Source organism: Rhododendron vialii, chromosome 10a (assembly GCF_030253575.1).
Source record: "Rhododendron vialii isolate Sample 1 chromosome 10a, ASM3025357v1".
NCBI classification, from domain to species: domain Eukaryota; kingdom Viridiplantae; phylum Streptophyta; class Magnoliopsida; order Ericales; family Ericaceae; genus Rhododendron; species Rhododendron vialii.
The window spans coordinates 14,274,579-14,418,757 of record NC_080566.1 but is presented as its reverse complement, the minus strand read 5'-3'; the positions used below and the strand labels follow the sequence as shown (position 1 = coordinate 14,418,757).

The window sequence follows — 144,179 nt, the reverse complement described above, 5'->3', positions numbered from 1 at the left end:
GCATTTTGTGAAATATTTGAAAGATTATGGTCACTTTCTTAAGAGAGTTAGAGAGCACATATCAACCCTTAGATCAAACAAATCTGAGCCGTTATAATAGGGATTCTCTGTGAAAAAGTGTAATTTTCAAAAAAAATTATTGCATTAATCTCTTCACTTTTCAAAAATAATTTTTCAAAAAATACCCCCAAGATTTTTCCTAGATTCTCCCTACTTTCAACATTTCTTTCTCTATCTGTCTCCACTTGTTATCCCTACTATTTTTCAAAAAAAAATCAAAACCCAAACCAAACACAGCATAAATTACTTTCGTTCATAAGTTCTAAAATTTGTTTCCACCAAAATAAAAAACTCAATTAGATCTTTAGTTTGATGCAAAGAAATTACTAGTAAAAAGGGAAAAAAATCGAAATGGTCATTGTAGTTTAGTATTTGTGTCAACGTGGTCCCTACAGTTTGAATTGGCTCAATTTACACTCTGTAATTTTCATTTTGTTCTAACTTGGTCCAATTACTAACTGTCGTTAGACTCCATTAACCCTAGACAGGAATGGCCCCTTTTTCTAGGGTTAAAACCGTAATCTGTCATTCTCCTCTTGCCCTAATAAACCTTTGAACCATTCTCCATTTTTTTTTTCACGGCTTCCATTCTCCATTTGTCGGGCCCGGGATTTTACCTTCGACTAAAATGTGCCTCGTTCGCCTATGGGGGGAAGGAGCGAGAGGGATTAGGGCCTAGATAAGTAATCCGATTCTTATGGATTGCGATGTGGTTCTTGTAAAAAAAGGAAAAATGAGAAGTTTTGTGTTCTATAAAAGGGGCTCAGGTATTTTTGAAAAATGTTTGAATTTTAGAAAATGAAGTGGGTTTTATTTTAAAAAGGGACCGAGATTTCATCAAGCTGCCGCTTACATATCTCCGGGTAAAGGAGAATTAGATCCGGCGGTGGTTCGGGCCGCAAAAGGTGTTTAGAAAAAAAACTTAGAGTCTCTACCGGGCATAGAGTTTAGGTGTGTCTGGTCACCCCTTGAATATCGGAAGAATAATTCAAGTATTTTAGAAAAAAGAACACAGGCCAGAGAACCCGATTTTTAGAAAAGATTGACTCCGTTTTGTTTTTTAGGAAAAGACTTTAGATCTACGAGGTTAGAGAAGAAAGAGTTCAGTAATTCACTAGAAAATGGATCCATTTCTGTATGTGGTTAACGGAAGTAAACGGCAGTTAGTAATTGGACCAAGTTGGAACAAAATGAAAACTACAGAGTGTAAATCGAGTCAATTCAAACTCCAGGGACCAAGTTGACACAAACACTAAACTATAGGGATCATTTCAATTTTTTTCCCAATTAAAAATTAAGTACAAAAGTACTACTTTGTTTTTTTTTTGATCTACTAAATTAGCTGGGATTAAGAATCCTGAAATTAATTAATAGTCCTAGACTATTTATCCTGGTACAAATTTAGTTCTGAATCCTACACAATCCCATGTTTGATTCGCCTAGGATTAAAATTGGGTACAAACAAGTTCTTGAGGTTACCAATAAATAAATAAAACAAGTTCTTGAGGATGTGACGATGAGACACAAATCCGTGCAATTTTCGAGACTTCCTTCCATGTTTCATTAATCTGGGATTGTTCCCACCCCCGGGATAACTTTATAACCCCCATGGGAACCAAACAAAAGAAAAAACGGGATTAGGCGCTCTTAGTCCAATCTCAGACAACTAATTCCTGAATCAAATGAGGCAATACGAAGGGAGTGAATAATAGATTGGTAGAACTTGATCAGACCAATTTTTTTAGACCAAAAAATATATGTTAATTCAAGATTGATGACAATATAATCACACGTATTTGTGTTCAAACCATAACATACTAGGAATGCCCGTGCCTGAAGGCATAGCGCAACACAATAGCAAATTTGTAACTATCCAGAATTACAAATGGGTTGGAAACGAAGATAGACAACAACAAAGTAAAAATACAGACACGCCTTAGATATGAACATCAAGAAAAAAAATGGTCCCGCCGCCTGAGAAGAAAGATCAAAATAGATACCCCAGAACCGGCAATACCAAGCGATATTGTTGTGGCTTTCCTACCTTTACCCAATATTACTGTCCTACCAACCCTTTTCAACAACAACGCAAACACATCGTCCAACTTTAACCTTTAACTCTACACTTTCAAAATGGCATCTTTCAATATTGAGGATCTTCGCCAAAACTCCTAGATAAAAATCAAGCTGATCGAGTTTTCTTCTGGCATCGTCGAACAAATTGAAATAATCTGATGGTTCATGGTAAGATAACTCACGGGAGAATTCTACATAGAGCATTTTACATGAAAGAAAAATGCTCACTTTCTAGTATTGGTTCGAGTGTTAGGGAAACCCTAAAAATTCTAACAAAGCTAGTATGTCAGAAAGGGTATCTAATCTTGCAACAGTTGTATCCAGTCTTTCATCTTTTGATCGCTAGAATCGGTACAGAGACGCTAAAAATTCTAACAAAGCTAGTATATTAGAAAGGGTATCCAAACTTGCAACAGTTGTACCTGATCTTTCATCTTTTGATCTCTAGAATCGGTCCAAAACTCCTAACCCTCTAGAAACTCATGCCCAACTTCTGGGGTAAAGACTCGAGACAAAATGACATAAGCCAAAGTTAATCAGCAAATCATTTTAGGTTCTTGGTAATAAAAAAAATTCCTCATAGAAACCCTTGTAAAATGTTTAATGATCAACCAAGCACTATTTTGGTAGGCAACAAATCTGCCAATACCTAATAGGTACAATCATCTGTTTGGCAATAATGCACACAATAACTGATCAGGTACAATCACTTTCTTAAGGTACAATCATTTGCTCACATATATTGTACCCAAAAAAAAGGGACTTCGAAAAGTACTGTAAAAAACATGTGATATAGCAAACTAAATAGGTTTGAATAGCAAACTAAATACTCCTAACACCTCATGTTTTGTAAAAAATGGGAAAAAAGAAACAAAAACTGTAACACCCGTTCCGAGCATGCACGTGCATTGCATATGACATTTAATTTTATGTTGCATAGGTCATGCTAATTGTTAGACTTGTTGTGTTATCGTTCACATATCATTCATAAATTGTTTAGCGATACATGATTAAGTTTGAGGGCTTAATTAAGTTAATTAAAAAGGGATTGGTCTTGGTAGGGAGAATGAAGGGTTAAGATGAGTTTTGACATATTAGAACCCATACACCCAACCTCATGGGATAATTATTCCCTAATAAACCTTCTACGGTATTCTACACCATTCCACCCCTCCACCATTTTATTTTGTATCACGCAGAGAGAGAGAGAGAGAGAGAGAGAGAGAGAGGGAGAGAGAGAGAGAGTGAGTGAGAAGAAGAAGAAGAAGAAGGGGAAAGAATTGGGGAAATTAATTGAAGGTAAACCCTATCTTATACCTAAATTATGTTTTGGGTATTGATCAAACATGTTTATACCTGCATATTCATGTAATTTAAACCCTAATCAGGTTATAGGAGAATGGATTTTGTGTAGTTAAAGTAGTTTAGAACAAAAATTGCTTGGTTTGGAATTCTGTAGAATTGGAGAATTCATGTTTGCCTGATTTTGGGGAATTTTATTGAGATAGTTCGAAAGTTCTGAAATTTCTAGGAATTTTTCTGAGAGTTCCTTTATGAGTTTTCTATCTACAGTAAAAATTTCAGAATCTAGTTCAAAGTATTGAGCTCTATAGAAATTTTTTAACCTAGCATCACTCAAATTCGGAATTGAGCAGTCAGCACCGACGCAAGTTGGAAAAACAGTCATATCTCCTAGCTCGAGACTCGAAATCACATTCCGCTTGTTTTGCTAGCAACTAGACTTATAGAGCTTTCCAACGGTGCAACCCGTGCGCTGTGGTTTTGCCTGAGCAACAAACAGATTTGCTGTTTAAGTTGACCCAAAATCTGTCTCTGCACCAGTTTTAGTATTTGTTAAGTTATAATCGCGAGGCCGTAGTAAGGTTACCCGAACTCCGTTTTTTATGAATGACCTGTCGATTCGAAGAGGAAGAAGTTTACTTTTCAATGGTTAAAGTGTCTATCTTCAATTCACGATTATGTTTCGGATACGGTCAGAACAGTACATGTTGGTCATGGTCTAAGCCTTATTCTTGGGAATTCTTGTATCAAATCTCATTGAATCATCTTTTGAGCATTGAAGCACATCACCCATCATTTTTATTGCATTGGTCTCATGTAGTATCATACTAGGGATGGAGATTAAAAAAAAAAGATCATATGCTAGACTTATTGATGCATTTTACTTGCATTTTAACATGAGTTGGTGTATGAAATATACTAAGTGTAGTGTCATTCATATTCTAGGATCGGGGGACGAGTCTCCACCTCAAGGTTGAGAAGGAGGCGTTTCGCTTTTGTCTTTTGGATCTCTAAGGTGAGTGTGCTTTTTCATTGAAGAGGCTAGCTAAAAATAAACTTATATTTTTTTTTGCAAATGATGGGAATTTTTGACGGTTGTGGATATGGATCAAGTTGCTTGAAAGATGATTTTATTTCAAGAGCATGCCATAGTTGTATTATTGGTTAGAATTGTTTTCTTCTTGATGTACACAAGAAGGGTATAAATTGTCTATTTGATGTACACAAACAGGGTATAAATTGTTGGAATTACTCTGTTCACAGGGTCACGGTACCGTCATAACTCCTGGTTGCGAGGGAAGCAACCCTATGGTTTCTTGAAATATTGTTGCTTACTTAATGGTTTGTGAAAAAAAGTATGTTTCTTTCTAATTATGATTAGAAGCATAACTCGATCCATATTTGTTTGTGTAAATTGTTTTATGCTTTCCGCTTGAATGAAGTAGTAACACTCACAATCCTTTCAGGTAATTGAAGTAGAGTTTTGGTCCACTACTGGTCTGACAGGCTGTAGGAGCGAGGACGAGGGTCGACTTGGTGTCCTCTTGGCATAGTTCATATTTTGACATAATTTTTTGGAGAGTTGTAGTAACATTTGTGAATGCAACTCATCTTGTAAAGTTCTCTTGTAAATTTTAGTTTGGAAGCCGGTTGTAATATACTTAGTTGAGATTGTCTTGCGTTTATGGAATGAATTTTATTAAGGTTGATATTAAGCTTTCATTAAGACTGATCATGTTAATCCTTCTAGAGCGGGTCATTACAAAATCAATCACAAAGAGCATGAGAAACAGAATCTCACGTCAAAAGGGATATATAGACCTCCATACAATCGCCAAATCAAACCTGCAAAAGGGAAAAGCCCAAAATTAGTTGGCCATACTTTTTTAGTGGGTCATGACTCATGCTAACTGTTAACAAAAACATAAATCTCACAGGAGAGTACATTTAGTAATCTTGCATCACAAAAACATAAATAAAGCTCATTCCAACGTCAGAGACAAAGCTCCAACCCAAGACACCAACCAAAGTCACTCAAACCAAAAGGGAGAAAAACAAACATGATAAAACATAGTTTGCCACTATTTTTGTTTCTAAAAAATGGTTTTCGGTTACCACTTTTTGATAATTATTGATTGTGAAAAGAAGCTAGAAAGAGTCATGTGACTGCAGGTGTTTATGATACAACTGTAGCATCTTTATGCTCTGATTTCATTCGTAATGTAGAGAAATCAGTCAACTTGGTAAAAAAAATAACAATATTAATGCTTAAAGGTAAAAATGCAAACCAAAAAACAACGTATTATTCGAACCACTAAAGTTCCACAACAAATAATTATGAATCGAAACACTTGAATGCTACAGCATATCCAATGTAACACATGCTCCACCAGAGCAATTAACATCCAAATATATGTCTTCATCATCCTAATAGGGAAGTAGAACTCCAATTTAATTAATGCTTAATCAAAATTACGGGAAAACTTGATTTTGTCAATCCCCTCAAACAAATTGTACCACCAGCTTTAATCTCTAAAGAGAACAATACAGTACACATGCACGGTATAACTTAACTAACACAATTATACATCATATCTCAAATTGAATTCAACTAATGCACGACCAAATAGAAATCGCAAATCTCAGGAATTGCAAATCTGGAATTGTGACAAATCCAAAATAAATATGCACCCCAAACCTGTGGCAAGCAAAGTTGCAGATGCACGACAGGAGGAGTGGTAAGAAGGGCTGACTATTGCCCTTTTTTTGGGGATCGATGGAGCTTCCACCGTGTGTAAATAGAATCGGCAAGTTTGGGTAGTTATCACCATCAAAAGAGAATTTGGTTCACACCTGAAAGAAATAGACACATAGGCACATTAATTTAACCAAGCACTTGTAAACTTGAAGTCAAACTTTAACCAAGAACATCCAAAATAAAAACCAAAGCAATGAAAGAAGAACCAATCTATGGGTGCTCCGACAAGGAGAGGAAGAGATGGGGGTATAGGCAACAAATGTCATTGCAGCGGTGAAAGTGGCTTAGGACAACTAATGTTTGGGAATGAAAAAGATCAAACTAATTCCCATCATAATCAGAAAAAGGAACCAAAAGGAAGTCAATAATTGGAGGACCTTCATATCGAGCACAACTAATGTTTGGGGATGAAAAATGATTTACATATCTAATAGGGAGAATTTGCAATTCCTTCGAATGAAATTAGCAAAAGGGAACCAAGCAAGCAAGTTCATTTGCAATTAGTGACTTTGCTCAAACCTACCTCAGTGTACGTGTTCATTTTTGTTTCATTATTATCTTTTTGGTGTAGGTAGACTTAATTTGCTCGTGCTTTTTTTTATATACATACAAGTATCTATAATATCGGGAGAGAAAGACCTAATTGAGTAACTGAAGTGAACTACGTTTGTAATGTATAGACTGGAGAGAGGAGCCATTTCCTAGTCCTTTAGCAGAATCATATCAGGTTCCATTGGATTGGAATTCCTACACAATTAATAATCAACTCATGGATCTCGTATAAATGCACAAAGGTCATAGAGTAATATATACTTAGTAATACCTATGTGTGCGTGAATATGAGAGAGAGAGAGAGAGAGAGAGAGAGAGAGAGAGAGAGTAAGCAAAATCCAGAGTAATCATCTAAGGTTTATAAGCCCCAATATCATATTCTAGCCTTTAATTGCAAAATCCAAACCTCTGATTCTATGGTCTTTAGACCTTTATGCAAGCAATATGAGAGAGAGAGAGAGAGAAAAAGAGAGAGAGAGACAGAGAGAGAGAGAGCAAAATCTAGAGTAATCATCTAAGGTTTATAAGCCCCAATATCATATTCTAGCCTCTAATCGTAAAATCCAAACCTCTGATTCTATGGTCTTTAGACCTTCATGCAAGCAATCTTCTTTTTTCACTAAGCTTGAAGTGAGTCCGCCCAATCTACAAGCAAAGACAGGATTAGATGCAAACAAATATACAACTATTAGGTGCAACATCATACATTCCATTTAGGATGACATAGAATTGGTGTGCGCTGTCTAATAGCTCCAAATGCCCAATTTCTGATATCTAAATGTTGTCAAAATAGCATTTCTTATATTCGTTTTCATATTAACTTTTTTTTTCTAATCATCTACTCTACTTACATTTGGTGCTTTATTTGGCTAAAGCGACTCTATAAGAGTAATGAAGGGATGTGAGCAAAGACGAAACCAAGTTCTGCCCCTGCGTTTACGAAATCCTGGTTCCATCCCTAGATGTGAGCCATGGCAAAAGAAAGCACATGAATAGGGAAATTCAACCTTGACCCTGAATAATTTGTCATGCTATTGTGCCAATCACGATCTGATCAGGAGGGACCCCTAATTTGGATAGCAAGGTGGATTTGGCTAACCACTCACACATGATAGCTCTGGACAAAAGTGACGTCAATTAACATACCAACACCAATACATAATCAAACAAACCCAATAAACTAACTGAGCCATACTAATCAGTCAATTATGCAAACCTTATAGCATTCAAGTATGTACGAACAATCATTCAAAATAGGGGGATATAATTGTGGAACGTAGATAGAAGACGAACACACTTACTTAGCATTGAGGTTGAAACCATGGCAGTAGTAACAGAGGGCGATTCTGTGGAAACCCTAGACGGAGCCACAAGCCTTGTTTAGAAAACCAAAAAAAAAAGTTTTTATCACTCCATGCCATCACAATTACAAGGCATAAGGGAAACAATTACAGGGCATAAGGGAAAAACTACCATGCCACTCCATTTGCCACATTTTCCAAGTTTTCTTGAAAAAAAGTAAAGAAACAAAGTTTGATTGAGTAATGTAAACAAACACTTGGAGGGCAACACAAATATAGAGTCCTCCAAAGTTTGATTGAGTAATAGAGTCCGGGGAATAGTCATAGATAATCATTTTTTCCCCAACAGAATAGTCACCACCTCAACTCCTCTTCCTGCCTCCAACACAACCAATCAACTATTGTTACTTGAATTTTTTTGGATGAAAAATCAAGACAATAAAACCCTGTATCATATTTCATAAAGCAATCCTACGTTACAGAAATAGCTCTATTACATGGAGTACATTGACTTGGGGCGAGCTACTTTAGGGTTGGCGGGTCATGGAGTACGTTGACCTGGGCATCAATGCTGCCACTTAATCATACCTGAAATCACTACATTAATTACATTCACGCTCTATTTTTTTCCGTTTCCTAGCAAATCCCCACCCTATAATCAATGGAGATAAAAATAAAAAAAACAAAAAAAAAAACAGGACTGAATCAAGCATTCAAAATCAAATCAAATCACACAAAAAAAACATATAGAAAACTGAAATCGAACAAAAGTTCTTATAGAAAATCGCACAGCAATAACAAAGATGTTTGGCTCAGAAATCATACATCAAGAACAAAGATCAAAAGAGAGATCAGTGAGAGAGAGAGAGGGAGACTGTGTGTGTGAGTGTGAGAGAGAGAGAGTACCTGTCACTTTAGCGGTGAGAAAGGCAGTCGTGTACTGTGGGTGTGTTGGTTAAAAGAGAAGAGACAGAGCCGGAGATAGAGGTCTTGAGATGGAAGGCGTTTGTTGTGAATCTTCTACTACCAGGAGGGAGAGAGAGAGAGAGAGAGAGAGAGAGAGACTTGAATTTTGAATCCAGAATTTGGGGCTTTTAAATTCAGGAGTGAGAGTCTGATAAAAAAGAAGAAGAATTCAGAAGTGAGAGAGAGATTCAACCGTGAGAGATTCACAGTCTCGATATTTGTCATAAAAATCCCACTTATTTACCAATTTGCCATTCAAAAGTTAGTTTGTGAGAAGGATATTTTTTGGACCATTGAATGTGTAAAATTGGAGGGTTGAGATTGGAAGAAAAAGAATATTATTTAGAGATCCTTGAAAACCCCCCCTTCCCTTGTTATATAGATTTTTTGGACCAATGAATGTGTAGAATTGGAGGGTTGAGATTGGAAGAAAAGGAATATTCTTTAGGGATCTTTGAAAAACTCCTCTTCCCTTGTTATACCCAACTTTTGACGATGGGAGAGGAGGAATCAATCTATGTCTTCAGATCTAGTTTCCCCTTCCCCTTCTCTAACTAAACCGTTTGCCATTCATCACCGCTCCTCTTGCCACCGGTGGCTTCTTGCGTCATTGCCTTTAAAGCTTTGATCGGTAGGGGGTTAGATAAGAGAAAGGCTGCTCAATGACGGAGGGGAGTATATGTTTTATTTTGTTTTGTTTTTGTCTGGATCCAATCCAATTTCAGTCCGAATTTAGTTCGATTTCTTTCTGAATTTAATCCGGTGGGTTGTTGATTTCCATCAATTTTTGATGTTGTCTTTGATATGGAGCTTTGCCATCCCAAGGCATCTGGTGTCTGGGTACTATAGCTCCTCTTATGCCGATCCTTATTGATAACGGTGTAGAATGAGCGATGGCTCTTGCTTAGGCGTTAGATATCAATTTCGTCTCTTTGCTTTTCCTGTATGTCGTTAGCTTTAGGGTTTGGCTGCGGCTCTGTATCTCTGTATTCGGGTGGGAATCTGTTACTGTGTTTGATCTGTATTCCGATAATAATCTGTAGATGCCGTATGACTTTGATAAATGAGTATGCTTCTTCCGTTGACCAAAAAAAAAAAATCATATGGGAATTCGATTTTCAATCAACTTATATTTTAGATAATAAGTTTAGTAAATTGATTTTTGCACTCCAATTTTAGTAATTGACACTCCACTTTGTGTCTTGATCAATCATGTGAGCTTACAAAACACAAAGTATAGTGCCGCTAGCTAAAAATGAAGTGTCAAAATCACTTCCCTAAGTTTACTTTATATATCTTAAAAAATAATCAATTCGGGACATTGGCGTTAAATTATCCCAAATGGCGTCATCCTAAATTGGGATACCATGGCAGAAAGAAGCTTCTTCTTCTTCTTCTTCTTTTTTTACCTTCCTCCTCTTTTCGTGTATGGATTTTTCCCTTTCTTTTTTATAGGAAGTTAAAGGGATTGTTTCCTAAGAAAATTCAATATAACGATCGGAAAAATATGAGAAAATCTTCAATACACACCACTTTAAGGTATGTACCATATGCACCATTGTGTGGTGCATACTGTGCCATCTCATAAAAAATTACATGCAGAACTGGTCGTTCATAATATTTTATTTCATATCATAACTTTTATACTAAAAATTTATAACTTTTAATCAATATCGTAACTTTTACGATAACATTTTTAGTGCATATCGTAACATTTAATGTTATGAAAAAATTCATAACATTTTTTCTAAAAATCACAACTTTTTAGTGTATATCGTAACTTTTACGCTAATCAGTCGTAACTTTTTAGCAATAGATTCATAACATTTTGGTGTGTTTCGAAACTTCATAAAAAAAATTGTAACATTTTCAACAATACAGTTTGTAACATTTTCAACAATATAGTTTGTAATTTTTACATTACGAATTATAACATTTTGGTCTGTTTCGTAACTTTTTAACTAAAATCTCAATTAGTATTTAATAATGTATAATTAATTGTGCAATCAACCAGTTAATCAAATATGTAATCTATTATGTTAATATTCAAAACATAGACATCAAATTCAAGATATTGGACACCAAGGCTGCAAGGGTGGGTATTGCATTTCTTTCAGCTCTATAATTTTGGCTTTATTTGTTTGGGAAGTGTATTTGTTTGTTACTAAGGTACATTAATTCTCAGGCCTTATTTCATAATTTGGTTGGTGATACGTTACATTAGTTTTTCATTTTCTTACTAGAAATCACATCGACTTGCGAACTTGGTAAACCACGCCAAATTTGTTTGAGAAATTCCATGTTAGAAAAGTGTTGTTTTTTTAAAATTTGAAAGGGAAGAAAAAAAGACTTTTTTTAACATGGTGGTTTTCCTTTTTCTAATTTGCTCTTTTTGAAAACAAAATACGGGGTCACCAAAGTTGGGCACAAAGTCTTTTTTTTTTATTTTTTTATCATTACCCCAAATGATAGTGTGGCCAAATGAAGGTGAGAATTTTAATTTTCCCTGTATATTACTACATGCTCTCATAGTAACTCTGACCTTAAAAAAATGGGCCAAGGAAAGAAGATACATTTTTTATGACCCACATTATCATTACCCCAAAAGGCTTTCGTCCAATTGAAATATTAAAGTGTTGGAATGAGATTTTTAGGTATCATTTTCTATTTCCGGTCGTAACTCTTTTACTACTTATATCCAATTAGTTTAAAGAGGCTTTCGTCCAATTTTTCTTTTCTTTTTCTTCCAATCTGGTTTGTGATGTTTTTTTTATTTGTCATTTTCCTTGCATTAGGCATTTTTCAACTGTTAGTCAATGGAAGGCAACACATGTGAGCAACGGAGAAGAAGATTCACATGTATCACTCTTTGGTGTGTCTTTCAAAGACGTTATGAGTATTTCTCTCAATGGATGTCATAGATTTTTAAGGGTACATTGCAACTTGATGGAATCTAATACTATCGGATTTATGTGTTGTAACCTTGATTTCATGGCTTTTTATTTTAGACTTCCTAATTTGAAAAGATCTTTATCATGGATGACATTACGAATTCTGTACAAGTAAGTCCATTTTCTAAGGAAATCTCTCTCTCTCTAACCCTAAAAAAGCCGCCCCCTATCTCTCTCCTTCCCCTCCCCCTAGGGTTTTATGCCTCAATGGGTGACGGGAGGGGAGGGTGTAAGTCAAAAAGCAACCCAAGAGGCGGGGTTAATTGAGTGTCACACTAACTTTCTACAATTTAAAAACTAAGTGTATGACAAAAATAAATCAGCACAGCAACGGAATGGAGCTAACTCAGAACAATCAACAACACAGTAGTAACAGAAAACAAATGAGCAGATTTTAGGGCTTTAATTTCGACTATTCAACCAATTATGCAAGCTATTCTACTCCAAGTGTGATTTCAAAATTATATCAATTTTCTGATGCAATATAGATATGCAAAAACTGAAAGTAAAAGAGCAAGGGAAATAGAAATCAAACACGAAGATTTATAGTGGTTTGGTCTGCAACTTCACGGCCTACTCCATTCCCCAAGTGTCCTACTCGGAAATTGCTGCACTATCTCCAATAGTTGTTACAAACCTCTAGCTTCGCGGGTGCTAAAGAACCTTACAATGAGCGATTACTCCGAATCCACTCCCAACTAGCTAAGACTCTAGTGTTAGTCACACCTAAACCCAAATGATTTTTCTACCCAAAAATCACTCACAAAAACGGTTTCAATCTCAGACAAGGGTGTGAAATCCCTTTTACAATAAGGTTCAAAGATAACACTCAACCTAGTGTAAAATAAGCAAGATGAAGCTCTCAATATTATTGAAAGATTTTCAAGAGATAGCTAACTGTAATGTTCTTCGAGAGTTGTATGTTTCTGCACTTGTTTTTGTTCTCCTTTTTAATGTGGAATCCCCAATTAAACATTGAAATCTTTTCCTCTTAGCTGTTGCACAAAATCAACCCCATAATCTTTCCATCTCCAATCTTCCAGCAACAAGATTTCTTCTTTCCTTTACGAGCCCTTCCAGCCATTAGAAAATAAGGAGAGATTTTCCTTAATCTCATTCCTTCTTCAATTTCCTTGACTATTGGAGATAGGAATTGTGAAGGTCTTTCCTTTTGTATCTTCAATCGACCCATGCAAATCCTCTTCAATGTTGTTCTATACTTTCTTTCCTTCTATCGCGGCATCGCTTCTTTCTTTCACAGAAACGTAGAACCCTAGGAAAGAAAAATAATTCCGTGCACCTACCACATCTTCTAATCTTTTAGATAATAAGGAATTGTTACATAAGTCCCTTAAAAATCAAGGAATAACATAATTAGCCCAATAAGAATATATTTCACCAATGAGGCCAAATTGACTAATGCAATTCCATTTAGGTTCTGTTTGTTATCATCAAAATCTAAAACCATGGGGCTAACAGTCTCCCCCTTTTTGATGATGAAAACATTGCAACCATAATATTCAATAGAAGGAACTGAGAGCAAGAATAAAAAGAGAGAAGATGACTCCCCTTTAATTGATGCATTATTTGCTTGAATTCAATCGCTTTCAATTTGCTCCCCATAAATTTATACTGCCTTTGCTTGAGCTTTCTTATTTTCTCTAGCTTCTTTTTATCTTTCCCAATACTTCTCCCCCTTTAGCGTCAACAAAAAGATCGTGGAATAAACCTATTTTTCAAGAAAACAACTAGATAGAGAAGTGTGAAATTCTATTAATCAATGCCTCAAAAATTGTTATCCCAATGAAGATTATACGCATCTCATTCCAAAAACATGATCAGTCAAGCTCTAGAATCTTGAAGCACTTGTTTTCTCCACAACTTAAGCCAAACTAAGAAAGACATTAGTACTCTTAAAAAGCCATATCGAGTGCAGGTCATATGTACCACGGAGAGAGAGAGTAACAAAAAAATGAGATCAAGGGCCATAAAAAATGAGATCAAGAATATCAACAAAGATTGGACATACCAAGTTCTCTTCTTATGCTGCAAAATCTATCCTCGCTAAGAGGCTTCGTGAAAATATCAGCATGTTGATTATCCGTTCACCCAAAATCAATAACAATATCTTCTCTTTGAACATGATCTCTAGTAAAGTGATGTCTAATATCAATATGTTTGGTTCTAGAGTGCTGAATTGGATTCTTAGTCAAATTTATAGCGCTAGTATTATCGCATTTAATAGGAATATGATCAAAGAATAAACCAAAATTCTCTAACTGTTGTTTCATCCATAAAACTTATGCACAACAACTTCCAACAGCGACATATTCAGCTTTAGTAGTAGATAAAGCAACAGAATGTTATTTTTTACTAAACCAAGAAACAAGAAAATGTCCAAGAAATAGACATGTATCACGAGTGCTTTTTCTATCAATTGTACAACCAGCAAAAATCGCATCCGAATATCCAAGTAAATCAATAGAAGTGCCTTTAGGATACCACAACCCTAAATTTGGAGTACCAATCAAGTATTTGAAAATTCTTTTAACATCAAGGTAGTGTGATTCTTTAGGAGAGGATTGAAATCGAGCACATAGACACACACTAAACATAATGTCCTCCAGTAGACTAGATGTTAAGTAAAGAAGAGATCCAATCTTACCTCTGTATTTCTTTTCATCAAAAGGCTTACCCATTTCATCTTTATCGAGTTTAGTAGAAGTACCCATTGGCTTCACTTTTTCCATGTCAAACCTCTTCAATAGGTCTTTGATATATTTGGATTGATTGATAAAAATACCATTAGCTAATTGCTTTATTTGGAGTCCAAAGAAGTAGGTGAATTCACCCATCATGCTCATTTTGAATTTGCCTTGCATACACTTTGCAAAATCCTCGCACAAACTTTCATTAGTACCACCAAAAATAGTATCATCAACGTATATTTGAACAAGTATATCATGATCTTTGGTTTTTATGAAAAGAGTAGTGTCAATTTTCCTTTTGAAAAACCATTTTCAATCAAAAATTTGCTTAAACGATCATACCATGCCCTAGGTGCTTGCTTTAAACCATAAAGAGCTTTGGAGAGTTTAAAAACATGATCTGGAAACTCATGATTTTGAAAATTAGGGGGTTATTTGACAAAAACTCTTCGGAGATACAACCATTTAGAAATGCACTCTTTACATCCATTTGAAAAAGTTTGAAATTTTTGAAACATGCGAATGCAAGTAACATTCTAATAGCTTCTAGTCTAGCAACAGGCACGAAAGTTTCATCAAAATCTATGCCTTCCTCTTGATTGTAACCTTGGGCTACGAGTCAGGCCTTATTTCTAACAACTACACCGGATTCATCCATTTTATTCCTAAACACCCATTTAATATCAATGACAAAGATATTTTTAGGTTTAGGGACCAAAGTCCATACCTGGTTCCTTTCAAATTGTTTGAGTTCTTCTTGCATAGCAAGAATCCAACTCTCATCTTTTTCAACTTCAATAAAAGATTTAGGCTCCATTTGAGATAAGAAAGCAAGATTATTGCATATATTCCGGAGAGAAGATCGAGTCATCATACTTTGAGATGGATCACCTATAATTTGTTGTTTGAATTGATCGCGAGCATATCTCCATTCTCTTGGAACAGTATCAACATCTCTATGTTATGGTGTAATGGAAATCAATTCATTCACTTGCTCAGCAGCAGTTGAGTTGACTCCATTTTCCTGTTCTATTGCAATTGAGCTGACTCCATTAGCATTGTCAACACTTGCTGAAATTGAGTTTGGTGCAGTTTCCACATGGATTTCATTTTTTACTGAAATTTCTCGTGGCATCTCATCATCTATGCTGTCAATACGAGCAAAATTCTTCGAAGAAATATGGCCAGTCTCATCAAATGCAACATGGACAGATTCTTCGACAACTAATATTCTTTTATTGAAAACTCTATATGCCTTGCTAGATGTGGAATAACCAACAAATATGCCTTCATCGGATCTAGCATCAAACTTACCCAAATCATCCATGTCATTATTATGAACAAAACATTTGTAGCCAAATGCACGAAAGTGACTAATATTAGGCTTTCTACCTTTCCAAAGTTCATATGGAGTCTTATTCAGAATAGGCCTAATCATAACACGATTCATAACATAGCATGTAGTATTAACGGCCTTTGCCCAAAAATATCTAGGTAGATTTCTATCACATAACATTGTTCTTGTCTTATCTTTCAAGGTCCTATTTTTTCTTTCAACTACACCATTCTGTTGAGGAGTTCTAGGAGCAGAAAAGTTATGATCAATATCAAATTCATCACAAAACAATTTATACTTGCTATTTTCAAGTTCTCTACCATGATCACTTCTAATGCTAGATATGAGAAAACCTTTTCCGTTTTAAACTTTTCTACACAACTTAGTAAAAGCAGGAAAAGCTTCATCTTTATGTGCAAGAAACATAACCTAAGAAAATCTAGAGTAATTATCAACAATAACAAGAGCATAATGTTTACCACCAAGGTTAACAATTCTAGTAGATCCAAACAAGTCCATATGCAAAAGTTGTAATAGTCTAGTTGTAGAAATAATATTCTTAACTGAAAAAGAAGTTCTAGTTTGTTTTTCCATTTGACATGCATCGCAAAGTCTTATCTTTTTCAAACTTCATCTTAGGAAGACCGTCAACAAATTCGTTATTAGAAAGTTTTGAAATCAAATGCATGTTAGCATGTGCAAGTCTCTTATGCCATAACCAACTATTCTCATCCAAAGTAGTCAAACATTTATCATCATTGGAAGATAGAGAATGAGCATAAATAATGTAAACATTGTCATGTCTAGCACCAAAAAAAATTGTTTTCTTTTCTGCAATATTTTCTATGATGCATTGTGATTTAAAAAATAACTCTATCACCCCTATCACATAATTGTTTGATACTTAAAAGATTATGTCTCAAGCCATCAACAAGAAGCACATTTTCAATAGAGGGAAAGGGATCCTTATCGATATTTTCAATACCTATGATTTTACCTTTGTTGTTGTCACCAAATGTTATGAACCACTTTCTTTAGATGATAAAGAACTAAATAGCTTTGCATTGCCGGTCATGTACCTTGAGCATCCACTATCCAAGAACCACATTTCATTCTTTGCCTTTGTGCTCAAGCATACCTGCAAAGTGATTTATACATTGGTCTTTGGTACCCATACTTGTTTGGGTCCTTGAAGTTTAGTGACAGTAATTTTTTGAACCCATACCTTTTTTGTTCCAACATAGGTATTTCTTTTCATCGGACATGAATGTAAAATATGACCTTTCTTACCACAATAGTTGCAAGTAGTAAAAGGACAAGTTGAAGAAGTTGCTTTCACAAAGAAATTTTGATAAGTCTTTTGCTTTTTGGTGCTATCAAAACCTAATCCAACTTTATCGAAAATGCATCTTTGATTTCCTAGAATAACATCCAAAGCATCTCTCCCTTTAACAAACTTAGACAAAGTAGTTTTCAAGTTTTCAACTTCTTTTTTCAAATTTTCATTTTCAAGATCCAAATCAGAAATTTTGTTTTACTTTCTCTTTTAAAGCTTTATTCTCTCCTTTTAAAAAAATCAATTTCAGTGAGAAGTGAAAAGCTATAAATTTTAAGTAAACTGATTTTAGAGGCCAACTTCTTAAATTCAGCATGCAATTCTTCAAACGCATTTAACAATTCATCATAAGTAAAATCATCAGATTTCTCAAGAGAGTTTACCTCGCTGTTTTCATGAGCCATTAAGCATAGGTTGGCTTGTTCGTTGTCGTCATCTGAACCACTTTCATCGCTGCTATTGCCCCACGCAGCAAGTGCTCTTCTTTTTGCCTTCTTGCTAAAATCTTTGGCTTGAGGGCATTCAGACTTGACATGTCCTGGTTTCTTACACTCATAGCATATAATCGAGTCTCTCTTGTTCTCACTTTTGGTTCCATCCTTCTTAAAAACTTCTTGCCATTTTCTTTTCTCTTTCTCATGAACTTTTTGATGTAATCAAGGCTATTTCTTCATCACTACATCTTGAATCCGAATCATCTCCATCATCATTCTTTGAACTTGAGGTAGAGCATTTGAGTGCTATGACCTTCTTCTGGCCTTGATCTTCTTCCACATTCATTGTGATTTTGTGAGCCATAAAAGAACCCAACAACTCATCAAGGCTGTAATTTGTAATGTCTCGTTTGGCCTCGATGATTGCCATCACTTTGGGCTCCCATTGCTTTGGTAATGACCTGAGAATCTTTCTCATAAGCTCAACATTAGAGTCAAACTTTCCAAGAGACTTCAAGTCATTAATAATATCAGTAAAGCGTGTAAACATGCTAGAGATGGATTAATCAGGCTTCATTTTGAACAATTCATACTTATGCACAAGCATGTCAATTTTTGATTCCTTAACCTGACTAGTACCTTCATGTGTGACTTCTAGCTTATCCCAAATTTTCTTAGCAGATTCACATGCAGAGACTCTATTAAACTCAGTGGGTTCTAATGCACAATATAGAAGATTCATAGCCTTAGCATTTAGTTCAATTCTAGTAATATCATTAGCATTCCATTCCTTTTCCTCTTTAGGAACTAGAACTCCATCTACGGTTTTGGTAGGACGGTGCGGCCCATCAATAATTACTTTCCACAACTTGTAGTTAGTTTGAATATGAATATGCATTCTAGCCTTCCAATAATTGTAGTTAGACCTACTAAATAAAGGAGGTCTATTGCTCGATTGGCCCTCGGGAAAGAAGGTGCCATAGAGGGTTGCCATAGATCTTACCCTCAGATGATTAAGTCAAAAATAGTTAGAGCACCGCTCTAATACCAATTGTTGGTCCAAAATCAACCAGAGCACCGCTCTAATACCAATTGTTGGTCCAAAAGCAACCCGGGGGGGGGGGGGGGGGGGGGGGGGGGGGGTGTGAATTGGGTCTCACACTGACTTTCTACAATTTAAAAACTAAGTGCACGACAAAAATAAATTAGCACAGTAGTAGGATGGAGCTAACTCAGAACAATCAACAACACATTAGTAACAAAAAACACTAATGAGAAGATTTTAGGGCTTTAATATCGACTATTCAACCAATTATGCAAGCTATTCTACTCCAAGTGTAATTTCAAAAATATATCAATTTTCTTATGCAATATAGATATGCAAAAATTGAAAGTAAAAGAGTAAGGGAAAGAGAAATCAAACACGAAGATTTTATAGTGGTTCGGTCCGCAACGTCATGGCCTACTCCACTCCCCAAGTGTCCTACTCGGGAATTGCTGCACTATCTCCAATAGTTGTTACAAACCTCTAGCTACGCGGGTGCTAGAGAATCTTACAACGACCAATTACTCCGAATCCACTCCCAACTAGCTATGACTCCGGTGCTAGCCACACCTAAACCCAAATGATTTTTCTACCCAAAAATCAGTCACAAAAACGGTTTCAATCTCAGACAAGGGTGTGAAATCCCTTTTACAATAAGGTTCAAAGATAACACTCAACCTAGTGTAGAATAAGCAAGATGAAGCTCTCAATATGATTGACAGATTTTCAAGAGATAGCCTATTGTGATGTTCTTCGAGAGTTGTATGTTTCTACACTTGTTCTTGTTCTCCTTTTTAACGTGGAATCCCCAATTGAACATTGAAATCTTTTCCTCTTAGCCATTGCACAAAATCAGCCCCATAATCTTTTCATCTCTAATCTTCCAACAACAAGATTTCTTCCTTCCAACCATTAGAAAATAAGGAGAGATTTTCCTTAATCTCATTCCTTCTTCAATTTCCTTGACTATTGGAGATAGGATTTGTGAAGGCCTTTCCTTTTGTATCTTCAATCGACCCATGCCAATCCTCTTCAATGTTGTTCTATACTTTCCTTTCCTTCTATCGCGGCATCGCCTTTTTCTTTTACAGAAACGTAGAACCCTAGGAAAGAAAATAATTCCCTGCACCTACCACATCTTCTAATCTTTTATACAAGAAGGAATTGTTACATAAGTCCCTTAAAAATCAAGGAATAACACAATTAACCCAATAAGAATATATTTCACCAATGAGGCCAAATTGACTAAAGCAATTCCAATTAGGTTATGTTTGTTATCATGCATCAAAATCTAAAACCATGGGGTTAACAGAGGGATTTATGCCGTTCATGGGATTTTTCAATCTCCCAATTCTAGATCTCGGAGGTTTTCTCTCTTTTCCCCTTCACCCCCATCCTCCTCCTCTTCAAACCACCATCCACTGCCCCTCCTCCGCCGTGCAGTCTGACGGCTTTTGGATGTAGTGCCTTGCAGATCGTGGTTGCCAGAGATGTCCTCCTCCCGCTGGAGTGGGAGATATAGGTGGGTGGAAGAAGTCTACTCCGGTACAGCGGACTCTATCCGATTCTGTTATCGGTTTTTCTCTTTTTTTCTGGTTCTTTTCTTTGGTATCCCCTGTGTGAGATTTCTCCATGTATGTGGGGCTTCTATCACCCCTATGTGGGTGTTCTTGTTTATTTTCTACAGTGCTTGTTTGGAGCGATGAGTTTAGTTGGAGTTGGGTGTAGTTTTTGAACTGAGTCCCTTCCTATTTGGTTTCTTGATCCCTTTGTTAAGAAATAGAGTTTCCTCTTGATGTACTAATGTACTATTTCTTGGATCTATAATATCACCTGCTATCATGTTATCGTTATGGCCCAAAAAAAAAAAAAAGGCCCTGTTCTAATCTTTTAGATTCGGACAAGCATCTTTATCATCTTTAACGCATGTGCTCCCTCCACATAGATTACTAATTCTTCGGAATGGGGCTGTTAATGATATCATGGGCCAAACTACAATAAATCATTTATTTCTCTTTTTTCTGCTTGTTTTTTTTTTCAATTTTCCTACATCTTTTGATAATATTTTAAATTTCAGTTGCGTCGAGCACGGAACATGGGTATTGTTATCCGTGATGGACCCTCAAATGACATATGTTGGTGAAGGTAAACTCACTGAAGCGCCATTCGTTTTTATAAGTTGCATCAGCTAACCAGTAACAGATACCGAGTTGATTGGAGCTTGAAGTTTAAAAAGTCTACAATTTTGTTATTAGTGATTCAATAGAAATAAAATTATATTTTTATATTCAATTGAAGAGCTGATTATGTTTTGCCTTTTCCTCTTGAAAATAAGTAAACTTGATGAATAAAAGTTAGATGTTGCTATATTATCATTAAGTTTAATTACTGGTTTTGTATTCTTACATTCTAAAGCTTGATTTATTTTTTAAGCCCATAAAGTGGATTTTGTCATAACATTTGGGTTTTGTCGGTTATGGTCAGTAGTTGGTAGAGTGGTCGAACAGGCTATGAATTTAAATGGCTGGAGTTAAGTGCCTTCAAGCACGGACACTACAACTGTTAGTTTGTTTACGTGCGATAAGTGCCATTGTTTTTGTTTTTTGCGTAGTTGAAATTTTGAGAATGGAGCCTTGGCCTTCAAGAGGTTAGAGGGACAAAATTGGCTAATGAGTTGAATACCAATTTAGAGTTGTCCCTTCAGATAGGGGCATGCACTAGTACATATATATAACATAACTATATAAAATGATCTAAGCATTAAGGTCTTTAAAATGAATGGCTCAGATTAATCGCCAGACAAAATGTCCGGTCGAGTTAGGGATGGAGAGAAGAGATCGTATATAGTACAACTCCTTCCATCTCAAATTGAATGTCAATTTTTGGTATCCATGCCAATTTCAATTCTTTATATATTTAAATATGAATCTCAAAAAATATACAATATGGATCTTGTTTGATAGTTCTTAATTAGTGTTATTATACAAAATTTTCAAACTCATAAAACACATTATCGATTGAAAAATATAAGTGATGAAAAATGACACGAGTTTCAAAAATTGTATCCATTTTGGGACGGAGGGAGTGATACATTTTTTTTTTTTTTTGATCCGCAGGGAGTGATACATTGGTATAGTGATTAATCTACTCTACTCGGGGGATGGGCCATACCTGGACAAAATTTTCAGCCCAAAAAAGAGAGATTTCAAATCCAATTCAATGAAAATTAAAAATTGTCCACTACACGAGTTGTTACATTTGAGCCTCAAAATATGGGGCTTATTTTTCCTGAAGCTGAACCCAAGCCCTGTCCTGGGTTCGACCTTTAACTAACCCATATCTTGAAGGTCATATTGTATCTGTAACCAATCCGGGGACACCAATGCCGGATATAGATATTTGACTGGGCCATATCCCATGTTTGTTTGAGTTTTGCTTCCCGAATAATAGTTGGCTTGGATATGCTTATCCACCTGGGGCCCGTTTAGATAGCTCCTTGTGAAGGGGATAAGTTAAGGGAAAATGACGATCAATGATATATTTTGATAATTAATACCCGTCAAGAATATGTTGAGAACATTTTTTAATACTAAAAATGTCCTTGACAGATATGAATTATCAAAACACATCCTGAGCCGTCATTTTTCTATAAGTTAAACACCCCCTCTAAGGCTGTGGAGCCAGGCCTTTTACATGGTTTGGGACGCTAAAATGGGGAAGATTTTAGTTTTTTCCCCTCTTGTGTAAGACTCGCCTTATGAGTGGGTTTTGAAGTGTTATTAATCAATACCCTTGGATAAGACCGACATAATATTCCTATCTCCTTCATTTCAACTACAAAATAACATTATCCTCCCATTTTATCCCTCATTCAAACCAAGTATTATTTTTTCCCCTAATTTTTAATACCTCATTCAAACTAACTACTATTTAATCTCTCATCCATAAATATCATATCAATGTGGGTTATCTCTTATTAACCAATACATTCTGCTATTTTATCTCCTTTCATAAACAAGAGCTGTGCTATATGTAACGACCATGGGGGAGGGAAATCGTACCGACGGCCGATCCAAGCCATCCAAATTTTTTTTTAAAAAAAACTGATAGGGCTCTCGCGGGAATCAACGGCATCCGAGATGTGTAGGGTGCTTGATCCGAGCGCCCCTTTTTCATGTATATACACGTATATACATATATACACGAAAAAATAGTGCTCGGATCAAGCACCCTACACACCTCGGATGCCGTTGATTCCCGCGTAGGCCCCATCGATTTTTTTTTTAGAATTTTTTGACGGCACGGATCGACCGTCCGGTGGCCGGATTCGCCCCGCCGGCGGCTGTCGGTACGATTTCCCTCCCCCATGATCGGTACTCATAGCTTTTCTGCATAAACAATACCCTCAATCCTTATCTCGCATTCAAACGAGCCCTGGTGTTATATTTGGACACCCGGCTCCCACGTTACCAAATTAACCCTCTGGCCCCACCAGTTTTCTGTCCCTTCCTTGCACGGAGAGAGTGAGAGAGAAGAAGGCGGCGAGGACTCACGAGGAGAAGAAGAAGAAAGAGATTGACGACGGGGCATTACCAAAAATCAAAACGATCTGATCGAAACCCATTTTATCCTCTCTGTTACCAAAAATGGAAACCCATTGTGCGTCATCATGAAACGATCAAGTGGTATCCCGATCACCGGACGACGAACGCCGAGACATTTTTCATTTGTGATCGAAAAAATGTAGAATAGAAAATCTGGTCTAAAGCATTGAAATGCATGACACCTGGACCATAAAAATCGTAACTTGACCATATATATATGCATAAATTACTTTTATACAGTACACATCTATTTGCTGTTCAAAAAAAGTACACATCCATTTTTATTATGCCCAAAAATAAGTAGCATAAATAATAAAAAAAAGAAAGTATCTAAATGGATGAAGAGTACGTAATTTTGCTACGGTACACACCTTGTATGCCACACTGGCGGCTCTAACAGCCATCCTTTTGGTATTCAGATGAACTCCTTAATTGGCATTTCCATGTAGGGAAGTAATAAAACTTAAGTTTATCCCACTATTATGAACATTTGGCTCCATTTGTTCCAATGTAAAATGTTTTACAATGTAAAATATTTTTCATGTAAAATATTTTTTCAGAAAACAAATTTTAAACTTCTATTTTCTGGTGTTTGATTGACACTTGAAAAATATTTTTAGAAAACAACAAAATAGTGTAGAGAGAGAGAGAGAGAGAGAGAGAGAGTTGGGGGCTTAAACCGCGGTGGAGAGAACTAAAAATATTAGAATTGAGCGTGAGTCAAGACTGATGATCAAGGAAGCTGAGCAGTACTGAGAATTGCAGTAAAAGACAGCGAATTCATTTCGAAAAATAACTTACAGAAGATTTAAGGGTAAATCATTTTCATCCAATTAATGAAAATATTTTTCTCATTTTTACACAACCAAATACCGAAAAATAGAAAATATTTTACGCCCAAACAAATGGAGCCTGCATAAAAAGTTGGATTTTGCCAAGAGGGGATGGAGCCATTTGTGAGTAATTTTAGAACACTCGATCTTTCAAGATCCTTCATTGTTGCAATAGTTCTAAAACTAGCTGATAAAAAAAAAGAGAGAGTCTAAAACTACAATTTTAAACTCGACCCATCAAATTCTTTATATTTGTTTTGATTGGCACCCTACTAAGGTTAGTAAATATTGTGTAACGATTCCATAATTCGTGAGTATCATAGTACAATTCCAAAACTGGTATGCCATAGTGAATTTCTTTTGTTCTATATTTAGAAACATGGCTTACACTCAATATTCGTGAACTCTTTTTACTTTTAAAATTTTCTCTTGTTGAATTTTATCTCATCGCGATGGAACCTGTTTGTGAGAAAATTATGAACCGGAATTGAAGAACACTGCAAAAAGGCATAAAAGTGAAAATAAGAAAGAAGCAAAAAGTTGGAAGATTGCCAAAACATCGATGTTTAGGCTGTTTTGAAGCTTACGTGATCATTGGCTTCAACATGTATACATAGGTTCTGTTTTGGCTTGGATAAGAAAAATGCAAATGGTAAGCCAATCGAGAATTCAAAGGGTGCATGGTGCTGACGCATCAATTTCGGGTTTGAAACGGTGAAGCACTGGGCATTGATGCCCAACATGCCCCCCAATTCAAAGGGACCGAGTGAACAACATTTCAAATAGCAGGAGTATCAAACAATACAAAAATCGAGTGTAGCGGTCAGGAAAGCTTTAAAATTAGTTTTGACTCCATAACAGCTGAAGCAGACCGGTCGCGTAGGCGTAGGTAGGTACCATGGTGATCGTGTAGCTAACAAAAAATTAGATACAAAACGATACGTAGGAGGAGCCGAAGACCGATACAGGATTGAATTTAACTTTTTTTTTTTTTTTTTTGATCCGCGGTTGAATTTAACTTGAAAAGCACAAATATAGCAAAGTGTGACGATACCGGAGGTTCGAAAGGCCGCTACGTAACAGACAGTCTTCAGTAACGAAAGGGTCCCACGTACCGGGATTAAATAAACTGGTCCCAGTGTCTGCATGCATTCACGTGTCCTGCTACGCTGTTGCCGTTAATTACACCATCATTGAGCATCAGCTACTGCATAGGATTCTCGGAGTAATATAACAAGAACCATAGGGAGAGGTACACAGGAAAGCTTTTTTGATATTTCCACATAAGAAAACACTGCACCACCCACGTGTAACAGAGCCACGTGCACTGCACGCCCCAATCACAGTCCCTCTGACAATCCTGTCCACACTGATTGCACGGTACCTTCACTCCCATTTAAAACTGGGTGGGGACTACTCTCCTGCTGCCGATACAAGACAAATTCCTTGATCAATACTATTTCATGAGAGAGAGGGAAAGAGATTGTAGGGATAACTTTTTGGGTGCAAGAGCCCATCTAAGTCATGCCAACGTGTTTTAAATAGTTCAAATATGAGAACTCTCTCCAGAATTTAGGAACCAATTCGAAGAGCATTCATTCACCTCACCTTAGGTGTCGAGAGCGGCCAGCCCTTGAGATACCACACTAACAATGGCACTCTCTCTTCTATTCAGTCGAACAATCTCTTTTCCTCTGCCCAGATCCAGTACCACACTAACAATGACACTCTCTTTACTGTTGAGCCAAGCACTCTCTCTCCTCTTTTCCTCCACTCGAATTTGACCTGTCCAAAACACGTTTCTTTGGACAGCTCAGATGGACTGTTTGGTACCACATGGACTATACTCTATTTGTACTATTCCTTCCATCCGTGTTTGTTAGTCCTTTATGAGAATCTGTGTTATTTTCAAATGTTTATATCTTTCAAAATAGACTTCAAAAAATATGCAATATGATCTTGTTTAATAAATCTCAATTAGTTTTATTATTCTATATTTTCAAAATTATGAAAAACATTATAAATTGAAAGATAAAATGATTTTAAAATTGCACGAATTTCCAAAATGGACCAACAAATGTGGATGGAGGGAGTAAAAAATTTCTGGAGGACCCTACCTTCGTTCTATTATTTTTTAAGAAGCACTATAGTACTGATACATACAATTTTAGCACACAATCCCGAAAATAATTGTGTTCGAGACCGCACACACAACCACATGCAATTACAGACACTGCGACATAATAATATTGTAAAAGATTCTGCGTGGACTTCTGATGCTAGTATATCAATTACATATTTCTATTACTTCAAATTTGAATAATCGCAATTTCAACACTAAAAAAAAAAAAAAAGTGTGGATATTAAAAAAAGAGTGTGAAAATCAATTGCCATAAAATATATACTTTTTTTTTTGGAGAAGGATAAAATACTTATTCCTATTCAAATTACTACTTGAGCTAACTCTGTGAAATTTTAGAATGACACATTCGTGTCTTGTCTTAACGCCCCCATCTGGTCCCTTGTACTAACTATTAAGAATATATGTAAAGGATTCAATTGATAGAATTTAAATCTGAGGCTTTTATTGATCACCAGTACACCTTTTATTTCTAATTATATATGTAAATTTATAAACTTCATAATGGCCGGACATACCCATTTTATCCAAAGAAAATATGTCTATATATACCCTTTGAATATCTCCGAATGAAATTGACGTCAATCATATAAGACGAGGAGAGACTGAACTATGCTTTTGAGGCGTAAATCAGATTTTTTGTATGCAATTGTCATTTTAATTAAGGTGTTGACATTCATTAAGGCGTTGTTTTCTTTCCCTCTTACTAGATGGATTGGAAACATTGCATGTCATTTATCCCATGTAGCCACTTGGCGTAGGCAATTTTCTTTACTTTTGTTTTTTTTTTCCCTCTTGGGGTATACTCCTTGTAGGCTATATATTCGGTTAGCCTCTTTTTCAATTTCAAGCTGATTTACCCAAAAAAAAAAATTCATTTTAATTGATTTAAGTTACAAACACATGAATAACATAGTTACATTTTAAAACAGACAGATTTGAGATATAATCGCTTTGTATTGGTCATTTCTTAGAATTAGAATTTTTTAATATTTAAGAAGTACTTTCATGCATATTTTTTTCTCTAAAAAAGAACACATATTTTAAAAATACTACAAACAATATATAATGGATGGAGTACATATATAGGGAGTGTGGAATCGCATTGTAGGGTACATAAATTATAAATACATTACATAATTACTCCGTGTATATATATATATATAAATATATATATAAATATATGGAGAGAGAGAGAGAGAGAGAGAGAGAGAGAGAGAGAGAGATAGAGAGAGAGAGAGAGAGAGAGAGAGAGAGGTTTGTGTCGAATGGCTTATTAGCAGGGAGTAACATTTAGGCAGCCGTTTTAGCTGCAGTTCAGCTGAGTGGAAAGGAGATGGAGGAGGCAAAGAAGAGATAGCTTACGCAGCTAGCTAAGGCACAGAGACAAGCCATGTTCGAGGGTGGATTTCCAGAGCAATTCCACCACTTCATGATAGCCTCATCAACACCTCCTCCTCCTCCTTCCTCATCACTTGCTCTCTCTTTCCCTCTCCAAGCCCCTCCCTCGCCACTGCCGCAAGCCACCTTCCCAATCACTGCTCCTCCATACCCATCATCTCATTCATCGGCTCCACTGCTGCTCCATCTGCAACCTCAGCTCGATCTCGATCTCGACGTCCTTCCCCACAAACATGGCGAGAAGCAGCAGCAACAAGTCATGATGATTAATGCTTCTAGTGCTGCCAGTGGCTTGGAGCTCGGAAGGGATCGGGGATCCGGCATACCCGACCAACTACTGTTCGATCCGTGGACCAACGACGAAGTGCTTGCACTCTTGAGGATCAGATCTAGCATCGAGTACTGGCTTCCCGATTTCACTTGGGAACATGTTTCAAGGTATACCTTACCGACATCCCACATATTTATAGTCTAACCTACTCTACTTAAATCTTTAAAAGTGAATTAATTAGGGTTTTGGATCTGCACTGATTTTGAGATGTACTGCAGTTTTCTGTTTAATAAGTAAATCTTGTACTGTAGTAGTACTTTTTTCCTCGATATATATGCATATTCAGTCAATGGGTATTGGTTTAGCTATCGTTACTTCATCATTAGTTTTACCCTCAGCTACCTAGCTCTTGGCATGTGCAGAAAAAAGAAAAAACAGAAACAAACTAAAGAAATTTAATCTTCAACTTCCATTTTGTACAGGTTTAATTTATAGGAATGCTACGATATGTAGTGTCCGGTGTAAGTACGCCTTTTATACGAAAATTACGAATTTCAAATACAGATGCTATCAGAAAGAGTACATATCGTATCATACCTACACACCGAAAAATTGAGATGTCTGTTAGGGAGCATTCAATTAACTCGGCCAACTCCTTGGCTCTTGAAAAAGAGGGTATATAATTAACAAACTAGAACATACAAACTTGTGATATTTAATTAATTCATTCCTCAAGTAATATACAATATTACACACGGCCACAGGTAAATGCTTGTAATATTTATTGGTTTTTTTTTTTTTTTGATCGGCAAATTTTGTTTTCAATGAATGTTATTTTGAAATTATTTGCATACACAGGAAGCTGGGAGAGCTTGGTTACAGAAGAAGTGGTGAGAGCTGCAAGCAGAAGTTTGAGGAGGAAAGCAGGCACTTTGACAACATGAGTACTGGTAGTTACACAATGAAGAGCCACTACACTAGGCCTTTCTTCAGTGAGCTTGAAGAATTCTGCCATGGTGAAAACTCCTCGCAGGTCTTAGTCGAAAGAAATCAAAATGTTGTGCAGAAGTTACCCAGTGAAGAAGGTGAAGTAGACAATGTTGAGCAGCAGCGTTTCAGCTTGGTACAAGATTCTAGAAATGAAGTATTAAGGGTGAGTTTGGCTTATCAACTGTCCTTTTGTTGTCTTCTGTTTTTTTATAGGATCCTCACTCGTTTGGATAAGAGGAATCTGAAGTATAAAATTATGTAACCAAAAGCTAAAACGAATTAAGTTAAGGCTAATAAAATTCAAAAATACAGTTCTACTATTTTATGTCTTTCTCATATGTGTTTTTAACTTCATTACATATTTTTATATCTGAAGTGAATTATTAATGCAGAATATTTTGATGAAAGTTGTAATTTTGAAAAACAATCATGCGATTGGCTTGGCTATCGCTAGCTTCCAAAAAAGTTTTTTTTTATTTGATCGGCAACAAAATTTTATTATAATCGACAAAGGGTTGGCTTCAAAATTTTGCGATTCATGTTTTTCCTTGTATCTCTAGAGTTGGCTTCCAAAACAAGTTCGTTAAACAACAATAAAAATTTCGTTGTCTTTAAGGACAATTAGCTTAGTCTAAATCGTTTGCAATACTACTAACAGGCCAATTATCAAACTCATTATTTGATCAGGAAAATGACCAAAAGAAATCAGAAAGCAAGAAGAGAAAGAGACACGGCCACCACCGGAGGAAATTCGAACTGTTGAAGGGCTTTTGTGAGGACATCTTGAACAAGATGATTGCTCAACAAGAAGAGCTTCACAACAAGATAATTGAAGACATGTTAAAGAGAGAAGAAGAGAAGATTGCAAGGGAGGAAGCTTGGAAGAAACAAGAAATCGAGCGGATCCACAAAGAAGTTGAAATAAGAGCTCAAGAACAGGACAGACAAACCAAACTCATTGAGGTCTTGAAAAACTTCACATCAACAATTTCTTCTCCTGATCAGAACCAATCCTCCGGAAGGAGAACTCACGACGACAATGAGAACTCTGCCAAAATCGCAAAGGGGGGTACCGCTTCGTTTTCCTCCACTTCATGTTCTCTCATCCAACCTCACAACCCTAATCCAACATCTCAACCGAGCGACACGCAAAACCCTAGCTTCGCGGCCACACTGAAAGAGAATCCAAACGGAATCATGGAAAATGAAAACCCTAGTTTGGCCGGAGCGGGAATCGACCTTGCCAATGACAAAAGTGCTCCTCGGAAGCGGAATATTGCGGCAGTAGTACTAGAGAAGGAAATGAGAGAGGATTTAGGGAAGAGATGGCCAAGGGATGAAGCTTTTGGCACTCATAAATCTTCGGTGCAGCAGTCACACTAGCAATGAAGACAAGGAATCAGGAGTAGCAAAGGGTCCTCTGTGGGAGAGAATATCGCAAGGGATGTTGGAATTGGGGTACAAGAGGAGTTCCAAGAGGTGCAAAGAGAAATGGGAAAACATCAACAAGTACTTTAGGAAGACCAAAGATGTGAACAAGAAGAGGTCTGTTGATTCCAGGACTTGTCCTTATTTCCACCAATTGAACACCTTGTATGCCCAAGGAACATCACTAGTTCATTTGGCTCCGCTAGGTCGTGATGACGGGCGGGAAAACCCTTCCCCTACTGCAGAAGCTAGCTCGGAGGTCTAAAATTCCGTTACGCGCGTAAGGGGTGTTATTATACGTAGTAGGCAGGAATAGCGATGTTGGCGAAGCTGTGAGGAATTTGCTTAAAGTACTAGATACAGGCTTTAGACTTTTGAGTTTTAACTCTGTTTGTGTGTTTTGGTTATTCTCAAGATCGATGTGCCTTTTTCTTTTTTGGTTTTCCCCACTGTTTTGGTGAAGCTGTGCCATCTTAATTATTTGATGTTGTCTTTATGTAGGTAGGATATTTGTGAGTCAGTGTCACCGACAGCTTGAAAATGGGAAATAAGGCCAGCTCCTTCTCCTCTTCCTCTACCTAGTACCTACCAACAGTGGCGGAGGCAGGAAAAAAATTGGAGGCCGAACTATGAAGGAATTTTTGGTTAATTCAATGATTTTTCGAAACAAAATTCAGTCACTCAAGTTTTTATAGAACAGTTTCGATAAATTTAATAATTAATCTTGAGTACTGTTGCTATCATATCATTCGACGACACGATGGATCACTACTGCACATTATCATTTACTATAATTTAATTAGTGTGATCAAAATAAAATGAAATTGGGTGGAGCTAGGGCTGCTTCCGACCACACAGTAGCTCCGCGACCAACTTTTATTAATTCTTATAGCTTCGAAAGTTTGAAATTTAAACCTTACCCAAAATTTATAATTAAAAAATGCAAAAGTTGATATTCAGAACTTGAAGTAGTAGACTGATAAAATGTTGGTGTTCAAAGCTCACTCAATAATTAATTGATATACAAGACATATAAAACTGATGTGAATTAGGAATATTAGTCAAAAAATACAAAAAGGTAGGTATGAATTTGGTGCCTGGCCATCTCTTGTGAATCACCCTAATCTCAATATGATGGTCTGTTTTTTACTAAACTAAGGAGGAGAATAATCGAGGTGCGCATTTGGGCACCCTAACCGTGGAACCAAACAAAAGATATACTCCTTGACCTTAGGATTTTTGAGAAGTAACACCACCGACGTGGGGTCAAGAAGGCTTAGTAAATAAGGCCAGCTCAAGTACAACATCATTACGTTACGAGGAGTATGAATTTTCGGCTACAAATTAAATTTCTGAATTTAAATTCAAGCAGTACTTTGTAAGAGAAAAGCAGGAAAACAACTGAAACAGGCCATTATTTTAAGCTACATGTACTTTTTAGCATTGCAAGAAATTGAAGGCACGGCGCAATACGTTTTCTGCTTCTAACGAATCCGATAACGAACCCGACCTTTTTAGGAAAAGATTTTTTAAATAAGCTTCAAACATGATACATCTAATCAAGTTAAAGCAAGTAAATTTCAAAAAAAAATTATACTACCAATTTACAACTACCAACAAAAACCCAGCTGTCTAAGTTTACTTCTTAAAAAAATGATAAGAACCCAAGCCAATTAAACCACTGCATAATGATTCGTTCTTTCAACCAGCTGTCTAGTTTCCCCTTCCGTGTTTAATAAAAGTACTATTGTGAGAGTTATGATATAATAATGAGCCAGACTCTATTTAATTTTTATTAAAAAATATTTATTTAACGTTTCAAAAATTAGGGGGGCGTTACAGGTACCCCCGGTTCGTCTAATGGTACAGGGAATGAGAATATGGTCTTAAATTGTTGAGAAAAAAATTTGGTGCTGCTGTAAGGGTCGTGATTTTTCATGCATACTGGCGAAGTTTTTTTTTTTGGGTACATATTGCCAGCAATTTTCGTCCGAACATCCCCTCCCATAGTCTGACGCGTTGTGACTAATCTTGATGTAAAAAGCTATGATCATCTGACTCAGCTTGCAGAGGCGGCCCAAGGCCTTAGGTGAAATGTTACCATGAGTCCTTTTTTGTTAGAATTAAATTATTTTATATAATTATTAAAATTTTATTTTTCTTGTTTTTTTGATGCAAAATTACTAATCAAGCTTTTGAAATCTAGTTGTTTTTATATTTTCTTTTCAATTGATAAAATGGCTAATCCACATAATCAACGTAATTCTTATTTCCTAAAGGGATGCAAACAACATTGAATGACTCTTCTTCCTACCTTACGCAATGCATTTGATTGGTTGGGTGTTTTTTACATTAAGTGGGAGAAGTTTGGATTTCCTTAAATTTTCAATTTAGCCTTCTAGTTTTAACTAATTAAAAATATTAAAACGTCAAATAAATAGATGTATATACCTTTAAATATTATATGTGAATTTAGGGACCCTGTTGTCCCAATAAGGATGTTGTCGTTATCTGGGCAGTCCATTTTGATAATGGACATACAGCTCAGATTTCATATTAGCCAAACAAATTTCAATTATCCATCCGTTCTGGTGATCAAGTTTTGCTCTCTGTTATATGCTGTTACGTTTTAGTTTGGTGGTGTTAGGAGGTTCCCTATCTGGTTGTCTCTATTGTCTATTTTTTTGTTGGCAATGGGTCAAGCCAGGGGTGAGTTATTTACCTCTTTGTGGACAACTTACCTGAGGATGTAGATCCTCTCTGGTTTAGAAAGTTCTTTAATCAATTTGGGGCTGTTAAGGACGCGTTTATTCCAGCTAAGCGCAGCCGTGTGTCTAACAGGAGATTTGGTTTTATAATCTATAACTGTGCTACTACGGCAAATGTGGCAATATATGAGTCCAATGGGGTTTGGATTGAAGATAGGAGGCTCTATGTGAAATTTGCGACTTTTAAGGATAAAGAGAGAAAAAGAAAGAGCCAGATCTGATCGGGGGAGGGGCCACCGCCTCCTCCTCCTTCCCCCCCCCCCCCCCCCCCCTTCCTCCTCTCTCTCCACCTCTCAGTTTCTTCCATTTTTCGTTCCTCCCCGCTTCCCCCTCCCTTTCTTTTACCTTCCGTTTTCTGGTCAGTGGTCCGCCCCTCGTGACGGGTTTCCGTCCCTGTTGTTCGGCGATGCTAGTTCAAACCCGAGTTAGAAGGCGGTGAGTGGTGGTTCGACAAGCGACAGACATTGATATGGTAATAAGGTGAGATTTGGAGTTAGGGTTTTGCTTTTCTCTTTTACCAGCCGTTTGGCCTGGTTTCTACCGGCCGGTCTCCTCGGTCCGGTTTGTACTGCTCTAAGCTTCTAGATCCAGTGGGTGTTGGTGGTGGGCAAATAAATTTAGGTAAGGGTTTGGTGTTGGCCGGAGTTTTGAACTGCTGTTCTGCCTTTTTGCGTGTCTGGGTTGTGCCGGTGGTTTTGGTGCGCAATTGGGTTGTAGTTGAAGGTTTTGGTGTTCGGGTGTGGTGTCCGGTGCTCCGTCGCGGTTACGTGAGCCTGTCGTGCTGCCGACAATCGCGTACTGGAGCCTGAATTGTCAGCAAGGCTCGCACCGGTGTGGTCCTACCCGTGTCAATGAGGTCGTTGACGGTGGTGGTTAGTCAGTGTTGTTGTGCTTTTCGGATGCGGGTGTGCCGGCATTTTTGAGCTCTTTCTGGACATCGTCCCCGACCAGATTGCATCTTGAGCGTAGCTTGGGGATTGGACTGTTGTCCCTTGGGACTTCTACGATCACTTTCAACGACTGGCTCCTAGTCCGGCAACTGAGTTGCAGGCCTGCTTCGGCAGGGGTGTCAAGAGTAGTGGTGCCTTATTGGCATGTACTCGCGTCTAGCTTGTGTTAGTTTTGGTTCAATCCTGTATTTTGTGATGTAATCTGTATTGCCTTCGGGCTTCTCCATTGTATAATGGATTGACGCTTTCAAAAAAAAAAGGATAAAGAGAAGGTCTCAGTTAATGAGAAGGTTCCGTATCCTTCAGAAATCCCACATGTGTCCACCCAGTTTATGAAGTTACAACTTTCAAATACCGATTGGCTCACTAGGGCTCTGTTTGGTAATATTGTCACTTTTTTGTTTCCTATTTTCTATTTGCTGAAACCAGTTTCTACTTTTCCTCAAACAAAAGTGAAAGCGGAAAACATGTTTGTGTCAACCTATTATAAATAAATAAATAAAAAGCGGAAAACATTTTATCAACTAACCCACCCACACGATTCTTCCAAGAGGATCCATTATCCACAGTAAGGCAAAGCAGACCTAGATTTCTCAATGGCCCAGGAATTGCTGACCTATTCTCTTTCCCATTACTACTACCCGACATCGAAGAAGTCCCCCAGCTTAAGGTTTCCACTCGAAAAGGTAGAGAAATTGCCCTCAAAAATTCATCGCAGACCAAAAACTAAGTACAGATCAAAGAAAAGGGAAGCAAGCAGCAAAAACACAAAGAACCACAAGGAGAAATGTAGGAATTCGATGGAAATAAAAGAAGAAAACGAAGGACCAAAGCAAACCTGAGGTCACCGAGAGAGAGAGAGAGAGAGAGAGAGAGAGAGAGAGAGAGAGAAGATCTGTTATGAATTTATGGGAAGAGATGAATCTAGTTTTGGATGAGATAAGGAGAACGGGAAAAAAAAGCCCTCTGAGGGTACTCGAACCAATTCCTAGCTGCCTTGATTGCTCTGGCACGGTAGCGGAATGAAGTTGCAGCCAGAATTTCATTTTTGAAAATAGTGGAAGTTAGCTTTTGTTACTTCCTCATATTATGAAAATAGTGAAAGTGATTACCAGAATTTGGAAGTGGAAATAGTGCACCAAACTAACTTTCAAGGTTAATTTTTTAAAATTTTGAAAATGAAAATAGAAAACAGAAAATATAATGGCTACCAAACATGACCTAGAAGTGCTGTGGCCATCCTCAAAAGCCCAGCCTCTTCGAACCAAGTTCTTTTTTTGCTCGGCAAAACGAAGACTTTATTGGCTCGAAAGGAGTACATCGAGAGAGCACTCAATAAGCAACAAACACTTAAAGAGCAGAGAAAACAGACCCAAGTTCTTGAAGCTTTGAAGTGTATTGACTGCAATGATGTTCAGGTTAGATCTATGGGGGGAATGGTCATGCTTTTTACATTTCCTGACATAGTAGAAAGGAACAGTTTGGTGAATAATAAGGATATCAAAAACTGGTTTGTTTCACTCAAACCTTGGAATGGTGAATCTTCTAGTTTGTCTAGAATTGTGTGGATCAATTGCAGGGGTATATATATGCCTCTTTCTGCTTGGAGTAATAGCTCTTTCAGAATAATAATAGGGGAGTTATGGGGCGAGTTCTTAGGTTTGGAGGAAAATATTCGTGAGGCTGTGTCCTTTGATGTTGGTAAGATGCTGATTGTTACTGAGAAGGAAAACAAGATCGATGAGTGGATTAATATTTCGGTTAACGGGAGAAACTACAGAGTCAAAGTTTGGAAGGAAGAATGCGAAGAACCTTTCTCTTCGTTTCTTATCCATAAGAATGAAGGATCTCATACATGTGGCTTGGAGGTGTCTCTCTCTTCTCAATCTAGTGGGAAGGATGTTGATGGAGAGTACTCATGGAAAGCACAAAGGTCCGTGATTCGTTGGGTGAGGATAAGGTGGATAATATATCAATGAGTTGATGAAGTCATGGAAAGCACAAAGGCCCGTGATTCGTTGGGGGAGGATAAGGTGATAATCAATTAGTTGAATACCTAGCAATTGGGAAAGAAAAGGACTTTAGTGTAGAAGGAGAGCTGGAGGTCCATTCTCAAGCTTTGCTAGCCAAAGGGGATCATGTAACTTTAGAGGATATAATTAGTCCTCTAATTAAAGATTATCTGGTCAACAATATAATTTCTTTGGGGACTGCTGAGGATACTTCCCAAACTTCTTTTATTGGAAGCCATGTGGGTGATCAGCAGAGCAAGGGAGGATGTAGCTCTTATGCTGAGAGATCAGCCGCTAAGGGTATCCATAAATTGGAAAGGAGATTGAGAAGATCGAATAGGAAGATTAAAAAGAAGAAACTTCTTGTGGAGTTTGGGATTAAGACTGACAAAGTTAGTCGTAGAAACAATATGATCCCTGCTTCTTTTATCTTTCGGTGACATCAGGAACCGAAACTCCCTCCTTTTTAAGGAAGCTCGAGAGATGATGGATGTTGGTGCTAGGACGTTGGGCATTCATTTTAAAGGGGGGAGAAATTTTATGCTAAAGACTCTTGTTGAAATGCAGGAGGCCGAACTAGTAGAAAGAATTGATGCACCATGATGATTTGGAGAATGAGTTTGATTTGGAGGATGATGTCGACCCTGAGGACGATGCCTCCCTTTCTTTGGAATTTAATTTGAGGTCTACTGTGTTGGATTTTTCCGGGTTTAGGTATTTTCTCTTTAGGTTTGTTTCTTTTGGGCTTCGGGTGTGGTTGTAGGTGGTGAGTCTTGCTCTTGTGTTCAGGTGCAGGTATAGGCTTTTGATCTTAGCTGGTGTTTCTATTGTTCATGCTCTAGTGTTTCTTTTGGCTTTTGTACGTGGTGTTTTTATTGTGGTGGTTTCCATGTTTTCAGGGTGTTGGTGTGGATGGTCTCTTGCCATCTTTTGATGTTGATTTTCGGATGGCGTTTCGTTGGTGTGCTCAAGATCCGTTTAATCTTTGTAATCCTCTTCAAAGATTAATAAAATCTTTTTGCTTTTTAAAAAATAAGTGTTTTTTGAGTTGAAATTTTTTTTTTCAAAAAAAATCAAACCAAACAAAGCATCAATTATCAAATAATCGAGCTGAAAGTTAATTATGGTGAAAATACAAGAGGCTGCTGTGAGAAGGTCATATTGTCTTCTTGTACATTCTGACGGATTCGTGTGAGCCTTTGAGTTGGACTTAGTGGTCATTGGACTTATAAACGGTTTGTGTTTTAAGAGAATGAAGGAAAAGTGTATAGGGTGTTAACTAACCCTAACACAAGTGAGCTTTATTTATATTATATGGCGACTAGTTACATAACATAAACAACCAATGTGGGACTAAGTCCAACTCTATTCTAAAACTCCCCCTCAAGCTGGAGAATAAATATCACAAAATCCCAGTTTGTTACGTAACAACTCTAAACGTGGTTTAACTAGAGGTTTAGTGAAGATATCTGCCAACTGAGCTACTGTAAACACAAAAGGGGTAGCCAACAGGCCACTATCTATCTTCTCCCGAACAATATGACAATCTACCTCGATGTGTTTGGTTCTCTCATGAAATACCGGATTCGAAGCAATATGTATTACTGCCTGATTATCACAATACATAGGAATAGGTAATTGTATGCCAAGCCCCAACGCTTCGAGCAAAGCTCTCAACCATACAACCTCGCATGTAGTATGAGCCATGGCACGATTCTCTGCTTCAGCACTAGATCGAGCAACCATAGTTTGTTTCTTGCTCTTTCAAGTAACTAAATTTCCACCAACAAAAGTACAGTATGTACCCAGTTGTGGACCATCTATCAGATGGTGATCCTGCCCAATCAGCGTCGGTAAAGGCTTCAACACGCAAATGACCATTTGAACGATAAAACAAGCCACTTCCAGGATGAGCCTTGAGATACTTCACAATACGAAGACAAGCTTCCCAATGTGGAAAACGAGAGGCTGACATGAAGTAACTTACCATACTGACAGAAAATGAGATATCAGGCCGTGTATTGGTGAGATAATTCAGCTTTCTTACCAAGCGACGATAATGGTCTGGATGAGGAAATATCTCCCCCTGATCAACACATAATTTGATGTTTGGATCCATAGGAGTCTCCGCAGGCTTTGCTCCCAATAAACCAGTCTCCTCTAGAATATCTAGCGTATACTTTCTTTGAGATAGAATGATCCCTTCCTTGGATTTTGCTACCTCAATACCCAAGAAATATCGTAACTTACCCAAATCTTTGGTGTGAAACTGACGCTGTAAGAACTGTTTCAGCTCATCAATACCTTTCTGATCATCCCCAGTAATAATGATATCATCCACATACACAATCAACACTACTCTTCCCCGATATGACTGAATAGAGAAGACAGAATGATCAGAATGAGAGCGACGCATACCAAACTGCAACACAGCATCACTAAACCTGCCAAATCAAGCTTGAGGGGACTGCTTAAGACCATAGAGGGCTTTGCGAAGGCGACATACCTGAGAACACTCCCCCTGAGCAACAAATCTAGGAGGTTGCTCCATATAAACCTCCTCGAGCAGGCCACCATGTAGAAATGCATTCTTGACATCTGACTGAAACAAGGGCCAACCAAGATTGGCAGCCATAGAAATAAGAATGCGAACAGAGTTAATCTTGGCCACCGGAGAGAAAGTCTCGGCATAATCAACGCCATACGTCTGGGTATAGCCTTTGGCCACAAGACGGGCCTTGTACCGTTCTACTGTGTCATCCGGATTATACTTAACGGTAAATACCCACCGACATCCAACAGTAGACTTTCCTGATGGAAGATAAACCAACTCCCAAGTGCCATTGTCATGAAGAGCAGACATCTCAACCTCCATAGCTGTCCACCACTCAGAAACAGATAAGGCCTCCTAAACAGTGTTAGGAGCAAAAATGGATGAAACAGAAGTAGTAAAAGCACAAAGGGACGGAGACAGATGATCATAGAAAACAAACCGAGCAATAAGATGAGATGTGCAAGATCAAATACCTTTGCGAAGAGCTATAGAAAAACCAGGTGATGGCGGAGGCGGAGGTGGAGGTGGAGGTGGAGGTGAGGGTGGGGGTGGAGGTGAAGGTGCAACTGGATCTTGGGACGGAGGAGGCGTGGTGGCTGGTACTTGTGGGGCTATTAATACTTGTTGCCGACGAACATACACCTGCAAGGGAGGACCAGATGGTACACAAATAGGAAACACAGACTCGGACTCATGAAAGTCAACTGGAGTACTGTGACCCGAGTAAAAAGGCAATGACTCATTAAATATGACATCAGCACAAATAAAATGACGACGAAGAGATGGTGAGTAACACTTATACCCTTTCTGAGTGCGTGAGTACCCCAGAAAAATACACCGAATTGACTGTGGATTAAGTTTGTCTCGGTCAGAATACATAGCATGAACATAACAGGGACACCCGAACACTCGTAAGGGTAATGAGTGGAGAGGGCAACCAAGAAATAAAACTGTATGGGGTATCTGACCACCTAGAACGCTAGATGGCATACGATTGATCAAGTAACATGTTGTAAGAACAACATAACTCCAGTAAGACTTAGGAACGTGTATTTGAAATAATAGAGCACACATAACCTCTGATAAATGCCTAATTTTGCGTTCGGCAACTCCATTTTGTTGTGGAGTTCGAGCGCAAGAAGATTGATGAATTATACCATGGTCATCAAAAAACTTAGAAAGAGAATTATGAGAATATTCACCTGCATTGTCAGAACGAAATATACGAATGCAAGTATCAAACTGAGTTTTGATTTCCATATAAAATGACTTAAAGATAGAAGACAACTCTGACCGCTCTTTCATGAGATAAAGATACGTAACACGAGAATAATCATCGACAAAAATAACATAATATTGAAAGCCAAAAACATTAGGAACACGCATTGGACCCCAAATATCAGAATGAACTAAGTGAAAAGGACGGGTTACGCGACTCTCAACCCAAGGATAAAAAGACACTCTATGATGTTTACTAAACTCACAGACTTTACAGGGCAAAGCATCAACACAGCTACATGAAGGTACCAACCATTTAAGATTCTGAAGGGATGGATGACCAAGTCGACAATGATGTTGATAGGGTGACACAAAAGACTGAAAGGCAACAGAGCTAGGGTGAACATTGTCGGTAAAGTAATACAAACCACCACGCTCAGTACCACCACCAATTTTTTGCCCCGTCTTGAGATCCTGAAACACACAACTATCAGGAAGAAATGTAACAGAGCAATTTAAAGATATATTAAGTTTACTAACAAACATAAGATTTAATGGAAAACGAGGAACGTGCAATACTGAATCCAAAGTCAAAGAAGAAGTAACAGAAACCAAACCCAAACTAGTAATATCAGTGGTAGAACCATCGGCTAAGGTAACACGAGATGGTTTATCAATAGATTCATGGCCAGAAAGAATAGTAGAATTACCAGTTATCTGATCAGATGCACCAGAATCAATAACCCAAGGAACAGAAAAACGAGACGTTGCAATACAAGCACTAAAAGAACCTGTCTGAGATAGCGTAGCAATGGAGGAACTTGTCTGAAGTGACACAAGGCGTTGGTACTCCTCCATAGAAATAGTCACCATAGCAGTGGAGCGTGCAGCCTGCCTAATATCCTTGGGAGAAGTAACCCGATGAGCCTGAGGAAAACCATGTAGGTCATAGCAATGGTCCACCGTGTGATTAGTTACCCCACAATAAGTACAAAGTCTAGAACTATGGCCTCGACTATGGCCACCTCCCCTTGACATGCGACCTATACGACTAAATCCACAGCGACCAGAATCATGACCACCAAAAACGCGATCAAAATGACCACTGTGCCTATAATCACGGCCGCGACCAAGGTCACGGCTAAATGAAGAACCAAAATCACCAGAATCAGCGGAAGTAAAATCAGAACCAGATTTCATTGCAAGCATATCACCATACAATGAGATGCAACTAGCCAACTACCGATAGATCAACCAACCAAATACTCCACCAACAAACGGCCATTAAACAAGAGATAAGGAACTGATTGACCGGCTAACGACCAAGGGCACGACCACATATGCATCCAACAAAACCAAAGTTGCCACCGAACAACATATCCCAATATCGAGCAACAACCAAGAGCTTATATGCCAACATAGACCAAATAACTCAACACAATCCAATAATCAAAATTAGACTTTAACATACCCAAACTACCATCTATTGGAAAGGATAAACTGTAAATTGACCAAAAAATTCAAAATTACCAGAACAATCAGTGCATAAGAGTAACGGAACAGTACCCAACAATGATGAACAATAAAGGCGATGAATAGTGCGCAATGAACAGTAACGATGATGAATAGTGCGCGATGAACAGTAATCAGTGAACAGTACGACAGTGAACAGTAATCGATGAATAGTACGATGATGAACAGTAATTAGTGAACAGTGCCGATGATGAACAGTAATCTGTGAATTAGGATTAGGGTTAGGGTTAAGGCAGAGGCTAGGATAGGATTGTGATTTTAGGGATTATGTACAAAGGCTAGGGTTTAGGCTAAGATTGTAGGGATTATGTACAAAGGCTAGGGTTGTGATAATTTAGGATTAAGGTTAAGATCCCGCTTTGATACCATATTGTGAGAGAAATAATGAAAAGTGTATAGGGCGTTAACTAACCCTAACACATGTGAGCTTTATTTATATTATGTGGCGACTAATTACATAACATAAGCAACCAATGTGGGACTAAGTCCAACTCTATTCTAACGGTTTGAACATGGAACTTAAGTGCTATTTGAATCATTCATACAATCTCGTTTTGTAAGTTAGTCGTTAAACCACCATTAATATGACTAAGGCCCATTTCGAGCGAACTGAAATCCTCGAATGGACCGAACTCATCCCGAATTGAACTGAACCAAAGTCATCCCGAACCGAACTAGTCGGGGTCGGACCTGGAACGATTCACCCCAAACCAAATTGGTCTTCGAAAATTTCACCCCGAATCAACCAAATCCAAACCAAAATCACCCCTACCCATGGTCCATCACTTTCAACTACCAAAGCTCATCAAGCTCGTCTCATGTGGGACCTGCCCAAAGCACCTCAAGCTCCTCACTTGTCAGGCCCACCCGAGCACGTCTCCTTGTGGGACCCGCTCTACACTTCCGGTTGGTGTAAACTCTGATACCACCTATAACGACATGTGACAGCTGACTTGTTAACCCTTAGCTTTAATCACGTGACTTAAAAGATTAATCTCGAATTATACAGTAACTATACCTTCACTTCCAATTCTTTTCCGATGTTGGACTCTATATTTTATATAGGACTCGTATATGAGATTTATTGTTGGTGTGAACCTGATAAATTGATATCCAATATACTGTAATTAGAATTACAGTCCTTTATGCATTTACTGTATTTGTGTAAATATAGAATGTCAAATGATTTTTTTTTATGCATTTACTGTATTTTTTTTTTGGTGTAAATATAGAATGCCAAATGATTTACTGTATTTGACACTCAATTTTTTTATGATGACACATAAACGGTTAAACCCCACACATACGTACTTTATGATTGATCTTACAATTAGTTTGATTATTTACGAAAACATTGATTAAATGTACACGATAAATTATTCTAACATTTAGAAGCTTCTAGAAGTACCCTTGCGAGTTAACGACCTGCAATTTGGATCATGGAAGTCAAATCCTTTGACTTCTTTGCAGATAACAATAGAAGGAAATGAATGGTTCAAACAATTAATAATATGACAATCGATTATTGTAGAAAAATTGCCCAAATCGCCACTTACCCACTTCTTCTTTTCTTTTTTGTTGAAAAAACTTAACCCACTTCATAAATTAGTAATAGCGAAGAAAGCTTCTACCGTTTACTTGGAAAAGAAGCTTCTATGAGGAAATTTTCAATCCACAAGTTCATATATACATGCACCAGCCCCTGATAGGTAAAATATATATGCACTCTCTCTCTCTCTCTCTCTCTCTCTCTCTCTCTCTCTCGATGGCTTCAGCTAATTTGATCATGACTTTTCTAGCTATCGTTCTGGTAGCACTGGTTCCTGGGAGTGTTGTTAAAGGAGACAGTGGTATCCCACCTATTCTATCTCCTTACTTTGGTACGTACTCTCTCTCTCTCTCTCTCTCTCTCTCTCTCTCTCTCTCTCACACACACACACAACATGCATGCATCATGGCCAGAACCAGAGTGTTGTCAGTTTTATAGGTATAGAGCGTAATTTGTTGAATTATTATGTGTATTTTTGTTGAATTATAGTTTTTTTTAATGAATTAAATTATTATGTTTGTTTGATAAATTATTACGTGGTGGACAGATAACATATGCAATGAAGTGGAATGTGGAAAAGGAACGTGCCAAACAGCTATTGGGTCCCCATTCAACTTCAAATGTGAATGCGAATCCAACTGGAAACGCACCCTCCTTGACGACGAATCTGATTTACAGTTTCTTCCTTGCGTCGTCCCAAATTGTAAGATCAACTTCATAATCATTCCTCTTTTTTTCCCTTTCGTTCTCCTAGCTGCCATCTGCGTTTTTTCATGTTCGATCTTCTGTTATATGACGATCAGGGTTTTAAATTACGGTATTGGAAATTGTAACAGTCATGTATCAGCCAATATTGAACTATGTATATATATCGGCCGATATATTAGTATGTAACGCTATCGGCGGTCCGAAATCTCATTACGTATTAATTGACTGATAGAATACATAACGGAATTTATTTAAAACCATGATGACGATGGTTCATTAAGATATATAATTTTTAAAATAGAAACTACTGCATTTTCATGCATAATTTTCCCAAATTTTTCACAAGAAGTTAAAAATGTGTAGTAATTGAAAATTTTAAATTAGTACAAAAGAATTTGAAAAACCTTTCACAAATTTGCTTTATTTTTTATTTACATAATAGCATGACTTTCGTAATGAGATATAATCACTATGGAATGGGAGAACACCTTTCATTAACTAGAATAAATACTTATTTTTTGAATTAAAAGTGATGTATTGTAAGAGAATGACTTATCTTGTAAAGTAGAAAAAAAAAAAAAAAAACTTAGCAGAACGGGGCCTAATACTGTTTTTTTTCCAAAAAATGGGTCAATGCTTGTAACAAACAACTTTTCTTAATAGACTTAATTTAGTAATTTATTGTCTTAATTTGCTGCAGGTTCCGTTGACTATTCGTGCATGCCCGCCGCTCCTCCAGCTCCGGCCGTCCCATATAATCTGTCTATCTTTGATCGTAATCACTCTTATATCCTCACATTATTTTTATTACTTCTTTCATCCCCAAATTTTAATTTATTGTGAAAAGTAAGGTAAATTATGAAAGAAAATAAAATACTTAATTTCGTGTATACCTTTTCAAATTAATTCTTGCACCATATATTAAAAATCTCAATTAGTTCTGTGAATTTGTGCAAAGTTTGAAACTTTATACATGAAAGTTCACTTTTATTCAAAATCTTACAAATTTTCGTATTGGAGTAAAATTGTGGGATGGGTACTGAGTGTATCATTTATCATACATGTTTGTTATGATATCGCTTTTTCTTTTATATGGGTTTTGGGGAAAACCGAAATAAACTCTATTTGGCACACTATTATTCAAAAGCTAAAATGTTTCTAATCACATTTTCTTCAGGAGAAAACAGATAGACATCAAAAGAAAAGGGAATGGTAGGACAACTGCAAGAGTTTTCAAACTTTCCTTTACTTTTTTCAATGATTTTAAACCACCAAATTTTTTAAACATGAAACATTAACAAAAGAAAACCAAACACAATTTCAAATTTCAAGCTATATATATTACACCTTGTGATGTAATCTATAATATCACATGTAGTGATATGATTTTGTGGGGTTTTTGTAGCTTGTTATTGGATCTACTGTGGAGAAGGCACATGCACAAAGAATTTGACATATACTCATACCTGCCAATGCAAAACCGGTTATTATAATCTTCTCAACGTCTCCGCATTCCCATGCTACAGCGACTGTAAGAGTCAATAAACTTATGCTTGGAGCATTTTTCCTAAATTAAAAAAATAGTTTTCTTTGTTTAAAATATTTGTTAGATATGATAATAACAGATCTAAAAAAGTATAAAATTATGACAAACGTTTAAAAAATTTCTAAAGACAAAAAAAGGTTTGAAATTTGCAATTTTACCACCTTTTTGTTCATTTTTCTAAAAAAATTTCAAGTTTTGTCGACATCAGTTTATTGCTGTCCTCAAGACGGATGATCAATTAATACTAAAAATTTTAACAAAAGGTCAAGAGTTCACTATACATCAAAGTACCAATTGTCTTTAAGAATAATTAGGAAAAACTTTTCCCATTAAAGACAGTTTGTATTATAGGTCTTTAGCAAAAAATTTCTTTGCTTTTGATCATATTTCTTTACCTTTCAGATTTTACTTGTCCAAATAGATGATTAATCAAAAACAATAGATGAGAATCTAACGAAAATTCATTTGCTTTTGATCATATTTCTTTACCTTTCAGATTTTACTTGTCAAAATAGATGATTAATCAAAAACAATAGACGAGAATCTAACGAAAATTCAGAAAGGACGACTAAGAAAAGTGGCAAATTTTTTGCAAAAAAAATTGTCTCTGATTGGCTTTTAATTTTCCTAATGAAATTTATTGATAGTTTGACGTGGCTTTCCATATTTTGTTTTCTTTTAGGCGCCATTGGATCCGACTGTGGAAAGCTTGGAATCAAGGTTTCAAATTCAACGTCTTCAGACAATAATAACCGAGGTGAGATAACCATTCTAGATGATTCTTTTGATCGCAATGCATGGTATACATATATTGAGACCACAAATCTCGTATGTGCACGCTATTAATTAATTTCACGATAGGCTATTTGAAATTATTTGGTTGACAAATGTTTAATACTAAACTGTTGAAAAATGGCACTTAGGCATAAATGTTTATAACGACCATCCAACGCGTGCATGTGATGTTACCACATATAGTGATATTAACTCATGAAAACAATGTCCCATCGGCCGACTCTATATAAACACGTCAGGCTATGCTAATTATTTGTTTAATTTGAACTAGCGCATGCTTGTGTCTAAAGACACGGTTCAAAAAATTCGGTATTCGATATGATTTCGAGTGTCCTAAGTTAAGTGAGCAAATTGCCCCCCAAGGCCTGGCGCAACTTTATATTGAGTTTGTAATAGCTGAATCATTCAAACCAATTACACATCAATTAAAAAGCAATTGTGAATCCTAATCATCAATTATCCATAATAAACACAATTTTCAGCAATTAACACTACGTCCAGGCATAGGATTTTATGTTGCTCATCCTTACCTTAATGAATTGTCCTCCTTACTATTGACTAGCCTCACGAACAAATCTGAATCATTCCAATTTTTTTTTTTTTTTTTTTCAGTAAGCTTCACCCTTTGTGACATTCACGATCCACGACATATCAACCAAACCAAAACACTGAAAATGAGTTAGCTTTTTTAATTGGGTTTATAATTGACTGGGTAAGCCAATAAATAAACTAATAATCACAATTATCTTTTTCCCCAAACCGAGCCTAAATTGGTCTTGGTGGCATATAAGTCCTAAATATACTTTGAAATGCAGAGCCGATCCTGATCAGTTAAAATTTGTGTTGTGGCCGCTTTAAGCCTCCAAAAAATTTTAAATTTAGGAGAGCTCTCCTATTTTTTTACCCCTTATATAATCCAACAAAAGGATCTATTTTTTTGTTTTTACTTTAAACCCCTAAAAAGTGAGGGTCGACAAGGTTGAAACGTTTCTTGCAAAAACCAATATCTTAAAGCGGGTTAAGTCAACCATGGTGCCTCTTGGCCAAAATCAAAGACTTTCCAGTACATCCGTGCCCAGAAGCAGGTTTTGATTGGTTTAGAAGAAGATATGTTATGAAAGGAACATATGTGTTCCGATGTGAAAGTGTTGGTATCCTTTTCTCCATTGAAATTTGAGGAGTCAAAATTGATCAGCTTCTAGAAAAACGAAAAGAACTATCACAAACCCCAATGGGTTGGTCAAATGATTTTAGTCTGATATTTAGGTGTTTGCTACTTTGCTCCATCTCAAGATTTTCGATTCGATTTTTCTTGCAAACTACTCTTGGGATCACCTTGCTCCCACATGTAAGCGTGTAAAACGGCTATGTGAGAGACTGTAGAAATTAGTCCGAGATGCGCACAAACTAGCCCGGGATACCTACCAAAAAACAAAAAAAAAAAACTATCACCACCTATTCTATTTTGTTATTTTGTGTTATGTTCTACATGATATTACACCAAGTGTGTTTACTAAAAATAAAAAAAGAAGCTCATTGCTTAACTCTTTCTCCTATGTGGCCGATTTTCGATAGAGTTTATTTTTCATTGTGTTATGTTCTCACTAAGATTTCTACATCTGCTAATAAGGCATAAGTCGTCTGGGTAAATTTTATTAGGCCTAACAGGATTTTCTCGATCCTTACTACCGTGCGTAAGGATCGAGTACCAAGCTTGTTGTAATATAGCCAAGTGACGTAGAAATGTCAGACTGTAGACATTATTCTTAGAACTAGAACTTTTGTGCCTCTGATTTTGGATGCTCCACTCTCATGATGGTCTAAATATACTGAAAGCAAATATGACAATGATGGGAAATTTTTGCAATTTAAAAGATAATTAGATCAATTTTAACAGAAGAAAAATTTACAGCTGAAGTGTTCGTTCAAGAATCGACCATTTATAGTGTAGAAGCCAATAATCTCGTCAAGGTGGAGATTTTATGCAATTCGGCTCTATTTAATTTGGCGTCAAATAACTTTAGCCTGAGCCATCTAAACCGGAACTCAACACACTTTAGAAAATCTTGAGCTTTTATTGTGAGTAGCCCATGCTCAATCCATTTGAGCCCGGGCTCAATCTGATTTGGAGATATTTTTCCTAACGCACTGTCGTCGAATTTAGTTCCTCTCGAGTTAGTGCTGTAATTCATTTTCCTTTTCTTTCTTCCCACAAATTAATTTAGCATTGGAAACTATAAAATTCGGATTTGAAGAGAAAATTCGCAAATCTGATATACTTCTGTCTGGTCCTTGGTTTTTGCAGCTACCTCATTTCTGCCGGGAAAGTTCAATTGGATGCTTATAATATCCCTCATGTCCATTGCCATGGCTCTTTGGAAGTAGAAGTTTCAAGAAGTATACCCATGAATTTTATTCCACCCCGCCGGATCGATTTACACTTAATTTATTCCTTGTAGGTCATTGTTACTGTCAATAAATTTTTAGATTTGTCCCTAAAAAGTAAAGAAAAAAGGTGTATGGCTGTATGAATCAATAAGGCGGCTAGACAGGAGTCGTGTGCTGTATCTAATACTAAAACAATAAATAAGGCAGGTATATATATCATCTGTTTCTTGGTTGTATTTTTTTTTTTTAAATTTCTGATTGACAAATTTTTTGTCATTTATTTGTATGTTCTTTTCGTCTATTTTATTTGACTTTTTAATTAAATTGAAGTTTTTTCCATGTAGAAGATTTTTATTCTTGCATCAATTCGAAGATCACGATTACTTCTACAAATTGGTACCAAAAAGTTCAAAAATTATATTGATCGAAAGTACTTTGTTTATTGATCCAAAAAATAATAATTTCATTTTGTGTAAAAATTACAACCTACATGGGACAAAGTTACTTTTGAATTTCCTCCTCAACTTCATTGTTCTTTTTTCTTTTTTCTCGACAAACGAAACATTTTATAAATCTCAAAAAGGGGTACATCGAGGGGAAAAGAAAATCTAAGAAATCATCCAACCAACAATCGGACAAAATACCTCAATAGTAAATTACAATTTCAATTTTCGATTACCTTAAGAAACCCTTAAAATCCTCCACTGTGTAGACTTTGATGTCGAATTTAGCCTTCTAATTGATACTCTTAGGCCATGTTCCACGGGAAATAAGTACTTACTATTTAAATTAAATATGATGTATTGTGATATAATGACATGTCTCGTAAAAAATAAAATAAATATTTAAAAAATAAAAACATTAGCGGAACATGGCCTAAAGTGTATTATCATAGTTTTAACTTGCTGCCGTTGTACAAAGTGTACTTGCATGTAATTTAACAAGCACCATTTTCCAACGCAAAAATAGGTGTAGATTTCCATGATGAATCATAAATTATATGATTATTATTGTGAAGAAAAGAACCCCACATTTCTGTCTTTTATCATAAGTGATGGTAATCATCATGCATCTATCAAAATATTTACAAGCTAGGAATCTAATTGAAATTGCACTATTGTACACTTGAACATTATAAGGACTTGAATATCATGAAGGTAAGTACAAATATTTCTTCTAAACAAGTACACACCCCAATCTGAGTTTTCAGATTAATTTACTTTCGATTTTTGATTCTCTACTGATGAAACGGATCAAGAACACTCTAGAAATGTCGAGTGGTTGAGTTTTGATTGTTCGATACCCTCTTAAGCCTAGTCAATTCAAGCCAGAATCCTACTTGCTCGCGTTGGTTCACAACCAGCGCGCGCTGGTCCATGTGCCATCTGTTGGTCAACGGTCAACTTTGATTATTGACTAGGGCAGGGGCAGACTGGACTAGCGTGCGCTGGTCAAGCCTTGTCCCATCACCTTTTCTCAGCCTATATTTGCCATGATCAAATGACTTTTGGGGCACTTTGGAACCTTCTATTCATTTGAACAACAATCTGCGGGCAAGGGGATGTTCCCCTTTCTCACACCTCTCCCATCACCCTTTCCCCTCTTATTTAATGAGAGGGAAGACTTAGAGTCCAAAGCAATCAGCCATTACTTGGTTGTTTGGACTCCTCCTACACCCTCCTTGCCCTGTATATACACCCCTCACACACTTCAAAAGGGTTACAACTTTGGCTATCACTTGAAATTATTGACAAACCCCCTAGTTCAAGTAATACACCACTTGTTCTCTACCAACACATAACCACCATTCAAACATCATCCAATCAATCCTTCAAACTCAAGCTCAACCACCTTTCAAACCTAGAAATCAAAAGGTATAAACACCTATTGTGTTATGTTCTGATCCCTAAGGGGGGCTGGCAAGGCCAAGACTAGTAATGAACACCAATTCTGGCCCTAAAACTAGCAAGGTTTCAAAAATCGTATTACAGGGGACCAGTGCGCGCCGGTGCATAGCTCGCGCGCACCATTTCACAGCTGCGCACACAGATCTTGCGTGGGGACTGGAATCCTGTTATTTTGTGCTTTTAATTGTATGTACATCACTGCAAGCATGTTAAAAACTAGACTATTATTTTTTCCATGTTAAAACTGCTAGTTGTCTTTCAATATTCATATCTATTTCAATAGAATACGCCTGGGGTCTTTCTGGTCATGTCCCAAAACCCAAGACATGCAAAACCAAACACTAGTAGGATGGCTCAAACTTGCGCGCGACAGTGATCTACCCGCGCGCGCTGGTTCATCTCTAACCAATGGCTGGCCTTTGTATGGGTAACTTGGCTTATGCCATTGTTTTTATCCCCACACTATTTATGGGGTGTTTATTCATTTGTTTGGCTTTCGAGCCCATTCAATTGTCTATAACTATATATTTAACTGCTATTTTAACTGCTAGGTTTATCTTAGGTGTGCACCGGTCCTTCTAGAGCTCAGAGGGTTGAAAATAGGAGATGTGGGCTTAAACCTATTTGCGCGCATGGGTTATGGATTGATGCGCGCAGGTTGGGTCAACATGCAGTGACTTGATCAGTGCATGCTAGTTTCACGGCATGTCGCTCCAAAATAGTGGCCTCCAATCTGTTTAAATTCCCACAGGAGTCTGCTTTTATCCTATTCTATCTGTTTCAATAAAGTGAGCATGTCATCTATCACATCTTACAAACATGTTATAGTTTTAATCCCTTTAAATTGTTCCCTTGCCTTAACTGGCTAAAATATGATTAATGAAATAGAATCCCAAATGTTTTACAAATGCCCGAGTAGAGACTTGTCAGCATGCAGTGACTTGATCAGTGCATGCTGGTTTCTTCCACGACATGTCGCTCCAAAATAGTGGCCTCCCATCTGTTTAAATTCCCACAGGAGTCTGCTTTTATCCTATTCTATCTGTTTCAATAAAGTGAGCATGTCATCTATCACATCTTGCAAACATGTTATAGTTTTAATCCCATTAAATTGTTCCCTTGCCTTAACTGGCTAAAAAATGATTAATGAAATAGAATCGCAAACATTTTACAAATGCCCGAGTAGAGACCGATCTTCGGATTGGGCGAGAGGGGTGCATTAAAAACTTTCTCCTCTCGTAACCTAGCTCTCAAATCTAAGATATTCTGGTGACGACGGACCAAAAACAAGCCTTTTTCAAATCAAAACACAGAGTAACGTTTCAAGTTTGGTTCCTTGGGTGGTAGACCTTTAAACCCAAGTGGCAACTCTGAATTGAGCGTTTCGTCATGCTCTTTTAAAAGAGGGCTCACCCATCTATCTCGCAATTTTTGGGGCGTGCGCCCACAAAATTCAGATCGAAAAACAAAATTGATTGCATGTTATGCCTTTTTGCAAAATGCGCATATAAATTGTGTTCATAGTGCAAAGAAGCGATACATTTATAACACAAAATTATGCGGTACCTTATTCACTTTGCTACGTAGGTCATTGATTTTAAAAGAATACTAGGTGATTAGCATGGGCTCGCACGAGGTATCTCATGCTTGGTATTGGTAGGAGGTGTTGCATGCATGTTTGGAGTATTGGCACTGTTACAGTAGAATTTGTTTTGGAAGCAGTCTTCATATATTTACAATACTTTGAAATCATAGGTAAGTTAATTACATGAAAGAGAGTTTAAGTAGAGTTTTAAGGCAAACGACATGAACCAAAAGATTTGCCTTTAGTTTTAGGAAAGCCTCAGAGCTAGAATAGTATAGATGGCTGCAAATCATGCACACCCGATTTGCTGCAACGTCTACTATTTTAAGAGATACGATAAAAGGTTTCATTTATAGAGCTATTCCTTTTTCTGCTTGTTCTTCAAAGGCTCAATAGCTCCATCTTCCTCCATGGTGTCATCATTTATTGGTGATTCTGCTATGCAGGCTACTTTTGTCTGACACTTCTTTGGGGTGTCTGGTCCTAGATTCTGGCTTGATGCTTCCCCAAGTGCTGAGTTGAAGACACTACAACAAATCGGGTTCTGCCGTCACAAAAAAATTGTCGGCAAAGGCATATTTGTGTCGACAAAGAGTTTCGCCGACGTAAGACCTTGCATCGGCACGTCATCAGTGTTGCCATGTCGGCAATAGTTTCTGCCACGCAAACTGCTTGTGTCGGCAAAAAGTAATGGATTTGGAAACACAAGTTGGCGTCAGCAAAAGTGCATTTAATCTAGAATAATATAGCACCTTTGGTGACAGACTTTGCGTCGGCAAAAGAATTTTAAATAAAGAGGATACAATTTTTATTAAATCTATTTTTTCCCTATAACCTGATATCATGCATTTATCCATTCATAATTATCAGTAACTTGTAAATACATTCATTCCAACCAAACTCATTTAGAAGTTCATCAAAATCAATAGATAGGTCATTCTAATACCTTAAATATATCCAATCCAAAAATCGATTATCCAAACATCTAGAATATTACAGCCAAAGGATTATCCCTTACTTATCCAAACATCCAAAATACAACCAAAAAATTACTCCACCTACCATGTATCCAAAAACTAGTTTACTCCACCTGCCATGTCTCCACAAATTTACTCCACCAGCCTTGTATCGAAAAACTAATCTAGATGTCTATGCATCCAAACATTTTCAACAGTAATAACCAACCATAGTTGCATCAAACGAAATATCCAAAAACCATTCAAAACATCTAAAATCGGCACGTTCAACCTCCATTTAAGTCAAAATTCCATCTTCTTGTCCAATCGAAGTGTCTTCTCCATTTTCATTACTTGAAATCAACCCCAGAATGGTAGCTGGATCAACTCCATTCTTCATAGCCACGAAGAGCATCATGGTTTCAAATTTTTTAGCATAATCAGCTAGGAGTTTTGCTTGATCAGCCACGACTTCTTTAAGAGTAACTACCTCTGAATTTGGGACTACTTGAGACTGTGTTGCATATGTGCCCTTTCGAATTCCATAAATATCCCTTTAAGTAGCTTGATCTCTCCCCAAGCACATCAATGGAAACTTGTACCTCAGATTGTGGATTTGTGACACCGAGTTGTGACTACTCGGCTATCTTTTTAGCAATCTCAGCCTACACCAAGTTGAATTAGTTAGCATATTACATGTATATGTAGAAATTTACATTTGGCAATCTGTTTATGATCGGTAGTCTACCAACAAAGAAAATATGTTTGAAGCAAAATCAAGACCATATCATGAATTCTTATGCTGATCTTCAAAGGTTTGACAGTAAGCATATCAAGATATATCATTTTCAGTAATTTTGCTTATGCAGCAAACAAAGTAGTACAAATTTTTTGGCAATTCACCGATCATTTGTCAACTACTCCCTAAATATAAACATATACCCACGATCATATAAACGTTGCTCTTAGTTTGAAATAATGCAAATTGCCAAGTGAGTTAACAAGAATTAACCCTGCAGTAGCACTATTTTCTAAGAACACGTAAGGTCTGTTATTAGCTGTTCACTTAGGCCATTATCGGCATATATAAGAACCTGCATTTGCAATCAAATAAAGGGGAAGATAACTTAAATCAAGTATCGATGACGTAGCCTTGTTTATTCGCACTTAAATCATTTGCAAACAGAGCAGATAAGGAACACAATAAACTGAGCAGATGTAGTAGAATTTAGTAAAGTTCATACGTACATGAACTTCCTAAGCCTTGTCATTTATCCATACTTCCTCTCCATGTCGATGATGTATGTGTGTGTCCTTGAACCTCTCTGGAAAAGACTGCTCTCTATTTTCTTTTTTTACCTATTATTTAATTTGTATTTCGCCTTAACATTAGAATAAGCAAGTTTATAATTTAAAAAAAAAACTCTGGAAAAGACTGCTCTGTATTTTCTTTTTTTACCTATTATTTAATTTGCATTTCGCCTTAACATTAGAATAAGCAAGTTTATAATTTAAAAAAAAAAAAAAAGATAACTACAAAGTCCTAGTTACAAACTTGGATGCTCATGCTACAAATGATTGGGAGCCGCTAGTATGGTTATATTTCAATGATTTTCATGCATTTTTCCCTCTCTTAGACTTCTTCTGCGAAAAACCATAAAACAAACTTGTCGAGTACTTCCCAACCAAAGAACAAGCCAATAGGATCTTACATGTTTTGTTGCTTCCACATCTTTCTACTAATTTATGCATCTATAGTAATGTCTATTATATACTAAAAAAGGACAAAGATTGCCTTAAAAGCTTTTTTCCGCCATACTTTCTTAATCATGAATTTTCAGTCCTCTGGATTACAGAGATATAATGGATGGTTTTGGGGGTCAGACACCTCCTTCTTGATCACTTTGTAGTGATCGTGTAACCTGCACTTTTAGACTCTGTACAAAGCTTGGCATTTAACGTCGATGACGTGCCTAAGAACCATATCGTTCTTATAGTCACCGATTCAAAATGTTTGCTGTAAGGAAACGACCAAGTTTAATATAAGTTGGTAGGTGAGTGAATTAAATGGATAATGTGTTAAAAGAGTACCAAAAAAGGCAAATTACCCCAACACGCAGAATAATGAATTCTTTGATCCCAAAATCAATATCTACCGACCCAATGTCTCGAACTGGAGCATGAGATCGAATACTCTCCTCTGCAGCATAAGCCACGGAAGATGCATAATCTCCAACGATTGCCATTGCTTCGTGATCTATTTCAATGGGAATGGGATGATGAGTACCCGGATGACCAAGCTTTTTCCTTTTCTTATCCACATTTATCCCTTGTAGGACCTCGTACATGCTTCTTACTTGGGATTAAGGTGGACCCTATTAAAGAACATAATGCAACTTTAACTGAGTTTTAAAAAAAGAGTTCCCACATACACAGACAAAATTACAACTTGTAAATCAAATTTACGGCAAGTCAAGATCATATAGTAGAGTTTCAGCATCTATATGTGAAGTGTCAACGCTAAAATAAACTCCATCATTTTCAAATTGCATGCATATGAGAGAGGGAATAAAATAGACGGACACAATTTCAGCTTATAAGTACTCAGTTTCACAAATAAAAATTGACATGATATATAATTTCTCACTCGTGCTGCCTCTGACATTAGGCAGGCTAGAATGCTGGTTGGTCTCATTGGTAGGTGAGGTGGGGAGCTCAGAAGGTTGGGCAACCATCACAGACATGCCTTCAGCATGATTAACTGTAGGTTCAGTTGCCAGAGATGAGGTCGTTCCATTGGGGCTGCCACCCTCTTTTTGAATTCTTTGTGATTTTCTCAAAGCTTGAGTAGTTGAAGTGCCTCTTTTTTTTCTTGGACCCATAACTTTTGCCTAAAATTTAGAAACAAAAGAATTAAAATGGATTGCAACTATAATACAATATATGCATTCCCAAAACAAGTAAAAAAGATTGCAACTATAAGAGTAATCATATGCAAATATCACCTTTTTAGCTTGAGACCTAGAAGACACATCATTGTCACTGCAGGAACTTAGAATTTCTCCACCTTCAGGTGGTATATAATCAAGATTAGCGCCATGGCCCACCTTGTTGTTCCCCTCTTTAGTGCTTTTACCACTTGCTTTCGGTTTTGAACCAAACAATGACATTGCCATGCTCTTCAACCTAGCAGGATCTATCTCAACAGCCTCTAATTCTTTTCAGTTATGTTTAATAGTTTCTTGCCTTTCCTTTTCAATTTCTGTCAGCATATAGAAATCCAATAACTAATGTTAGAATCTAGAAATTCATCAACAAGATACCATCACTTCTATTAGAAAAATGTCAAAATTCACTAACTACTGTTATATTTAGCAATTCACTAACAAGATAACACCATCTCTATCAAAAAAATAGATTAAGTAAATGCAGATAATGCATACCACATTCCAAAAAGAGAGAATCCAAAAGCGTATTTTTACATTCCGAAAGAAACTTTTTCTAACACAAAGGTCGCCTCTACTTCAATAAAAGATAGAACTCAAAACACAAAAGGGGAAAATACATGAAGAGAGCAATCAGCAATAACATGGTACCTTCTTCACAAAAGATTGGCCAAAGTTGTTTACTAGTTTTCTTCAATTTCAGCCAATGTGCAAGGAAAAATCACTTATAAATACTACGTTGAAGAAAATCTACCATAAGTACTTGATTGAAAGTTGCATCATTCCAGCTCTTACTAATTGGATTTCACTAGATATAACAAAGGTATGCACGGAGAGCTATTACTAAAATAGAAGAATGGGTACAAAATATGTGTGATTTGCATATATTAGTATTCCCAAGCTTAGAGTTAAAAACCCCCTTTTGACCCATTCATATTCTGGATATCAGTACCAATACCACACTACCATACATCCTAACATTATTAGCATTTTAAAAAACTGCAGCAGCAGCCAACCCAACCCACATATGCCACACCATGCCCCATCATTATTGTTCCCTAATAGTAGTAAAATGACCAACACGGAACCCCATAATATGTACAGCCCCCGGCCCATACACAATCAGTAACAATATTTCATCGCATTTATATTGTAAAATAAACACACTACACTACAAGGATTCTTAGGAGACTTCCAATACTCATAATCAGAACAATGCAAAGAACGCGATCTATCCAAAAGACTCAATGCAATTTCATAGGCTCAAAATAGCAAAATCAGTACCAAAATCATATCATTATGGCCAAGTTTTCAAAATCTTCAACAGTCTAAAATAGTTTGCATGTTCTAGACAGAAACAACATACCATAAACCTTAAATCAGACAAAAACAGAAACTTAGGGTTTCAAAATTAGGCTAGTTCAAAAAATAATAATAATATAACATTCGAAAAATAATCTAAATTAGAGAAACCTAGGGTTTGAAAAAGATAAGGAATACTATTAGTTGATAAAGGGGGTCTTCCTTTTTTGGTAAATTGTGAAGATTTATAAAGCTCAAACAAGGATTACGACGGGCCTTAGCCAAAACAAGGAGAAAACACAACCTATCAGCACAAAGCTATACACAAAGGGGTCTTCTCTGCGTAGAGAGAATCAGGAGAGAGAGAGAGAGAGAGTACTAAAGTTCCTGTCAAAGGTCTGAATCTAATTCAACGCACTAGACCCATGCATGGCGACAAAAGGCCAATGAATCCAACCCGTCCTGTCAGCTCCTAGTCAAGTGGCGCACCGACGACCACACGCCGCCATGCAAAGCCCCAACATTTTGCCCCAATTCTTCGTCGAAAAAGTAAATTGAAAATTGAAAAATAGATGATCTTCATAGAGAGAATCAAGAAGAAGAATCGATAAATAGATGATCTTCGTAGAGAGAAATAAGAAGGAGAGAGAAAGAGAGAGAGAGAGAGAGAGAGAGAGAGAGAGAGGGAGGGAGAGAGACCTGGTAACGAGAGCTCGAGACCAAGTGGTTGCATCGTCTGTAACGTTAGAGTGAATTATGAAAGAGAAAGGATAAGAAGCGTTCCCCTTTATCTTTCTTTTTTATCCGAAATAAAATAAAAAAATAATTATCATCCATTGTTACTACGTTGTTTTGGAGCCAAAAAGTAAAAAAATGTAGCATGAAACATAGCGCCAAGCAGATTTGGGATTTCAATTATTTTGGAGAATTAGCGCCAAAATAATTAAGCACCCTCATATCATGCAGTACAGACAAATTCTAAACTTAATCAGCCAATTACATTTTAATAATGGTCGATCTGAACCATTAGAATTTCGCGTCTTATTGATTCCATCATTTTCACCAAAATTGAGGATCATCGAATATCAGCGACTGCCTGATCGAACAACATTTGGTGCATCCCGAGGCATTACACAACTAGATTGCAATACTCGACCCCCACATGAGTCTTTTTTTTTCTTCGAGGATCATCGAATATCAGCGACTTTCTGATCGAACAACATTCATACAAATAACGAAATTAATCGGGTATCGCCACACACTTTGATCAGACAGAAAAACTCATTATGTTAATCAAATTGTGTCTTGATAAAGAAGCTTTTTAAACCCGATTGAGACAAATTTTTACGAGAATGATATAAACAACACGAAAAACAAAATCAATGGTCTGGATCGTTGTAATTATGTCGCCGTCAAATGACTACCGTACGTTCAAGTACAATATAAGATTTAGTACGTTAACAATTACATTGAATGTATAGAATTTAAAGGTCATTACCAACTCAATTTTTATAGCGGCCGATTTGAACCGTTAGCATTTCACATCTCACTGATTTCATCGTTGTCACCAAAATTTAAGATCATCGGATATCAGCAACCGCCTAATCGGATAACATTTCATTCATCCTGAGGCATTAAAGTATTAGATTGCAAGACCTGACCCATACTAGAGTCTTTATTTTGCAATTTGAACTGTCTATGTTTTACATATTATGGAGTTTATCAATCTTACCAAGAATGAAGTTGATCGGGTATCGCTACACATTTGATCGGACAATAACTATCATCCTAAAATCAAATTGCGTACCAATGCAAGGAGCTTTCTAAACTCGATTGAGTCAAATTTTTACGATAATGATTTAATCAATAAGCACAACAAAATCAACGGTCTCCATTGTTAAAATAGTTTTGTCTTATTAAGATCCGTTAAATAATCGTATCGAAGATTATTAAAAATTGTATGACATCTAATAAAATTAGATATTGTGAAGACTTTTGGCGACGCAGTAATGCTGTCGCTAAACATTTTCGCTTAGCGCCAAATGAAAGGTTAAGCGCGGGAAACATCCCGCCAATAAAGACTTTTGCCGACATCAAAATGTGTCACCGAATTTGCCCTTCAGCGACACAACTTGCATCGCCGAATGTAAAGACTTTTGCCAATATCAAAGTTTGTCACCGATACATACCCAACGACGACGCACTTTTTGTTGTGTCACCAATCCTTATCGCCGAATGTGAAAACTATTGGCGACATCAAAGTGTGTCGCCAATATATACCCAACGGCAACGTATTTGTTGTTTTGTTGCCAATCCTTGTCGCCAAAAGGCAGATTTGTTGTAGTGAGATAGAATGCACACTAAATACACATTGGTTAATTGCTCCATAGGTGTACATGGATGCCCTTAGCATGATAGCACATTTTTGGAGGGTCGATAGCTTCTGGATTATTTAAACAAATAGATTACCCTGTGTGGTGTTTTTATGTTAGTTGTTTGTACTATATTAATTCAAGCATGCTCGTGTAATTAAGGGAAAGTTATTATATAATATACATCGGTTGTATTGTTGATCATTTATGTTGCAGTGATGTTGTAAAGCTCTTTTGCTTTTTCTGAAAATATAATTGCAGGGATGAATCCAGTTGCATCTGTGATTTCCACATTAAATTTGATCATGGGATAGAAAAGTTAACGCGAGCATCATTTGCTAAGTATTTTCTATGAATGTGTATTGCATGGGCATGATAAATTTGTGAAAGGTAAAATTGCATAGCATTTGTAGAGCATAATGGGGAGTAGCAGAAAGTTTTTTCATGCATTTGTCGGACAATAGTATTACAAAAATGTGGAAGACATGGCAACAAGTGAATTGGTGCAATTGGTTATGTTTCTTACCTGGGCAATGGCAAGACTTTTTGTCACAATAGTTACACCAAAAGCTGCCATCACCATATGCATAAGTGGCTCTATTGCAGTTTAAGCAAGACAAGTAGTAAAAATTTTGGTTGAAGTCAACTACTTTGATGGTGCCTTGTACGCTTGGATATTCAAGCTAGTATGAGTAGTGCATGAAGACAAACAATCAGACTATAGCTATGTTTAAGAATGGATGTGGTGGCATATTGTAGCAAATGTGAATTATGCTATTGTTAGAAGCCAATTACCTCGGTAACTGATGTTGATAAGTCAACAATTGCAAAGATGTCATCAGCAGTTGGTTTTTTGTGAAGAGCTCTTTGCAGATTTGTTGGTGTCGGTGGTGGAAGATTGCTGATTTTTTTTAGTGTTTGCCATGCACCTTGAGGGGTTTGGAGAAATAGCAAAATAAGTAGGAAGATAATTTTATTGAATTTATTTTGTTTGAATATATAAAGTTCTCACCATTTACGAAGTTCTATTGCTTCTGGAAAGGATGGATTGAATATGAAAGCAAATGAACCGCGTGTTGCTAAGCTTCCACTTGTGTTTTGTGGTTGGATTTTAACTGTCAAAGTGCAAAACTAAGCATAAAATATAAATAATTGGTAGTTTTGTCAAAAAGGGAACACTACTAAATAAAATAACCTCTTTGTATTCATATTGTAATGCCCTGATTCTTGGGAACGTTAATTTAATAAATTTCCCAATATTTATTAAATAAAAAGAAACATAAAGTCGTTAGAAGCAAAATTATCCTTAAATTCGTGTTACACTTGTTTAAATAAATAAGGGAGGGGTACTAAGGTAACTTTCACTCTTCTGGACGACAGTCTTCTTCTGCATTATTCTGCTCAGCACCAAACTCTTCCAAATTATAAAATCCTATCTGTTCGTCTCTAAACTCTGGCATAAGATGTCAAGGTCACAAAAGTAACACCGTGAGCAATTAAGCCCAATAGCTAACTCCTACCCCTATGTCCCATACACTAACAAAAATAACATATAACAATTTATCATTCAAAAAAAAATTTAGCATCACAAAAAAATAATCAAATGTGTCGGTGTCTTTCAGAGTTATCGCAGCGTATCGTAAACAGTGTTATCATTTTTGAAATATCGATTCCACTTTCCATTTTATTCTCTCGAGCACTGGTTCCGCTGACCATCTTTCAGGACCTACCGGGCTCCCAGGCTAGGTTCAGATTTTGCCACCCAAAAGCACTGATTCCGCTAACCATCTTTCAGATTCCATCGGGCTCTCAGGCTCACACACGCACACTTGAGCCATGATTCCGCTAACCATCTTTCAGATTCCATCGGGTTCTCATGCTCACACACACGCACACCTGAGCCATGATTCCGATAACCATTCTTTCAAATTCCATCAGGTTCTCATGCTCACACACGCACACCTGAGCCATGATTCCGCTAACCATTCTTTCAGATTCCATCGGGTTCTCATGCTCACACAATTATCAATCCTTTTACATTTCATTTTCCCATTTATTTTCGTATCCCATTTCTCGTTTCTCGTGTTTCGTACATATGCATCATTTTGCGCGTTCACATTATTCTTTCAAAACTTGCTACAATCGTGCGATAATAATAAGTCACTAATTTCATGCATCTCTATGTTCGACAACATTGAAAATTATAACATCACAACTTATCAACAAACATGCAGTTAATTAAGCATTACAACGATAAAATCAACTTTTCAATTAAAACAATTCAATTATGTGATATCCTAAAAATAATATATAAATAGTTAAATATATAGCACGTCAACATTATACTTAGGTGAGCAGATAGGAGGTTTCTGTCGTTCTTCTTGGCGGTAGAGCAGCTACGAAGTACGTCGAGTGAAAATGCAGGTGGAGTAACGTCGTTTCGGCTTGACTGAAGAATAAAAAGAAAGTAGTTTTCTTTTCCGGAAGCACAATATTTTTAGGAATTTTGAAAATCAGGATCAAGAGTGATTTTGAGTGGTGTAGGAAAGGCAGCAAGGTGGTGGTGGAATTGAACTAATTTCCTTCTCTCTCTCTCTCTCTCTCTCTCTCTCTCTCTCTCTCTCTCTCTCTCTCTCTCTCTCTCTCTCTCTTTTGCTTTCCAAACTCATATGAATAAAGCATGAGAGAATTGGAGAATTGGTAGTGTGTGTGTGTGCGCGCTTGTGAATGTATTTGTGGGGTGTGAAAGGGAGAGGAGGAACCTATTTATAGTAGTAGTAAGAAGATTCTAGATTATCTAAAGAATCAAATCAAATCTAATAATAGTCAAATCAAATCTTTTATAATCATAACCATATCTTATAAAATCTAATAATATCTTAATCAAATCTAAGAAAATCCAACTATATCTAATAAAATCTTATATAATCTAACAATATCTTAAAAACTCTATATAATATCCAATAAAATCCAATAAAATCTTATCCTAATCATATCAAATCAAATCAAATCCAATCTTATCCTAATCATATCTAATAAAATCTAATCTTATCTTATCCTAGATTGTTAGGATCATGAACTCAAGGAACGCCCCGCTATTTTCTAAGAACAAACTCCAAAATACATTTTATTTCAAACACTTCTAGGCCCTATTTTCTCCATAGATAAATTACATCACCACAATAATCTTAAGCCGCCTTCTAAATAATCTTCTACATGCTCCAAAATTATCAACTCTTTCAAGACCTCTTCAAATTAATCCTTATATGCTCCGATTCAATTTCCACTAATCTAGCTCCACTCCTGAAAAAGAAATTATTCGGAGAGTATACGATATGCTTCTTACTTCCGGAATCCTTTCTTCACTGTCAATTTCGTACTCATTTTGATTATCTCGTGATATTTGTTCACTCCTGTGGAATATTGTTGAAAAGTGGAATAATTGGTATCGAATATGATGTTGTTGGCTAAGTACTATAGAATTGTTTAGTACAGGGATCAAGTGAACTCATGCACCAATAGCCTATCCAATAGCCAGAATGGGTCGAGGATGACTTGATGGTCGATTATCGTTTATTGATTCCACTTATGAGCTTTGTTATTCTGTTGTATCGTATACTTCCCGGATAATTTCTTTTTCATGAGTGGAGCCGGATTAGTGGAAATTGAATCGAAGCATAAAAGGATTAATTTGAAGAGATCTTGGAAGAGTTGATAATTTTAGAGCATGTAGAAGATTATTTAGAAGGCAGCTTAAGATTATTGTGGTGATGTTATTTATCTTTGGAGAAAATAGGGCCTAGAAATGTTTGAAATAAAATGTATTTTGGAGTTTGTTTTTAGAAAATAGCGAGGCGTTCCTTGAGTTCATGATCCTAACAATCTAGGATAAGATAAGATTAGATTGGATTTGATTTGATATGATTAGGATAAGATTTTATTGGATTTTATTGGATATTATATAGAGTTTTTAAGATATTGTTAGATTATATAAGATTTTATTAGATATAGTTGGATTTTCTTAGATTTGATTTAGATATTATTAGATTTTATAAGATATGGTTATGATTATAAAAGATTTGATTTGAATATTATTAGATTTGATTTGATTCTTTAGATAATCTAGAATCTTCTTACTACTACTATAAATAGGTTCCTCCTCTCCCTTTCACACCCCACAAACACATTCACAAGCACACACACACACTACCAATTCTTCAATTCTCTCATGCTTTATTCATATGAGTTTGGAAAGCAAAAGAAAGATAGGTTTCGGCTAGAAAAGAGAGAGAGAGAGAGAGAGAGAGAGAGAGAGAGAGAGAGAGAGAGAAGGAAATTAGTTCAATTCCACCGCCACCTTGCCGCCTTTCCTACACCACTCAAAATCACTCTTGATCCCGATTTTCAAAATTTCAAAAATATTGTGCTTCCGGAAAAGAAAACTACTTTCTTTTTATTCTTCAGTCAAGCCAAAATGACGTTACTCCACCTGCATTTTCACTCGACGTACTTCGTAGCTGCTCTACCGCCAAGAAGAACGGTAGAAATCTCCTATCTGCTCACTTAAGTATAATGTTGACGTGCTATATGTTTAACTATTTATATATTATTTTTAGGATATCACATAATTGAATTGTTTTAATTGAAAAGTTGATTTTATCGTTGTAATGCTTAATTAACTGCATGTTTGTTGATAAGTTGTAATGTTATAATTTTCAATGTTGTCGAACATAGAGATGCATAAAATTAGTGACTTATTATTATCGCACGATTGTAGCAAGTTTTGAAAGAATAATGTGAACGCGCGAAATGATGCATATGTACGAAACATGAGAAACGAGAAATGGGATACGAAAATAAATGGGAAAATGAAATGTAAAAGGATTGATAATTGTGTGAGCATGAGAACCCGATGGAATTTGAAAGAATGGTTAGCAGAATCATGGCTCAGGTGTGCGTGTGTGAGCATGAGAACCCGATGGAATCTGAAAGAATGGTTATCGAAATCATGGCTCAGGTGTGCGTGTGTGAGCATGAGAACCCGATGGAATCTGAAAGAATGGTTAGCGGAATCATGGCTCGGATGTGCGTGTGTGAGCATGAGAACCCGATGGAATCTAAAAGATGGTTAGCAGAATCATGGCTCAAGTGTGCACGTGTGAGCCTGAGAGCCCGATGGAATCTGAAAGATGGTTAGCGGAATAAGTATTTTTGGGTGGCAAAATCTGAACTTAGGCTGGGAGCCCGGTAGGTCCTGAAAGATGGTCAGCGGAACCAATGCTCGAGAGAATAAAATGGAAAGTGGAATCGATATTTCAGAAATGATAACACGGTTTACGATATGCTGCGATAACTCTGAAAGACACCGACACATTTGATTATTTTTTTGTGATGCTAAATTTTTTTTTGAATGATAAATTGTTATATGTTATTTTTGTTAGTGTATGGGACATAGGGGTAGGAGTTAGCCATTGGGCTTAATTGCTCACGGTGTTACTTTTGTGACCCTGACATCTTATGCCAGAGTTTAGAGACGAATAGAGAGGATTTTATAATTTGGAAGAGTTTGGTGCTGAGCAGAATAATGCAGAAGAAGACGGTCGTCCAGAAGAGTGAAAGTTACCTTAGTACCCCTCCCTTATTTATTTAAACAAGTGTAACACAAATTTGAGGATAATTTTGCTTGTAACGACTTTATGTTTCTTTTTATTTAATAAATATTGGGAAATTTATTAAATTAACGTTCCCAAGAATCGGGGCGTTACACATATGGACAAGGTGATATTTTTCAAAAGATGAAATGGATAAAAAAATTGGCATCTAGGATATTAGCTTGAGCTGGAAGTATGTGATTGAAAAATGTAAAACGAGAGAAACTGGCGATCTAGGTTGTTAAATAAGTAATTACTTGAAATGACATACTTAAATGAAAGCCAAAAAAGTGGTTGGAGCACAAAGATGACTGAATTTATCGCAGTATGTTGATAGCTTCAAGCGCATAGCTATTGCAACAGGAAATGGGCCTTGCATTTTGCGGAATTCTTTAGCTTCATATTCACTAAATTGATCTCATAGGGAAATTATAGTCGGTACCATGATGTTTCAATTTGTTTAGAATTATGTTAACCCAATGTTGATAATGAATGCATAAAATAGGTGTTGTTTCGTGAGTTTTACCTTGTATCTATGACTCGCAGATCAACTACGTATGAGGACTTTAGCTTCCTCCGTGGACCAACGTGCAACACAACGAACAAGACATCTGCGTATACATTGGATCAGTCATACTTTAGCAGGTGTGTTTTAGCAAGTTTTGTGTAATAACCATAGACATTACCTATTTTCACATTAGTCCCTTGAACAACATGTACATCACTCAGCGGAGTGAAATTGAACTGAAGTGATCTTTGGGAAAAGCCATCAATCTTAATTTTTTCAACAGGTGATTTTGCACGGATGACCAACAGTGCATTTTGTTCAAGAAATGAAATTGTTCCTTGATTTTTGTTACAATTGCATTGGTTATAGCATATGTATGGTAGAATTCCAATGTTCTGGCAAGGATCACGATGTTGTCCCCATAAATCATGCTTTGCATATTGTTTCCCTGCAAGTTATTTTATTCTGTCACACCCTCGATTTTTAACATAAATATAAAGGGATTTCATAAATAAAACCTCACGTTAATCTGTACAATACCCCAAAATAGTTCGACATATCCATTTCCACAATTACACTCTGTCCTCCATTAATTTACAAAAGTTTGCACCTTGGCTGCGAGGCTCAAATCAACATACATACTGAATATCAAAGAGAGTTAAGAACTTACAATATTCCCAAATCAAAGATTTACAAATAGAGTTACAAATGCATCTTTCAAAAATAATCTACAAAGATGACTTGGTAACTCCTCTATGTTAGCTTTCAAAACAATATCCACATCCAAGCACTCCAAACATGAAGCTACTGCCCTGGGTTAGTACCTTAAAAATAATGTAAGGTTTGAGCTACACTAGCACAGTAGAAAGCTCTAATCTAACAATGTATGCATATAAAATGTAGGGATGATCACATAATGATCAATGATATAGGAATTTGAAGAATGGATGGTAACAATGACCAATAACTCGACACTCCAATTTCCAAACCCACCGAATACTTGATGAGAAGCCTTTAAAAGTACTATGTGTCCAAACATGTCTCATACATGTGTCTTGAGCCGTAGCTCCTGTCGGGCTAGTTAAAGGACCCCGATGTCCTCTGTCAGGCACCTTACCCATAAGGTGGTCCTAAAGTATCTGCTTCGTTCTCCAAGATAATGTGGAATAATACCCCAAGCGTAGGGCTTAACACGTCGGTTGAAGCATAATAAACCGGAAATCCGGGATCGTACCCAAGGGAATAATTATATGGCTTGGTCGGATTTGTAGATGCAGGTAAGGGCTTTCGGCTTTTAGACAGCCAACTTTGTTTTACTTTAAACGATGGAAATAAAAGGCTAAATTAAAAATGAATTAACTAGAGAAAAGATAGGCTAGGTCTAGGAATTATTAACACTCAAGACTCGAGCTAAATCACACTCTTCACCCAATTACACAATTTAAGATACTTGATTAAAGTTCTCAAATCGGAAGATAAAATGATTTGAGAACCAAGCTAGCTCTAGAATTCATTTGGCAAATACCTCGAGCGACAGAGCTCTAAGCATCATGTGTGGTGGGTAGGCGATGCTCCCACCTACACATGATCAAAGAGGTTAACACCTCGGTAATTTGACAAACAAACCCGAACCCCACATCAATTTTCAAATCAAAGATTAAAGCTTTATTGGGTGCAAAATGCAATTTTCACCCGAGCCATGAGGTGCTAATCACCCCATGACCTAACCCTTGAAACTACTCACTCATATCTAGAGAGAAAAGAGCAAGCAAAAATCTACTTAACATAATTGAAATAACAAGACTAGAAGAAAATTAGAGATTAAGATAGATCGGGAGTAAAGAAACAACTTTAATTAAAGCAACAATATCAAAAACTAACAACTAAAGGCAGAAATTAAAGTATTTAAAAGTGAAAATGAAGAACACTCAAGAACAATTTGAATTGCAATGAAATCTAATCTAGATCTAGAAAATGTACTACTTGAATCTATTCTACTTCGTTCCTTTTACAAAAATGACATAAGCTTTTATATCTTGAAAATCCGCGCCTGGAATATTCCCAAGATGCTCAAAAAATCCACCTCTAAGCCCCTCGGCATCGATGGCAACGGCCTTAGAGTGCTCTGCTAACATGCTCGACATCGATGGACCATAGAACCTTACATCGATGTCGAGGCCCATAGCTCTGATCCTCTTAAGTGCTTCGGCATCGATGGACCTCCTCCCTTGACATCGATGCCGAGCTCAATAGCTCGATGCTTGGCCGTTATCCTCTGCCTTGGCTGCCTGCCTCTTGCTCGGGCAATTCTGCTTCTGCTCGGGCAACTTCCACAGCACCAAACAGCTTTCACAACATCTTATTTTCATTCTAAACTTAAGTAAAGATTGCATTTTAAACATTTCTTTTACCTTTTCTTTACTTTAATTTATTTAATGAAAATAAGGAAGTGCCCCCCATTTGGAAACAATGGCATTACCAGAATTTTGAGATTCCAATCCAATCAAAATGTTGACCCCCAGCTTTTAGTGTAAAACAGAAAACAGAACACTTTTCTATCGAATAAATGGCTCAAAACATGACCTTAATCTTTGAATAAAACCTTACAATTTTGAAGTTGCTCTTAGAAAAATTCAAGGATCAATTACCGCCATTTTTTATCTCGAAAATCGATATTTTTTCGAAAAGTGATTTTTTCATACTTAGACAGATTTTCAGGGGCCAACAAGGTCTTCATTGGTTCCTCGAGTACTTGGACGCACTCGGGCCATGGATGATGTCAAAATATGCCTTATTCACATGATTTACCTGAAAGCACTAAAAACATTCCTTATGAGTAAACGCAATTAAGAAGCAACTAATTAAGCGATGAAATTAACTAAAACTAGATACTAGCGCACCCTGCATTGCATTAACGAGTGCTTATCAGTATCCAATACGAGCATATAGCTCCTGCCGGGCCAATTAAAGGACCTCAATGTCCTCTGTTAGGCACTCACCCGTCAATGAGTCCTGAATGTTTTCGTCACGTTCGTAAAGATCCAAAATCATGTATTCGTCATATTCGTATACCATTCAAATCCAACTTTGATATATAAAATGATTTTCGTGATATTATGTCCAAATGAGCATTTAAGTCATGGATACATTCAACAAAGTCATTAAAATATGAGTAACTAAGTTAAGAGTCATTTGGGAGGTGTTTGGATAGGTTGGAAGTGATTGAAAACCAAAATGAAGCAAAACAGTGAAAATTGGAGATAAGCAACAGATATCGATACCTAGGAAAATGGTATCAATATCATTCCAAAAGTATTCCAGACGCAAGGGTATCGATAACAAGGAGAAATAGTATCGATAACAAGTGATTTTCTGGGTTATGGAACACAAAGGTATCGATAATAATACAAATGGTATCGATAATAATTCACTTCGAGCAGGTTTTCTACAGATTTTCATGGGTTCAACAACAACAACAACCACAACAATATCAACAACAACCAACGGCACGAATCAAGGCAAAGAAAACAAGTCATAAATATATATTAAAAGTTAGAACTCCCTACTTCAAAGATTGAAGAACAAACTCAAAGATTTTCTAAGCTCTAACCCCAAATCTTGAAACCGGATGGAATACGCCTCCACCGAGCTCAAACCAGCAAAATACGGGGCCACAATACGCGAAGGAATGAAGGTTTGAAAGCGGATTTAAGTGGGTTTTGAGGTGGTTTGGGTGAAATTGTGAGATAAAGAAAGAAAGAGACGTTCGAGAGAGGGAGAGAATGGGAGTGTAGGAATGAGGGGTGTGAGTGTGTTTCTCACACTCCTCCCTTATATACTCACACAAATGCGTATTCCCCATTCACCCAAATCTTTCAAACTCTTATACATTGAACCCCTCAAACAATTATCCAATAACATTCGCAATTATCATTTACGAAACAATATAACTTTATTAAACGAAAATACGGATCTTTACATATTCGATCAATTTTAATTTTTTTTAAGCGGAGATTCTTGGGAAAACTAAAGGTTTTCTGCACATATGGTAATTTGCATTACCTATGCGTCTTGCAAGAGCAGTCGTTGATAGCTTGATGATGAGCTGCTCATTGACTTTGGCAAGCCTTTTTTTTTTTTTTATCATAACGTGCACTGTGAAGTTCTTGGTTTGAGGACCAACTTGATCAAGTGTCAAAATATTCGGAGGCATTGTTCCTGCAAAATAATAGTAATATAAGCTTGAACTGGTATTGAATATTGAATAGTTATTTGATAGGAATATATTTGAAAGCATACATAATTACCTATTGTGCAAAAATGCTTATTTATATACAAGATGCTAACTATTTTTAACTATCTAACTGTGCTATTATGTATATTGAGCCTTGGCTAGAAGTTCTTTGTATACAATATTGAGAGTACAAAATGAGGATAATGGGTCAGCCTGTGATGGTTCTAGTAGTACTTTAATTTTGGCTGTTGTTGTGGCACACGATAACGCAACATAGAGTTGACCATGTGAGAAAACTAGTTGTGGCAAGTACAAACTAATAGTGTGTAAGGTTTGTCCCTATGCTTTGTTTATGGTCATGGCAAAACACACTCGGATGGAAAATTATTTACGGGTGAAATTAACTGGATAATATTCATTCTTGTTTGGTTTTAAGGGAATTCTTGGTATAAAAACTTTGGTCCCCTTCTTTTCTCCCACTGCATTTTCAACACAAATGATATTCCTTTAAAATTCTCTACAAATCAATCTTGTGCCATTGCACAGTTCCTTTGAAGGGTTAATGTTGCGGAACAAGAGTATCGGGCAATTGTTTTTCAAGACCAAACGATGTGATGGCATCCCTGTAGGCATTATGGAATTGAGAAAATCCATGTATGTTCCTTGTTCCAATGGATTATCTATCATATCAAAACTAAGGTATGTTGTTTCTTCTCCTAGAAATTTGGTTATCATGGCTTCATTTATTTCATCAATTGCTTGGTTCTTTTTCGTCAAAATTGCCGACTCAGTAATAGGAAGAGGATTTTCTGCATAGATTTCAAATGAGGGAAATACAAATCGTATTAGATCATCTAGCGATGGCACGGTTGCAGTTGGCTAAATGACAAGAGATGATGGTACTCTGCTCTGTCCTTCATGATTTGTTGGTTCCAAGCCATCTCCAATGCGAAGAATATAATCACAAAATGCAGGATCTGCCTTTGCACACATATTTTCCTTGAGCTTGATTTTCGTAAGAGATGGCCAAATGTAAGACCTGATCAAATTTGCATTCATGGAATTCTCTTTTGTTCCTTTTGGTATAACAGGGAGCCCTTGACAGAAATCTCCTCCCAAAACAACAACTTTACCACCAAAAATAACTTTTTTCTCTGTTAGGTCTTATAGCAATCATTTCAACGCTTTAATTGTTTCTTTTTTTTGCCATTGGAGCATCATCCCATATAATTAGGATTGCTTCTTTGAGAAGTGTTGTAATACTAGATTATTTTCTAACATTGCAACAAATTTTTCCTTCACCATCTATTGAAATTTTGAATCTTGAATAGACTATTCTGCCATTTGGAAGGATTGATGCGGCAATTCCAGAATTTGCAGTAGTTAGAGCAATTTTTCCCTACGAACGAACTATTTCAAGAATAGTGCAATAGAGAAAGGTTTTGCCTGTGCCACCGGGTCCATCAATGAAAAAGCTTAGGGTTATAGAATTAAAGACAACATGAAGTATTTGATCATATGCAGTCTTTTTCTCTTGATTTAATAATGTAACAGCTGCAATATCTGCTTTTGACACAGGCATATTGAGTTCATCTTGTATTTCGCTACAGATGTGCTCTCTTTCCTCCTAGTGTTTGACCAAGTCAGACAACTGAAGATGTGCCAAATTTTTTCCATTTGATTCGAGCTTTGAATTGATTGCATGAAGCTATTTTTGATGCGCTGTGTCCTTTGTCATATGCTAAATTGAGAGATAGTCTTCTTCAAACTTTAAGAAAAGTTGTTTAGAATTTGCAGAAGAGCAATAAACAAGTATTGTGCAGAATAACTGTCTAAATGATGTTGGCATTCGATATATACATGCTTCTTCCATACACTTTTCATTACTATCATCGTCTTCTTAAAGGCCAAGCGCAATTGCAGCTTCTCTGTATGAACCGGTTAATGTTCCATCGACAATCTTTAAATAATCAAATGATGTTGGTGCTGGAACATGAGCTAAAAGTAATCTGAGGCAATATTTTTCTCCTTCATTAGGATTTGCTCCTACAATTCTCCCAATGACTTCATCTCGTTGTCGAATCTTCCATACTCTTGATTGGCCAATCCATACAAATTCTCTTGCGAAATCTTCGTACAGTAATTTTGCAGCTTTAGCATGATCATCATGAGCATTCATCCAGAAGAATTGGGTTAGCATGGTTCTTGAATAGAAATCACTATCCGCAATTCCTTGAAGATTTGTATAATCTTTGAAATTGATTACTTGGCGACCTTTTTCATGGAGCTGTAGAGTTAACACTCATGGGATGAATATCATTCGAAGGGAATCTATAAATTCTCCACATGGCTTTAGGTAAGGATACCCATCTTGCAGACTGGAATTGTTTGATCTCATCAATGACCAGATTTGGAGCGACAACAATTAACTTGTAGATAATTTTGTCATGGCCCTTGTAGATATACTCATATAAGTATTTAACTGCTTTGATTATTGAACAAACTTCAACATTAATATGGCAATCAAAGCGTGCCAAAAGATATGGATTATATGAAACAACCCATCTATTATACAACATTCGTCCTCTAACAAGAACTTGCTCGCCATTCTGCCACCACCTATATATTGGATATCCATCTTCGGTAACAATTGTTTGCACAGAATAATCTCTGGAACAATGATTCTTGCATGAACCATTTACCATACAGGCATTATTTGCATTCAAATGATCACCACATGGACCATGCATCATGTGCTTATGAACCATTGCATAAAGATGTGGTTGTTCATGTTTTTCTAGCAATTCTACAGATATGAATGCGTCAAATTTGTCAGCAGTATTTAATTTGTATCCTCTTTTCAAGATGATTAGCATGTGCATGTGTTGCAAGCCTCTGTTTTGAAATTCAATAACATAAGTATATGTTGCAATTGGGTCAAATAATTCTTGCTTTATTATCTCTTTTTCGTAGTTGCTCAAATTTGCTTCTAAAAACTCTTGTCAACAAGTTTGGCCGATTTGAGCTTCCTCATGAGATTTCAGCTCCTTTTTTTTATTTCTGGCCAATTTAGATTGCACGTCATAGTGAGGAACAGGTCAGGCTTCCCATACTTCTTAACAAGCGTTATTGTGTCTAAATATCTCTTTTGCATGTCTCGTGCATGACCCACTTATAAAAATTCTTGGGAGAATTATTATTTTCCCCACTTTCAAGCCTTCTATTTCGCCTTGGCCAATGTTATCCATTATTCCTTGGTATAAGTCTGCTCGGATTTCTTCTTGTTTGGTTCAGAAATAATCGAGCCTTGAAGTTTCTATTTTGACATATATGTCAGTGATAATTGTTGTAACAAACGCCCTAATCACAATAGTATTGAGTCTGTTGATGGTCTGATTTACAATCGGTATGCATAGAATTCACGGGCAGAGACCATATTGTCATCATCATTAGTGGCTTGGTGCACTGGAAAAAAATAAGCAAATAAGATATTGCATAGCAAAATAAGTCTTTTGTGTGATTGGAAATTTTGTTAAAGTGGAGTTTTCTTTGTTACCTGCTGCTTCTATCGCAATTAGTTCGTCAGCTGTTGAAGCACCACTTGGTAGAATTGTTGGTTGTGAAGGGACACGCCTAGAGGTATTGCTGTTTTTTTTTTCTTTATGCCTTGGTGCCAACCAGGTTCACATTGAGGAAATGGTAATGGACACTGTAATGGGTCATAACAACCATAGTAGTATTGAATTATGTGGCTATGCTCATCATGATTGCGAATTATGAATTCTCTTTCTGCAACTTGATCATCATCTTCATTTTCATTCCAAATTGTAGTAACTTAGAAACAACAGGTGCATCAGTTGTTAGATCTTGTAGTTTTAGATTGGCTTTAAGCTTAATCTGACAATTTTGCAGATCTACAACCCCTATTAGACTCCGAAAGAACCTTGAATATGGATTACCATAGAGCATAACAAACAATGCTTCTATCATTGATGTCTGGAGTTTATCCTTTGAACCCTTCCTATGATCAACCTCATGCTCCGTATCATAAAAAAGTATATCTGAAAGATTGATGGCACCTTTCCAGAAGGGAGAAAACCGTTGACATAATGGTATATCTGACCTTGAGCTCGAAAAGTATAAATTCCATTAAAGCGTTTTGCAAACTGAGGATCAAGGTGAACACCAAATGAGGTGAAGGCAAATGCATCATTATAAGGTTTAATGTACTTCAAGAAGTGAATTGACTCAGGAGTTAGTCCTGTGTACAATTGCTGGAATTCATCGAGTATTGTAATCGGGCACAAATCCACTTCTCCTTTGCAGCAATAGGACCGGGCTGTTTCATATGGGAATTTTTTTGCACCACAATGTAAGCATGAGGGCTGTTCAAGTAGTCTGTATGGTTCAGTTTGTATGGGATGGTGTTGTAGACTTGGTTGAGGCATCAATAAACTATCTGTCATACCTATAGAATATACTTGTTATGATAGATATAAAGCAATAGTCCAATATTCTATTGTCTATTATGCTAGTAAGAGTTTCAAGGAATACCTATGGGAACGTCATATAGCATACAAAATTCATCTCGAGTATCATTTGATTGTTGCTACAATGAATCTGTATAGTAATATGATAATTAGCAAGTTCAAGCTGAAGCATGACAAAGTGGAAAGTGTAGAAATAATCTAGCTCTTGCTTTTCACTCTTCACCTCTTTGGGTAGCCTGGATAGAAGCTGAGTCATTGCTAGTGGACTGGCCAGATATATTTATTCTAAGACAACTTTCAAGAGCCAAATTTGAATTCACAAAATTCGTACTTATCCCTCCATCTTGAACATAAACAAGAACAAGAGCATCCATCTGCTGTTTTTTTTCTAACCGTAGAGCTCTTCTCCTTGCATTGATTCTGTCTTTTTCTTCTTGTGACAATTTAGAGTATAGTACCCTTGAATGTTTTCTCTCCGACATCTCCTAGCTTTAATCAGTAGTTTTTTAATATGATTGGAACATGTTTCCTTAACATTCTATAAGCATTGCAGGTTTTATTTATATAAGAGAGCCAAAGATATAGAGAGTTAAACCAAAAGGTTGGAGCACTAAATATGCTAACACTTATTCACATAATTTGCAAATGAGCCTACAACAATAATGATTTTAACAGATGTTCTATTTGTATTTAGTTGGATCATGAACTATTTTGATGCAGCATGAACCATTTTGAGGATTCTTGAGGCAAATAGCTAGAGAATAAAGAGTAGTAATATAACTTGAAAAGAAGGAGAGAAAGAAGCCATACCCAAATCTCCACACGTGAAGAACAAGAAGAGAAGAAAATGTTGTATCACTAGGAGCAGCAGAGCGATTTTTCCAGAACCAATGGTGAGAAGGATGAGTTAAAAATTGGGACCTTGTAGTCTAATAGGGGTGTATTCTTGGTGTCCAAGAGAAGTACATTGATAAAGACATTAAATCAACTTTTTAACAATTGGTGACCTGTGTTTGCAAAAAACTGCTCATTTGAATGTCAGTTTGCTTTCTTTTTGGCGTGGATATGGGAAGCTAATATGTATGAGGCACAAAGATTGCATACAACTTTGTATTATTTGCAAAATATCTGTTTTTTTCAAAAATATTTATAAAATAGTAAGTGCTTATCTATAATATTATAAATTGTTGTATTTAATTTTGTTTCTATATGTATTGTTTAGTTCTTTTTTACTGCTCTATTAGTATTGTAAGGTAAATCAAAAGATTCATAAGCATAAGAATAGGTTCTTTCATTTCATTTTAGAAAAATTATTAAGTTGGCAACAAGTTCGTAGACTGTAGTCCTTATTCTATTAAGTGATATGCAAATGTTTGGGCATACTAACTTTGCACATCAAATTTATGCAGCACGAACACTTTAGAAGGGCGCCGTGTCTATGTATTGCACACGGGATGTGGGGACACGTATTGGACAAGCCGCGTGACGTGTCCAATAATGTTTATTATTTTTTGTGACGTGTTTATGTTCATTTTTTCTTACATCTTTTTTCATATATTTTTGTATATATATGTACTTATATTTATGTTTTATTTAGTTATACATGTGGCATGTTATCCACCGTGTCTGTATCTCCACGGTTTTAGAATTGTCGTGTCATGTGTTCGTGTTCGTATCTATATCCATATTTGTATTCGTGTTCGTTCTACACAGCATCAAACTATGCTTAAAATGTTGGAATCGAAGAATGTAATCTAGAAATTGTAAGATATAATTTGATAAAAAGAAGATAGAAACTATAAAAATTTATTACTATGTTATTCTTGAATATTTGTGTTGCAAAAGAATGAAAATGTTATTAAGCACAAATTCATGTCGCTGTCAATTTTTTCCTCATTAACAAGCTTAAAGAAGTCATTCTCCTCCACTAATTTGTAGAACAAACTTATCTTTTTAGTGTAAATAACAGTTTATATAGAAGGTTAGATTTGTTGCCAAACAATTATTTATGCATGGAGACAATATTTAATTGAGATGGAAGGAATAATATCTAAAAAGGAAGCAGAAAATATATATTTTTAATTTCTAACTTGGGTGACTTTAGTATATGCCAATACAATCATGATTATAGTGCAGTACCATATGGGCTTATACCCACTTATAGAGATTTGGAATATAATCTAATAAAATATATGGCATTAGTGTTTGGTTTCACATATGGCCATCAAATTATGTTAGATTCCTACCAAATTTAGAGATGCTAACTATATGTGGGGGGGTGTTATGTTTTCTCCCTTCTGCCATATATATTATATTATAAAACAGAGCAATTTTTATCTATATATATAAACCCAGCATCCTATGCAACCGTCAGATCGCCTTTACCTATTGATCCTAGCATTAATAAATGTTTCCTTATATATAAACCTATTTAGGGAGACGTTTTGTAATTTTTTTAATTATGTATTGACCTATAGGATAATACGAGGATATACACTTTTCTTTTCAATTGATTACCTTTTCGTTTTCCCTTTTAAGTTGATTTCATTCATTTAAAAAGGGTTGATAAGAACCAAAAATCATCAAATTAAAATCAGAGCGCATCTTATAGAAAATTTATTATTTTTAAACATGCTTTGATGTTGCATTAAATTAAGTGCGTCATTGTTATTTTATGTAGCTGACTAAATGAACTCTATTTAAACATATTTGAAAATAATACTTCTAGGAGTCTCCAGCTTGGCTGGTAGGGCAGCCAACAATAGAGAAGCATGTTACTTCATGCTTAAGGCACAAGTGCTTTTAGGCATGGACAATTACTAGTAACGAATAAGAAAGCGAGTTTAATGGGCAATGTGCAAAAAAAAAATTTTTTTTTTTTTTGCTTAATGGGTTCTAATTATGCCTTCAGCAACATTGAAATTGATTTGTTAGTTTGGAGAACGGAAGAAGAATAAACCAATGAACAGAGTGAACATACTAGTTGGAATGAACATAACGAGCAAAGCTTTAGTTGTAGTTATAAATATTATCACACAATTGAATGTGCACAAATAAAACGTTTCTAGCTAGACACGCCCGATTACAAATTACAGTCTATTATTAATTATCAGTACACATCACCAACAGGGAGACCAATTTCCTAGTTTTTTCCTATTCACCTAGTCTAAAGATTAGTTTTGGTTACCTTGCAGTACATATGTTCAAAAGTTTAATTTACATATTGTTAGATAAGTTGATCAAAACCAGCACCATCATCTTATACATATTAGCTGGTATGTCATCACAAAAAGATATGTTGCAAAAGTCTACTTATTCTATGCATTTTTCTGTCACTACCAGTCGCGCTAAAACCCAGAAAAAACATAAGCACATCTTCAAAACCATTCAAAATTTCTCTTCGAATTCTCTATTCCATCAATCACAACAACTCTGATCTCATAGTTCCCCAGCACTACGATGAGGATGAAATCTGTCCACTTTAGGTGTAATGCTTCAATGAACTCATGGAAGATAGGATAACTAACAGACATGTTGTTACAAGGGATAGTCCATATTCGGTTTCCCATTCTAATTTAACCTCATCAAGGTTTAGCTTCTGAACCATTGGATGCAGCCTTTTGGACAAATTCCTGCATGGAAATAGATGAAAGCTTATATTATTAGTGAAAAACAAACAGAACATAATTAGTTGAGCATTGTGCAATTATCAAGTAATTGGAGACCATAATAATTGCTATTAACCCAGACCTCACCGTTAAAGATCGTTGTTCTACAAGTGTATCCAAATTTCATCAAAGTAGACTCGTGGTCAAAGATACACAGCAATCATGCAGTGTGCAAATCATCCGAACAAAATTAGCAAAGATAGGAAGCATTTTTGTATAGGAGAAATCCTGGCTATAATTATGGAATTAAACATTACTAAATAGTTTTGTTACCTTGCGAAGGATGTAGGTTTTCCCAATATAAATTTAGTTCCTCTGACCAATCATACGTAATCTCATTATCATCTTCATAAAAAAATTATCGTGTTGAAAATACACCTCCGCTCACATGCAAGACAAAATTACTTTGTATCCATTTCCAAGTCGATGGATTGCACAAAACTCGCTCCACCCATACTGCATAACATTGTCAACGACACGAATTAGCCATGATCTTGAGCCATGCATTAAGACTACCCAAATTGTCATGTTGTGACCTTGCACATAATGTGTACATTCTCGTGGCAATGGCTATGTAATAAACATAATATAACACAGATTTAAGACATAATTTCCTAAAGCAATGGGCATTGAACTGGTAAACATAAAATGCTAAGTTAAATAATCAAACCATTAAACCAGTCAAGTGGTGATCTGTAATAACTACCATATACCAGCTGCAACCCACACCAAACAAAAGAAGCATGCATCAATGAAAATTTCCAATGATTCATATAATCATGGTGAAACATATATTGTTGATCTACAAATAAAATGAAGTAACATAAAGCAGGTATATGTAGATTTTAATAGATACAGAGATGACAAACAAAATACCTATAGTGCTGCTGTGCACAAAGAAATTGTGCACAACAGCATCTTACCAAACTGCCAAAGCAATTTCTGAAGTCCCCTGCTGTAAGGACCAAATTCCGTAGTCTTAATTGTATTGGCAATTCTGTACAACAAAACACATAGTTTATATCGAGTTGTAATTTTATTATTTTTAATAAGCTATTGAGTCTGTATATGATTAGAGTGAAAAGAATCATTATTATTTGTAATCGAGAGGGAGCGTATTGGATAAAAGGAGGTCGGCTACAGCAAGATGAATTTTGGCAAAGACGGATCAATCCCTCCATCAATCTCGTTATCATCAACAACATCTATTTTGCGTAAAAAAAAAAAACAAGTGGGCCCAATCAAGAGGTCTACTTTAGGGCTACTCGCGGTCCGGTCCGGTTCGGTTCGGATTCTTAGGAATTTGAGAACCGAACCGCTAGTCACGGTTTCTATAAAATGAAATCCGTATCCGGACCAAAAGTCCTACGGTCTGATTCCAATCCAATCCGTGACTCAATCGGTTACGATTTTGTCCATGGGTTATAGCAAAAATAAAGCTCAAAGATATATCTCACACTAAAAGAGAAGAAGGTTACACTCAGAATTAAGTTTTAAACCACCAGAAAGTACTTGTTACATAAACTACCAAATGCCTACTTCAGAAATCAGATTCAAAAGAGTCTAAACATTAGTATATTGTATCATTACTATGCATAACATAAAATAAAAAAATAAAAAAAATAAAAAAAGAAATGAACTACTAAAACTGAACTAGGGTTATCCGTAACTTATACAAAAAAGTACTATTTACCCCTCTATTTTATGTACATTTACACTATATCCCATAATTAAGATAAAATACTAAAATTGATAGGAAAAAGTTTTAACATTACTAACAATTAATTATATAAATACACACACACACACACACACACACACACACATATATATATATACATAAATTTTTAATTATTATTTATAAAAAATAAATATTTCACAGTCCGCTTTGGTTAATCCACAGTTTCGTAATGAAAATCCGTAGAACGAACCGCGAGTCGCGATTTTTTAATTTTTCAATCCGTGTCCGGACCATTAATCTACAGATAAAATCCAAAAGGTACAGATTGATTCGGTCCGGACTAGTTTCACGGTTCACTGAATTTTTGAGCACCCCTAGTCTAATTATAGACTTGTTATTTTCCTCATAGGTTTGACTACTGCTATATAGTAAAACGAAATGGGCAGCCAAAGAATGCCTCTCCAAGCCATATACTACGTGCATATGTGGCGGCAGTAGAAAGAAAGAATGGGAGGCAAATGATTTTCGAGAGCTATTTTTTAAGGGAGACTTTCATTAGGTTTTTGGATGGCTTGTGGACTCAAAGCCGTTGGTGATCAAGATTACTGGGTGCGGTGTACGTGTGACTCGGCAAGTGGTACTTAAAACGTTGTGAGAATTTACTTCGTTTGGATTGGTATATCTGTAACTGCACAATGATTATAGTGACTTGATTCCTTCCCGTGGTTTTACCCATTCAAGGGTTTTCCACGTATATCTTTGTGTTTGTGCGATTGATTGCTTGCGTTGTTTTCGCTAATTGTTTTACTTAGTGATTCGCATTCATACTGTTAGGGTTTTTTAAGAATTATTAAGGAACCCTATTTCTTCAACTGCAAATTAGCATGCAGTCCCAACCATTGGCCGTAGTTATGAATGAATTTGTGGTATGGTCTGTGAATCACATTCTCATTTTCTCATGGATATGATATTGCAACAACCATTTTTTCGCCCTCAGCAACAATGAGAAAATACATGGGCTGAACACCATGCATACAGGTTGGATGCCTCTCAAGAGTCCAGCGAACAAATGGGGATTGAATCACCATAGCTGGACACCCTAAAATCTAAACAAATATTTTACTTCATAGTGAACTTGTAACAAAACCAATAAAGTGGGGAAAATGATACAAGCAAGCTCTAACCAGAAAAGGATATAACAATCAGTCCAGAATAACCCAGAATCATGCTTAAAACCAGGCAAACTAAAGTGGGTGATAAGAACAAACAAATTTATTTCACTATGAAGCAAAAAAAGACCATAGCTACACAACCATAAGGATAAACAATCATGGGACACAGGAAAAGTCATAACAAAATTACTCTTGCGCGAAGAAAACTATATCCATCACAAAAGCAAAGTTAAATGATAGATCCTAGTTATTATTATTAAGTGGAACAATTTAATGTGCTGCAGGTGAACAGTGCAAAAAAAAGAAGGTAAAACCAACGACGAAAAAAATTCATGCAAAAGGAAAAGGTAAAACCAACAAAGAAAAAAATTCATAGACGATCATTTAGTGTTCGAAGATAAGTTTGCTATATAAATGAATTAAAAATAGCTAAATAACTTATTCCACTAACCAGGAAGGGAAAACCCCACTTGCATAATTACTCCACCAACATCTGCACGGCGTGGACAACAACTGTAATGACACGAAACCTGCACACCATAGCCCATACAAATGCATAATAGAAATATTATTACCCCCAAAAAAAAAACTGCATGCACTATCCTGGAAAACATCCAAGAGCACCTAAGAAGGCCATAAGAAAACTATATTTCAATAATTAGTCCGCCAACATTTGAACGCCAAATTCGACCAGGGAATACACATTTTAATGTGTTCACAGGAGGACCTGACAATGGGCCAGAAGCATAAACGTGTGAAAAACTGGGAAAAATTTACGCAAGCAACAATTGAAAAGCTGTACACAATAGGTTCACACAAATGACACTATGCTATTACACCCCCCCCACCCCCCCCCACCCAACTCATATGCACTATTTTGAAAACCGTCCATGAGCGCTTAAAAAAGACCATAATAAGAAACCCATACCTTCATACTTAGTCCAGCTACATGCACACAACAAATTCGACGAGAAAATTAATCACAAACGGGAGGCTGAACTACCATTACCCACAAAAAAGCTCACGCATTACCTCACAAAACGTCATCGATGTATAAATCTGTTCACGCCGTCTGCGCAACACAAAGTGGACAGAGGAAAAATGGTGTGAACCTTAAAGGGAAAGAATCTGACCTCGCACGACCACTCTGGGCCGCCAATGCCACTGGAATACTCGATGATCGCCTTTCTCCCTCAAGAAATCCACAAACGCTTTTCTCTCTGATTGTCTAGAAACTTCCGTCTCTACCCGAGACAAGATATAAGTACGAAAAGAGCACAACGTCAGCAAGCTGTAATGTAAGGGCGAAAGACGAAATTACCCCCAAGAGCAAAACAAGCAGCAGAGGGGCATAATTGGCAAAAAATTAGCCACAAATTGGCAAGCCTCTCAATTTGACTGCAACGTTTTTAGTTTTTAAAGCCTTAGATTAGACAATACGAGTTCATGTCTTTGGCCAAAAGCAAGAAACTATTCACTTGTATCCTCCGTGCACCATAAGAATTTGGTGGAAGAAACTGATAATTCTGGTTAGATTAGTGATATGGGATAAAGTCTAACACTGCCCCTCACGTGTAGCCTGGATGCACGTGTAGGTACGAATTGAGGCGACGAGGAGATTCGACTCGGGTGACACAGACTCGACCATAGGAGGTGAGGCCATCCAAGACCTAGCTCTGATACCATATTAAATTTCTTGAAGGGCTCTAACCTAAAACCAATTGGCAATGAGTGATTTAGCCTTTAGAATATATTAACCAAGTTCGGATAACTTAGATAAGTGATGTGGAAAAAAGTCTGACATTGTTATAGCATCCAACTCAAAATCAATTGACAATGAAAAGAGACCGCATGGCTCATATACTAATTTTTAAGGTGATAATTAATCGATTTGGGACAAATTTCAACACTCGCACATGCGCATGTGCGACCCCCAACTCACACGTGAATAGGTCAACAAAGGATCCGAATATGCGGACCACAACGAAATAAAGTGTAACAATGGTAAAAACAAAGAGAAAAAGCGTTCGAAAATCCATCTCTGATACCAAAATGGTAGAGTTGTCATCATCCACTTTGAGATTCTCAACCCTTTATATCATTCGTGGACCTCTATAACATCGTCGAGTGGGTCAAACATCGGATAGGAGGCGATATGCGTCGTGAATTGATCTATATGAGTGCGAATTTTAGGTTTCTGTTTTCACCGATAAAAAACACTACAAACTTAACGCATTTTATCATTTCGTTTTCATTAACAAAAAAATTTCATCATTTTACCATATTGTTTTCAATAACTAAAAAGTTTTTACCAATAACTTTTTCGCTTACATACCTATCAACAATTTATTCATTACCGGAAACGAAATAACATTTCTTAACAATTTATTCACTCTTATTTACTATCGAAAACACCTAACAACTTTCTAACCACAAAAAAAAAAAATTTCTATAAATTTTTCACTACTGAAAACACCCTTAATATATTAGATGTGATTGTATTGGAGGGCTGAAAAAACGATTGGCAATGGCTGGTACGTTATATTCAAAGTTTTGGTTAATAGGTGCCAGGGAGTGTGTACTTGTGGCTGCCCGATATAGGGGTGAAGACATCATATTGCAATTCGCCTTTTTCCTTTTTTCTTGTATCTGCATTTCTACTTTCCGTAAAACCAAAAAAAAAAAAGAGAAGAGAAAATTTTTGTATGTTGGTTTAACTTTTCTCTTTAAAAATTATTTAGAAAATTAGAAGCCGGCCCCGTTTTTTAGGTTCGGTTCTATCCCAACCCTAAATTTTTTCCTCCAAAGCTGTAGGCTCGGTAATAGTATGTAATGACATCTTAACCCCAAAAATCCAAATGCCTCCCTCCGCCTCTCCCATAAATTCCTCCGACTTCTTCTCATCCCCCTGCCAATGCCCAGCGTCGTATCGTCATTGTCATCGTCGTCCTCCTCATGAGGAGTCCGCCTTTGCCGTCAAGTGTCCTGGGCCGTCCACCACTACCTCTGCCCCGGCAACGCCGTCATCCTTCTCCTCTATCCTCTACGGCGCAAATTGAGCGTCGCCAAGAATTCCAACAAATATTTGAGGACGAGTTCGACACTGCATCACAGATTGATTCGGTTTTAGTGTTGTTCATCTGTCCCATGCCTTCAATCACCGCCACCACTGGCGCCGCCGATGATGATGTTGACGATATCCGATCGTTTTGGATCTGCATTCTCCACCATGTGAAACTGACCGTGATCGTGGACGAAGTTCGTCGTCGAGTAGTTCTAGCGAGGTCTCCGTGGATTTCGAATTAGAAATTAAAAAAAGCAGAAGATGATGATGCCGCCGACCGGAGTGGAGTTGTTGCCGCAATCACTGCGATCACAGACTTTTAAACTTGTTCCTAAACTGGAACAGGTCCTCAATTTCATTGTTTGTTTTGTTTTGGACGATTATTGGACATCTTAATGCCGGAAACGTTCAGATTACTAGATCGGTTCGATTAGGTGAAGGTTTATATTCAAATGTTGAGGTTTCTTAGATGAGGTGAGAATTTTTGTACCTGTATTTTCGTATATTTTTGCAAAAATTATCTATAATTTCTAATTGATAATACTTTCAAATTGGAAGTGTTTCAATTATGTGAATTGTGTGATGAGCTATTTTCGTATATTTTTGTGTGTATTTTTTTTAAGAGAACGGTATATTTTTTATGAGAACTGTGTATTGTTCATGAGAACTGTCTATAAGAATGGTGTATTTTCTCTTAGAACTATATATTTTTCTATGAGAATTGTGTATTTTCTATGAGAAGTGAGTATTTTAATGTGTGATGAGGCTATGTGAACTGTGTATTTTCTATAAGAATTGCGTATTTTCTATGAGAATTGTATATTTTCTATGAGAACTCCCTATGAGAACTGTGTATTTTATATAAAAACTGTATATTTTTTATGAGAACTATGTTTTTTCTATGAAAACTGTATTTTTTTCCTATGAGAACTGTTATTGTCCATGATGATTGTATATGAGAACTGTGTATTTTTCTATGAGAACTGTGTATTTTAGTGTGTGGCGAGGCTATTTGAACGGTGTATTTTTTAGTTCACATAGCCATTTCACATAAAAATTGTCTATGAGAATTGTGTTTTTTCTATGAAAATTGTGTTTTTTTCTATGAGAATTGTTATTGTTTAGGATGATTATCTATGAGAACTGTGTATTTTCTATGAGAATTGTGTATTTTCTATGAAAACTCCCTATGAGAAATGTGTATTTTATAAAGAACTATATATTTTGGGTTAATTTTAGAAATAGTCCCTCTAGTTTCCGTGCAATTTCAATTTCACCCCTATAGAATTAATTGTGTCATTTTTAACCCTAAAGTTTATATTTTGTCTCAATTTGGTCCCTCTCACTGACGGCGTTAGTAAAACTAACAGAACTCGTGGGTAAAATTGACATTTCGCTCTTAGAGGGACGAAATTGAGACAAAATACAAACAAGAGGGACTATTTTAGAAATTTTACATTTTTTTATTTTACAAAGACAAACTCACACCTACAATCTTTCTCTAATTGAATAATCAAAATGTATTGAGGAAATTAAAAAAATTATTTTCAAATATATTACTGATAATATTATGAAATTCGATAAGCATCCCTTAGTTAAATATCTTTGCATCGATTTTTTTTTCAATGGATTTATCTTAATTTTTACAATCCCGTTATATATGTTCTTTTCTATGCGATTACAAAAAAAAAAAATTTGTGAAACAATTTGTTAATCTATATGAAACATTTTTCTTTCTTTCTAATAGCGAAAATAAAGATTTTTTTTTGGTGAATAAGAAAAAAGTTGCGATGAAATATTTTGCTACGAAATATTTTTCTTTTTTCTAATAGTGTAAAAAAGAACATAATGGGATTGTAAAAATCAAGATAAATCCATTGAAAGAAAAAACCCAATGCAAAATTATTAACTAAGGGATTCTTTTCAAATTTCATAATATTATCTGTATTATATTCTAAAATAATATTTTTTATTTCCCCAAATATATTTTGATTATTCAATCAAAGAAAAATAATTAAGGTGAGAAATATATTAGGTATGAGTTTCTCTTTGCAAAATAAAATGTAAAATTTTTAAAACAGTCTCTCTAGTTTGCATTTTGTCTCAATTTCGTCCCTCTACGAGTGAAATGTCAATTTTGCCGCAAAGTTCCGTTAGTTCTAATAACACCTTCAGTGAGAGGGACCAAATTGATACAAAATATAAACTACAAGGTTAAAAATGATATAATTAATACTAGAGGGATGAAATTGAGATTGCATGCAAACTAGAGGGACTATTTCTAAAATTAACCCATATATTTTCTATGAGAACTGTCTATGAAAACTATATTTTTTCTATGAAAACTGTGTTTTTTTTCTATGAGAACTGTTATTATCCATGATGATTGTCTATGAGAACTGTGTATTTTTCTATGAGAACTGTGTATTTGAGTGTGTGGTGATGCTATTTAAACTGTGTATTTTTCAGTTCACATGGCCATTTCACATGAGAACTGTTTATGAGAACTTTGTTTTTTCTATGAAAACGTGTTTTTTTCTATGAGAACTGTTATTGTCCATGATGATTGTCTATGAGAACTTTGTATTTTTCCATGAGAACTATGAATTTTCTATGAGAACTATGTATTTTAGTGTGTAGTGAGGCTAATTGAACTGTGTATTTTTCAGTTCACATGGCCATTTCACATAGTTCTCATAGAACTGATTATGAGAATTAGTGTAGTTCACAGAGCCAAGGGTATTTTTGTCCGAAATAATATGGATAAGAAATTGATCCTAAAAATATAAATTTTACTAGAAATGGACACGTAGATAAAAAGTTAAGAAGAATTGGCAAAATAGTAAAAATGAATGAAAAGTCAAGATAAAGAACTAAAATAAAGAAGAATAAATTTTTGTCAGGACTATTTGAAGTCCGAACCTAGAAAACGGGGCCGGCTTAAAAATTCCCCAAAACTATTTGTCGGTTAAATAGTTTTTTGAACATGTTTATGGGTTTTTTTTTTTTTTTTTTTAAAGTTGAACCCATTCTTGAGTTCGTTTATCGGTTAATTGAGATGAAAATTTGTGGTGCCATCCGAATCGGTTTAGGGCTGGGACGTAATTTCCAGAACCTCAAGGATTCAATTGTAATTCTCTAAATTCTTGGTTTTTCCCTTAAATCTAGCGCGACGTCTTGCTTTTCTAATCCAAAATTCACACACATAGATTTCGTGTTCTTTGCGATCTCCGTTGCTGTTGTCTCCGAGAGAGAATCATTTGCACGCCACCATCACCATGTCTGCTGAATCCGCCTCTGCAACTCAGAAAACCCTAGTTAGTACTATTACCATTTTTATCCAATATTTTTTTTTCTTTTTTTTCAATCACTATATACGATACATATATCCTTTTTTCTGAACATGTATCTATAACTGATGATTTGAACACTTTCTGGTACCAATCGTGAACCTTTTTGATTAGGCGGATCTTCTCGACTTCGTAGACTGGTCGGGAGTCGAATGCCTCAATCAAAGCACTAGTCACTCTCTTGCCAATGCCCTTAAACAGGTAAGCTTCGTCAGCTGATTACCTCACTGCAGAATGTTGTGTGTCGTTTAATGTTTCTGATATAAGACGTGTTGTCAGTTACTTGGGCTTTGTTTATGTCGTTCTCTGTTATTTGGTGTTTGTTAAAACCACCCAGATTCAGATTTATGTATTTTTGCCTAATTTACAAGCATGCGCATTGTGTGGGCACCTTCCGCTAGTATACACCTATTTTGACCATGAATTTTCCCGCGAGTTGTCGGTTGTCCTATGCAATGCAGGTAGACAGTGGTAAGAAATTTGTTGCCTCAGTTTCAACTATACTAGGACTTCTTGAGAATACTCTTTGATATTTGATAGATCTTTTGTGATGCTAGGTGTAATAAGCAAGGAACTCTCAATTGTTTTTCCACTTCGGTAATTTGCTTGCTTGTTTGCAGAACGCAAGTTGCTCATTTGGGTCTGGTTTGATTTGCACTTGTTGATGATTGCGATGGTTCAAATGTCTTGTCCACTTAATAATAGGGGAAAAAAGAGTTAAACTTAAAAGAAATCGAGAGAGGAGTCATGGAAAAGGAAAAAGTGTGACAGAGACCCCAATGCAAGTGTAAAGAGTGGAAAGAAACCTTATTGATTATCAAAAGAAGAAAAGAGTGGAAAAAGAAATCTAGAAGAGGGTGGAAAATGAACAAACACTTTTACAGTTGCAGACTGCCAAGTTTGGCAGATGATATTGCTGGTACTATTGTTTGAGGCACATGGAATTATCAACGGTCATGCTTTGACGGTTGACCCAATGCGAAATTGTATTCTCACACCATCTCTCCTTTCATTGAATTGCCCCACATGACCAAACTTGGAACAATGTTATAAGTGTTTGTTGGTACTTTGTAGCATTGGTTTTGTGGAGAGTTGGTGATAGTGAATTGGAAGGATCACCCTATAGGGCCATAGGCTATTCGTTGTTGATCCTGGTGTATATTTATATGTGTAATTGTTGTTTAACGGAGAATTTTATTTAGTTGTCAGTTTACCATCGGAATCGTTGTTAGAAGAAAGTATTGATGTGTATATGTGTAACAGTTTGCCTCATTTATATGTGTAACAGTTTATCTTGTTTCCAATTGATTTTACAAAATGTGTTGTTGGAAGAAAGTGTTGATGACCACTAAATTAGGCTGTAAGTCTTATGCAAAGGGATAAGGTTTTAGGAATGTGGACCTGCGATGTGAGGGTTTTGGGGAGTCAAAAGTTTTTGTATGGGGACACTGAACTGTGTTATGGCCATGGTAACTTGATTGATATTGAGAAAGAGCAGAATCTAAAGGACTTAACGCTTGCAAGGGGAAACAAAATTACTTGGACACAGCTAGAAGTTCCATCAAATAACTTCATATTTACATTACATACAGTGCTACAGTGATTTTGCTTAAGTATCAAGGGTTCAGTATTTCAGGTTGGGGTGGTGTTAGTAATGTTCTAAAAGTCGGCAGCCTAGGTGGACTAGTCCCCGCTTAGGCGCTAGGCTGTGGTCCAACGCCTAGATTATTTTGCCGGCTACGACTAGTCCCCCTCGGCCCTGCCTAGCACCTAGGCGGCCGACTAGTTAGCGCCTAGGTACTAGGTGCCCCCTTTTCCGCCCGACTAGCGTCTAGCAGTTTTTAGAACATTGGCTGTTAGATATAGAATTTAGATTGTCCAATCCAATTATTTTGGTATGATTAGTTTGATGTGGCGAAAGGGGAAGGCGTTGGTGATGGCAACATTGGCTAGCAGGGGAATTGGTCTGGGACTAGAGACTGTTCAAGAAGGATGGGGCCACTTCAAAGTTGTGAATGAAGCCAAGTAGGCTGCAACCTCAAATATAGCAGTCTTTTTGGTTTCCCTGGGTCTTCTTCCTCTGATTATTTTCCTACTTCTTGAGGTGAAGGTGTTGTGGGTGGTGATTTTGAGCAAGGGCAAGGCACTTTCTGCTTTAATGAGAAACCGAAACTAGATGGGGTGGCTGCATTGGTTGCAGGTAATGTAGAGCTTTTAATGAGAAACCCAAGCTAGATGTGGTGCCATGCCTGAGGTTCAAGTTCAGCATGTAGGGTTTCTTTCATCATTCTGGATATTATTATTGGAGTTTGAAGTCAAAAGAGCTGTGTTTTCTGCAGGTGAGATTTCAGTTTCAGGGAATTTAGTTTCAAGTGCTAAGATTACGATGAACTTATTTCCCATGTTGCATGGACTCGGTGCGAGTATCGATTATGAACGCATGTCCAAGTGTTTAGCTTAAATTATGACATCGGCATATGATTGGGAATGTACAGAATGGATGCAAGACAGGCCATGAACTCTTATATCAACTCCATGTCATGAAATATTGTCAGAAGACATGTTAATTACTTCTGTGGGCAGCGTGCCCGGAAAAAAAAAAGGGCGGATCGATGAGCGCGCTTTTTTTTGACAGACGAGCGCTCAATTCAGAGTTGCCACTTGGGTTTGAAGGTCCGACACCTAAGGAACCGAACTTGAAACACTCGCTGCGCTGTTTGATTTGAAAAAGGTGAAGGCACCAGTCCGTCATAACCATATCTGGGTTCGGGAGCCAAGTTACGAAAGGGGAAGGGTTTTAAGGCACCCCTCTCGCCCAATCCGGAGATCGGTTTTTACTTAGGCATTTGCGAAACATGTTTGCGATTCTGTTTGATTAATCAATTTTTTTGCCAATTAGGACGGGGGAACAATTAAAGGGGATTAAAACTGTAACGTGTTTGCAGGATGTGATAGAATAGCATGGATGGCAGTTAGTATAGGATGAGAACAGACTCCTGTGGGAGTTTAAACAAACTGGGAGGCCTTGTTTTGGAGTGACTTGTGAAGGAAGAAACCAGCATGCACTGAATAAGTCACTGCACGTTGTTTACTCCTGCGCGCGCAACTCCAAGACACGCGCACGCCGGTGAGCTCAAACCCACAGCTCTTATTCTCAAACCCTCTGGGCTTTGGAAGGACCAGTGCACACTCAGGACAAACCACGCAGTTATAAGCAACATAATATACAGTTTAAAGGCTGTAAAAGCCCTACAAATTAATAAAACACCTCATAAACAGTGCAGGGACAAAATAATAGCCTAAAGCCAAGCTACCCATGCAAGGCCACTCACTGGTCAGAGGCGCTCTAGCACGCGATGGTGCCCACTCTGTCGCACGAGGGTGCGCCCTAGCGCGCGATGGTCTGAGCCTTTTAACCAGTGTGTGATGTACACGTTTCTGGGTTCTGGTACATACTCAGAAAGGTCCCAGCTAGGGGTGTGCACGGGTCGGATGGGTCGGGTTCGGCCCTGAACCCAAACCCGACACGACCAGTCGGTTATCACTTTTTTGGGACCCGAACCCGAACCGAAGGAGGGGGGATACCCGTCCGTGTAACCGATTTTTTTGGTCGGGTCCGGTTTGGGTCGGGTCGGGTAAGAAAAACAACACCCCGAGCCCCGAACCGAAAACTGATTTTTTTGGAAAAGTGTACCCATACCCGACCGAACCATATGTTCGGCCCCGCCCGAAACCCTTCGGGTCGGGTCGGGTCCGTTGGGTCTCGGTTTTTTTGCACACCCTAGTCCCAGGGGTACTCCAAGACAACAAAAATGCAAATTAACTACAAAGCTAACAGTTTTTACTAAGAAAAGCAGTAAACTAGTTTTTTACATGCTTGCAGAGTGATCTATATGTAAATAAATACACAAAACAATAGGACACCAATCCCCACGCGGTCCATCGCGCGCAACCACGGAGTGTCGCGCGCGAGAGTGGGACCATCGCGCGCTGGTTCGTACCATGACGGTTTTTGAAACCTTGCCAGCTTTAGGACCAGGACTGGTATTAATTACCAACCTTGGCCCTGCCAGCCCCCCTCAGGGATCAGAACAGAAACTAGTAGGTACGCTATATCTTTGGTTGAGTTTGAAAGAGATTGAGCTTTGAGGTTTGAAGCTTGTTTGAGGTGTTTGAGTGATTGAGGTGGAAGAACAAGCTATGTTCTTGGATGCTTGTTGCTTGGCTATGTAACCAAAGGTGTATGGATTTTCTAACCTTTCAAATTTTGTAACCCTTTAAAAGATGAACAAAGGGAGGTATTTATAGAGAGAGAAGAGGGTGAATCTGGTTGGTGCAAGGAGAGGAGCTCAGCCAGTCCACGAGGCTGGCTGAAGTTTGTTTGGTGGCTAAGCTTCCCAACTGATAAAGGTGATGGGGACATCTTGGACCATCGCACGATGGAGTCAGTCTGGCGCGCGATGGTGCCACTCTGTCGTGCGATGGTGCGCCCTGGCGCGGGACGGTTGCACCCTGGCGTGCGTGTACCACCTACTCATGCGTTGGTCAACGATCAAGCTTTGACCATTGACCAACACTTGTCAAGTTGATCTACGCGCGCGGGCTCTCAACCAACGCGTGCCAATAGGGTTTTTTGGCTCTTTTGAAGTGGCTTAGGCTAGGTTAGGTTCAAGGGTTTTGCAAACACTCAAAGCTCAAACACTCTATCATTCCCGAGGTGTTCTTGATCTATTTCATCATTGGGAATCAAATACCGTAAGTAAACTAATCTGGAAGCCCAGATTGGGGTGTCTACAACTTCCAAATACACTTGAAACAAATGGAGTGAAGGAATGAATAGAGATAACGCATATTGCACACCCTTGGCCAAGTGTCAAGTGTTTGACACAGTTGCTTACAGATATCCTTGGAACATAGATTATTCCTACTTTTAAGACATAAACATAGCAATAGAAGTGATTTTTGTTTGTTAAGTCTACATGTTAAACACAAATTTGTTTATCGCCAAAAATGGATAATTTGTTATACTTTCATGAGCAAGTTTGTGCAAGATTTTCTTTGCTGGTACGTCTGAATTTTGTCCTTTTTTTCTCATAAAATGAAGGGCTGTGTTAGCATGCTGCATTTTGTTGTCCCTCCTTCCTTTGTCTGTTGGTATATATGTAGTCTGTATGACTGTTATTGTTATGCTTCTATTTATTCTTTCGCTTATGAATCAGGGCTATAGAGAAGATGAAGGTTTGAATCTCGAAAGTGATGCAGATGAGCAGCTTCTGATTTATATACCTTTTACCCAAGTGATTAAACTGCATTCTATTGCCATCAATGGACCTGAAGATGAAGGTAATTTTCACCTTTACTCTCTCTTTTGAAAGCTTGTTCTTGTCATTGACAATTGAGCCATAGTCCTTTAATTAGCTTTGATCGTGTTTCCTTCCTCTCCCTTTCTTTGTCTTTTGTTGTTGCGCACTTTTATCGAGAGTCGTGTAGAAGAACTGTTCACCCTGTTCTGGTTGTAATCTATGTTTTCAACAATAGGTTGAATTTTGGCAATACATTAAAATGGTACTACTGTATCATGGAGATTTAAGGTTTCTATAACTCTGTAATTGGTAGGAGCACCATGGTTGTCTTTCCTACATTTGTGCTTATGGAATCCAACGCTGTCTTTTTCTCCTAAGAATACACAAAACACAAAGCAAAATCTTTGATTGGAACTCCATGGCAACATAATAGAAGGGTTTTTGCCTTCTCGAAGATCATAGATGGTGGGAGGATGATGCATAGGACAATCATAACGTTTTCAACAATGGAGTCACCTAGGGACACCGAGTGGCTTAGGTTCCTTTCCCTCCTACAGAGAATCAAGTTCGACTCTTCCGAAATTGCAGCAGGGTGTGGTGGTGATAGCGTATGCTTTTGCTGATGTCTGCACGCTAATAGTTTCGTTGATTGTTATGTCGTGTATGTGATAGGCCAACTTAGGGCTGCTCTTACTCATTGAACCCCCATCATGCATCCTTTTGATGTTTGGGAAAAGGTCATGGTATAGGAAAAAGGCAAGTGTGTGCCATCTTCATCAGCTTGGTTGAGTGAGTTTAATGGTCTTTTGTCAAAGTTAACTATGTAGCAAAACAAATATTTAGTTGGCTCGAGTTTGCGTCAAATGTAGAATGCCAATGGGTAAAGAGGCATTCTCTAGCCTTGTTACTCATCATTCATATCAAGGGATACTATTCTGCTTTGAGTGATTAACCAACTAATGCTTTGAGCATTGGAGATACATATTTTGTTTTGACATAAACAAATAAAATAGAGATTTTTGTTGCCTTCAAGAAAATGGATTTACACATTCTGAAAGCGACCAGTGCCTATTGTGGGAGGTGAAATTAGAAATGGCAATTATGAACTAAAGATCAAGGATAACCAAGAAGGTAACAACAAAGTAATAAATGGCATGACGACACGTGGCGCCAATCTTATGACATCGGCAAGAATGATGCCGACCAAAAATCTTCTCGGACTTTACATCCCATGCTAAAAGCCAACTAGAGAAGCGCTCGGCATTAACATGTCCAAAGGAAGAGAGCTCTTGATACAATTGAACAAGATGGACTCACTCGGCTCTGAGAATGTTCGAGTGAGCACACGGGAATCCGATCAGGAGGGGAAGCTGCCATGTCGTTGGCTGGGGCAAAACATACCTCCTAAACCAAATTATTATAGCATGAGCAGATTGTTGAGCACTAACCATTGGCAAGGCATGCACATTAGAAATGATTGTGTTATGTCCAATTAATTAAGAAGTTTTTTGTGGCAGAAAAGCTACTCAAGTTAGACCAACGCAACACTGCAAGATTCCATAAAGGGCAATTGTGACCCCTGACCAGGGTTAGCCAAATGGTTACCAACCCAGGTTAAAGCCTCACCAATGGCCTATTAATAGAGCTATCATGGAAGAAAGGGCTCGATAAAACTGAACTCTAGACACCCATCGCGAGCTAGTTGCTCACTTGGATGTGTCCAAAGTTTTCAGAGGCAAAAGCTTGAGGCGAGGTTGTTGATCTCTCATGAGGCGAGGCCGGCATAAGCCTTTGGAGTTTTTACTTTTAATTTGTAAACTAAAATTAAGTAAAATTACCATAAAAAGATGGGGTTAGTGTTTGCGCCATACAAAGGTGCCTCGCAAAAAAAATAAATTGTATACAGAATTCACAAGAAAGGATGGCAAGGAATAAAAACATAGTGCATTAGTAGATCCAACTTTTAAAAGCACTCCAAGTCATCTCTTCTGATGCGTTCACCTCGGTCCTCTGAGTGAAGAAGGAGTGTGAAGCATATGCGTCTGACAGATGGTGGAACGCCTTTGTGGTTCTCTGCCCAAAATTAACATCCTGGAGCGTTGTGCCTTTGAAAACATTAATTGCGTTCGAGCAGCTGAGGCCCTTAGCTCCGGTGCTAACTAAGCCATCGAGGGGCACTCCAGCCACCACTCAGCAGGTGGTCTGTCTTTGATTGGTTGTGTTTTGTAGGAGAAAGAAAGATCAAGGAGTCAACAAAGTCAAAGTCCAAGGCTGGTCAAAGTGCTAATTCCTTTAACACGTGGTGGCATGAAAATAAGCCCGCCACACCTCTTTTTTAGATGGTCTTCCTTGCCACTGTGGACGGTGGTTAATAATATCTGCGTGATGATGGAAAACTTAATACTTGAATATGCATTTCACATATTTCATTAATGTTTGCAGATTTTTGTACACTTTTCAGGGATATCAAAATGCACTTTGCACACATCAACCACTAGGTCCACTACCCTAAGGGCAATTGTTTGCATTTTCATTTCTTAAAACAGGAAACTAGTAAAAGAGGGAATGATACTTGACGCATGAGAACAGGGTAGAGATTTACATGCTTGGTCCTTTATGTTTCTGAAACTTATGAAAACTTCACCTTCGGAGTCTTGTGTAATAAGAAATTTCTGGGGCCGGTGGTCGTGTTCTAGAGTTGAAGTCTCCAAATATGGGATCTCGGCCTTTTTTCCGTAATTTCTTTTCATTTTTATACTTGTTGTGCCACAGTATCTCATTCAGTTATGGCAAATACTTTGTGTCAGTCCCAATAACCCAAGCCTCCTAGGCCAACTCTTAAATGTGGACAAGGTCAGCAAGAGTCACTGCAAGTTCCGATGTTGTAATTGGTCATTTTTCTTTGTAAGAACTATCGAGCTCCTTGGAGCAAACTAGAATCAGTAGGTGGATTAAAATGCAAGGGCGACACTCTGACAGAGGAACACCGTCATAGCTAGCCGACGTAGGACTTCCTGCTACTGAGCTTTTGGACATCCTAGTCTTTTCTACTCTTTATGTTTGTACTTTTTGCTACAAACTAAGCAAGTGCTTACAAATAATGGAAGAAAGAAGAATCTTACGGCTGGGTATTATACCTGGGCAAACATCTTCAGATTTCTTTTCTGCATGCATCTTGTGCAAGTATTTTGCCTTGTTTGTAGTTTAGTGAACTGGATCCATGTTAAGTGATCCAAATGCTGTTACGTATAATTTTTCAGTATTAATGCAGATGTTGTTTTCCAGGTCCTAAAACTGTGAAACTTTACGCTAACAGGGAACACATGGGATTTAGGTAGAGTTTGAGCAATGATTTTCGTAACTTTGACGTTGGACATTCGGTTTTATAGTAGTGGCTGCTATTCACAGTGAATCTTTCTAAATATCGTACTAATCTTTACAGCAATGTCAACGACTTTCCTCCAAGTGACACAGCTGTTCTATCCCCGGAAAATCTGCAGGTAACTTTTTCTTATCAAAGTTATTTCTACTGCAAGCATGTCTCAAATTCATGGAATTTTTTTAGAGGTAGAAGTTAGAATATGCGGTTACATGTCTTCTTATGTGTAATTTTGTAGGGTAAACCTGTAGTCTTGAAATATGTGAAGTTTCAAAATGTTCGCAGGTATTTAAATGTTTACATAATTATCATTTTACATTTACTTGATCTGGTGAGGATATGACTTGATCTTACTAATGGCGCCATCTCAGCTTGACTATTTTTGTCGAGGACAATCAGTCTGGGTCTGACGTTACGAAAATTCAAAAGATTGTCCTTTATGGAACAACGTAAGTTTTCATATAGCTTTCGTTCTTACTGATTCATTTCATTACTACTTTTAGTTATGGCCGCCGTCAAATCTCGTTGGAGTTGATGGTGCTCTTTTTATGGATGCTAGTAATTGTAGTGCTGGGTATTGAAGTTTTGCGGGAGTATGGGATTTTTTAATTTGTTGTTTTGCGGAAATCAGGTGGTCACTTGCATACCTATGGACGATTTAATCTAGTCATTGAGCCTTTAAGATTTGGGTAAAATGGTTTGTTGAGTTTGATCTTTTAATTTCTTTGTTGAAAGAGAATATTTTCCCTGAAAATTTCCGATTTACCAAAAAAATAAATAATTTCTTCCCTGATAAGAGAGTTGCCTCATAGCTGTAAATTGGTTCTGGGTTCTGTGCTAGCATTTCCTTGTGGATCGATCTATCATTTCAGTAGATTTTGTTGTCTCTCACAATGTGCTGCTATTACGATTTCCGTGGTGTCTTTTTCTTTTTCCTTATCCTTCTTTCGCCTTAATGCAGGGTGGAAACAACAGATATGAAAGGTTTGAAGAAGATTGAAGATCACTAGCCCGAATTACAAATAAAAGAGGGAAAATAGAATGAGGGATAGCTTCATGTGCACTCATTTTGATTATCCTAAAAAACACGCCTGTATCCCGTTCGAATCATTTAAAGTTGTCTTTGAAATCGTCTCGTCTGTTTTCATTCTAAAATTCTTAACTTTTCAGAATTTACTCTCCTTATTCATATATACAACCATCCGCATTGTGGCATTGCTTGTGGTACTGTAGTAGGTGTATACTGGAGTACAGAATGGCGTTGATATAACCCTTTTAAGTAACGGACCGGTTTGGACCAGTTTCGGAGACGCAATTTCTGACCGCACAACCTTGTGGGGGACTCAAATGATTAGAGCAGTTCAATTTATTTGAAAATATGTTTTCTAGAGTTCCCATAAAAAATAAAGTTATTCGGATATCTCTAAGAACTTGATCGATATTTGTTCCTAAATTTGACAGGATAAAAACTGAATGAATTGATCACGTTCTTACCGATATTCAAAAGAGTTGATTTGTTACGAAAACTTTTAAAAATGTGTTTTAAACAAATGGAACCGGTTTCATTAGCGTAGGGTTCCGATTATTTTTGTGTCAAAATTTCTGTTCCAGGAACCGTCCTTTTTTGGCAAATGGATCATTTATCCGAGACCCTGTTACTGAATATCAGCGCTCCAGAGTTTTTTTTTGGATCCGAACACTCCAGAGTTTACGAGCTGGTTGAACCTTGATTCAGTTCTGAATTTGGTTTTCAGCTATTCGTTCTCTTTTTTTCCCCTAGGGAGCAACGGTTTCCTTGCAAAGAAAAGAATAAAGGATGCATTGTCATCCACGAATCAACACACCCACCCAGAAAAAATCACTTAAAAAACTCTTTAAGCAAGGCAAATCCTCATCTACCACTCCCCTCCGTCCTCTTTTAAGTATTCAACTTCATAAATTCAACTTATTATAGATATTATTATTACACTTTACATATTTGCCCTATATGAAGACATTCTCATCGTCCTTTTATCCACTAACTTTTCAAATAAGAATCTACTCATAGGCACAAGATAGAAAATGTACCAACTTTTACCCACAAACTTTAAAATTAACACTTACGGAATAATCCAAAATGGAATATTGGACCATAAAAAACAGACGGAGTGAGTACTAATCTTGGGGATGGAGCTTGTGATGTTTGAACCTTCACCAATCGAAAGAAAGAGGAAAAAAAAAAAAAAAAGGCTCCGACGGCAACGGACACAAATTCAGATATGAGAAGTGAGTACAACAGATTCACATGCTGTCGATCTCACCTCTTATGAGTAGTCTGTATACATTGTAACAGCATGGGGAGATGAAAAGAAGATACAGGCTGCTAGTGTCTCGTATCCACAACTCTTCCATAAAAGCTGGCAGGAATATACATGCACTCTTAAATAAAACAAGAAGTACGTTTTTCAATCCTTGATTTCAGAGGCTACAAATAAGACAATAAAACTAATTTTTTCGGTAGGCTTCTTTCAAATATCACTAATGCTCCCAAAAGAAAATCTGGGGTGAAAAAATGTAGTTCCTTTGATAAGCGGACTTGAACCAATGGGAAAACAAAACTTATAATCATAGAACTAGATGTGGTATCTCATGGTAAAGAATCCCGTATGTTGATACTCCTTTTGCTGAGGAAATAGCTCATCGATGATCATAATAAACCAGCTTCAAGGAGGTTTCTCCTCCTCAAAGTCTCGTCAACAAGTTTGAATGTCTTCTTGACAAGCTTCTGATCAAGGGCAGTCGTCCTGTAGATCTTGAAAACCCGGTCCACACGATCAGGGGCAGTGCTTTGGAAATACAACTCCTCAAACTTCTTCTTCACGAATCTGAGCACAATATTCCACATGGAAAGAGCAATATGACGTGTTTTGTATAGGAAGAGATCATAGTAATTTTTTTTTCTAGATCTCAACAAAACCCTAGGGTAGAGAACCAGAAATTACCCAGGCAAGCTGAAGGTAAGTAATGGCTACAAAGAAAAAAACCCATTTTACTAGGAAAATCTGACTTTTGTATGTATCCAGCCTTTAGCCCCCCAGTTCCCATATCCAGCCCCATAAAGACAACCCCCCTTCCAAATCCAAACTTCCAAAGTATTTTTCAACAAGTTTGGCGGTTTATGGTATTTATCAGACACCCCTCTATCTATTGTAATTTCTTACTGGAAAGGTAGGGAAAGGGAAGGGGAAAAGGGCTAATCAGGAGATCCAGAACTCCCCCAAATATCAGCTCTAGGTAATTTATTTCTCTCTTGAATGGAAGCTCAATGAATAATGAATTGCTTACTCGTATGCATGCTCAATCTCTTGTTTCCCTGTCGAAACTGGCTGGTAATCTTTGAACCACTCGCATACATTCAAAGGTACCTACACAAATAACACGTCAAATCCCAGGTAAGAGGTAATCATCCATCCACCTATGAACAAATGTTATACAATTGTTACTTGCTCTTACGTTTAGAACCTTCTTCTCAAATATATCAAACTTGTTTAGAAACAGCATGAAGGATGTTTTCTGCACAAAAGAAATGAAAATTAGCACTGGCATATCTAACATAGGACGAGAAAGGGTGCACGTGACCCCTGAATTTTCCATAATTACAGTTTCACCCCTCTTTGGATTTGAATCTTTCAACTACTACCCAAGTATTTATATTAGCACGCCTAAATTTTTTTAAGACCACTTGTTATGTCAAACGGAGTTGATAAGGACTCAACACTTCCTAAAATTAACCTGTCATGATTAATTCAATAAGTATACCTGAATCATTTTAAGATTGAATCATTTAATGCCTTGTTCGTTTCCCTTTTTGAAAAAAAATTTCCAACTCAAAAAATATTCATTACCCCTACTTCCAATCATTACCCCTATCTCCGATCATTATTCTCATTACTATCTCCACTCATTACCCATACTTCCAATCATTACTCTCATTAAAAAACCCCTATCTCCAATCATTATTCTCATTTCTCTCTCTATCTCTCTCCACTCATTACTCATACTTCCAATCATTACTCTCATAAAAAATTTCTCAAAAACTCATCCAAACACAACATTAATTTTTTTGTGCTCTTTGTAAATACTCTGACACTGTAGTTAATTCATTTCTTTGCTTAGTAATGAATATTTGAGTTTACATTATCTCATTGAGTTTGATTTTTGTACCCCCTATAAGCTAAATCCCTGGACCCGCCACTGAGCATTAGTAAACCAGGTCTGAGGTCTCCACTGCCAAAAAGTCAAGTTGTCTGCTAAATTACAATTCTTTGTTAAAATGAGCACGAGATGCAACAGAATCCTCCTTATGGAGAACTGAGAGGTTGTGGCAGATTTAAGTAAAAAGAACCTCAAAACATGGTTGCTGAAGGACCCAATCAAAGAGTTCCTTGGTCTCCATCATCCGATTCTTGCTTTCATCCTCAAATAGGGTTTGATCATACCTGAACCCATTGTGCTACATTAGTGGTAAGTTTTGCAACTTTCGATCTACCAGTAAACAATATAGAAAGGTATGATCAAATTGCTTTTTGCTAATTAGAGAAAAATAAAAATAAAAAACAAGAGTAACCTACAAGGACAGCACTATTGACATGACGCAGTTACTAACTCTTTTTTTTTTTTTCAAATTGCTGAGAGCAACACAGTAACAGAAAGCATCTTCCTGAAGAAAACTTCCAACAAATGTAACAGTTTGATTCAACGTTGTCAGCTCCGTACCAATAGCGCCACCTTTTGCAGACAATTGCTAACTTAAAAAGGTAACAAGCTCTGGTTGTGGAACAATACAACTTCAAGCAATGGCATTTCCCAATTAGAATGTCCTCACAAAATTGCGAAAAAGAATATTGATAAACAACTCAATACTTTATTAGCATAAATACAGAATATCAAATGAGGACAAGTCTCAAACAACTCTCCATTATATACTAAAAAGCGACGCAAGAATCCCCACAAAAGGAGGTCACGGAACCCCGAAAGGAAGATAATAGCAACCTTTGGCCCATAAGACACCACTATGCTGGAAAAAAAATTCGCAGTTCCCCCCCAATCAAATACCCCAGGACGTTCAAACGATGAATAATCTCAATAGGACATAGAGTTCTTATGGCTACCAAAGCCACATTTCAACCAAGAGCAACTTAACACAACTGAAATGTACCAGTACCACCCAGTCCAGATCCACCAAATAGAAAAACAAAGTTTGTTTCATCGATAACCACAGGTCCACGGCACAATCCAAAAATCAATTATCACTATTGAGGAGCATTTTCAGAAGGGATCACCTGCAGAGAGGGTCACATAGGTTTAACCAGCTTACCATGGATGTTTCCTAGACCCTTAATTTTGCATGATGAAAACGTGCAGCGGTAACCTCACATGATAAGGCATTAAGGCCTAAACAGCAGTTGCGGTCCCAATACAAGGGTGGTGATCATGTGGTTCCAATGTGTAATGGTACAATGGAGACGGCAACCTGAGGCATGAATTCTCTTCTTCACACAATTGGGGGAGTAATGTCCATAGCATAACGGGCAGCGGTAACCACCCACAAGTAACGCAGCGGTTGTGGCTCACTTTAAAAACCATGACTCTAACCCTAAAGGGTATGTATGCTTCACCCTTCTACTTGTACTTTGTGCCCTACTCTCCTGTCGAACTCCAACTCTGGTCGGAGACATTAATGTTGCTCTGCTCTATTTCAGTCACGTCCCAACCAGGGGCAACACCAGTTGGTTAAGTGTGGGGTCAGCTGACCCCATGGGAGAAAATAATTAATAATATTACTATTATTGTGGTGTAATTTTTTTGATTGGTCAATGAATGACACCACCAGAAATGTCTTTGACCCCATGAATAAGGCAGGAGAACGACATAATTTCTCTCCTCACCCTTCCAACGACATAATTTTTTTGTTCTGTGTTGGTAGATAAGCTCTAATCCAAATACTAGTGCAGTAATATGATCAACTTTGTATTTTTGTTGAGACTTGAGATGGTATCTAAACCTTCTTTTTCTTAGAATATGAAGGATTTAAGTTTATTAATAAACCCATGCTCAAGATAGCCTAGAGCCGCTACTGGTCCCAACAGAGGATGGTCAAGGCATAGCAGGTCTCCAAATAATAAGAGAATTTCAACCCGCGACTATCCTCATTCTAGACATAACACACAAAGTCAAGGACAATTTAACTCTTCATTTTTTATTCATCACTCGTGTCATTGACTTTTTTTTTCTTTTAATGACCTAAAGACCACAAGGGAACAAAGCATTCCACATCCATATATGAGGGTCTTTGTTGTGTACTTGGGACATTTAGAATACCTAATTACATGTAGAATTGGTTGAGGTCCTTATGATATAGCAAATAAAAAAAAGTCCACTGAAACCATAGCTCATCTTCCAAAAAGAAGACGCAACCATAGGCAATGGGATATCTGCAGTAAATTCCCTGCTCACAGATGTTTTGATACTCAGATTCGTATTTACAAGCAAACACAAGCATATGATGCTACAGTAATATCATAAAGCGGGGGAAACAATATTAAACTCACTCGCTAAGAGCAGCACAAAATATGACAGCTGTAACACCTTCAAACAGGTGTATCCACTTCCTTCTCTCATTTCTCTGACCTCCAACGTCATAGAGTCGATATACTTCACCACTTTTTTTGTTCTCACCAACTGGGCTGCAATTTAAGCCAACTAAATTGTAGGTCATATTATGAGGAGAGCCTGAATGGAATGTGGCTGACCTATTACTATAACGTAACAGACAGTATGCATGGGGAAAAATGATAGCAACATATCATCATTCATCAGCTGTTTCTTAGTGACCCTAGATTCTAGAATCAAGAAGTTGAGATAGATGAGTGGCAAGATGATGTTGGACGAACAAGAACAAGGTAGAAACAGAACCCCTGGCATCCCCGTGCCTAAGTACCCCTAGACATCTTGTGTCAAAGGAAGTAAAGTCATCACAGTACCAAATCAATCTTGTTCCCCACCACAAGACGAGTGAGAAAAGAAAAAGAAGTGGATGCCCAAATAAGAGCTAGAGGCAAACACCAGCTAAGTGAAGGAGGAAAAGCTGAAGGGTTCACGCTTTACGTAGTCTGTTACTTGGGATCTCTTCTTTTGGTTCTTTTATAATAGATATGCTTGAAAGGCTCTAGGTCAGGAACGCACGCCTTACTCGATGGGAGCAAGGTCAATAGGAAATTTGAACTAGCAGAGCAGGAAAGTGAAGATCCAAGAATGATTTTTCACGCGGATAAAAGGCTCACGCAAGTGAAACGTATTTATCAACAGTATGATCTTTCAGTTAGAATCTTTCAGTTAGAAAACACAGCACACCGTTGCAGGCTTGCAGCCACATAAAAAAGAATGCACTACAAGAGGCAATGCAAATAAAAAGCATGCCATAAATGGAAACAGTACTCACCTGAACTGGATTTCAACAACCCCTGTAGTTCGAACTCTGGCATAAAGAACATCCTCCTGCGTAACAGAAGATACTGAGAAGCTTGTGGCAAAACTTATATATTCTAACACCCAAAAAAATAACCAAACCAAATCCAACCCAACCGAGCCTTAAGTCCCAACCTAAAGAAATAACGAATTCAGAAAATTAGGGTAAAAGATGGTACAACTCATCTGTGCTACGGTAAAAATAGGAAATTCATTTTCTTAACAAGATAAATAGTGTGACTTGTGTCAATCCTGTCAATCCGTAAGTCCACAACACCGTAGCTCGTAAAGTGAAAATTCAAAAACATAAAATCTAGAAGTACCAGAGAACATAGATGATATAGCATCACTGGATTAAAGTCGAGTTTCAGTCATTGACAATACACATACTTCCAGCTACTTTCCTTTAATGGATCTATTCCTGCAATTGCAAAAGCGTACCAATATATGATCCTCTATCCGGGGTCACTCTCACTAGAAGTAGGAGCAGCTACGCTATGGTATTTTGACCCCTATCTTCTCCCAAGAAGAGTCATTGCCTCTTCCATGTTTACAGAACATATGAAACGCCCATATCCATTCTCTTCATGGATAGAAGGTGAAGTTGAACATATCTCAAAGAACATTATTGAAATGACAAAAATACTGCCATATAGAGGAAAGGTTCGGGAGAAGGTATCAGAGTGGTCTTATATTGTTCTGTACACACTTAAATTATTGCTGTAGTAACAAGACAGCTAGGTATTGATAGTAGTTGGCAAAGTAACATTTCAAGTTCGGGTCCTCAATTTACATACACTAGACGTTAAATTGCCATACCACTTCCTGGGTATAACAAGCAGGTGAACCATGCGAATTTCCTTTGCAAATTTTATGGTTATTTTGTGCTTTTTCAATTGTTATATTTCTCTTGCACAATAACCTTGGAAATTAGTGTCAACAAACCAACATGTCAACGACTTTCATTGCCAGCCTCACAGGGATCGTAAGGTTTTTAACAATATGTCAATGATTGATCTTTCCATCAAGTCAGACAAGTTTTACCCATTTAATAACATCATAGTGACATAAGTTTCCAGTGCGCACATTCAGAAACGTGATTTCGAAGCAAACTTACTTCCTACTTAATTTACTTAACCATTTCCTTACCAAAAAAACGAATAACCAAACCGAGTCTTGCGTCCCAATCACTTGGGGTCGGCTACATGAATCCGTTTCCTCCATTGAGCTCTGTCAAGGGCCACTTGTTCACACAAACCTATTATACTCATATCTTTGCACACAATAGCATCTAATGTCAATTTAGATCTACCCCTCCCCGTAGCATTGCTATCTAGAGCTATCCTATCCGCTCTCTTAACTACTGCATCTTCTGGTCTACGGTAGTCATGCTCAAACCACCTTAACTTATTTTCCCTCAACTTCTCTATAGGTGCTACACCTACCATCTCATGAACTGTTTCATTTCTAATCTTGTCTCATCTAGTCTTACCACACATCCACCTCAACATTCTCATTTCCGCTATACTCATCTTGCTCACATGTTGTTTCTTAATAGGCCAATATTCTGTCTCATAAAGCATCGTTGGCCTTATGGCAGTTCCATAGAATTTTCCCTTTAATTTTGTGGATACCCTCTTGTCACATAGTACACCAGTAGCGCTTCTCCACTTGAGCCACCCCACTTGGATCCTATGAGTCACATCATCAGCAATCTCTCCATCTCTACTAATAATTGAGCCTAAATACCTAAAATGATCACTCTTTGGTATCTCCTGGTCTTAGATCATCACTCTTTCTTCATGCGCACTACGGGTACCATTAAACTTGCACACCATATACTCAGTTTTACTCCTACTTATCCGAAAACCCTTTGACTCTAATGCTTCCCTCCAAATTTCTAGTTTCGTATTAACACCTCTAGCGGTTTCATCTACGAGAACAATGTCATTTGCAAACATCATACACCATGGAATATCCTCTTGAAATTGTCTAGTCAATTCATCCATAACTAAGGCAAAGAGGTACGGGCTCAGGGCTGACCCTTGATGCAATCCTACGGTGATTGAAAATTCAATTGTTTTCCATACTGGTGATCTAATGGTAGTGACGGCACCTTCATACATGTCTCTAATCACCTTGATATACCTTTGGTCACTCCTCTTCTCTCCAGAACCCACCATATGATGTCTCTAGGCATCCTATCATAAGTCTTTTCTAAGTCTATGAAAACCATATGGAGATCCTTTTTCTTTGCTCTGTGTTTTTCTACCAACCTCCTTAATAGGTAGATAGCTTCCAAGCAAGAACCCAAACTGTTTCTCTGACACCGTAGTCACCATCCTCAAGTGATGCTCAATAACTCTTTCCCATAACTTCATCGTATGACTCATCAATTTAATACCTCTATAGTTGTTGCAACTTTGAATATCCCCTTTATTCTTATAGATAGGTACTAAGGTGCTCCTTCTCCATTCGTCGGGCATCTTCCTAGTCATAATAATCTTGTTGAACAACTTCGTCAACCAAGTCACCTAAACTTTTCCACACTTCAATAGGGATACCATCTGGTCCTAAGGCCTTACCTGGTTTTATCCTTTTCAAAGCTTTAACCACTTTGAACTTTTGTATTCTCCGATAAAACTCATATTCTACGTTCTCGCCAGGTACATACACTTCCTCCCCACCAAAGCCTCCTTCATGTTTCTTGTTTAACAACTTATCGAAATACGACTTTCATCTATCCCTGATGGACTTGTCTTTCACCAACACCACCGAATCAATACATTTTATACACTTAACTTGAGAAACGTCTCTAGCTTTCCTTTCTCGCAACTTAACAAGTTTATAAATAATTTTTTCTCCATCTTTACTATCGAGTCTAGGGTAGAAATTCTCATAGGCTTTCCACTTAGCATCCCTAACGGCTTTCTTAGCTTGCTAGCTTGCTTATAACCCTGAAAATTCTCCTCATTTCGGTCCTTTTGCCACTTTTTAAATTACTCATTTGCTTTTACCATGGTTTGAACCTCGTCATTCCACCACCACCATGTCTCCTTAAAAATTGGACTTTTTCCCTTTGACTCCCCAAGAACTTCTTTCAATATTCTTCTAATACCATCAGCTATTGTAATCCACATATTATCACTATCGCCTTCCATTCCCCACCGTACTTCTTGAGACATTTTTTTCTTGAATACCTCTAGTTTCTCCCCTTTTAGGCCCCGTCATTTAGTCCGTGGACATCTAGTTTCCTTTCTCCTTCCATTATTCCCTTTGAGACAAATATCTAACACTAAAAGTCTATGTTGTGCCACTAGACACTCTTCGGGAACAACCTTCCAATCCTTACATGTCAAGCGGTCTGCACCTCTAGCAAGAAAATAGTCAATTTGGCTTCTATTGGCTCCACTCTTAAAGGTAATTAAATGCTCCTCTCGCTTCCTATAGAGAGTATTTCCAATTATAGGGTCAAAAGCTACCGCGAAATCTAAAATCCTCTTACCACGTTCGTTAAGGTCACCAAATCCAAAGCCACCATGCACCTTCTCATACCATTACTTATGCACTCCCACATAACCATTGAAATCACCTCCTATAAATAGCTTCTCTCCAAAAGGTATCCCTTGAACCACCTCATCCATCTGCTTCCAAAATTGCTCTTTAGTAAGATCATCTAAGCCTACTTGGGGTGCGTAAGCACTAATAATATTAACTATACTCTCTCCGATCACAAGCTTAACTGACATAATCTGATCTCCTTTCCTCGTTACTATAACTACCGAATCTTTCAGGTGTTTATCTACTACGATACCTACCCCATTTCTATGTCAATCCTTACCCTTATAGTAAAGCTTATAACATATGTCCTCTATCTCCCTAACTTTCTCCCCTACCCACTTAGTCTCCTGAAGGCAAGCTATACTAATCCTCCTCCTAAGCATGGTGTCAACTAGCTCCCTAGTTTTACCCGTTAATGTCCCTATATTCCAAGTTGCTAAACGAATCCTATAGTCCTAGGCTAGCTCAAAAAAAACGAATACAATGGTCAAAATCTAGAGCAAAGCAAGAGAAAATCGGAAAAAAAAATGGACCATAAAACCCTTGGAAAAATGTTGTTTTACATGACTAATTAGAATGATGATACGCTATGTGTGTAAAATGTGTAAATTTGAACAAGGATTGATTTCACGTCAAGAAATGCCTTTAATAAATTCTAATAATGTGATCTATACAAGCCTACCCTTGTCACATTCCATTCTAAAGATCAATATTTTTTTTTTTAAAGGCGAAAAAGGATTTCATTAATCTTTGAAAAGAGAATTACAAAGATTAAAGGGAAATATGCGAGAACGGCATCACAACAAGGAGAAAGCATCCCAACTAAAGATCATATGTCAAACACGCTCCTCTACTAGTTAATCTTCGCCATACCAAATAGGCGTGACTGACAACTTGAGAGTCCAAAAGGAAGAGGGGGGGGGGGGGGGGGGGGGGGGGGGGGGGGGGGGGGGGGTGGGGGTGCGGCGTGGGGGGAGGGGGGTGTTTAGGGAGAAGAATTGAGGATATTTCATTTTTTGCCAACACATCTTGAGGAACTACAATACATCCGTAACCTTCTTAAATTTCACAGCAAGTGAAGCTTGACTCTATACTATCATGGACCCGATTCAACCACAACATGTAGTGCCCAGACGATTGTTCAGCAAATTCTCTCTTATGAATGTAAAACATCCTTCTAACTTATACTATGTTTGTCACAGTACTAACTAAAACCGGACAAGGATACAAAAGACAGTATTATGAACTTTAATATTGGATACCTTCGTTGGAACATAGTTTGCGTCCGACAATCTTTGCAAATTTGCCATGAAATAATGTGCACAGTCTGGAACCTGGAGTTCATTACCATGAGAGCAGATTTCCTGAATGGAACAAAATAAGTAAAATTTAGACAGCTTCATTTGCGAGAAGTAAAAAGAAAAGAGCATAAAAAGAAATCACCAAAAAAGGTGAAAATCAAGAGGATAGGAGACTTATTGCAGAATAGGAGTCAATCAAACCATTAAGTCAACTTTGAAATTACCTGAATGGCAGAATCTTTCCATAGAGCTTCTATCTCTTGTGCAAGCTCTTTTGTCAGAGGGGGATAATCTAACCCGCCGCCAATTTCTGATAGTTTCTCTCCAATTCCCTGTTACAGAATCATAGATTCATTACACGTCGACACCAAATATTGGACCTTCTGCTTGGTCCAATGACCATAACTACATCAGAATAATTGCACACTGATATTGGAGGGGTGGGACCAATAGCAACCTAGGTTGCTCATACACCAATCACAGAACTTAATATTCAAAATAAACAATACGAGGGTCAAAAAAATGCACATCAATTAGAAAACAAAATGGTAAAATCATACCTTATTTTCAACAGATACAACATATTTCGAGGAATCAATTTCATTTTGAGCGAACTCCTTGGAGCCATCATATAATAGCTGTCAAAGCAGGTCGAATCATCATCGAGTACAATAATAACAATATCCGTTACACATTAATACATTGACTTCAAATCTACAAGTCATGTCATGATAGTGTTACAAGAATCTCCTTAACCCACTGACACTACGCACTCTTTTGTATTTGACAAAAAGGGGCATAACCAACACACCCTTTCAAGTATTGCGTACTTTTATTGTCTGATACACATTGGCATGGATGACTGTGATATAGCTCTTCAGCTCTGCCTCGTCAAATCCAGTTTGAAACAGAAGTTTTATCTGCAAACCAATCATACACTCTTAAGGTTATAGAGCAGTCTATAAATATGACACAAAAAAAGGACAATTTGATTTTTTTTAGAAAACAGACTAGTATCTGTCTTGCCTGTTTAAAAATCGTGGACTTCCCCGACTCTCCAGCACCTTAATGACAAAAGTGTTATCAAAGCAAATGAGAGAAACCCAAAAGAAGGGTGTTGACGAAATACAGGGCATAATCATGCAAAAGAAGAGAGAAAAGAGAATGTGCATAAAAGAACATCTCATGCTATTAGCTTAAATAACTAAACTAAAATATTAAATCCTTCCTATGCAGTTGGCACTGGTTCCACCCATGTATCTGATATCCAATCAGCAACTACCCACCCAAGCCATCGCTGATACACAATGCAAAAAAGAAGATATATTCTGTGGTGGTAATGATAACTATAGATTGTTAAGGAAATTCTAGAAACCCTATTCCCTTTCCTAGGGCCTCGCACCCTAACCTTTTGTAAAGCACCGAAATGACAGATTTCAAGGGTGGAAAACACATTATTCACAAAATCAGTTGACCTCTAGCTAGTTGAAGATCACGGTACAGGTAAAATACAATTACGTCACTGTTTCCTCATGACATGAGGAAGATCAAGGGGCGGCAGAATCAATATAACATTGCTTCCTCCTTGGCCCATGTCCTACAATTCCAAAATCATTTGACCTCCAGGAATGGAAGTTACTGGGACAGATCACATCTTCAAGACCATATTAAAAAAAGGGGGGGTGAATTAAGTTACTATTTGACCAGGTCATTGAGGCCAAAGAGACATTACAACGGGTTGACTAGAAGATTAACATGAGTAAAATAAGACTGCCATTCAAAACTTGACTGGGTCTCTGAAGTCATCCAGGCCTTCTCACTAACGCAAGCTTCCCCTAAGAATCAGACACTAAAAGTAGCCAAAGGATAACTTATGATCTCTCAATCTGGAGAGAACAACACAATTGAAACCATGCAAAATGCAATTTAGCTGTCCTTGCCCATTTGATTGTACTTAATATGGACGCAAGAAGAAAAGAGTTAGGTGTACCAAGGAGGAGAAGTTTATGAATATGCTTCTCTGCCCTTGTTTCTTGCTCAATCCGCCTTTCTATATCTGCAGCCTGAAATATAGAGATTGAGAAGCAGATTGATGGCTTTATAGGGAAAATAAAATGAGAAGAGAGAAGAATGGTCACAGACATAAATCCTTCTGCCCTCACAGGATCAAACTTTGGAAAAACATACCATGGTCCACCCATATTAAGCAAAATGTTTACCTGAGCATTCTCTTCGGTGTCAGCTTGATTGAATTGTTGGTGCCTACTACAGAGTAAGCCCATATTTCTTGTTGCTGTAGACAGCCTACAACAAATTACCCTAGTCATACAGCATCTGTCATTCGCAAGAAGCTTCAAATCGTTGACAGCTTCACCTTCTCTATTATCACAGCATTACATTGTTCATATTTGCCTGATCTGCACGCTGCAATCCATCCGAAAGAACAAAAATTGATCTAGAGCAAGCTCAAAACGGTAAGGCTGTAAGGTAACTTCAGCCTAGTTATAACATTTTGCAAGGCACCGTCAGTACTCTTGCGGAAATAAATGGCCCCATCACTTAATAACAAGCGTCAAGCAGTCACAGATAAACCCATCATAATCATCATCTTGAATGAATTCACAGAAAACAGCAACTGAGTCTAGAAGTATTCTTGAAACCTCAGTGTCTGCCTCCCAAGAAAAACTCTAGAAAATGGATCGACTGATGCAGTAGAATTTAGGTCATTTTGGTGTCCTTGGTGTTATTAGGGTCTTGAGTCTATAAATAGGTGAGTTGGTCTTTCATTTGGTAGCTTCCTATTATCAACAATATTGAAATATATAGATTGAGACTTTAGTTTCTCTCTCTACCCTTAGGGGTTCATCCCCTTGAACGGGATTTTGCTCCTTTCTTTGATTCTTATATTCCCTTTCATATTTTGATTGCATCATCGACGCAGAGCCCTAACTTTCGAGAGGCGAATGCATTCAGGGCCAGATTACAAAGATTTATCACAATCCAGAAACAAAAAAATACAATCAAATAGCGTGTTGAGCAAATCATACGTAAGTGCACTGCATTATCTAGCCATGGCAACCAAACAAGACCTAGCGTATCGAATATAAAAAGCATCTAATTCCATAACAATACAATAATCCCCCACAAATCAGAGTAAAGCACGATAGCAACAAGTGATGTTAAAAACAAAAATAAAATAAAAGAAGCAATTGAAGATACTCAGCCTGCATCTGTTTTCACCTTATCTTTTTTTACTTTTCGACATTTGCTGAATTCAGACAAGTAATTTAAAGCTACGAAATTCGCCACGTATCTGAATATACCTCTTCTCTTTCAAAACCCTAGATGCATTTCTGGTGGTGTTTTTTTCCTGTTGCTGTGCGTATATGGAGAGAGAGTGAGAGTGAGAGAGAGAGAGAGAGAAAGAGAACAAACCAGAGAGAGATAGAGAGAGAGAGAGAGAGAGAGAGAAGGATCCAGCAGGAGAAAAGAAAGAGAGTGATCTGCGGTAGAAATGCTGAGAGAGAAAGTGTTGTTGGGTTGGGCAGGCAATGCTGAGAGAGTGGATCGGAGAGAGAGAGAGAGAGAGAGAGAGGAGAAGACGAGAGCTCTGTTCAAAGTTGAATGGAACTCCGAAACAAGACACTCATCAGAAGACTAGTATTGAATTGAATATTTGACTAGCTCAAAGTATTCCACATCACTCCTGGTTACGAGTCCTAATTTTGGAGCCTGACGATTTTAGGTGACCTTTTTTTCATTTTTTATAACTTTTTTTTTTTGTCATTTATTAAACCTAACCTGCTCTATTTTAGATGATTTGGGGAGGAGGATGGATGCTTACGGGAATCGAATTCTGCCCATGTGCATGATAGTATAAGGGAGACACCAACTGCATTTTACTCCACTTTCATTTTTAAAACTTTGATTTTTATCTTTCTATTTTTCCCATCAAGTCAAACAATATGATGTAGAAATTACATCAAATCTAATACTAAAGTTCAGGATTAATTATTAAGAAAAAATATGCCTCAAAGTTTGGGATAGGGCCTTAATTTTACAATAACAAATTGCTTGGGTCTCTCAACAACAATTTTTCTAGAAGTGAATACATTTATCTGAAATTTTTTTGTATTTCAACATCAACTTCTCCAGGTTGGTAGTAAACATCAAAACTTAAAATTTTCGCTGTCGATTAATAAATTTGTATGAAAAATGCGTGTGCATACTAAATATCAAAAATGAAAAAAAAAATCAATCATGATTCTTAAAATTTAAATGTGTAAAATGGATTGCGAGAATTTCAAACGTCAAATTAAAGTTTTTTGGTTACAAAAAATATAATCAAGAATAGTGTTATTAGTGTGTGTGTGTGTGAGAGAGAGAACACTAGTGTGCGTGTGTGTGTGTGTGTGTGAGAGAGAGTGAGAGAGAGAGAGAGAGAGAGAGAGAGAGAAATTTGAGTGATTAATAAGTTTTCCTTTTTTCCTAATATTTCAGATTTGATGACGACAACCTTAATGAAAAAAGGTGATTAATGGTTACTGAGAGAGAGAGAGAGAGAGAGAGAGAGAGAGATTTTAGTGATTAATAAGTTTTCCTTTTTTCCTAATATTTCAGATTTGATGACGACAACCTTAATGGAAAAAGGTCTTAATGGTTACTGAAGTTGATGTCGGTCTATTTAGACATTTTAAATAGATCTCGTTTTATTTTATTGTATAGAGTGTAAGTTTTTGGTTCGATAAAGTGATATATTATGTCCGAATTAATTGTCAAGACTAGTATGAGCCACAATTTGAAGGAATCTTTGCATTTTCATTTTTTGTTTCTTCACTAAATTAAGAATAAAAATATGATGATATTTGTTGCATTTCATCTTATCTCATTTTTGAAAGGGTCAAACTAAAGGTCATCATTTAGCCCGAAGGCCCACGGCCCGCCTGACCCGTCTGGCTTTTACCCGGCCCGAGCCCGTCCAACGGGCGGGCTAGCCCAGCCCGTAGTTTTCAATGGGCGAGCTTGAGCCTAAGTATTTTTGCTTGACCCGCCTGCCGGCTCGCCCGACAGCTTCTCCATTATACTAATTTATTATGCTCCACTTTAGTTCACTACTACCAACTATACTAATTTATTATGCTCCACTAGGCAAATAAAGAAAAGAAGTTCACTTACCGAGAAAAGAGAAACAAAAGTCTGGTCTTAAAAGACTAGAGATGCGTGGGGTGCTCTATGCATTTGTGGTTAGCTGTAGAAGCCTTGTTGGCTGGGGGAGTTCTTTTTATGCTCCCAATGCTATAATATATAATATATACATACAATATATAATGTGTATGACTGTATTAAGTGTGGGGTGCTAATATTATATACATTTTTTTATCGTACTAATACTAGGATTTGTCCGTGCCTGAAGGCACAACGCAACGTGAGATCTAATTAGTGGCAACTGTGCAATTAATATTGTCAGAGAGAGAGAGAGGAAGAGCCATAGGATTTATAGAGCAAATCAACGGTTAGGATTTATGGAGCAAACCGTTATTCCTTATTATGTAGATAATGTACATTTTTTTGTGAGGCCTGACCCGTGAGCCAGCCTGAACTTTGGCCCGTCAGCCCGGCAATTGGGCTAGCCCGTGAGCAGGCTTAGGCTTCAACTTAAGAAACACAGCCCCGCTCGCAAAAAGAAAAAAGCCCGCTCAGCCCAGCCCGCGGGCAGGCTTGAGTAGTGACTTGACGAGCTGGGCCAACTCAGCCCAATGATGACCCTTAGGTCAAACCTACGGTTCGTTGGCTTCAAAAACCTAAAGGTCTGTTTGATTAGAAAGCAATTTGTACTAAAAAGTGAAAATGAATGAAAGTAAAGTAAAAGAAAAGAAAATGAAAAAAGTTTTGTAAGAATCTTGCAAGGAAAAAGTATATTTACTAGGTTAGCCTTTTACATGGTGAAAAGGAAAGTAGTTATGGACATAATGGGAAGTGTCATAAAATATGGCAACTTTTACAAGAAAATACAATTTTCTTGTGTTTTTAGCAAGATAATAAAAGCTATATACTCATGTTTTAATGAGTTGTACAAAAAATTTAAGTTTCTTACACTTTCTTGTATTTTCATGCTAATCAAGTACCAAAAAAGTTCATTATTTTCTTTTTCTTGCATTTTCTATTACTTTCACACTATTCAAACGAACCTTAAACTAATTGCAATTAAGGGTGGAATGGTGTTTTCGAATTTATTAACCAAGGTTATCCACAATATTATAATAAAAAATGGATAACCCAAAGTTTTTTTTTTTTTTTTTGTTTTTTGACAAAAGAGAGAAGTTTTTATTACTCTTAAAGGCGGGAAAACGCCGAAACATCGCACACAGAGGAACCCTATGGGGCCAAGGTAGTTGTCCACAAGTGGACAAACCACAAGAAAGGGTTTTCTTGCACATACATGAGTAGCCCTATTATAATCATATTTGACAAAAGCAATATCACATGACTGAAACAAATCCTTAAGAGTTAAACAATCCCAAACTAAAACTACAATATCAGAGGATGGATCACGAAGCATGGTGCAGCTCTTGATGATTGACTTCGCGTTCGACTCAATAATCACATCGGCAAGATGTGTGGCCCGTGGTTCCCTAATCTGCGATCCTCCTCCGTTGGCTCGTAGGTTTCCTAATCTTCTTTCCCAGCCCTGCACAGTGAACGCACGACTAAGACTTGGCCGGGGTTGCCCAGCAATGCCCTCCGACGCGAAGATAAGTATGTGTTTTTTGGAGAGGAAGGTAACTAGGGTTTTGTAAGGTCAGATGTGCATACCTCTCTAGGGTTACTCCTCCAATATTTATAGAGCCTTCTTGACTTGCTTCCCAAGCACAGGCACGTGCCTTACACGGGTTAGGTGACGTTGCACTGAAGTTTCTGAGTAGATCTGGTAACCGTTTATGGGAACGAGCTGGCAACCCCCATGTGCTCCCATCGTTATCTCTTAGCATAACCGCTTCGTCACGTGGGAGAACACATGACTCAGCAGGTGGCCGAGCCCATGGCTTACCGACCCTGGTGGACGACACGAGGTAAGAAACCCAATGGAACCATCATGCGGGGGTGGCCGAACCTGAAGAGTCTAGTAAACGGTAGCCGCGGCCAAGAGTTTACTTCTTTAGGAGGGTTGCCGAGCTTGATTGAGTCATCCGTGTCGTAATCTTCCAAATAGCCGAGCTTGATCTCGGCATGCTCCTTGACGGACTTGGACCGTTAGATTCGGTGTACTACAATAGCCCCTCAATTTTTGCTGACGCCGAGCGCATGGTGGAGATTGAAGAAGAGCGTGACCGGATCTTACTTTATCCGAACGCGAACCATAGCGGATGGTTTTAAAATTTTGGCCGAGCTTGACTTATTTCTTCGGCATCCATTGTGGACAGGCTCCAATCGGGGGTTACCAGGTGTTGCTTCATGGTTCAGTACGGCTGATAAGGGGACGGCTGGCACGCATGAAAACCTGCAAGGCCACTCCATCATTGCCACGTGTCGAGCATTGAATGGCTGTCAGTTTGGCAGTGCAGCATTTGGGCGGGAACTTCGAAACCCTAGGTCTTGCCTTATATAAAGGAGGACGCGAGGAGAGAGGGAGTTTACAACTTCCTTCTTTCTCTAGACCTCCATTGCAGAGCTTCGACCTCCGCCCGTTCAACTCCCAATCCTGATTTCTTCCTTGAACCACCATCAAATCATCCAGAAAACTTCAGGTATGCTTCGATTCCTGTTACTCCTTTGTTTTCTTCAGTTTTTATGCACTTCCTTCTTTGTTTTTGGGATTTTTTTGGGGCTTTCTGTTCTATATGAATAGTACGTTGCTAGGGATGAGCAGTCTGTTCATCTCCATCTTCAACCTGTTCTTCCGAGCCCCTCCAAGGCCAAAGTTGGCTTTTGTCCGAAGCTGAGTTCACTAGCCGTGCCTACAAACCAAGACATCAGTACTCGTCGAGCTTGAGTCTATAGGGTACAATATGGGTGGGCCAGTAGCGTAGCCGAGTAAAGGAGAATCCTCGTCCTTTACAAACGACAAGATTTCTCACTTCTTTTCCTTCTTTTTTGTTTGTGTTAATAGGCCTGGCTCACCCGGTTATAGATATTTCTTTCGACTCCGAAAGCTCAAGGGACGACTCTGGAGACTTGATAATCCGAGAGTACTTGGAAAGGCACAGGAGCCGACGGCAAACTTCCTCAATAGCCTCCAATATGTCAGACGATTCTCAAGATTCAAATGCCGAGCGTGATTATGAGAACGCTGATGACGAATTTCTTACCGAACCTGAGATTTCTTTATCAAAATCAACACATTCCGAGGCCGAGCCCCAACTTGGGCCAGAGGCCGAATCCAGATTCCGTTCTCAGGCCGAGACTTTAACTTCGGCCCGATCGAACCTTAGTGGGGCCCCTTTCGAGGATAAGGAGGTCGCCGACCTCTACTAGAGGGGTCAGGTTTGTCCCTACGCCCATTTCTTTTGTGGGGAGCAAGGTGAATACGAGAGGTTTTGTCGAGATTACAACGTCCCTGATGACGTTGTTATCTGCCAGGTAGGTAGCAACCGTATTGGGGACAAGAGAGAGCACCACCTCGAGAGCACCACCTCGAGCACATCACGGTGCCACTGATGGCAATTTGCGAAGCCGGGCTTCGGTTCCCACTCCACCCATTTTTAAGAGAACTGTTGGCCCGATTTAGCATTGTCCCACATTATTTTGCAATCAACAACTACAGGATTGTGATGTTTTTGATTGCCTTGAAAGAACTGCACGGCCTTCAGTTCACCGTCGCCGACCTTTTTCAGACTTATATTATGTCCAGGCACGGTCAGACCGAACGTAGGTACTTGTCAACGTGTCGAGATAAGGAGCCCTTAATAGATGGATTGCCCAATACTGACAAATGGGCAAACTTCTACGTCGAGGTCAGTGGTAACTTCGAGTTCGGTGATCAGGTTAACCGTAGGCACAATGTTCCAAAGGTTAAAGACTTCAGAGGTAGCACGATCTCTCAAAACTTGCCGAACGTGAAGAATCATATTGTTTTTCTAATTAAATTTTTTTTTAACAGATCACCGAGCTATAACGAAGACTCAACAATCGTTGTCTGTCGAGAAGCATGTAGAAATCCTCCGATCGCAGATTTGCAGGGACACGCCGACGCTACTCGGTTACGTTCCTTCTTACAAGGGAAAACTCAAGAGGAGGGAGAGAGGAACCGGGCTGAGCAAGAAGGCTACTGGACAGAAGAGGGGCACAAAGGAAACTATAGTTGGTAAGCATTTGAAGCCGAGCGTGGGAGAAAAGGAACCGAGGGTGATATTCCCCACATTTAGGAAGCCGACCGAATTCTGGTTCCGTGAGAGCCAACCATCCGAGTGTCCAAGTATAAGTGTTCCCCTTCAAACACTTGTTCCCGAGTTTGGAGACGAGATGGGAAGAAAGAACGTCGTTTGAGTTAACATCAGGGACGACGCAGTGGTTCGACAAAAGGAGTCTGATGCGTCCGAGCCCGTTGAGAAGAGACAGAAAATTACACACGATTTCTTTCCGACTAAGCCGCCGACTCCACACCCGACTGACAAGGAGAGGACTGAATCATCGGCTGCTGGTGGTTCGAGGGCGGTTCAGAAGTCTACGGATTTGGCTTGACCGTTTGCTATTCAAGAGTTTGCTCCCCTGCTTACCACAGCCGAGGGTAGAGTGGTTTTCGTACAGGACAGTGTCAAGCTGGAGCCTGGTTTGGCCGTTGCGATGCTTCAAGGTCTGGCTTTACCGAACGACATGCAGAAGATACCAGAAGACCTTCAGCCGAGTCTGATGCACGCGAGTGCGTACCTTGTTCAGGTACATCCAATCCTAATTTCTTAGAAACTTTGTTTGGGTTTGTTTCCGAGCTTGATTGATTTTTTGTATTTTATCTTGCTTTGTTTTACAAGCTGGGCAAGCTTTGCTTCGAGCTTCGAACAAAGCCGAGCTCGTTACTGCTGAGCGCTCTCGATACCGTGATGATCTCAAGACCGAGCATGAAAAAGTGAAGTCGTTGAAGGCCAGCCTAAAGTCGGCTAAGGCTCGGGTGGCCGATCTTGAGAAGGAGAGAGACGAAGCTGCTGAAAAAACCAAGAAGGTTGAGCGTGACCTTGCCAAGGTTCTGAGGAGGGAGAAGAGGAAGATGAAGGAAGTTAATGAGAAGGCATATCAGGCCGGCTTTGATCGAGCCGGGGCTGAGTATATGCGGGATGCTCGGAAGATGGTTAACGAGGCTATGGAGTCGAGGGTGCCTGTGGCTTACAGGAAGGGTTATAAAGATGGCGTGGCTGCTGCCGCCAACGCTCTATAGTTGGAGCCTGACTCGAATCTATACAAGTCTATTCCAGCACCTAATGTTCCCAACCTTGTTCTCCCATACACCGAAGAGGAGTGCGCGCCACTTCCACCTGAGGAATTCCCTGAGAGTGATGATGATGTTGAGGATGTTTCTGGGGACGATGCCGATGGTGGAGATGGACCCGTTGGGAAGGAGTCTTGCTAGGTCGGGAATGAGAAGGCGGCCGAGGATGCTGAGCGCGAGCCAATGAATGTTGATGCAAATGTCGAGGTTGGAGCTGATGATTCTGGGGCCGATGCTGCTGAGGATGTTGCCCAAGTTTAAGGGGCTGATTTACACTCATCTTTTGTTTTTGTTTTTGAACTTTGGACTTGTAATTTTTGCTGGGCTGGTTGACGCCGAACGATATATTTGGCAGTATCTTTCAGTTCTCAGGAATGTTTTTCTTTTTTGGCAGTATCTTTCAGTTCTCAGGAATGTTTTTCTTTTGAATGAATGACTTTGACTTCTATGTTTGCAATGTGTTAGTTTTGCCGAACTTCGATTGATTTTCCGCATGCCTTTTAATTTTAAAAAGCTTGCTTTGTTTGGATGGTAGATAGAATAGCCCCCACTTTGGTCTAGGTTCGGCCAAATATTTGAAATATAGGCCAATGTCGGAATTGGTTTGTTTATAGTGGAAAAATCGCTGAACTTTGGACCAAAGTATGGAGTTAAAAATAGACTTGATGGAAAGTCGGTTGATCACCTTTAAGTTAGATAGGAGCCCTTTACGTGAGATTGGGGCTCGGCCAATGTTGCCAGCCCCTTGTCAATGTATAAGGGTCTTGAAATGTTGCATTTTTGTGGGTGGTTGCTCACCGAGCCGTGAGTGTAACCGTGCATTGGCCGACCTTGCTGTCTTGCCAAGCCGAACCGAAGCCCAATTTACATAGGTGATGTGAGTCTTAGGCTTGGTGGACCATATGTTCTGATTTTTGCTTCTTTGGGCGGTTATAGTGGCCGAAGCAGGGGCGTAAAAGCCGTTTGTGGGTGTGACCGAAGTCAACGTTTGGGGTTGGCGGAGTTATGCCGAGTATAGTTTTATAGTAAAGAAGACAAGTAAAAATTTGTAGAAGACATCGATTGTCAAACAAGATACTTCTTTTACTTGGAAAACGTGAAATACAAGTTGAATGTAAAGATGTTGGCCGAAGCCAATAATAAAGAAATTGACATTGTTATGGCCGAAGCCAATTCTGTCATAAAAAAGCTTAAGAAGATAAAAAGCAGGATAGTTAGTGGTTGAACATGAGGCGCACTGTTGGGATTTTTCATTACATGTATGCCTTCTTTAAATTCTGTGCATTCCAGGGGTTGGCAAGGACTTTCCCAGTCATGTCCTCTAGTATGTAAGCACCTTCACCAGCGATTTTGACAACACGAAAAGGGCCCTCCCAGTTGGGTTTGAATTTCTGCTTCTTGCTAGCTTGTACCACCTTTCGCCAAACCAAGTCGTTTGGTTTGAAGGTCTTGGTTCGAACACTTCGGTTGTAGCCTTTTGCAACTTGTTGTTGGTACTCGGTGAGCTTTAGCTGAGCATCGTCATGCTTTTCTTCTGCCAAGATCCGTTCCTGTTCTACGGCTTCTTCATTAGTCTTTGGATCAAAGTTCTCTGTTCTCAGAGTGGGGAACTTGGATTCTAATGGGATTACTGCCTCCATGCCGAATGCCACTGAAAAGGGTGTTTGGCCTAGTGAGCGCCGGGGGGTAGAACGGTAAGCCCAAAGAACACGTGGTAATTCCTTAGCCCATTTTCCTCTCTTGGAGTTTAACCGATACTTGATCCCGGCGCAGACGGTCTTGTTTGTTGCCTCGGCTTGTCCATTCCCTTGGGGGTATGCTGGAGTAGAGTTGAAGAAGCGTATCCCAAATTTGGCACAGAGGCTGGTGAGGTCTTTACCGACGAATTGGCTTTCGTTGTCTGATACGATGGCGTAAGGGACTCCAAACCTTGTAACAATGTTTCGCCAAACAAATCTGCGAACGTCAGCCTCTGTGATTGTCACAAGAGGCTCGGCCTCTACCCATTTTGAGAAGTAGTCTGTTGCGGTGATCAGGAACTTGAATCCTCCTGGAGCTGTTGGCAGTTTTCCGACAATGTCGAGCCCCCATTGTGCAAAGGGCCAAGGACTGGTGATAGGGGAGAGGTTCTGGGCGGGTTGCTTTGGTATGGGAGAAAAAAGTTGGCATGGTCGGCATTTGCGAACTGTGTTTTCACAGTCTTTCTTCTTGTTCTTCCAAAAGTATCCCTGACTCAATGCTCGTTGGCAAAGTGAACGGCCGCCGGAATGGCAGCCACAACTCCCTGAGTGAAGTTCAGCAAGAATCTCGGGAACTTGGGTTGGGTGGACCACGAAGAGATATGGGCCGGAGATAGATTTCCTGTAGAGTTGGCCGCTTTCAGAGAGCCAGTAGTAAGCGGCTTTATTTCTGATGCGATAAGCTTCCTTCTTGTCTGCCAGTAGAGCATCATGTTTGAGAAACACAATGATCTCGTCCATCCAGCTTGGGCCAAGTTCAATGTTGAGAACCTTTGGAGTGGCATCAAAACTTGGGTGGTCGATGTTGTCGAAGCTGATTGTCCGGAATTCGGAGGCTTTAGAAGCTGAAGGCCAGCGAGTGCGTCGGTGTGCGCGTTGTGTTCGCGGTTGATCTGTTCGATTTTGAAATTGTGGAAGTGAGTGATTAGTGTAGCAGACCGAACATAGAACTTCACTGTGGTGCTGACTGAGCCTCGTTCGCGTCAATCAGAACCCTTGTGCACAGCTCCTGTCCCTGTTCTTTGTCGTCATCCCACTAGCCACAGGCTCGGCAGATTACAAGCCTGTGCTCGGCCAATCCCTTGCAACGTACCCACTCCCATCGGTCACGTGCCAGGGTCGGCAAAGGGCGTGTTCGGCCTCCCGCGGAGCACGGCCGCTGACCAACCACGGCTAGCTGCTGACTTGTGCGTCTTCCTACGTGTAAAAGCGGTTATAACAGAAGATGATCGTGGACACACATGGGCATGCCAGCTCAGCCCTAAAAGCGGTTACCAGATCTATTTGGCGACGTCATGATGACATCGTCTGGCTCGCGCAAGGCACGTGCCTGTGCTTGGAGGGCAAGTCAGAAAGCTCTATAAATACCTAGCAATGGTAACCCTAAAGACATACATGCTACTACATACTCACACTCATTGTCTTCTGCCTCCTCTCTCTGCACAATACTTATCCTCTCGCCGGAGGGCCTTACCGGGGCAACCCCCGGCCAGGCCTTAGTCGTGCGCTCCCTGTGCAGGCTAGGAGAAGACTCAATAACCAACAAGCCACCAGCGGAGGAGAAGATCGAGGATCACGGGCCACACAATTGGTGAACCCGACGTGAAACGCTTCTGATTCAAACGGCTCTCATATCATCCAAATCCCCTCACTCTTTCGTGAAACGACGACCAAACCACTCACAATGGGCGGAGATCAGACGGATGTAGCCATCTCAGGGACCAAAGACGCTAGCGGAAATGTCATCCCCACAACACCCCATGAGAGGCACATGTCCATGTCCCTAGCCCCAGGATCCGGTCTCTCACCAGTCGTGGACGATGTAACGACGGCCTATATCCGTTTACTACAGCGTCGCGACAACGAACGCGATAACGAGTTGGCTGCGCTAAGGGCGGAGGTGGCCCAAATGAAACAACACATACAGCAAGACACCACCCCCGCCGCATCCAGATCTAGTGGAGAGGGGGGTAGGAGAAGGCGAACACCACCTCCACCACCACCACAAAGACGTCAGAACGAGGGAGGCCAACGTGGATCCGTGAAAGACCGCCTAGGCTTCACTCCGGCCCCGGGCGACGCCAGAGAAATAATCCTTTACAAGCAACCCACCGCATCTAGAACACACCGCTCAAAAGAACACCACGATCGAACCAACACTAGGGATACCGAGTCGTTTACAAGCACATACTCCACTGGTCGCGTAGAATTCTCTCGCACAACGGTTTCCCACCGTAGCCGAGATTCCGTGCAGACCAGACGCCATGTATCTGAACGACTCAGGGAAATCCTTACAGAAAAGTTCGACAATAGCAACCAGGGCCGACGGAACGGAAAGGGCGTGCGTATTGACGAGCCAAACGAGACCAAAACCCGTAAGGACAGAGGAGAAACGGTTGACGAACATCGCCGGGTGACAACAGATCTACGAGACAAACTCCGGCATCGAAACCGCGAAAAGTCTCCAGATAGATAGTCCAAAAGAACAAAGACAGATGAGCACGGCAGGCCGCCACGCCCTGGTTTTGAGCGGCAGCTGAAGGATCTCGGCGTTTCTCCCTTCACACCCCACATAACCAACACGACGGCCGAACCCAACTTCCACCTGCCAAAGTTTACGAAGTTTGATCCTACCACATGCGAAGCCTACACCCACCTTATCCACTTCCGACAAACCATTGAGCTATGCACTACGAGAGACGAAAACAAATGCAAAGCGTTCCCATCCAGCCTCGGCTCCCTTGGACTCCAATGGTTCAACAAATTGCCCGCTGGATCCATACGGAACTTGGCCGACCTTGAACACGCCTTGAACACTCGCTTCATCACAAGTAACAGGACAGCCAAGGAGCCTGAGTCCTTATCCCAGATGAGGAAGCTCCCAAACGAAACACTCAGACAATACGCCGAGCGTTATTGGCAGCTATTCAACGAAATTCCAGGAATCGATGAATACTGGGCTGCGCGCACTTTCAAAAATGGTCTGGAAACCGACAGCAAGATCCTAGACGAACTCGCCATCCGCCCACCACACGGCATGGGAGAATTGATGCGCGTCGTGGAGAGATTCTGTGCTCTTGAAGAGTTTTATGCGGACCGTGCAGCCCAGGGAATCCCGAGCTTGACAGCATCCTTCACCTCGGCCGCAACCCAACTGCCGGCACCAGCAATCACCCAGCACCTGCAACCCAAGAAGCAGGTACACAACATCAAAGAAGGGAAGAAACGCCAACCCAAAGAGCACGACTACGTGGCCGAAACCACCCATTTCAAAGAACCCATTTGGTCCTTCCTAAAAGAAATCATGAGGCAACCATGGTTCGAGAAGCTGCAAGGCAAGCTCGGCACGGACAACGGCCAAGCGGATCAGAACCCAAGAAAGAAGTGCTCGTATCACAATGAGCTCGGCCACTACACAATGGCATGTGCTCCCTACAAGGCTTTGTTGGAACGTTTGGTGGCTCAAGGCCATCTCGATCAATACATTGACCGATCAAAAATGCCCGCCCGGCAGACAAATCCTAACCCCAACGAACAGCACCCACTGATACACGTCATCCACGGCCCAGTTTCGAAGGCATCCGAAACCGCCCTCAAAGCCGACATCGATCACGCCTCAACATCCAAACAGATACTCTCAGTCGGTTGCGGATCCAAGCGTCAACGACCACAGGATGTACCCAAGTGGACAATAAGCTTTACTGAGCGTGACCTTGAACATGTTCAAACTCCACATTCGGACGCCCTCGTCGTCACTATCCAAATCGGCGTCCACGACGTAAAGCGAGTCCTCATCGATCAAGGAAGTTCAGTAGAGGTCATGTATTATGACCTTTTCAAAAAATTGGATCTACCTGAGTCAGCCCTACAACCTACCGACGTACCCCTCACCGGCTTCAACGGCGCACCTGTCTGGCCGCTTGGCCAAATCTTCCTCCTAGTCGTCGTTGGCTCAAAAACTCTGACCGTCGAATTCATCGTCGTCAACGCACCGAGCCCATACAACGCCATCCTTGGCCGAACCTGGCTCCACGGAATGCAAGCCATCGCTTCTACCTACCACCAGGTCGTCCGCATCATCGGCACCACAGGAAGACAAGAAGATTTGCGAGGTGACCAAGTGGCCTCCAAAAAATGCTATGTCTCTACCGTCCACAACTCCGCCAAAGCCAAACAAGTACAATGGGTTGAAGTCCCCGACATGGCCGTAATCGACGACGTCGGCCAAAAAGCCGAAGACAAAGCAGAGGAAGACCTCGTCCAAATGCCAATCAACGAGGATGGCTCCCGATTCTTCCTCATCAGCTCTTCCATCAGCGAGGCTGACCGCGAAGAGATGTTCCAATACCTCAAGAAAAACATCGAAGTCTTTGCTTGGACCCCCAACGAAATGCCGGGGGTCGATCCAAATTTCATCAGTCACTCCCTCAACATCAAGAAGGACGCTAAACCTGTCATCCAGAAGGCACGGCGTTCTGCCACCGAACACGCCGACGCTGTCATCGAAGAGGTCAAACGTCTGCTGGAGGCCAATGCAATCCAAGAAGTACAATACCTGACATGGCTATCCAACACTGTGGTCGTTAAAAAGAAAAATGGCAAATGGCGAGTTTGCGTGGATTATACCAATCTCAACGACGCATGTCCAAAGGATTGGTTCCCACTGCCGAAGATTGATCAACTTGTGGACGCAACGGCAGGCCATGCTCGGCTAAGCTTTCTGGACGCCTACCGTGGCTACCACCAAATTGCCATGGACCCCGACGACATGGAGAAAACTGCTTTCATCACGCCATATGGCATCTTTTGCTACCGTGTCATGCCCTTTGGACTCAAGAATTCAGGGGCAACGTTCAACAGAGCAATATTCAAGATGTTAGAAGAACAAATCGGCCACACCGTGGAGGCTTACATTGATGACCTGGTCGTCAAAAGCAAGAAGGAATCCAATCACCTGCGAGACTTGGCCGAAGTTTTTGAAATCCTCAAGCTACACAAGCTATGGCTGAATCCTGAAAAATGCGCGTTCAGGGTGAGCGCTGGGAAATTCCTCGGACACTTGGTCGCACGAAGAGGTATTGAGGCCGACCCCAACCAAATCAAGGCTGTTAACGATTTGCGCCCACCAAGGACAATCAAGGAATTACAAAGGCTCACGGGGATGGCAGCAGCTCTAAACCGATTCATTAGCAAATCCTCAGACAAGTGCCACGCATTCTTCCATGCCTTGAAGGGAAAAAGCCGACGCAACTTTGAATGGACCCCGGATTGTGACTCCGTTTTGGCCGAACTAAAAGACTACTTAAATTCAGCCCCGCTACTGGTAAAACCTAAAGAGTTTGAAACTCTATATCTCTATCTTGCCATGTCCGCACACGCAACCAGTTCTGCACTTGTATGGCGGGAAGGCGCCGATGACAAGCCCATCTATTTTACAAGCAAGACACTCCTCCCAGCTCAAACTCGCTACCTACCGCTTGAAAAGTTAGCCCTTGCTCTTGTTTCAGCGGCTAGGAAACTCCTACCCTACTTCCAATCACACCCTATCGTTGTCTTAACAGAACACCCCCTCAAAGCTCTCATTCGGAAAGCAGATCTCTCCAACCGGGTCTCGAAATGGGCCGTTGAACTTGCCAACTTCGACTTTAGCTTTGGGCCACGAACTGTAATTAAGGGCCAGGTACTGGCCGACTTCATAGCAGAACTCACTCCAGCAGACACAGCGGCACTCAATGCTCCAACCCCACCAAACATTGCCGAACATAGCTCCGTGACCATTCCATGGCACCTTTTTCAAGGCGAGACTTGGCGACTTAATGTCGACGGGGCTTCCAACAGCAACGGAGCAGGAGCGGGAGTAGTCTTAGTCTCACCCTGTGGAACACTTCATGAAAGCTCCATCACCATCGACTTCCCAACCACCAACAATAAAGCTGAATATGAAGCCCTCCTTGCTGGTTTACGCTCAGCCATCGCGATGAAAGTCACCAACCTCGTTGTCTACTGCGACTCCCAACTCATCGTTAACCAAGTACTCGGTGACTATGAAGCTCGGGACCCTCGAATGTTGAAATACCAAACCACGACAGCTAAGCTCATCTCTCAGTTTCGCAATTTCAGCATCGAACAGATCAACCGCGAGCACAACGCACACGCAGACGCACTTGCAGGCCTCGCATCGGCATCCACAGCCTCAGAATTCCGAACCATCAACTTCGGCAGCATTGGCCACCCGTCTTTTGAGCCCACTCCAGAGGTACTCAATGTTGAACTTGGTCCCAGCTGGATGGATGAGATCGTTGCGTTCCTAAAGCACGACACCCTGCCCACAGACAAGAAGGAGGCTTACCGTGTGAGAAACAAGGCCGTTTACTACTGGCTTTCTGAAAGCGGCCAATTATACAGGAAATCCATCTCCGGACCGTATCTCCTCATTGTCCACCCCACCTAAGTGCCTGAAATTCTGACAGAACTTCATTCAGGCAGCTGCGGCTGCCACTCTGGCGACCGTTCACTTTGCCAAAGAGCATTGAGTCAGGGATACTTTTGGAAAAACATGAAGAAAGACTGCGAAGACACAGTTCACAAATGCCGACCGTGCCAACTTTTTTCTCCCATCCCAAAGCAACCCGCCCAGAACCTCTCCCCCATCACCAGTCCTTGGCCCTTTGCACAATGGGGACTTGACATCGTCGGAAAACTGCCAACAGCTCCAGGAGGATTCAAGTTCTTGATCACCGCAACAGACTACTTCTCCAAATGGGTAGAGGCCGAGCCTCTTGTTACAATCACAGAGGCTGACGTCCGCAGATTTGTTTGGCGAAACATTGTTACAAGGTTCAGAGTCCCTTATGCCATTGTATCAGACAACGGAAGCCAATTCGTCGGAAAAGACCTCACCAGTCTCTGTGCCGAATATGGGATACGCTTCTTCAACTCCACTCCTGCTTACCCACAAGGGAATGGACAAGCCGAGGTAACAAACAAGACCGTCTGCGCCGGGATCAAGCGCCGGTTAAACTCCAAGAGAGGAAAATGGGCAGAGGAATTACCACGTGTCCTCTGGGCTTACCGCTCTACACCCCGCGCTCAACTGGCGAAACTCCCTTTTCAATGGCATTTGGCATGGAGGCGGTAATCCCACTAGAGTCCAAGTTCCCCACTCTGAGACAGAGAATTTTGATCCCAAGACTAATGAAGAGGCAGTGGAACAAGAATTGATTTTGGCAGAAGAAAAACGCGACGACGCTCAGCTAAAGCTCGACGAATACCAACAACAAGTGGCAAGAGGCTACAACCGAAATGTTCGAACCAAGACCTTCAAACCAGACGACTTGGTTTGGCGAAAGGTGGTGCAAGCTAGCAAGAAGCAGAAATTCAAACCCAACTGGGAGGGTCCCTTTCGTGTTGTCAAGATCGCTGGTGAAGGTGCCTATGTGCTGGAGGACATGAATGGGAAAGTTCTAACTAACCCATGGAACGCACAGAACCTCAAAGAAGGCATACATGTAGTCGAAACCCTTACAGTATACCTCATGTTCGGCCACTGCTTATCCTATTTTTCTTTATTTGGCTTCGGCCCAAGTCTTTACATTTTAACCTGTACTTCATGTTTGTGGAATCAAAGAAATTTTATCTGGCTTTCGTCATTTACATTTCCAAATTTCTTTTCATTTACTTTATATTTTTACCTCGGCTTACTTAGCCAACCACAAACGTTGACCTCGGTCACACCCACAAATGGCTTCTATGCCTCTGCTTCGGCCACTATTACCACCCAAAGAAGCAAAACGGACATCAGGTCCACCGAGCCCAAAGACACACAATATGGCTGGAATTTGGGCTCCGGTTCGGCTTAGCAAGACATTATGGTTGGCTACAGCCAGGTTATACTCACGCTTTGGTGAGCAAACCACCCACAAACGTTAAACACTTCACCTATAGGCTAGGGGCTGACAAGTTGACCGAGCCCCAAAGCACGGGTGCGTGCCCCCTACAACTTTGGTGACTAACCTTAGTGTCATCCACTAAACTAGCAACTGGCCCAGAACAACACCACACTCGGCAAACTCTGTCTTCCATTCTACTTATCTACTTTGGTCCAGGCTCGGCAATCACCTACAGCTACCAACTTTAACAATTGGCCAAACATCCCTATCACCAAACCGAACCCAAACCAAAGTGGGGGCTACGGGTAACTATAATCTCAAACAATTTCAAACAAAGCAAGCTTTGCAGAACAGAAGTCATTCATTTAAAAAGATCAAGTATTCAAGCTCGGCAAAAAAGTTTATAGCTGGAGACCATTACATCTGGAATGGTAAAATCCGAACTCGGATCCGCCCAGTCCAAGAGTTCAACAAAGTACGAAAAATAAAAAGTAGATAACTACGGCAACCATCTTCCCCGAAACCAGAACCTGCGTACAACTTCTCTCAACCTTGGGCAGCCTCTCCAACTTCAACTCCAGTTCCAGCTGCATCTGCACCAGCACCACTGCTAGCAGCATCTTCGACAAGAGCATCCTCATTGACGTTCACAGGCTCCTGCTCGGCATGAGTGGCAGCTTTCTTGCCATCACTATCTTTCTCCAAACCCGTCAGATCTTCTACAATGACGTCGGCGTCGGTCAGGTCCTCGACATCATCTTCGCTCTCGGGAAATTCTTCAGGAGGGAGGGGTGCGCACTCTTCTTCAGTGTACGGAAGGACGAGCTCAGGTGTAACAGGAGCTGGAATTGATTTCATCAGATTCGTATCTGCTTCCAGCTGCATGACTCCACAAGCGGCCTTCACACCGTCCTTATACCCCGTTCGGTAGGCGATGGGCACCCTCATGCTTATGGCGTCGTTCACCATGGACCGAGCCTCACGCATGTACTCAGCACCAGCTCGGTCAAAATCGGCCTGATACGCCGCACTGTCTACCTCCTTCATCTTCTGCTTCTCCCTTCTCAGAACCTTAGCCACCTCACGCTCGGCCTTATTCATCTTCTCCTCCATCTTATCTCTCTCTTTCTCCAGCTCGGCGATCTAAGTTTTCGCCATTTTGAGGCTTCCTTTGTAGCTTCTCACCTTCTCACGCTCGACCTTCAAGTCCTCATGAAAGCCAACGCGCTCGGCAAGGACAAGCTCGGCATTTTTGGATGAACGGAGCAAGGCTTGTCCGGCCTATTCAAAAGTAAGAACGTGAGTTTACTTAACAGCAAAATGATGGAAAATAAAGAGGGCTGGGTTCGGATCAAACCTGAACAAGGTAAGCACTTGCATGAACTATGCTCGGCTGAAGGCCTTCGGGAATTTTCTCCATGTCCTTCGGCAAAGCTAAACCTTGAAGCACCGTAGTGGCAAGCCCTGGCTCAACCTTAACAGAATCTTCCACGGTGACGACCTTGCCTTCGGCCAAGGCTTAAGAGGGAGCGAACTCCTGAACGGCGACGGCGTCAGCCGAACCTAGGGGCATCTGAGCTGCCTTTGAGCCACCAACAGCCGATGACTCGGTCTTCTCCTGCACGCTCGGATGGGGAGTCGGTGGCTTTGTCGGGAAGAAGTCATGGGTGAGCTTCTGCCTCTTCTCAGCAGGCTCGGCGAAACCAGACTCTTAACGGACGGCTTTGCCGTCCCTAATGTTCACACGGACAACATTGCATTGACCCATCTCGTTGGGATGTTCTGGCACGAGTGTTTGAAGCGGGTATGAATACCAAGTTGCTCGGCTTGCCGACTCTCTTGGAACCAGAACTCTGCTGGCTTCCTAAACGTTGGCAACCTCACCCTCGGCTGCTTACTGCCTCCTGACGGCCCCGCCTTCTTTTCTCGGCTTTGACCTTCTGTGCTCAGCGTCGCTTCCCTTCCCTTTCTTCTGAGCTTTCCCTTGTAGGATGGCTCGTACCCTAGTATCGTCGGCGCGTCTCTACAGGCTTGTGACAAGAGGATATCGACGTGCGCCTTGACGGACAGGGATTGTTGAGTCTTTGTGATGGCTCGATGATCTGCAAAATGACAAGAGTCAACGAACGATTAAATTTTACAAATAACCAGACTCGGCTACAACTAAGGTGGTCGAGCTACCTCTGAAATCTTTGATCTTTGGAACCATGAATTTACGGTTAGACATGTTGCCGAACTCAAAGTTACCGCTCACTTCAACATAAAAATTGGCCCATTTGTCAGTATCGGGCAAGCCATCTACTAGTGGTTGCTTCTTGCTACGTGTCGACAGGTATCGACTCTTGGTCTGGCTGTGCCTAGACATAATGTAGGTATGGAAAAGGTTGGCGACGGTGAACTCGAGGTTGTGGAGCTCCTTCAACTTAATTACCGACATTACTATTCGGTAGCTGTTGACGGCAAAATAGTGTGGGACGATGCTGAACCGAGCAAGAAGTTTCCTCAAGAAGGGATGGAGAGGGAACCTCAACCCAGCCTCACATATCGCCATCAAAGGGACAGTGATGTGCTCGGGATGGTCCCCCCTCGTATCCTTAATTCTGTTGCTCGCCACTTGATTAATTACAACGTCGTTGGGGATGCTGTATTCTCGGCAAAAAATCTTGGTACTCCCTAGCGTTTCCACTGAAAAAATGGGCATGGGGGCAAACTTGGCCCCTCTCGTAGAGATCAGCAAGTCCTCTACCCTCGGATTGTGATTCGCTGTACCCAGAACGTACAGAGGTGGGGGCGTCGGCCTGAGGGACGAATCTGGATTCGGCCTCTGGCCCCAGGTGAGGCTCAGCCTCAGAGTGCGTTGATGTTGTAAATGAGATCTCAGGCTCGGTTATGAACTCGTCGGCACCGTACTCAAAAACACGTTCGGCATTTGAGTCATTGGAATCGGAAGACATGTTTGAGGCAATGGACGATATTTGGTGTCGGCGTCTGTGTTTTTCCAACCACTCGCGAAAAAATGAATCTCCAGAATCTCCCCTCGAGCTTTCAGAGTCGGAAGAGATGACAATGATTGGGTGAGCCAGACCTAAAAAAAACAAGAAGAAAACAATGAGAAACCTCGTCGTAGGCCAGAAGGCAAGGGATCTCTATGCTCGACTACCCTATTGGCCCACCCTATTTGTCTCTTCGAGATTCAAGCTCGGGAGATGCTAAGACTCGAAACGGGGCTCGGCCTATCAGCGCCTAGGCTGGGCTCGGCAAATTCCAACAAATGGCCAAGCACGGACGATGTTAGAGACTTGTGCTCGGAAGAACAAGTTGAAGATGAAGATGAACAGTCCGTTCATCCCCAGACCTCACACTGTTCACTATGAACAAAAAAGCCCCAAAACCCAAGAAAAAAGAAAGGAAAGCGTGGAAAAATTGCACAAACTATAAGAGGGATGAAAATCGAACCCATACCTGGAGATTTCAACGAGATTTGATGAAGAACCTGCTGGGAATCAAGGCTGGAAGATGAAAAAAAACGTAGGACGGAGCTCTGACAATGGAAGTTTAGAGAGAGAAAGTGGACGTGGCTTCTCCCTCTACCCCCTGCCCTTTATATAGGGCTAGGGTTCGAGATTCAAAATTCCCGCCCATCATTAAACCGCCGAGCCTTTGGCCATTCAGCGCATGACGCGTGGCAAGGAAAGGACAACTTGCAGAACTGATCAGCCGTCCTTCCGCCAGCCGTACCCAGCAATGGAGCAACATCTGGCACTCCTCCACTAGGGTTCTCCACCAACGGCTGATATTGCTCTTATAGAAAGGATGGATCAGGCTCGGTTAAATCTCTCCTTTAACAAATAAATATCACATTTGGCACTCGTTAAGTTCGGCCAAGGCTTGGTTTCAATCCCTACCTCGCGTTTGGCATCGACAGAGATTGAGGGGCTATTGTAGCAGACCGAACATAGAACTTCATTGTGGTGCTGACCGAGCCTCGTTCGCGTCAATCAGAAACCTTGTGCACGGCTTCTGTCCCTATTCTTCGTCGTCATCCCACTAGCCACAGGCTCAGCAGATTACAAGCCTATGCTCGGCCAATCCCTTGCAACATACCCACTCCCATCGGTCACGTGCCAGGGTCGGCAAAGGGGCGTGTTCGGCCTCTCGCAGAGCACGGCCGCTGACCAACCACGGCTAACTGCTGACTTGTGCGTCTTCCTACGTGTAAAAGCGGTTATAACAGAAGATGATCGTGGACGTACATGGGCATGCCAGCTCAGCCCTAAAAACGATTACCAGATCTATTTGGCGACGTCACGATGACATCGTCTGGCTCGCGCAAGGCACGTGCCTGTGCTTGGAGGGCAAGTCAGAAAGCTCTATAAATACTTAGCAATGGTAACCCTAAAGACATACATGCTACTACATACTCACACTCATTGTCTTCTGCCGCCTCTCTCTACACAATACTTATCCTCTCACCGGAGAGCCTTGCCGGGGCAACCCCAGGCCAGGTCTTAGTCGTGCGCTCCCTGTGCAGGCTAGGAGAAGACTCAATAACCAACAAGCCACCAGCGGAGGAGAAGATCGAGGATCATGGGCCACACAATTAGTTCGGCTACGGTTGCCTGGTATTTTGACATCCGCGGATCCCGAGCCTCATAGTCCCCCATTACTTGGTTAACTATGAGTTGGGAGTCACAGTAAACGACAATGTTGGAGATTTCCATCGCAACTACAGAGCGTAAGCCAGCTAGGAGGGCTTCATATTCAGCTTCGTTATTGGTGGCGGGGAATTCGATGCTGATAGCTTTTTCGTGTAGTGTTCCACAGGGGGAGACTAGAACGACCCCGGCCCCTACTCCGTTGTTGTTAGATGCTCCGTCAACATGTAGATGCCAGATGTCACCTTGGAAAAGGTGCCAAGGTTTCGGCGACAATTGATGCTGAGCGATGGTTTGTGTTGGGATTGGTGTGTTGAGAAGTTCAGTATCTTTCGAAGTAAGCTCAGCAATAAAGTCAGCAAGAACCTGCCCTCTGATTGCCGTTTGTGGTTCGAAATGGATATCAAAGTTTGCTAGCTCTACTGCCCACTTGGAGACCCTGTTAGATAGATCAGCCTTTCGAAAGAGGCTCTTGAGGGGGTGTTCTGTTAAGACGACTATGGGGTGCGATTGGAAGTAGGGTAGGAGTTTCTTTGCCGCTGAAACGAGAGCAAGGGCTAACTTTTCAAGTGGTAGGTAACGAGTTTGAGCTAGAAGGAGTGTCTTGCTTGTGAAGTAGATTGGCATGTCATCGGTGCCTTCCCGCCATACAAGTGCAGAACTGGTTACGTGGGCGGACACGGCGAGATAGAGATATAAAGTTTCGAACTCCTTGGGTTTCACCAACAGCGGGGCGGAGTTTAAGTATTCTTTGAGTTCGACCAAAGCGGAGTCACAATCCGGGGTCCACTCAAAGCTGCGTCGACTTTTTCCCTTCAAGGCATGGAAGAATGCGTGGCACTTGTCTGAGGATTTGTTGATGAATCGGTTTAGAGCCGCTGCCATCCCAGTGAGCCTCTGTACTTCCTTGATTGTCCTTGGTGGGCACAAATCTTTAACAGCCTTTATTTGGTTAGGGTCGGCCTCAATACCTCTTCGAGTGACCAGGTGTCCGAGGAATTTCCCAACGCTCACCCCGAACGCGCATTTTTCAGGATTCAGCCGTAGCTTGTGTAGTTTGAGGATTTCGAAGACTTCCGCCAAGCGCAGGTGGTTGGATTCCTTCTTGCTTTTTTTGACCAGGTCATCAATGTAAACTTCCACAGTGTGGCTGATTCGTTCTTGCAACATCTAGAATATTGCTCTGTTGAACGTTGCGCCTGAATTCTTGAGCCCAAAGGGCATGACGCGGTAGCAGAAGATGCCATATGGTATGATGAAAGCAGTTTTCTCCATGTCGTCAGGGTCCATGACAATTTGGTGGTAGCCACGGTAGGCGTCTAGAAAGCTTAGCTGAGCATGGCCTGCCGTTGCGTCCACAAGTTGATCAATCTTCGGGAGTGGGAACCAATCCTTCTGACAAGCGTCGTTGAGATTGGTATAATCCACGCAAACTCGCCATTTGCCATTTTTCATTTTAACGACCACTGTGTTGGACAACCATGTTGGGTATTGTACTTCCTGGATGGCGTTGGCTTCCAGCAGACGTTTGACTTCTTCGACGACGGCGTCGGCGTGTTCGGCTGCAGAACGCCATGCCTTCTGGATGACAGGTTTGTCTTCTTTCTTTATGTTGAGAGAGTGACTGATGAAATTGGGATCGACCCCCGACATTTCATTGGGGGTCTAGGCAAAAACTTTTATATTTTTCTTGAGGTATTGGTACATTTCTTCGCGGTCGACCTCGCTGATGGAAGAGCTGATTAAGAAGAATCGGGAGCCATCCTTGTTGATTGGCATTTGGACGAGGTCTTCTTCTGCTTTGTCTTCGGCTTGCTAGCTGATGTCATCGATCATGGTGATGTCTGGAATTTCGACCCATTGCACTTGCTTGGCTTTGGTGGAATTGTGGACGGCAGAGACATAGCATTTTTTGGAGGCTATTTGGTCGCCTCGAAGATCTTCCCATCTCCCATTGATGTCGATGAAGCGAACGACCTGGTGGTAGGTTGAGGCGATCGCTTGCATGCCGTGTAGCCATGTTCGGCCAAGAATTGCGTTATATGGGCTAGGTACGTTGACGATGATGAACTCGACGCTCAACGTTTTCGAGCCAATGACGACTAGCAGGAAGATTCGACCAAGTGGCCAAACGGGTGCTCCGTTGAATCCGATGAGGGGTACTTCTGCGGGTTGCAAAGCTGATTCTGGGAGATCAAGTTTTTTGAATAGGTCATAGTACATGACCTCCGCCGAGCTTCCCTGATTGATTAGAACGCGCTTGACATCATGTATTCCAATTTGAACGGTTACGACGAGGGCGTCGGAGTGTGGTGTTTGCACACGTTCGAGATCGCGCTCGGTGAAAGTAATTGTCCATTTGGGTGACTCTTTTGGTCGTGGTTGTTTGGATCCAGGTCCTACTGCGATTACCTGCTTGGAAGTGGATGCGCGATTGAGGTCAGCCTGAAGATTGGATTCAAATTCCTTTGTTATGGGACCGTGGATAACGTGTATCGTCGGTCGCAGTTCATTTGGGTTGGGATTCCTAGCAGGCGGACGGGTGGGTGTTTTGGCTTGATCGATGTACTGATCGAGATGGCCTTGTGCTGCCAGACGCTCTAATAGTGCTTTGTATGGTGCGCATGTGGTTGTGTAATGACCGAGCTCGTTGTGGTATGAGCACTTCTTTCTGGGGTTCTGATCTGCTTGGCCAGTGTCTGTGCCCAGCTTTCCTGTTGGCCATTCAAACCATGGTTGCCTCATGATTTCCTTCAAGAAAGACCAGATGGGTTCTTTGAAGTATGTGGTTTCTGCCACATAGTCATGTACCTTCGGCTTGCGCTTCTTCCCTTCCTTGATGTTGTGGACAAGTTTCTTTGGCTGAGGTTGCTGCGTTGCGACTGGTGCTGTCAACTGAGGTGTGACCGTTGTAGTAGAGTTTGTTAGCCCTTGAGCCACACGATCCGCGTAGAATTCTTCAAGAGCGCAGAATCTTTCCACGATGCGCATCAACTCGCCCATGCCATGGGGTGGGCGAATAACAAGTTTGTCCAAAATCTTGCTGTTAATTTCCAAGCCATTTTTGAAGGTTCTTGCGGCCTAGTACTCGTCGATTTCGGGAATTTAGTTGAACAGTTGCCAGTATCGTTCGACGTACTAACGAAGAGTTTTGGATGGGAGTTTCCGCATTTGGGACAATGACTCAGGCTCCTTGGCCGTCCTGTTGCTTGTGATGAAACGGGTGTTAAAAGCGCGTTCAAGGTCGGCTAGGTTCCGTATGGACCTGGCGAGCAATTTGTTGAACCACTGGAGTCCAAAGGAGCCGAGGCTGGACGGGAATGCTTTGCATTTGATTTCGTCCTTTGTGGTGCATAACTCAATGGTTTGACGGAAGTGAATCAGGTGGGTGTAAGCTTCACATGTGGTAGGATCGAACTTTGTAAACTTTGGTAGGTGGAAGTTGGGTTTGGCCGTCGTGTTGATTATATGGGGCGTGAAGGGAGAAACGCCGAGGTCCTTCAACTGCCGCTCAAAACCAGGGCGCGGTGGCTTGCCGTGCTCATCCATCTTTGTTCTCTTGGAGTCTCTGTCCGGGGACTTTTCATGGTTTCGATGTCGGAGTTTGTCTCGTAAATCTGCTGTCACCCAGTGATGTCCGTCAACCGTCTTTCCTCCGTCCTTACGGGATTTGGTTTCGTTGTTCGGCTCTTCAATACGCATGCCTTTTCCGTTTCGTTGAGCCTGGTTGCCATTGTCGAAATTTTTTGCCGGGATTTCCCCGAGACGTTCAGATACATGGCGTCTGGTCTCCACGGAATCTCGGCTACGGTGGGAAACCGTTGTATGAGAGAATTCTGCGCAACCAGTTGAGTATGTGCTTGTAAACGACTCGGTATCCCTAGTGTTGGTTCGATCGTGGTGGCTCTTTGAGCGGTGTGTTCCAGATGTCGTGTGCCGCTTGTAAAGTATGATCTCCCTCGCATCACCTGGGTCTAGTGGGATGCCAAGGCGGTCCTTGACGGAGCCGCGGTGGCCGATTTCGTGAGGACGTTCTTATGGTGGTGGTGGGGGTGGTGTTTGCTTTCGTCGCCTCCCGCTTCTGCCTCCCGCCGATCTAGATGTAGCGGGAGTGGCGTCTCGCTGCATCTGTTATTTCATTTGGGCAACTTTCGCTCTCAGAGCTGCCAGCTCGTTGTCCCTATCTTCGTCGTGACGTTGTAACAAGCGGATGTAGGCCGTTGTTACGTCGTCCGCCACTAGGGAGAGGCCTGAACTGGGGGGAAGTGAAATGGACATGTGCCTCTCTGAAAACGGTGGAAGGATTGTGTTTCCATTGGTGTCTTTGGCCCCTGAGACGGTGACGTCTGCCAGATCTCCGCCCATGGTAATCGAAGCTGTAGTGGTTGTTTAAAGGAGGAGGGTAGGCTAAAGAAGGTTCGAGCTGTTTGGATCAGAAGTTTAGATTCAAGTCGGGTTCACCAATTGTGTGGCCCGTGGTTCCCTGATCTGCGATCCTCCTCCGTTGGCTCGTAGGTTTCCTAATCTTCTTGCCTAGCCCTGCACAGTGAACGCACGACTAAGACCTGGCCGGGGTTACCCGGCAAGGCCCTCCGGCGCGAGGATAAGTATGTGTTTTTTGGAGAGGAAGGTAACTAGGGTTTTGTAAGGTCAGATGTGCATACCTCTCTAGGGTTACTCCTTCAATATTTATAGAGCCTTCTTGACTTGCTTCCCAAGCACAGGCACGTGCCTTACACGGGTTAGGTGACGTTGCCCTGACGTTTCTGAGTAGATCTGGTAACCATTTTTGGGAACGAGCTGGCAGCCCCCATGTGCTCCCATCGTTATCTCTTAGCATAACTGCTTCGTCACATGGGAGAGCACATGACTCAGCAGGTGGCCGAGCCCATGGCTTACCGACCCTGGTGGATGACACGAGGTAAGAGACCCAATGGAACCATCATGCAGAGGTGGCCGAATCTGAAGAGTCTAGTAAACGGTAGCCGCGGCCGAGAGTTTACTACTTCAGGAGGGTTGCCGAGCTTGATTGAGTCATCCGTGTCATAATCTTCCAAATAGCCGAGCTTGATCTCGGCATGCTCCTTGACGGACTTGGACCATTAGATTCGGTGTACTACACAAGATTCAAAGCAATACCCAAACGCATACCATCTTGAAGTGCCAAAGCTTATCCAAGTCGAGGAGAATTCAGGTCGTCGTATGACTTAACAAAGATACCAACAATTAAACCCACAGAGTCCCGTGCAATTACTTCAGTTCCGACAGTGTTTGTTCCCATTGATACCGCCGCGTCAACATTAATCTTTACCACACTTTGCTCGAGTCGCCTCCAAACCGAAATGACAGGGTTTGAAATATGCATCCGAGCTAGGAAGGGAGTTTTATTAGTCTTTAGAAACTTGAAGAAATCTGCTTGTGCCTTCACATTAACTGTCTTTGTCGGCCAATTTTTTCCATTAAAAATAGAATCATTTTGGGATCTCCAAATCAACTAGCAATATGTGAGACTCAAGCCCAAGGACGAAGAAGGGAGGTGAGCAAGGTTAATATGATCGTGAATACATTGCCACCAATCAGACATATGCCTACAGTCTTGAAGCTCCTCCGCTCTTAAATGAAATAGCGAATGAATCCATACTTTTACGGCAGAATCGCATCGAAACAATAAATGGCACACAGATTCCTCCGCTTTACCACATAACGAGCAAATTGGGTTAGAGCGAATATTTCTTGCTGTTAAAGCTGAGTTGGTTGCTAATGCATCATTGAAACACTTTCAAGCAAAATGTTTGATTTTTGGATGTATAGCCAAGCCCCACAATTTCTTCCAGATTTGTGCCATAGCATTTGCAGAACTCGATTGAGCTCCTTGACAATCCGGTTGGTTAAATGAGCTTTCTTTTTCAAACAATCAGCAGATTTAACAATGAAAAGCCCATTCGGGGAGAAGTGCCAGATCCTACGATCCCTCTGTTGAGTGTTGCTGATGGGTAATGAGAGAATCATATCTGAATCCTCCTTATTGAAAGAATTTTTAATCAGTTGCACCTTCCATGTCAAGCGATTGATTTTCAACATAAATAAATAAACCATTTTGATAGAAGATTCTCGTGTAACATAAATAAGACTCAAAAGAAGTTCCCATCTGTTTAATTTACAAATCAAGTCCCCAAGTTAAGAAATATACAACATTGGCACGCCGGCCCAAAATAGCTTAAGTGTGAGTATGAACAAGGTAATTAGTTACAAATGATTTAGTCAAAAAGAATTTCTAGAATAATTAGTTACAAACTCATCTTATCAAAAGAAAAACCAGTACAAGATGATTAAGTAACTAAAAGCAGTTAGCTTCCAAAATGTTTTCGTATCTCAACACACAATGCAAGTAAGCTATGATCCAACATTTAAACTTGAAAAGAAAGATTAGATTGAACTACACTAGTCCAGTAGGAAAATCTCTACGAAATCTATATGCTAATGAGATGATGAACGTGAATACAGTGAATCAAGCTAAATGACAAATCCAAAATAACACATGTCAACACCATATACTAGCATCAAGCACTCATATACACATACACACACTCATTCTTCTTCCAACGTATTTCCACCCCTTGCGATTTTGTGTTTTCACCCCTTGCATCACAATAAACTCCACATTCAACTCCACAACGATAACCACATTATCATGACTATCAACACCGATACCATATACTCATTCCACACATTACAACATTATCTAACACATCACAAATAGCTCATGGATCACAACAATTAAGGCAACAATAAAGTATTCATAAGAGTATGAAATCCTCAAGCCATATGATATTCCACCCTAACCATATATAGCAATTAATCACTAATATCACACGTAATCACCACATAATATGTAGAGAAAAAGAGAAATCCCTACCAAAGTGGATTTTGAGCATAACTAAGTCTACCAAGTGGATTTAGCCTTAATCTTCCAAGAACAAGCTCCACCCAAGTCTTGGTACAAGATCTAGAGTGAATATAATGTAAAAGCAAGATAAACAAGTATAGATCAACAAGTGATTGAGAGGAGAGAGAAAAATGTGATTGAGAGCCAAAAGTTAGAGCCAAAACACCAAAACATACCCCTTGTTTACCAAATGCAAGAATCAAGAGAATTTGAGGTAGGAAACACTTGGATCTTGATGATTTGAGGAAGAAATCAAGGAGTTTGAGTGAGATTGGAGTGGGGTAGGTAAGAGGAGGTGTTTCCAGATCTATTTCGTGAGTTTTGGGTGTGAAAAATGGTAAAATGGAGTATTTATAGTGGACTGAAATACGTGCTGAAATTTCAGAAAATCAACAGCGTGTACCAGTACTGGGAAAATGCAGTACCGGTACTGGGACCTTTAAAACATCAAATTGGCCAAGCTCTGGACATTGGGTACTGGGACTAGGAAAATGCAGTACTGGTGCTGGCTGGACAAAAATATGAAATTTCATCGACGGTCACCAAATCAAATCTCAATCACTACCAACACTTCCAAACATCATTATAACCTCAAAATAAGATATTCCACATATTTTAAACGATTAAAGAAAACAGAATAATTTACGAGTCTCTATATTCTATCCTCCTTAAAGAAATTTCGTCCTAAAATTTATAATTCAAACCAACTAAGCTCATGCATCAAGTAAACATGATCATGCCACAACGTGTATTATCAAACAGCGAGCTAACCATTATAAAGTCAAAATTTGAGACTCACATTGATTCAATTCGGAAATAATTGCGGATACTTTTCTCTAACCTCGTCTTCCCTTTCCCACGTTGATTCTTCCTTTCCGAGAGTACTCCAAAGAACTTGCACTAATGGTATGGTCTTACCTCTCAAAACTTGCTCACGCGAGTCTAGGATACATATTGGCTTCTCTCCGTAAGATGCATCGGCTTCCAATTCTAATTCAAACCACTCGAGAATGTGTGACAAATCCGGCTCATACTTTTGTAACATCGATACATGGAATACATTATGAATGCCTGATAACCTCGGTGGCAATGCCAACTGATACGCGACTTCTCCAATATTCTCGATAATATCAAACGGCCCGATAAAACGCGGTGAAAGCTTGCCCTTCTGCCTAAAACGAGATATCCCCGAAGCAGTGACACCTTAAAGAATACATGATTCCCCACTTCAAACGATAATGGCCGGCGACGACGATCGACATAACTCTTCTGTCTACTTTGCGCGGTTAATAACCGTTGACGAATTACTTTGACTTGCTCGGTGGTTCTCCTTTGTGCCTTGAGAAGACGTTGGCAGATTGCTCTCATACTCTTGGAGGTTTCTTTGATCAAATCCAGCCCAACCAACGTAGGCTCGCCCAACTCGGTCCAACAAATGGGTGATCGACACGGTCTCCCATACAAAACTTCATACGGTGCCATCTCGATGCTAGATTGGTAACTATTGTTCTTCTTTCAAAAGTTCAAGAACGATAGAAATGTGAGATTGGTGCTCCTCCTCCGAAGGTGAATAGATAAAGATATCATTCACAAAAACGACCACAAAATGATAGGCATGAAAGATGCGGTTCATTAAATCCATGAAAGTTGCCGGCGCGTTCGTCAATCCAAAGGGCATAACAACGAATTCATAGTGATCATAACGAGTACGGAAAGCAGTTTTAGGAATGTCCTCCCTCTGAACCCTCAATTGATGGTAACCGGACCTCAAATCGATCTTAGAGAAACAAGTTGCGCCTCGAAGTTGGTCAAACAAATCGTCAATTCTAGGCATTGGGTACTTATTCTTAACGATGACACGATTCAACTTACGATAATCGATACATAAACAAAGTGACCCATCTTTATTTTCAGCAAATAATGCTGGTGCTCCCCATGGTGACGTACTTGGACGGATAAACCCCAAATCCTCCAATTCCTGTAATTGAATCTTTAATTCTCTCAACTCGGTAGGCGCGAAATGATAAGGAGGTACAGAGATAGGAGCGGTACCAGGAAGTAAGTCAATAGTAAATTCGATTTCTCTCTCGGGTGACAGACCGAGTAACTCTTTCGGAAACACATCTGGAAAGTCGCAAACGACAAGAGGTAACTCCCCAAACACAGATATGTCCTCATCTAAGGTCAAACTCGCTAATAAGGCATACACTGATTCTTGCTCCCGAAACCCATATAAGTATGGCTCTAACGGTTCCCGATGCTCCTCAAAGAACTCAAAACAAGTACCCCCAAGCGGACAAATACAGACTCGACGCTTGAAGCAATCTATGGTGGCATGAAACGTAGACAACCAATCCATTCCCAAAATAAGGTCGAACCCCGACATATTCAACACGATGAAGTCAAAGGTAAAACAAGATCTTGAATGATAGGCTTACAATCTCGGCAAATACGATCTAGTGGTGACCTACCTCCTATAGGTGTCTCAACAAACCCAACGCACAAGCAAAAAATGCAACAATGAATGAATGTGATGCTCTAGAATCAAATAATACTCTAGCAAAAGAGTTAAACAATAGGAATGTACCCCTCACAACCGAAGTCTCCGGGGTTTGAGAAGTAACAGGAGGTGGTGGAGGCGGAATAGCAGAAGTGATAACGAAAGCCCTTCCCTGAGTCATCTGACTCTGAACATGTCCACCCCGCTGACCAGAACCCTGAGTAGGTGTCGAAGAACTCGCTCCTCTCTCAACTTGAGATCCCTATGCCGACGTGGTTTGACGAAAGTGAGATTGCTGCTGCCGTTGAGTGCCCTGAAACGACTGTCGACTAGAACTTTGACCACCCCTCGGCTGCTGCACCGAGCTAGACTCACTACGTGCCCCTTCCCTATGCGAACAATTCCTCGCAAAATGTCCGGCCTTCCCACAAGTAAAACAAGTACCCAAGAGCTATGGGCACAGAGCACAGATGTGCCCCGCTTGACCACACTCGTGACACACAATCGAAGGCCTATCCGAATTCTCCTTGAGTCCCAAAAGAAAGAGATGATGGAGGCTTAAAGTTTGACAGACCCTGCGAAGCTAAAAATTGATCTCGCTGCCTCTTCCTAACTTGACTCCCAAAACTTTCTGAAGAAGAGCTCACACTCCCTACCAATTGCCTTGGTTCCCAAACTTTAGGATTTCGTGGTGCCTCATTTGGTATCTCAATGCTCCTTGCACACTCGACGACCTCGGCGAACCTTCCTTTACGTTGTGCCATCACCACTCTCGTCACGGAGTCATGTAACCCCTTTTCAAACCGTCTACATTTCCTTTCCTCGGTAGCCATTAATTCCGACGCAAAACGAGACAAAGATTAAAACTTCAAAGCATACTCTGACACTACATATTCCCTTGCTCTAGCTTCTCGAACTCTTCTCTCAACAAGTCACGGCTCGTTTCCGAAAAGTATTGCTCCTTGAAGCGCACCTTAAATTCGCCCCAAGTTAAGTTCTCTACATCTAGATCATTTGATTGAGCCGCGGTCCTTGCCGCCTTTCTCGCATCCTTCCTCGATTCTAAAACCGACTCCCACCACTCATTTGCCTCCTTGGTAAGTTGAACGACCACAATATTGATCCATAAGTCATCCTCCGTAATTTTAAGAGCCTTGAAAAGATTTCAGATCTGAGCCAATCAATGGTCAGGCACGAGAGGGTCACTGCTCGACCCGTTGAACGTCGGTGGATTCCTACGGCTGAACTCCCTCATAGCTGATAATGCACGACTATCCGCACTTTCCTTAGGAGCTGGGTTTAGAAGGTTTACAGCCGCAATAGCCGCAATGAAATCCCTAGCAAAAGGATTTTGAACGATTGATACTTCCTCTCCCTGACTGCGCTCGGCCCCTTCCCTCGGATTCGCATTAGGATTCTCCCTATGAAAGCTAACCTCATCCTCAACCGGTGCCTTTCGGCCACGGTCAGGGTCACGACCACGACCACCCCGACTCTCTGTCTCATCGGCTCTAGCACGTGTTCTCAGAGACACCTTGCTACAAGTTGTAAGAAAGAAAGGTTCATCAAAAGCAACATTATTTCA

General features: G+C 39.4%; 8 protein-coding genes and 4 long non-coding RNA genes across 15 annotated transcripts; 5 read left to right on the top strand and 7 right to left on the bottom strand.

Annotated features, from left to right (window-relative positions):
* The first annotated feature begins 3,326 nt into the window (after nucleotides 1-3,326).
* On the top strand, nucleotides 3,327-5,160 carry LOC131304437 (uncharacterized). Its single transcript, XR_009192405.1, has 3 exons — nucleotides 3,327-3,435; nucleotides 4,384-4,453; nucleotides 4,905-5,160. It is a non-coding gene; the product is annotated as an uncharacterized LOC131304437 (long non-coding RNA).
* Nucleotides 5,161-27,501: 22,341 nt separating this feature from the next.
* Nucleotides 27,502-30,972, top strand: LOC131303875 (trihelix transcription factor GTL2). The gene is given in 4 exon segments (XM_058330937.1): nucleotides 27,502-28,241; nucleotides 28,933-29,227; nucleotides 29,752-30,405; nucleotides 30,407-30,972. Coding segments are annotated over 4 exon segments (1,746 nt in total). The 5' UTR covers nucleotides 27,502-27,795; the 3' UTR covers nucleotides 30,758-30,972.
* A 9,353-nt stretch (nucleotides 30,973-40,325) lies between these two features.
* Nucleotides 40,326-41,259, bottom strand: LOC131304044 (uncharacterized). The gene is made up of 2 exons (XM_058331140.1): nucleotides 40,786-41,259; nucleotides 40,326-40,468 (listed from the first exon to the last, which is right to left on the bottom strand). The coding sequence occupies exons 1-2, from the start codon at nucleotides 41,201-41,203 to the stop codon at nucleotides 40,431-40,433; spliced, it is 456 nt and encodes a 151-aa protein (XP_058187123.1). The 5' UTR covers nucleotides 41,204-41,259; the 3' UTR covers nucleotides 40,326-40,430.
* A 1,984-nt stretch (nucleotides 41,260-43,243) lies between these two features.
* On the top strand, nucleotides 43,244-48,749 carry LOC131303878 (uncharacterized). The gene is made up of 6 exons (XM_058330939.1): nucleotides 43,244-43,407; nucleotides 43,624-43,779; nucleotides 44,485-44,559; nucleotides 45,190-45,315; nucleotides 46,013-46,087; nucleotides 48,431-48,749. Exons 1-6 carry the CDS (start codon nucleotides 43,248-43,250, stop codon nucleotides 48,508-48,510), a joined length of 672 nt encoding a protein of 223 aa, XP_058186922.1. The 5' UTR covers nucleotides 43,244-43,247; the 3' UTR covers nucleotides 48,511-48,749.
* A 4,181-nt stretch (nucleotides 48,750-52,930) lies between these two features.
* On the bottom strand, nucleotides 52,931-55,218 carry LOC131303688 (uncharacterized). The gene is made up of 4 exons (XR_009192131.1): nucleotides 55,070-55,218; nucleotides 54,513-54,978; nucleotides 54,210-54,320; nucleotides 52,931-53,626 (listed from the first exon to the last, which is right to left on the bottom strand). It is a non-coding gene; the product is annotated as an uncharacterized LOC131303688 (long non-coding RNA).
* Nucleotides 55,219-55,250: 32 nt separating this feature from the next.
* On the bottom strand, nucleotides 55,251-56,944 carry LOC131303923 (uncharacterized). Its single transcript, XM_058330985.1, has 4 exons — nucleotides 56,558-56,944; nucleotides 55,967-56,223; nucleotides 55,609-55,852; nucleotides 55,251-55,336 (listed from the first exon to the last, which is right to left on the bottom strand). The coding sequence occupies exons 2-4, from the start codon at nucleotides 56,135-56,137 to the stop codon at nucleotides 55,275-55,277; spliced, it is 477 nt and encodes a 158-aa protein (XP_058186968.1). The 5' UTR covers nucleotides 56,138-56,223; nucleotides 56,558-56,944; the 3' UTR covers nucleotides 55,251-55,274.
* A 481-nt stretch (nucleotides 56,945-57,425) lies between these two features.
* LOC131303921 (uncharacterized) lies at nucleotides 57,426-57,963 on the bottom strand. The gene is made up of 2 exons (XR_009192260.1): nucleotides 57,908-57,963; nucleotides 57,426-57,744 (listed from the first exon to the last, which is right to left on the bottom strand). It is a non-coding gene; the product is annotated as an uncharacterized LOC131303921 (long non-coding RNA).
* Nucleotides 57,964-70,480: 12,517 nt separating this feature from the next.
* On the bottom strand, nucleotides 70,481-71,555 carry LOC131302920 (uncharacterized). Its single transcript, XM_058329712.1, has 2 exons — nucleotides 71,420-71,555; nucleotides 70,481-70,782 (listed from the first exon to the last, which is right to left on the bottom strand). Exons 1-2 carry the CDS (start codon nucleotides 71,553-71,555, stop codon nucleotides 70,481-70,483), a joined length of 438 nt encoding a protein of 145 aa, XP_058185695.1.
* Nucleotides 71,556-87,147: 15,592 nt separating this feature from the next.
* Nucleotides 87,148-97,295, top strand: LOC131304712 (PITH domain-containing protein At3g04780). The gene is made up of 8 exons (XM_058332052.1): nucleotides 87,148-87,365; nucleotides 87,513-87,599; nucleotides 92,618-92,741; nucleotides 95,987-96,035; nucleotides 96,144-96,201; nucleotides 96,319-96,365; nucleotides 96,452-96,529; nucleotides 97,042-97,295. The coding sequence occupies exons 1-8, from the start codon at nucleotides 87,327-87,329 to the stop codon at nucleotides 97,088-97,090; spliced, it is 531 nt and encodes a 176-aa protein (XP_058188035.1). The 5' UTR covers nucleotides 87,148-87,326; the 3' UTR covers nucleotides 97,091-97,295.
* Nucleotides 97,296-98,446: 1,151 nt separating this feature from the next.
* Nucleotides 98,447-112,140, bottom strand: LOC131304710 (guanine nucleotide-binding protein alpha-1 subunit). 4 transcript variants are annotated; one of them, XM_058332046.1, is made up of 14 exons: nucleotides 111,772-112,140; nucleotides 110,668-110,872; nucleotides 110,439-110,511; nucleotides 109,475-109,512; nucleotides 109,279-109,368; nucleotides 109,009-109,086; nucleotides 108,673-108,780; nucleotides 108,410-108,511; nucleotides 103,561-103,616; nucleotides 102,671-102,805; nucleotides 100,465-100,558; nucleotides 99,573-99,632; nucleotides 99,405-99,484; nucleotides 98,447-98,944 (listed from the first exon to the last, which is right to left on the bottom strand). In XM_058332046.1, exons 2-14 carry the CDS (start codon nucleotides 110,773-110,775, stop codon nucleotides 98,767-98,769), a joined length of 1,200 nt encoding a protein of 399 aa, XP_058188029.1. In that variant the 5' UTR covers nucleotides 110,776-110,872; nucleotides 111,772-112,140; the 3' UTR covers nucleotides 98,447-98,766. The 4 variants fall into 4 exon arrangements, with proteins under 4 accessions (XP_058188029.1, XP_058188031.1, XP_058188032.1 ...); XM_058332048.1 differs by having other exon boundaries at nucleotides 110,668-110,946; nucleotides 111,772-112,102; XM_058332049.1 differs by having other exon boundaries at nucleotides 110,668-110,903; nucleotides 111,772-111,786.
* LOC131304713 (uncharacterized) lies at nucleotides 111,611-112,032 on the top strand. Its single transcript, XR_009192456.1, has 2 exons — nucleotides 111,611-111,830; nucleotides 111,887-112,032. It is a non-coding gene; the product is annotated as an uncharacterized LOC131304713 (long non-coding RNA).
* A 22,823-nt stretch (nucleotides 112,141-134,963) lies between the features above and the next one.
* Nucleotides 134,964-136,151, bottom strand: LOC131302919 (uncharacterized). The gene is made up of 2 exons (XM_058329711.1): nucleotides 135,960-136,151; nucleotides 134,964-135,899 (listed from the first exon to the last, which is right to left on the bottom strand). The coding sequence occupies exons 1-2, from the start codon at nucleotides 136,149-136,151 to the stop codon at nucleotides 134,964-134,966; spliced, it is 1,128 nt and encodes a 375-aa protein (XP_058185694.1).
* Between the last annotated feature and the right edge of the window lie 8,028 nt (nucleotides 136,152-144,179).

Bases quoted from the DNA above. Each gene is read 5' to 3' on its own strand.
- LOC131304712 (XM_058332052.1), top strand. From the start codon at position 87,327: ATGTCTGCTGAATCCGCCTCTGCAACTCAGAAAACCCTA. The intron at 87,600-92,617 runs GTAAGCTTCGTC...CTTATGAATCAG, and splicing joins TTGCCAATGCCCTTAAACAG to GGCTATAGAGAAGATGAAGG. The intron at 96,202-96,318 runs GTAACTTTTTCT...GTAATTTTGTAG, and splicing joins TATCCCCGGAAAATCTGCAG to GGTAAACCTGTAGTCTTGAA.
- LOC131303923 (XM_058330985.1), bottom strand. From the start codon at position 56,137: ATGGCAATGTCATTGTTTGGTTCAAAACCGAAAGCAAGTGGTAAAAGC. The intron at 55,853-55,966 runs GTGATATTTGCA...TCTAAATTTTAG, and splicing joins CTAGGTCTCAAGCTAAAAAG to GCAAAAGTTATGGGTCCAAG. The intron at 55,337-55,608 runs GTGAGAAATTAT...GTTCTTTAATAG, and splicing joins TAATGTCAGAGGCAGCACGA to GGTCCACCTTAATCCCAAGT.
- LOC131302920 (XM_058329712.1), bottom strand. From the start codon at position 71,555: ATGCCTGTGTCAAAAGCAGATATTGCAGCTGTTACATTATTAAATCAA. The intron at 70,783-71,419 runs GCAAAACCTTTC...AAATCTATGCAG, and splicing joins TGATGGACCCGGTGGCACAG to AAAATCCTCTTCCTATTACT.
- LOC131304044 (XM_058331140.1), bottom strand. From the start codon at position 41,203: ATGCTTGCAATGAAATCTGGTTCTGATTTTACTTCCGCTGATTCTGGT. The intron at 40,469-40,785 runs GTTCTTTTAGTG...TGTGTGTTTCAG, and splicing joins TGCTACGCTATCTCAGACAG to GATCTCAAGACGGGGCAAAA.
- LOC131303878 (XM_058330939.1), top strand. From the start codon at position 43,248: ATGCACTCTCTCTCTCTCTCTCTCTCTCTCTCTCTCTCTCTCTCGATG. The intron at 43,408-43,623 runs GTACGTACTCTC...CGTGGTGGACAG, and splicing joins TATTCTATCTCCTTACTTTG to ATAACATATGCAATGAAGTG. The intron at 44,560-45,189 runs GTAATCACTCTT...GGGTTTTTGTAG, and splicing joins TAATCTGTCTATCTTTGATC to CTTGTTATTGGATCTACTGT.
- LOC131304710 (XM_058332046.1), bottom strand. From the start codon at position 110,775: ATGACTAGGGTAATTTGTTGTAGGCTGTCTACAGCAACAAGAAATATG. The intron at 109,369-109,474 runs GCAAGACAGATA...ATTGGTTTGCAG, and splicing joins AGTCCACGATTTTTAAACAG to ATAAAACTTCTGTTTCAAAC. The intron at 100,559-102,670 runs GTGAGTTTAATA...CAATGGGTTCAG, and splicing joins TTTTGTGCTGCTCTTAGCGA to GTATGATCAAACCCTATTTG.
- LOC131302919 (XM_058329711.1), bottom strand. From the start codon at position 136,151: ATGGGCGAGTTGATGCGCATCGTGGAAAGATTCTGCGCTCTTGAAGAA. The intron at 135,900-135,959 runs GTACATGACTAT...TCTTTCTTGAAG, and splicing joins GGAAGAAGCGCAAGCCGAAG to GAAATCATGAGGCAACCATG.